Below are 130000 nucleotides of genomic sequence, written 5' to 3' on the forward strand. Positions count from 1 at the left end.
CTCACAAAATAGCTCCAATAAATTGCTGCACAGTAACAAATGCAGCAACATGTGAAATGATTCTCCAATGGCATTACATGTGTATTCAGTCACAGGGCTGAGACGTATTGCTCTATCCTTCATAGTATTCTTTTTCTATATTCCAGACTTTACAGACATGTTTAGAATCTTGCGTTGCAAACATTCAAAACTCTGCACAAACCTAAGCCCTCATTATGATGAAATCAAAGAAGGTAATATTGCATGGTGCTAACAACATACTGGTAAGTAAAGGCTGCCACGGACAGCTTAAACTGAAAACATCATCCTCTTTTGGGGCAGTAAGGAGTGAATTGTCATTGTTTATGAGCTGAGTAAATACTCTGGGGGAATGTATAAATATAGTAGATTACATAAATACTTGAGTCAGCAGTAAAAAGGGCTTCCCCTGCTGTTCTAACTGCAAAGTCATTGCCAACCACACATTATCAGATGTCTTGTGTTTGTGCTGGTCTTGCCCTACATAATAACGTCACTGAAGACAACCGGTGTCAATTTAGTTCAAAATAGGGTGGTTTGTAAAAAAGAGTTAGGTTCAATTCCTGTTTGGAGGGAAGGAAAGCTGTACACCTCATTAAAAGGGAATATTCTGCTGCAGCAAATGACACAATATTTGAAGGGTTATCAGTTTGCAGTTAAAAGTACATTGCTTTGTACAATTAAATAAACCTGGAGACATTGGGGCGGCAGTGGCTCAGGGGTAGAGTGGCCGGTAGAGTGGCCGGATGGGAACCGCAAGGTTTCCAGTTCGACCCCGGGCTCCCCCAGAGTTGGTGTCAAAGCGTCCTTTAGCAAGACACTGAACCCCTAATTGCTCCCAATGAGCAGGTTGGTGCCTTGCATGGTTTCCGCCGCCATCGGTGTGTGAATGGGTGAATGTAAATACACCATTTATCAACATTCTATTTGCCGCAGGCGCATTGTAATTTACTGAAAAACAATAATTTTGTCAATGAATATTACCCTTGCATAGATACAGAACGCTGCAGTAATAATAAGCTATACATTATTCACTATGGAAATACGCAGCAGTGTATTTGAAAAAGTCGAGTACTGGGAAGCTCATGGTTGAGTTGTAGGTAAAATGAACCACTGCAGTCACTGCCGATTGCTGCAGTTTAAGCAGGCTGTTCATTCTGCCGTGTCCAGTCCACACTGATTCAACTGTGTGCTCGCTGCTGCTGCTGCAGCACACTTGGCTATTGTTCACGAGGCCAAATGGGACCCGTCGTCGTAACCAGGCTCATTGCACCCACTGACACCCCTCACTATATTTGACAATGTTAAAATGTAAGCAAAAAGTGTATATTCCGGCCTGGGCCGTAGCGTGACGGTCCAGGCACCCTAGGCTGCAATGCCTTCAGTAGTATCTGTCCGTGTCCATCTTACACCAGTCAAATCAGCGTGGCCTATTTGTGAAGTGTGCATACTATTGTCTGGGTGAACTTCACACATGGACTAATAAAACCCCCTTTCTCTTCTTGCTACCGCCCCCCACCTCTAGGGCTTCTTCAGCAGAGCGGGTGAAAGGCTACAGCTTCTACAGCTGTCACAGATGCTTTCCCCCTGCCATTGCCTGGCAACCAAGAACAAATAAAGCCAGCAAACAGGCCTGTCGCCCCCCCATTGCGACATCATCATCACCTCCCACTCCTCAAAAACACTCACAACATCTAAACTCTCTGTCCCCTGCCCACCGACTCAATGTGTGTTTTGTTTTCACTTAAAAGCAAATTGGGGTTATGCCTTGAAAGAGAGAAGGCTGCTGCTGTTAAACAAAAAGGCCAACGCAACCTCCAGTGGTGGAAAAAGTACTTTTACTTAAGTATAAGTATCAATACTGCAATGTAGAAATACTCTGTTACAAGTAAAAGTCCGGAATTCTAAATGTACTTGAGTAAAAGTACAAAAGTATTGGTATAGAAATTTACTTACAGTACCAAAAGTAAAAGTACCAAAACGTTTGAAAATTGCAGATCTACAAGCTCAGGACGCGTTGAGCTTGTAGATCGGCTATTTTCAAATAAATATAGGGCTAAAGTGGTTAACTGATTCACTGCCAATCACCTAGATCTACGCGAACCGCTTTTTTTTTTTTTTTTCAATTTCACCCAAAGACCAAGGAGATATGATTAGTTGAAGATCTAGACTCCTATCCACTTCCTTGTTAACTTAAAACTTTAAAATGCTGTATTTCGGCTCCTGAGTACTTTTTTTTTTCCAATGAAAAACTCTGGCACTGGCTAAAAAAATATGAAAATACCTCTGGCAGTTGTATGTTTTATAAAATAATAATTAATATCTGCAAAGTAACTAGTAACTAAAGTTTTCAAATAACTCCAGTAAAGTAAAAATACCTCAAAATTATACTTAAGTACAGTACTTGAGTAAATGTTAGTTACTTTACACCACTGGCAACCTCACACTGCCTCTTTAAATGTTTTTCTTTCTTTCTTAGTTTGACATAATAAGAGAGGGCTAGTAAAAGGGTGGGTGGGGGGAGGGGCAAAAGTGTGTTAATTTTTTTTGCCCAGGCCTCGTCTGCTGGTCTCTGTTGGGTTAAGGCTGGGGCCAATTTCTAGCAGCAAGTGCCCTGCATCTACACAGTGCTGCTGACAGGGCCAGATGTTAAAACAAGCTGACACACCACAACCTCAGGCTGATCTAGTGGTCTTTAGGCTACCTGTGAAGAAGGTATAACAGATGCTATAGCATTGAGGTCACAGACGGTGCTTATTTGTCAACCAACCAGGTGAACTTTGGTTGATTATCCATAATATGGAACAAAGTGGCAAACTAAGCAGTGATGATTTCGTCGACTAAACCTATGACGAAAAATGTTCGTCGACTTCCTTTTTTGACGAAAACGAAATAAAAACTAAGCTACGACGACTAAAACTAAGACTAAATATATTGACAATTTCGTCAACAAATAAAAACTAGACTAAAATGTTAGTGAGGGACTAGTGGAGAAGAGATCCAGTAGAACTATACTAGGTCGACTATAATCTTTATAAATATGATATTTAGTCGACTAAAACTAGACAAAATTACTGAAACTAAATCAAAATTTGCTGTCAAAATCAACACTGAAACTAAGAGCTTTCCTTTCTTGTATAAAAATGTAAATGCAAGACATTCTGCATGATCTTGAAGAGCAATTTAATCATAATACTGCCACACAGATGTTGCTGTTTGCATCAGGACTCAGGAAGTCAATGCTGACCTCTACTGGCAGAATCTAATCAAATGTCTTTTTTTTGCTACACTTTTGATTGCTCTACTGTGTATTACAATGTTTGAGGGTAGTATACAAAATGCCATGCAGCTTATCAGGCTGATTAAACAAATTACAGGGACAAAGTTTTCATTGCAGTCTAGATGGCCGCGTTGTAGGACCCATTCAATCCGGGAACGCATACCGTGTCTTTTTAGATTTTTGGGCTATTCAAAAATAGCAGATCTACAAGCTCGTACGAGCTTGTAGATCTATTTTTGGAAAAAAAATTGTCAAAGTTTGTGCAAATCTTTTGAATATATATAACAATTTTTAAAGCGAACATTTTTTAAAACAAATCTTTGTTTCTGGGAATTCTACAAATCTTTTTTTTTTTTAAACGTATGTTTCTATATCAGTGGTTCTCAAACTTTTTCCTGTCAAGGACTCCCACAATTAAATGTATTTGGCCGCGGACCCCCATCTCAAAATATTTTGCAATAGGGACCCCCATGAAGCAAAGATTTGAGTAAAAAATTGTCCCTTTAAAAATATATATACTCAAATACTTGCACAAATTTTCACGATTAAAAACAAATGGCAGATCTACAAACTAATAGTGCGGCACTCACGCGCCATTAGCTTGTACATCTGCTCATTTTGAATAGCCAAAGACATCTAAAATGACACTGATGCGTCCCTGGATTGAACGGGATAAAAGGTCAAAGGCCCAGTGCAACTACCGTAGTTTTGTGCAACAGCACCCTTTACTGGAGGCTTGAGAATCTAGGCCAAAGATCACCATTCCTCACAGCTTATGGAAGTAGAACACACAAAAAAAAGTGGCTGGTGAAAACAAGGGCCACACTGAGACTGTAAAGCAATTACTTAAAAATAAATTGTGCACAACCGAAAAGAATGCCAATACAACTAAATGATTATCAAAGATCTCCTTCATTGTTTAATAGTAGACATTGTGCCACAAAAATGTCATGTCCGCAGCCACAAATCACGTGCCAAGGTTTACGAGTTCCAGCTATTGTATCATGTCATTCATGTCACTTCTCTACAGAATTTGCAAATCAGTTCTTACATTTATGTATAAATATATACAGTTTATAGATGATTCTGATAGCATGGATGGCGATTTAATTTTTTTCCCGTCGTTGTGCTGCTGTTGTTGGTTGAGAAACATTTGCAGAGGAATACACATGACCGACGTCACGCCTCCTAATGTAGCACATGCTTACGTCGTATCATTTATGCCAGCAGAGCACACACGTAGCCTAATATATACAGGAATGTTGACTAATAATACTATCATACAAAGTCAATCCTATGAGACATAAGAGCTATTCAATATCGTGGGCATAGGGGATATGCCAACAACACAGTGCACCAAAGGCATAATATTTAAAAGTCCTGCCAACAAGGCACTGGCACTTAATCAGTTTTTAAGGGGGAATGGGGGGGGGTACCATTGTGAAGTTGGACCACGTGACATAAAAGGGCATTTGTGAAGTGTTTCGCGGTCTTACAGTGCGCGAAATTCACTCGCTTAACGACTGCATTCCAGATGCATTAAGAGAGCAATGTAATCGGTTCTGCTAACATGCATGATGCTGGTTAAGCATGTGCTTCATTTGAAGTCCTTAACTAATTCGTCTGAGGAGATTCAGGCTGAAGTCATGCTGTTTACACACAGCAAAAAAGAAAAGAAAAAGACAACCATGTTTTAGAAAAGTGACTCATCTACTAAACCCGAAGGAAAGAAAAAAAAGAATGAAGAAAAGCTGTATACTTGAGATTTCTCTTGATTGGTTAACATCACACTAGGCTGTTAAAAATTGCTGTATACATTTTGAGCCTTCGTTTCCAGTATATGTGTGTGTTTCAGTAAAGTATGCACAAAAAAATAGCCCAGTGGGTTCGGTGGACGATGGGCTCACTGTCCTATTGCTGACCTTGTCTGGAACGGTCTTTTTTTTCTTTTCTTTTTTTGTGTTGGGGGGGGGGGGGGGGGGGTTATTATAGCTGCACACACAATTTACAACTGGGCCCACTCAAAAGTCTTCCCTCAGTTCTTCGTGTTTCCTTCCCTCACTTTCTCTTTTCCTTTCTTACTTTTTTTCTCTTGGTTTCTCTATCCCTGTGGATCATGGATAGCGTTTGAGATCGGTTGTGGTGGTGGGGGGGGGGGCGGGGGCGGCTGGTTGGGTGGAGTGTGGGGGGTCCCCGCCCGCCTCAGCAGCAGCCGCCAGAAGAAGTGTTGACCGGCTTGCTCTGGATCTTGATGTTGGACTTCTCCGACGCGCCGGCCGTGGCTCCGGGCCCCATTCTCTTCTTGATCTCGGCCGCCATGGTCATGAAGGCTTGCTCCACATTGGTAGCGCTTTTGGCGCTGGTCTCCAAGAAGGGGATCCCCAAGTTGTCAGCAAATTCCTTTATTAAAAGAGAAAGGGGGAAGGGGAGTGGGGATTCAAACGTTTTTTTAAAACCCATTAAGACCGGGAACGCATCAGTGTCATTTTTAGATTTCTTTGGCTATTCAAAAATAGCAGATATACAAGCATAGCACAGAGTGCTGCGCTATGAGCCTGTAGATCTGCTATATTTGAGCGGTGTAGCCGTATAAGTGGGATTGGGAATTCGTCCTTCCCTGTACTGTGATTGGCCGACTCTATTCACACCCTTTCCGTCCTTCCCTGTACTGTGATTGGCTGACTCTATTCACACCCTTTTCGCCGTACCGTGATTGGCTGACTCTATTCAGACCCTTTGCTTTGATTGGCTAGCGAGACGCATGATGAAATTAATAACCTATAAATAGTACCACAGACTTCAAAAAAAATCATTTTTTTTTAAGTGAGCTTCCATCACTGTGATGACACCGCTCACTTCACACTGGGTGTGATTTTTTTTGAAAAATCTTGAAAATGTGTGCAAATCTTGGAATATATGAACATTTGTAACTCAAATCTCTGCTTCTGGGGGGATTCTACAAATGTCTTCAAAGTCCTAACAGTTTTTTTGGGGGAAAAAAAATCTATGTTGCTATAATATCAGTGTTTCTCAAACTTTTTCATGTCAAGGACCACCCAAAATGATATGTATTTGGCCGTGGCCCGCGGACCCCCATCTCAAAATATGTTGTTCCAGGAAAGCTTGCAGCTTGGCACATTTGTGAGCTTGTAGATCTGCTATTTTTGATGTTCAAACACTGGCATGCAATCAGAGAAAAGTGCACAGGAAACAGTAGTGAAATATTAACTAACTACACTGCTAATGTGGTGTCCACTTACCTTAGCTGTAGTATAATCCACAACTTTCTTTGTCGTAAGGTCACACTTGTTTCCTACTAACAGCTTGTTGACATTCTCACTGGCGTAACGGTCGATCTCCTGTAGCCACTGTTTCACATTGTTGAACGACTCCTGAGAAAAGAAAGTAGGAAGAAGAACAAAAACTTGTATTGAACGTGCTTCAACCACACTTTGTTTTCCCCTTCTTTTTTTTAGAAGAGGATAGGCACTTGAAGTCATGGACAGCAATTATAGGTTTGTTTTTCCTTTAAGCACTTCATCAAAATAGACGACTAACTACAGTTATATATTGGAGCACCCAGTTTTATACTTGTATTAATTAAATGTGAAGTGCTCAACAACAAAGAAAACCTTAAAAGATTATTATCTCTGAAGGTTAGTTCAAGTCATATAATGAATTATGCCAGTTGGGTAATGGCTTTCTTAAAACAACATGACCACTTTGGTAGAGGTTTGGTTTGTGTAGTCACCTTGCCATGATGTAACTCCAAAGGTGGACAAGAAATCTAAAATAATTGCTCCATTGATAATTCAAAATATTCTCCTCGTTGACTTAATTGTACAGGGAAAGAGCTCTCAAAGTCACTCTTTTAGCCCGTAAACGAACGTAAACAAAGTTGATTCAGACAATATAGAACATCACAAAACCCGGTACTGTTAATGTTATTTTAATAAAAATGTCAGCTTCCTGTTGATTTTGCTATTTTTATTAGGAAGAAACCCCGTACTGAATCCGGATTTTCAAATGGTAAAATCAACAGGAAGTTGACATTTTTATATTAAAAAAAACAGTACTGAGTTTGGAGATGTTCTAATCTATATTGTCTGAATCAGCTTTGTTTGTGTTCGTTTACGGGCTAAAAGAGTGACTTGAGTCAATGAGGAGCACATTTTGAATGATCAATTTCTAATCGATGGAGCAATTAATTTTGAGTTCTTGTCCACCTTTGGAGTCACATCATGGCAAGGTGACTACATCACCCAAACCTCTACCAAAGTGGTCTTGCCCTTTATGAATGTATAATCTAAGTACACACACTCAGTAGGCCAAACAGGATCATAATGTAAGACAAATTACATCCACATTTTTGTTCCTGAGTAACAAGGACAGAGAGAAAGAGGCACTGACCTGATCTGTGACATCATAAACTACAATAATGCCATGAGCTCCTCGGTAGTAACTAGATGTGATCGTCCTGAACCGTTCTTGACCGGCCGTATCCCACTGTGAAACAAAAGTTTGAATGCAAAAAAATGCAAGTGCAAAATTGTAAATACAATTACAACAAGACAAGAAAATAAAAGACCTGAATTAACATATTTTGTAAATTTACTGCTGAGGTTCTTTGATTTAAAAGGTAGGGTAAGTGATATTTTTTGGTTATAACAGAAAGTTTTGCATTAAAAGGTTAAAGCACTATATTCTGATAGTATTCATTGCTAGTGTTTGTTCAGTCACAGGGTCTCCCTGTCTCTCCAGCTCTTTGATGAACAGAAAATAAATTTTCTCCTGTTACTGAACAAACACTCTATAGAAATGAGTACTATCACAATACAGAGCTATTTAACACTTATCTTGACCAAAGAAAATCCCGTACCTTACTTTAACTATAGGACCATTTCCACTGGAATGTACTTACTATCTGAAGTTTGATGGTCTTTCCATCTAACTCTATGGTCCTGATCTTGAAGTCCACACCAATCGTACTAATATAGCTCTCTGTATAAGTGTCATCCTAAAGAGAGAAGAAGAAACACAGCTCAGTAGTAGTAGGCTTGGGCGGTATCAAGGTAGTACGATATACCAGAGTATTTAGAAATCCAATAGGTAGGATTTTTAATACCTTCACAAATTCAGACGCTCCTAGATATGGAATCACTAAAATATTGCCCCATATAGCTTTATCTTGAGATTACTTCTTCCAAATACAGTTTATTAGCCAAATGATTGTATTCAACTTCCAGTTTGCCAACATCATTTCTGTTCAGTATCCGCTGTGGTAACACGTGTCAAGATATGCTCTATCTATGGAAGAAGGGCGCTTATTTCCCATCTATTCATTATTCAAGTATTTACCCAGGAAGAATTGTCTAAGTAGGCTAACTGTATATTAGACACACAGCATTGTAGGCTAGCTAATGATTCCACCATTAGCTCAGCTCTCACATTCTTTTTTTTTATTAGCAAATACTGTTATAATATACTGTCAGTGCCTGAAAGTCATGTTCCAAAATGGGGGAGGAATTCCCCATGTAAATACTTCACATAGGGGAGATTTATACACAGTCTGAAATGAGCATTAGATTGGTGAGATTTGCATTACTCAGTGAATTTCTGAATTTTACTTTCTCTTGGTTATGACCATAGTGATCTTAACCACGGAACGGTAAGCCTTAAATAGTTGCCGTTTCATTGTACGATAAATAGCCGATCTACGTGAAAATATAGCTGACCAACTATGTGAGCTGCTGAGCTTGTAGATGACTATTTTTTGCAAATAAATAATAACATTTTCACCTAATGACATACCCAAAATAGGGACGCCGGGGTTAAAGTGGTTATTGAGTTTCTCCAATTGTCACCAGGTCCGTAAAATGTGAAAGGTATGAAAAAACAGATACCGCCCAAGCCATACATTCAAGATTGTATTTGTTACATCTCATATACAGCAATGGTTCTCAAACGTTTTCATGTCAAGGACCCCCCCAGGACATTAGCCTGCGGACCCCCATTTGAAAAGATATGCCAGGGACCCCCATAAGAGAAGATTTTTACGGCTCTAGCAGTGATTCTCAACCATTTTAATTTCAAGGACCCCCAGCTTGACATGCATTAGAGGCTACGGACACCCATTTAATGGCATTTCTATCTCTGGGACCCCAATTTATATTGAAAGATCAATGTTAATTTAGCTCTGAGAGTGTACAAATGGAACCCGTTAGAGACCCCACTTTGAGAACCACTGATATACACTTACATGAGACCAAATGCTATGGTTTTGGATTTAGCTGCGTTAATTTTATTCTGGGGTGCTTTGATTTATCTATAAACTGTAAGCCTGTTTTACTGGAATTGTTATGTACTTATTATGTGAAGTGGTAGATAATAATCTTGAGTACTTATCTGAAGTGGTAGATATGATACAGTATGTACGGGGGTTATCAACTATCTGTGTTGTTGATGAAACTTTATAGCCCGTTATGCAATGGTGGCATTTCTACCACGACGACGCTTACGAACTAGTACTTACTGCAAACCGGAGAAGGAGACAAGACTTTCCAACACCAGAATCGCCAATCAGGAGCAGTTTGAATAAATAGTCACTGTGAAGATGGAGTAAAAATACCTCAGGGTTGTTGTTACACAGATATGCTGCAATACTTCTGCTATGATATCATAGCACTAGTCACTCATTTGATTTGATGAGATTACAGCAAGCAGTTTCACAGAACTCGTTTTTCTGTACGTCTGTCAGTATGTGTACATACATAGGCCTGTCACAATTATTACATAATCGTCTAATCGCAATTATTTTTGCATAATCGTTTCCATGTTGAAAAATGTACACACATTTTCAAATATTAAAAAAAGCTGAAATAGCAGATCTACAAGCTTACAACGCGCGTTGTAAGCTTGTAGATCTGCTATTTTTTACATGTATAACATTATTAAATGTGTCAAAGGAAAAGGAAAACATATTTTTTTTGTATTCATATGTGCCGATGTTCAATGCCAAACACACAATTAAATCGTTAATTGCAATTATTTGAGTGACAATTAATCATCAATTCGTAATCATGACAGCCCTATCACACACACACACACACACACACACACACAGAGAGTTGACAGTTACAATGCTAAGTGCTCAGTGTAAACCAACCTACACTGTAATACTTTTGAGATTAACTTCTCAACTACCTATAACTACCTTCAAATAAGTGATTATGTACTTGTCAAACAGATGTCAAAATAAAAACACTATGTACGACTTTTAACTTTGACGTTTGTTGAAAAGTTGTACCAGTGAGTAGCTCTTCTGTGGGTTGACATGGTGAATAAAGAAACCCTGACACGTCCCAGAAAGTTGGATACCAACAGTGGTTTAAGTACATTTACTCAAGTATTCAGCACTTTAACTTGTACTCCACTACATCTCAGAGGCAAATATTATACTTTTACTACACTACAATTGTCGGACAACTTTAGTTACTAAAGATTTTGTATACATTTTATACATTTGAAAACTTGTGAAATGGGACATTCTGCATTATTTCTGCATTGCAGTATTGATACTTTTACATAAGTAAAAAAAAATTGAGTACTTTTTTTCCACCACTGTAATTCGGTGTCACTTTGACATAACACATTGTAACAACAACACAATGCTGGCCAAATAACATAAATGACAGCGTACGCGCCCTACCCAGCCATAGAGTTATAATGACCCAGCCCCAATACCTTTAGTATAGCTACCCAGCCATAAGAGTTGTAATGACCCAGCCCAATACATACCTATCCAGCCATAAGTGTTGTATAATGACCCAGCCCAATACATACCTATAGCTATACCCAGCCATAAGAGTTATAATGACCCAGCCCCAATACCTATAGCTATACCCAGCCATAAGAGTTATAATGACCCAGCCCCAATAAATACCTATAGCTAGCACAGCAGACAAAGCAGCTGACGTTCATTTTACAGTAAACTGACGCTAGCTAAGCTAAGCTAAGCTAAAGCAAAGGCTAGCTGCGCTATAGTAAGCTGACAGCTCAGCCAAAGTGTCATCGTCACATACACACAACAATGTGTCTACTTACTATTCGGGATTCATCGTTGACTACACACGATAAACGGTTATTATTTATTTTTTTCGTCGTAGATTAGCCTTTAAAGCTCGCTGTGTAATCAAGAAAAAAGCTAGCGTTTCTTTTTTTTCTTTTTTTTTTGTTGGTCAGGAACTACTAGCTAAACTAGCTGTCGCAGCCAGAACAGCATAATCGAATCAAATATGGCTGCTCCGTCCTACCAGGAAATACCTAAAACGACCTAGTGGCTGATGGGTATTGTAGTCCAAGTGGTTCTCAAACGTTTTAGAACAGGGGGTCCGGGACATAGATATATATATATGGTCCGGGACCCCTAGGGGGTCCTCAGAGTTACTACAGGGGGGCCGCCAAATCTTTGTGGGATTAGATTTTTATTTTATTTACATTAACCACTTGAACCCTATTATCCCTATTCTCAAGAGAATTTAAGCCAAAAATTGCAGATCTACAAGCTGCGAGGCGTTGTGAGCTGCTATTTTTGGCAAAGAGGTTTGGTGTTGGTCTAATCTAATGAAATCTATAAAAATACAATTTTATACAGTAGGCCTATGTAGTGGGGGTCCCTGCTTCATCTCTCGTTCAGCTAGGGGGTCCTTGGGCTGAAAACATTGAAGACCCCTGTTTTAGAATAATATCAATATTTGGCCGTGGACAGTGGTGTGTAAAGTACTAAGTAAATGTATTCAAGTACTGTACTTACAGTAGCCTACTGTAATTCTGAGGTACTTTTACTTTACTGGAGTATTTCCAAATGTCAATATTTACTTCTACTCCACTGCATCTCAGAGATAAATATATTGTAGGCTACTTTTTACTCCACTACAATTGTTTGAAAACTTTAGTTAGTTAGTTTGTAGATTTGGATTATTATTAGAAAAATATATTTACCACATTTACCACCTGTTTAAATTTAATCAATTTGAAAATAGACGATCTACAAGCTCACAACACAATGATGCATCCCAATGATGCATCATGACTTGTGATCTTGTAGATCGGCTATAAAGAAATATAGGGCTTACATTTTTAAAGTCATCCTTATTTTGTTAGGGACCAACTCAGGGGCCACTGCGGGGTCCCCAGACCGGACCCCATTTTGTGTTGTAGACCAACCAGTGTTGTAGTCAACTTGCAGCAGGGTTGCGGTTCTAGTCAACCACTTATAAACTGCCATAACAATGCAAAAGTCAGTGGGAAAATACCACACGGTAAATTCAAGTTCAAGTGTGACAGAGAAAAATGATATGCTAGCTTAAATTGAAAAGTTGTATTATACATCGATTTAGGGTAGAGTGGGGGTAAAACGCCCCCTTGAGGTGTATTGGCTGTATTTCTCCAAAAAAGCACTGCTATTAAACACATTTCCTGACTCCCACTACTCTTGCTCCATGCAACATTTTATGATCTCATTTCATCAAAATCTAGTTATTCCAACATAATGAGACTGAGATGAATTGATGATTTTAATACAATGTAATGAAATTACACTTCACTTATTTTTGTATGTCACTAGGAAGGGCTTAATCCAATTGTTTAGACAAAAGAAAAACAAAACCTCTATTGGTGCATATGGCCATTGGGGAATTTTGCCCTAGTATGTGGTTATTGTTAGTAATAATTTACAGTTGTTGCAAGTCATAACTGAGTACATGAATAAAGAAATTTTGGTATGACACTTGCTTGGTTAACTAGTTTAACTAACAGCATCTTAGGCCTACTGTTATAATAACAATTCATAGTAAATATTAAAAACTTCACTTTTTGTCTCTTGATTTTAGAGACTTTAAGTATTCAGAAATTGCATAATATAATAAAAGATAAGTTTGCATATACCTGGCAGAATCTTAAAATACACATTCCATTAAGAAAAAACAGGGGCCATTATTTTGTTTTATTTTTTTATTTCTTTCTCTGTCCTGAAATAGTCAAGATGTCTGCTTGAACCTTATTTATGCTAATTTTAATGAATTCCTCAGTCACAATTGTAGCGAAAATGTGTTCATTTGTCTCTGTATGTTGTTTACTTCAAAAGTTATGCTCTTTTCTGTTATCCATTTTCAGGTTGGGTAAGATGTTCAGGCTTGGGTAAGATGTGCAATAAAAAGGTAGAAAATTAACCTCATGGGACATGATTTCAGCCTGATACCTGGCAAGATCTTAAATCACACACTTCAAGGATTAAGAAAAAACGGTCCGCAAGAAGATCCACTCTTTATCCACTATTTAAAAAGAGAAATATAGCCTAGATGAGATCTGAACATTTTCTGCTAGGGTTTTGCAGTTGTCATCCTGGAATAGACTCAAGATTTGCTTGAATCATAATAATGACCACTTTAACGAATTCCTTGGGCCAAAGTTGTATGTAAAATGTGCTCATTTGTCTCAGTTTGGGAGTATGAAAGGGTCAATAAACCCCATGGGACATTATTTCATCCTGTTACCTGGCAAAATCTTAAAATACACACTTAAAGTATTAATTAACCATGTGAAGCTAATTAGTATTTTGAATGCTGTGTAGTTGAAATTATTCTGGTAGGACATCTATTGATTATTTTTGTCACCATTCTAATCGGACAGTGGCTCTGCTCTCTCTTCTGACGCTTGCTCCATGTTTTTTTTAATTCTGATTGAGCTATTCCCAAGGAGAGATCATAAAGGAACAATTATAAATGTGATATATTTGGCTATTATTACACTCACTGTAATTGTGTGTTCTCTGAGTCCAATAACCTATTTACTCTTTTGTAAATACATCGTTGTCTACATGAAGGTAGATGCTACTTGAAGTTGCACCACTTTTTTTTATTCTCTTCCTCAAAGCTGTGATCTGAACTAACGATGTTCAGAGCAAGCTATTCGTTAGCATTAGTACATAATATTTAATGAAATCTGGCAGGATATTATATCTAAACTAGAAAGTAATGTTCCTGAAGAAACAGTGTGGGATCGCTAAGAATGTTGCTGGTATTGAGTATTGATAGTGTTAGTAGTGTTATAGTAGGGTCATAATACAATGACATCAGTATTATGACGTCACTAGAATGGCATTACCATTCACTAGAATGGCATTATGCATTATGACGTCACTAAATGGCATTTCTCCATTGAAATGACCCCAAAAACGGGGGGAATAATTACAACTAGAATGGCATTAGCATTCACCAGAATGGCATTATGCATTATGACGTCACTAAATGGCATTTCTCCATTGAAATGACCCAAAAAACGGGGGGAATAATAATAATTATAATAATAAATAGTGAAGATAACATGTGATCACTAAAGCGATCCCACAAAAATAGTGAAGATAACATTAGTGTGATCGCTAAAGCGATCCCACAATTAGTTCACCAGTCACTAAGCCTTTCATGAAGGAGATAACCTATGGATATTAGTGAAGGGGAGAAAGCAATTAAGACAGAGTAATATGGATGGTGGCAAACACTCCATACTCACTGGTTAGATCAATCATTTGGATGTCCGGTTAACCACTTGACCCCGGGCATCCATATTCTGGGGGGAACATTTGCCAAAAATAGCATATCTACAAGCTCACAATGTCGGCTATTTCTGGGGAAGAGATTTGGTGTAGAAAGAAAACAAGGGAACCAGGAGACCTGGTACTGCCAGACCCCTAGTGGTTGAAAGATCAGAGCACTACGTCACGCTAAGCTTGGCCAATGAAAAAGAGGACAGAAGACAGACCTCTTTTATGCCCATGTATGGACGAAAACGTTTGGAGAGGGGGACCGACAAAGCCTCATGTAGGCCCCCCTCTTTTATGCCCATGTATGGACGAAAACGTTTGGACATGCAGATCTTAATGTAGGCCCGACCCCCTGGGTCTGGCAAAAAGAAGTCTAAGTAGAGAGCCAACTCAGGTAGGCTACGGTTTACTAGGGTGAGCGGAGTCCCTCAGGGCTCTATACTAGTGACTTTTCAGTTTTCGCTGTACATTAAATATCTTTGCAGAAAATAGCCGATCGACAAGCTCACAAGTGAGCCTGTCGATCTGCCAACTTCTGCGAAGGTTTCCCCAGAATACTGATGCTGGGGTTTAAGTGGTTATGGGTTGGGCGGGTTGGTCGGGTTGGTCTACGTTAATGTCAGGTTAACAAAAAACACAACCTTGAGCAGAGACGGATGAGAGATTCTGGGGATCTTATATGGACTTCAGTATGGATTTCAGTCGAAAGGGAACTCCTGTCCTGTATGGCTTGATATAGCCTAATTACCACCTAATTGTAAATTACCGCTAGTAATCTGGTCACTAGAAATCTGGTCACTAGAAATCTGGTCACTAGAAATCTAGAGACAGATTAAAAACTAAAAAGAAAATTCATGTTGGGGTATTTCCTGGTTTTAATGCAGTGCGAGAAAAAGATGGTATATAGGGGACATCACAGAACCCCAAAAAATAAGAAAAGGTTACATTTCATGTAGAACCTTTAAGCACCACACTATCCATATCAATAGAAAGAAAACTGTGACTTACATTTAAGGTTATTCAAAAGACACATAGCAAAGATTTACAAACACTCAACCCAGGTGAATTTGTTTGGAGACAAAAAGGAGAAAGTCCTTATCCGGTCTGTTTATAAGGTGGGAGGTACTACCACAGGTACACTGAAACACCACTTTGTGTCCCCTTGTTGAGATGAGGGGAAACTTGCAGTTTCTAACATAGAGCTCTAGCAAAGAGAGAGCTACACGCTATTAACTATCTTATTATATAGTACATTGTAGAGACAGGAAACCGAGGTCGAAGAAGGGAGACATGCAGATCTTAATGGAGTCAGATTCTGACCTGAATCCTCATGACTTACAAGGAGGACAAACCCTACTTCATCAACGACTTACAAAAAACAATTTGGGGGCTATTGATTCAAGGTGGACCGCTGTGGGCACATCGACAATGGTTGAGAACCCTCCTGTCATGTCTTGGTGTATTTGCTTCTCTCTAATGCCAGTTTCCTGTCCCTATATACTCTTCTGTCAAATGAGGAAAAAAATTGCCAAAATAAAATATAATTCTCATGTCTCACATAACCAGACACATTTCACAATCCAGTTTCTTCACAGTAGTTGGGTCAGGTCCTCGACCTGCAATACTGCAATACGAAGGTCCTCAGCATGATTGCTCATAATTCTGCTAAAGTCAATGAACAGAAGCTCTTTTTTTGTCAGTTCTTCCTGGATCACATTCAGTTGATTCTGGAGTAGCCAATTTTTCTCAGACAGAACCTCCTTTTCTCCAGCTAGTTCCTGTCGCTCTTTCCCCCATCTCTTTTGTTCCATGCACAAAATAGAATCTTTGTTACCCAGCTCTTCGTTGGTGAGGTCAAGTTGATTCAGGAGTTTCCCATTTTTATCAGCCAGACCCTGCTTTTCTCCAACTAGTCCCTGTCTCTCCTTCCCCCATTTCTCCTGCTCCATGCACCAAAGCACATGGTTGTTTCTCAGTTCTTCCTGGATGAGGTCTGATTGGTTCTGGAGTTGCCCGTTCTTCTTAGCCAAAGCCTCTTTTTCTGCAACTAGTCCCTGTCTCTCCTTCCTCCATTTCTCCTGCTCTATTGACCAAAAACTATCTTTGTTTCTGAGTTCTTGCTGGATGAGGTCCAGTTGATTTAGGAGTAGCCCATTCCTCTCAGACAGAGCTGCCATTTCTCCAGCTAGTCCCTGAAGATGCTTCACACATTTCTCTTGCTCTGTGCATGAAAGAGGACCTTTGGTGCCTAGTTCTTCCTGGAAGAGGTCCAGTTGGTTCTTGTCGAGTTTCCCATTCTTGTCAGTCAGAGTCTCCTTTTCACCAGCTAGTCCCGGTCTCTCCTCCCCCCATTTCTCAATCTGCGATACTGCAATACGCAGGTCCTCCGCATGGCTGCTCATCACTTTGCTAAAGTCAACGAATAGAAGCTCTTTTTTAGTCAATTCTTCCTGGATAAATTTCAGTTGATACTGGAGTTGCCCGTTTTTCATGGCCAAAGCCTCCTTTTCTCCAACTAGTTCCAGTCTCTCCTTCCTCCATGTCTCCTGCTCTGTATACCAAAAGGTATCTTTGGTTATCAATTTGTGCTGGATGAGGTCCAGTTGATTTTGGAGTTTCCCTTTCTTTTCCGCCAAATCCTCATTTTCTCCAACTAGTCCCTGTCTTTCCATCCCCCATTTCTCCTGCTCCTTGCGCCAAATAGAATCTTTGATTCTCATATCTTCCTGGATAAGGTCGAACTGGAGCTTCAAAACCTCCTTCTCTCCAGCTAGCTCTTCTATCTCATTACTCCATTTATCCTGCTCCTTGCACCAAAGTCTATCTTTGGTTGTCAGTTCTCCCTGAGCGAGCTCAAGTTTGTTCTGGACTTGTCCATTCCTCTCAGCCAAAACCTCATTTTCTCCAGCTAGTCCCTGCCGCTCCTTCCCCCATTTCTCCTGTTCGTTTCTCAGTTCTTCCTGGATGAGATCAAGCTGGTTATGAAGTTGCTCGTTTTTCTTAGCTAAAGTATCCATTTCTCCAGATATTCCCTGTCTCTCTTTCCCCAATTTCTCCTGTTCTTCTTGGATGAGGTATAGTTGATTCTGGAGTTTCCCATTTTCCTTGCCAAAAGCCTCCTTTTCTCCAACTAGCCCCTGTCTCTCCTTTGCCCATTTCTCCTGCTCTGTAGACCAAAAACTATCTTTGGTTCTGAGTTCTTGCTGGATAAGGTCCAGTTGATTTAGCAGTAGCCCATTCTTCTCAGAAAGAGCTGCCATTTCTCCAGCTAGACCTTGCAGATGCTTCACATATTTCTCTTGCTCTGTGCATGAAATTGGATCTTTGGTGCCTAGTTCCTCCTGGAAGAGGTCCACTTGGTTCTTGAGTTGCCCATTCTTGCCAGCCAGAGTCTCCTTTTCACCAGGTAGTCCCTGTCTCTCCTCCCCCCATTTCTCAATCTGTAATACTGCAATACGCAGGTCCTCTGCATGGCTGCTCATCACTTTGCTAAAGTCAATGAACAGAAGCTCTTTTTTTGTCAGTTCGTCCTGGATGAATTTCAGTTGATACTGGAGCTGCACATTCTTCTTAGCCAAATCCTCATTTTCTTCAGCTAGTCCCTGTTGATCCTTACCCCATTTCTCCTGCTCATTTCTAAATTCTTCCTGAATGAGGTATAGTTGCTTCTGGAGTTGCCCATTTGTCTCTGCCAAAGCTGTCTCCTGCTCTGTAGACCATAAGGTATCTTTGGTTTTTAATCTTTGCTGGATGAGATCCAATTGATTTTGGAGTTTCCCGTTCTTCTCAGCCAGAGTCTCTATTTTCCGAGTTAATCTCTGTAGATCCTTTACACATGTCTCTTGCTCTATGCATGAAAGAGCAAATTTGGTATTGATGTGGTCCAGTTGAATCTGGAGATGGATATTCTTCTCAGTCATCTCCTCCTTTTCTCCTGCTAGTTCCTTTCTCTCCTTCACCAATTTCTCCTGCTCCATGCACCAAATAGTATATTTGGCTCTATGTTCTTCCTGAGTGAAATCCAGTTGGTTCTGGAGTTGCCTATTCTTTTCTGTCAAAGCCTCCTGTTCTCCAACTAGTCTCTGTCTCTCCTTCCCCCATTTCTCCTGCTCCATGTCCCTTAGAGAGTCTTTTTCTCTAAGTTCCTCTTGGCTGAGGTTGAGTTGATTTTGGAGCTGACAATCTTTCTCAGCCAGAGCCAACTTTTCTTCAGATAGTTGTTGTAGAACCTTTGCCCATTTACCTTGCTCCGTGGACAAAGGACGATCTTTGTTGTCTACTACTTCCTGGAGGAGGTCCAGCTGGTTCTGGAGATGCTTGTTCTTCATAGTTAAAGCCTCCTTTTCTCCAGCTAGTTGATTTATCTCCTTCCTCCATTTCTCCTGCTCCATGCAAAGATCATCTTTGGTTCTCAGTTCTTCCTGGACAAGGTGCAGTAGGTTCTGGAGTTGGTCATTTTTCTCAGCCAAAGACTTATTTTCTCCAGTTAGTTCCTGTCTCTCCTTCCCCCATTTCTCTACCTCCGTGGTCCAACGTGAATATTTGGTCTGTAGTTCTCCCTGGAAGAGGTCGACTTGGTTCTGGAGTTGCCGGTTCGTCTTAGTCAAAGTCTCCTTTTCTCTGACTAGTTCCTGTCTCTCATTCAACCATTTCTCCTGCTCCATGCACCAAAAAGTATTTTTGGTTTTCAGTTCTTCCTCAGAGGAATCCAGTTCCTTCTGGAGTTGCCCATTCTTTTCAGTCAAAGCCTCCTTTTCTCCAACTAGTCCCTGGCTATCCTTCTCCCATTTCGCCTGCTCTGTGCGGCTAAGAGAGTCTTTGGTTCTAAGTTCCTCACAGATGAGGTCCAGTTGCTTTTGGAGTTGCCCATTTTTCTCAGCCAGAGCCATTTTTTCTCCAGATAGTTGCTGTACAGCCTTTGCCAATTTATCTTGCTCCATGGATAAAGGAGGATCTTTGGTGTCTACTACATCCTGGATGAGGTCCAGCTGGTTCTGGAGATGCTCGTTCTCCATAGACAAAGCCTCCTTTTCTCTGGCTTGTTGATTTATCTCCTTCCCCCATTTCTCCTGCTGCGCGTGCCACAGAGAATCTTTGGTTCTCAGTTCTTCCTGGACGATGTCCAATAGGTTCTGTAGTTGCTCATTTTTCTCAGCCAAAGACTTCTTTTCTCCAGCTAGTTCTTGTCTCTCCTTCCTCCATTTCTCGACCTCCATGGACCAAAGTGAATGTTCTTCCTGGATGAGATCAACCTCCTTCTGGAGTTGCTCCTTTTCTCCAACTAGTCTCTGTCTCTCATTCAACCATTTCTCCAGCTTGATGCACTGAAGAGTATCTTTGGTTTTCAGTTCATCCAGTTGGTTCTGGAGTTGCCCATTCTTCTCAGTCAAAGCCTCCTTTTCCCCAGCAAGTCCCTGTTTCTCCTTGCCCAATTTCTCCAGCTCCATGCAGAGAGTATCTTTAGCCACCTTTTCTCCAGCTAGTGCATGTAGATCCTTCGCCCATTTCCCTTGCTGTGTGCACGACGGAGGATCTTTGGGGCTTAGTACTTCCTCAATAACGTCTAGTTGATTCTGTAGATTCCGATTTTTCTCTGTCAAAGCTTCCTTTTCTCTAGCTAGTTCCTGTCTCTCCTTCTGCCATTTCCCCTGCTCTGTGCGCCAAAGAGAATCTTTGGTTTTCAATTCTTCCTGTGTCAGATTAATTTTTTTCTGGATGAGGTCCAGTTGAATTTGGAGTTCCTCATTCTTTTCAGCTAGAGACACCTTTTCTCCAGCTAGTGCTTGTAGATCCTTCAACCATGTCTCTTGCTGCGCGAACGACGGAGGATCTTTGGGATATAGTACTTCCTCAATAAGGTCTAATTGGGTCTGTAGATGCCCATTCTCTTCTGTCAAAGCCTGCTTTTCTCTAGCTAGCCCCTGTCTCTCCTTCTGCCATTTCTCCTGCTCTGTGCGCCAAAGAGCATCTTTGGTTTTCAATTCTTCCTGAGTCAGATTCAGTTTTTCCTGGACGAGGTCCAGTTGAATTTGGAGTTTTGCATTCTTCTCAATCAATTCCTCCTTTTCTCTAGCTACTATCTGTCTCAGTTCTTCCTCGATAAGATCCACTTGGTTTGTCTTTCCCCCATTTGCTTCGGTAAAAGCCTCCCTTTTCCCAGTTAGTTCTAGTTTTTCCTGGATGAGATCTAGTTGTTTCTGTAGTTGCCCATTCTTCTTAGCCAGAACCTCATTTTCTCCAGCTAGTGCCTGTCTCTCGATCCCCCTTTCCTCCTGCTCTTTGCACAAAAGAGTAGCCTTGGTTTTCATTTCTTCCTGGATAAGGTCCAGTTGATTTTGGAGTTTAATATTCTTGTTAGCCAAAGCCTCCTTCTTCTTAGCCAGAACATCTGTTACTCCAGCTAGTTCCTGTCGTTCCTTCCCCCATTTCTCCTGTTCCTTGCACCAAAAAGACTCTTTGGATCTCATGTCTTCCTGGGTGAGGTCCTGCTGTTTCTGGAGTTCCCTGTTTTCTTTTTCTAGTCCCTGTCTCTCCATCCCCAATTTCAACTTGTCCGTCGACCAAAGAGTATCTTTGGTTTTCAGTTCTTCCTGGATGAGGTCCAGTTGATTTTGGAGTTTCCCATTCATCTCAGCCAGAACCACCCGTTCTCCAGCTAGTTTGTGTAGATCCTTCTCCAATTTCTCTCGCTCTGTGCTGGAAGGAGTGTCTGTGGTGCCTAGTGCCTCCTGTGTGAGGTTTAGTTCATTTTGGAGATAGTTATTCTTCCGAGTCAATGACTCATTTTCTCTAGCTAGTGCTTGTCTCTCCTTCCCCCATTTCTCCAGCTCTGTATACCAAAGAGTATCTTTGGATATCAGATCCTCCTGAACGAGGTTTAGTTGGTTCTGAAGATTCCCATTCTTCTCAGTCAAAGCCTCATTTTCTCTACTTAGTCCATTTACCTCCTTCCCATATTTCTCCCGTTCTATACACCAAAGAGTATCTTTGGTTGTCAGTTCTTCCTGGATGAGGTCCACTTGATTTTGAAGTTGCTCGTTTTTCTCACCCATAGACTGATTTGCTCGAGCTAATTCAAGTTTCTCATTCCCCCATTTCTCTACCTCTGTGCACCAAAGATCAGTTTTGGTTTTCAGTTCTTTTTGGATGAGATCTAGTTGGTTTTGGAGAGCCAAAATCTTCTTAGCCAAAGCCTCCTTTTCTCCAACTAGTACCTGTCTCTCCTCCCCCCATTTCTCCTGCTCCGTGCACCAAAGAGAACATTTGGTTCTCATATCTTCCTGGATGAGGTCCAGCTGCTGAGCCAAAGCCTGCTTTTCTCCAGCTAGCTCCTGTATCTCATTACTCAATTTTTCCCGCTCCATGCACCAAAGAGTATCTTGGGTTCTCAGTTCTCCCTGAGTGAGCTCCAGTTTGTTCTGGAGATGTCTATTCTTCTCAGCCAACTGCACCTTTTCTCTAGCTAGTCGTTGTAGATCTTTTGCCCATTTCTCTTGCTCTGTGCCCAAAGCAGCATCGTTGGTGTCTAATACTTTCTGGATAAGTTCCAATTCATTCTTGAGATTCAGATTCATCTCAGCAAAAGCCTCATTTTCTCCAGCTAGTTGATGTATTTCCTTCTCCCATTTCTCCTGCTCCATCCACAAAAGAGCATCTTTGTTTTTCACTTCTTTTTGGGTGTGGTCCAGTTGGATCTGCAGATGCCCAATCTTCTCTGTCAAAGCCTTGTTTTGTCCAACTAGTCCCTGTCTATCCTTCCCCCATTTCTCCTGCTCCAAGCTCCAAAGAGAATCTTTGTTTTTCAGTTCTTCCTCTGTGATGTCTAGTTGGTTCTGGAGTTTCCCATTCTTCTCTGCCAAATCCTCATTATCTCCAGCTAGTCGCTGTAGATCCTTTTCCAATTTCTCTTGCTCCACGCCCAAAGCAGCATTGTTGGTGCCTAGTGCTTTCTGGATATGTTCCAATTGATACTTAAGATTCACATTCTTCTCAGCAAAAGCCTCCTTTTCTCCAGCTAGTTGATGTTTTTCCTTCTCCCATTTCTCCTGCTCCAGACACCAAAGAGTATCTTTGTTTTTCAGTTCTTCTTGGGTGAGGTCAAGTTGGCTCTGCAGATGCCCCTTCTTCTCAGTCAAAGCCTCCTTTTCTCCGAATAGTTTCAGTCTCTCCTTCCCCCATTTATCCTGCTCTATACGCCAAAGAGTATCTTTGTTTTTCAGTTCTTCTTCTGTGATGACTAGTTGGTTCTGAAGTTTCCCATAGTTATCAGATAAAGCCTCCTTCTCTCCAACTAGTCCCTGTCTCTCCCTTCCCCATATCTCCTGCTCCAAGACTAAAAGACTGTATTTTGTTTTCAGTTCTTCTTCTGTGATTTCTAGTTGGTACTGAAGTTTCTCATTCTTCTCAGCTAAAGCCTCATTTTCTCCAATTAGACCCTGTCTCTCTGTCCCCCATTTCTCCTGGTCTATTAACCAAATAGAGTATTTTGTTCTCAATTCTTCTGCGATTAGCTCTAGTTTCCCATTCTTCTCAGCCAAAGCCTCATTTTCTTCAACGAGTCCCTGTCTTTCCTTCCCCCATTTCTCCTGTTTCATACACCAAAGACAATCTTTGGTTCTAATATCTTCCTGGATTAGGTCCAATTCTTTTTGGAGTTGCACATTCTTCTCAGCCAGACCCAACTTCTCTCCAGCTAGTCCCTGCAGATACTTCTTCCACTTCTCTTGCTCCATTTCTCCTGCATCTTCTGAAGGAGGATTTTCAGTGCCTAGTTCTTCCTGGATGAGGTCCAATTGGCTCTGGATATGTCTATTCTTCTCATGCAATGCCTCATTGTTTTCAGCTAATTCCTGTCTCTCCTTACCCAATTGCTCCTGCTCCATACGCCAAGCACTTTCTTTGTTTCTCAGCTCTTTCTGAGTGAGGTCCAATTGGGTCTGGAGTTTCCCATTCTTGTCAGCCAAACACTCCCCTTTTAAAACAAGTCCCTGTTTCTCTTCCCCCCATTTTGCTACTTCTGTGCACCAAAGAGTATCTTTGGTTCTCATTTCTTCCTGGGTGTGGGCCAGTTGTTTCTTCAGTTTATCATTCTTCTCAGCCAAAGCCTTTCCTACAGACTCCTTTTCTCGAAGAAGTCCCTGTCTCTCCGTTCCCCATTTTTCCTGTTTCGTGCTCCAAAGAGTGTCGTTGGTTCTCAGTTCTTCCTTGGTGAGGTCCAGATGGTTCTGGAGTTTCTCATTCATCTCAGTTAAAGCCTCATTTTCTCCAACAAGTTCCTGTGTCTCATTCTCCCATTTGTCCTGTTCTGTGCTCCAAAGAAATTCTTTGGCTCTCAAGTTGTCCTGGGTGACATCCAGTTGGTTCTGGAGTTGCCTGGTTTTCTCAGCCAAGGCCTCTTTTTCTCCAGCTAGTCCCTGTCTCTCCTCCCCCCATTTTTCCCGTTCTGTGCACCAATTGGTTTCTTTGGTTTTCAGGTCCTCTTGGATGAGGTACAGTTGATTTTGGAGTTTCCCATTCTTCTCAGCCAGAGTCTCCTTTTCTCTAGCTAGTTGCTGTAGATTCTTTGCCCATTTCTTTTGTGCCGTGCCCAAAGCAGTATCCTTAGTCTCTAACATTTCCTGAATTAGGCCCAATTGATCTTTGAGATCCACATTCTTCTCAGCTAAAGCCTCATTTTCTACAGCTAGTTCATGTTTCTGCTTCCCCCTAGTTCCGAGTTCTTCCTTGAGGAGATCCAGCTGTTTCAGGAGTTGGCTATTATTCTTAGACAAAGCCTTCTTTTCTCTTGCTATTTCCTGTCTCTCCTTTTCCAATTTCTCAACATCCCTGCAGAAATTAGCATATTTGGTCTTCAGTTCTTCCTGAGTGAGTTCCAGTTGCTTCTGGAGTTGCAGATTGTTCTCAGCCAAAGACTCTTTTTCTCCAATTACTTCTTGTCTCTCCTTCCACCATTTCTCCTTCTCTGTGTGCCAAATAGATTCTTTTGTTCTCATGTCTTCCTGGGTGAGGTCCAATTGGTTCTGGAGTTGCCCATTCTTCTTTGTCAAAGCCTCCTTTTCTCCGACTAGTCCCTGTCTCTCCTTCCACCATTTCTCCTGCTCTGTCCACAAAACAGTATCTTTGGTCTTCAGTTCTTCCTGGACGAGTTCCAGGTGACATTGGAGTTGCCCATATTTCTGAGTCAAGGTCTCCTTTTCTAAAGCTAGTTCCTGATTCTCTTTCCTCCATTTCTCTTGCTCACTGCACCAAAGAGAATTTTTGGTTCTCATGTCTTCCTTTGTGAGGTCCAGTTGGTTCTGGAGTTGCCCGATGTCTTCCTTTGTGAGGTCCAGTTGGTTTTCAATTTTCCTGTTCTTTTTATTCAAAGCCTCACTTTCTATTGCTAGTGCCTGTGTCTTTCTGCCCCATTTCTCCTTCTCCGTTTTCAGTTCTTCCTGGATGAGGTCCAGTTGATTTTGGAGTTTCCCATTTATCTCAACCAGAACCACCCGTTCTCCAGCTAGTTTGTGTAGATCCTTTGCCCATTTCTCTCGCTCCGTGCTGGAAGGAGTGTCATTGATGCTTAGTACTTCCTGGGTGACGTTTAGTTCATTTTGAAGATACTCTTTCGTCTGAGTCAATGCCTCATTTTCTCTAGCTAGTACCTGTCTCTCCTTCCTCCACTTCTCCTGCTCCATACACAAAAGAGTATCTTTGGATATCAGTTCTGACTGGAAGAGGTCTAGTTGATTTTGAAGTTGTCCATTATTATTTGCCAAAACCTCCCTTTCTGCAGCTAGTCCCTGAAGATCCTTCAACAATTTCTCCTGATCTGTCCACCAAAGAGTACATTTGGTTGTCAGTTCTTCCTGGGTGAGGTCCAGTTCATTCTGCAGATGCCTAATCTTCTCAGTCAAAGACTCCTTTCCTCCAACTAGTGCTAGTCTCTCCTTCCTCCATTTATCCTGCTCTGTGCACCAACAAGTTTCTTTTGTTATCATTTCTTTAACGGTGCAGTCTAGTTGGTTCTGGAGGTTCCCATTCTTTTCTGCCAAAACCTCCTTTTCTTCAATGAGTCTCTGTCTCTCCTTCCCCCATTTCTCCTGCTCGGTGCACCAAAGACAATCTTTAATTCTCATATCGTCCCGGATTAGATCCAGTTCTTTTTGGAGTTGGACATTTTTCTCAGCCAGAACCAACTTCTCTCCAGCTAGTCCCTGTAGAGCCTTCTCCCATTTCTCTTGCTCCATTTCTCTTGCTTCCTCCGAAAGATGTTTGGTGTCTAGTACTTCCTGGATACAGTCTAATTGGTTCTGGAGATGCCTATTGATCTCATTCAAAGCCTCCTTGTCTTCAGCTAGTTCTTGTATCTTCTTACCCCACTTCTCCTGCTCCATACACAAAAGACCTTCTTTGTTTTTCAATTCTTTCTCAGTGAAATCCATTTGTTTCTGGAGTTTTGAGTTATTCTCAGCCAAAGCCTCCTTTTCCCCAGCAACTTTCTGTCTCTCATGCCCCCATCTCTCTACATCTCTGGACCAAAGAGTATGTTTGGTTCTAATTTCTTCCCTGGTGAGGTCCAGTTGGTTCTGGAGTTTCCCATTATTCTCAGCCAAAGCCTCCTTTTCTTTAACTAGTCCCTGTCTCTCAATCCCCCATTTCTCCTGCTCCTCGCACCAAAGAGAATCTTTGGTTCTCATATCTTCCTGGATAATGTCCAACTGCTGCTTCAAAACCCCCTTCTCCCCAGCTAGCGCTTCTATCTCATTACTCCATTTATCCTGCTCCTTGCGCCAAAGTCTTTCTTTGGTTGTCAGTTTTCCCTGAGCAAGCTCAAGGTTGTTCTGGACTTGTCCGTTCCTCTCAGCCAAAGCCTCATTTTCTCCAGCTAGTCGGTGTAGATCCTTTGCCCATTTCTCTTGCTCTGTGTCCAAAGCAGCATCTTTGGTGCTTAGTACCTTCTGGATAAGTTCCAACTGATTCTTGAGATTCACAATTCTGTCAGAAAACATCTCCTTTTCTCCAGCTAGTTGATCTTTTTCCTTCTCCCATTTCTCCTGCTCCATGCACCAAAAGGTATCTATGGTTCTCATTTCTTCCTTGGTGAGGTCCAGTTGTTTCTGGAGTTGGCTATTAGTCTTAGTCGAAGCCTCCTTTTCTCTAGCTATTTCCTGTCTCTCCTTTTCCAATTTCTTCACCTCCAAGGTCCAATGAGTGTCTTTAGTCCTCAGTTCTTCCTGGGTGAAGTCCAGTTTCTCAGCCAAAGATTCCTTTTCTACAATTAGTCCCTGTATCTCCTTCCCCAAATTCCCCTGCTCTGTTGACCAACTATTCTCTTTGGCTCTCAGTTTTTCATGGATGAGTTCCAATTCACTTTGGAGTTGCCCATATTTCTGAGACAGAGTCTCCTTTTCTCCAAATAGTTTCTTTAGATTCTTTGCCCATTTCTCTTGCTCAGTGCACAAAGAAGGATCTTTGGTGTCTAGTACATCCTGGATGAAGTTAAGATGGTTCTGGAATCGCCCAATTTTCTCTAACAAATCCTTCTTTTCTCCAAATAGTTTATGTAGCTCGCTTGCCCATTTATGCTCCGTGCATGAAGGAGGATCTTTGGTGTCCAGTACATCCTGTATGAGGTCCACTTGATTCTGTACATTCCAATTCTTCTCAGTCAAAGCCTCCATTTCTACAGTTAGCTCCTCTCTCTCCTTCCCCCATTTCTCCTGCTCCATGCGCCAAATAGTATTTTTGGTTGTCAGTTCTTCCGTGGTGAGGTCCAGTTCTTTCTGGAGTGTCCCATTCTTCTCTGCCAAAGCCTCATTTCCTCCTGCCAGCTCCTGTCTCTCCTTCCCCCATTTCTCCTGCTCCATGCGCCAAATAGTATTTTTGGTTGTCAGTTCTTTCGTGGTGAGGTCCAGCTGTTCCTGGAGTTTCCCATTCATCTCTGCCAAAGCCTCTTTTTCTCCTACTAGTCCCTGTCTCTCCTTCTCCCATTTTTCCTGTTCTGTGCTCAAAAGAGAATCTTTGGTCCTCAGATCTTCATGGATACGTTCGAGTTTTCTTTGGAGTTGCCAATATTTCTGAGCCAGATCTTCCTTTTCTCCAAATAGTTTCTGTAGATCACTCGCCCATTTCTCTTGCTCTGTGCGCGAAGGAGGATCTTTCTTGCCCAGTACACCCTGTATGAGGTGCACTTGTTCCTGTAGATTAAAAATCTTCTCAGTCAAAGCCTCCTTTTCTCCAACTAGTCTGTGTCTCTCCTTCCCCCATTTCTCCTGCTCCATGTACCAAAGATTACTCTTGGTTATCAGCTCTTCCTTCGTTAGGTCCAGTTGTTTCTGGAGGTTCCCCCTCTTCTCAGCCAAAGTCTCCTTTTCCCCTGCTACTTCCTTCCTCTCCTTCTCCCATTTCTCTACCTCCAAGCGCCAATGAGTATTTTTAGTTACCAGCTCTTCCTTGGTGAGATCCATTTGTTTTTGGATGAAGTCCAGTTGGTTCTCGATTAGCCCGCTCTTCTCAGCCAATGACTCCTTTTCATCAACTAATTCCTTCCTCTCCTTCTCCCATTTCTCTACCTCCATGCGCCAAAGATTATTCTTGGTTTCCAGCTCTTCCTTGGTGAGATCCATTTGTTTATGGAGTGTCCCATTCTTATTAGCCAAAGTGTCCTTTTCCCCAGCTAACTCCTTTATCTCCTTCTCCAATTTCTCTCCCTCCATGCTCCAATGAGTATATTTCATATTATGCTCTGTTTGGATGAGGTTAAGTTGGTTCTTTAGTTGCCCATTCGTCTCAGCCAAATATTCCTTTTCATTTACTAATTCCTGTCTCTCCTTCCCCCATTTCTCCTGCTCCATTATCCAAAGACTGTCTTTGGTTTTCAGGTCTTCCTGATTGAGGTACAGCTGGTTCTGGAGTTGCCAATTTGTCTCAATCAAAGCCTCCTTTTCCCTAGTTAATCCCTGACTTTCCTTCCCCAATCTATCATGCTCCATGCGCCAAACATTATCTTTGGTTCTCAATTCTTCCTTGATGAGTTCCAGTTGATTTTGGAGTTGCCCGTTCTTCTCAGCCATAGCCCCCTTTTCTCTAGCCAGTTCATATCTCTCATTCCCCCATTTTGCCTGCTCCATTAACCAAAGAGTATCTTTAGTTCTCAGTTCTTCCTGAGTTAGGTTCAATTGGTTCTGGAGTTGCCCATTCTGCTTATAGAAAATTGCCTTTTCTCTAGTTAGTTCCTGCAGTTCAGTATCTTTGGTTTTCAGATCTTTCAGGATGATGTCTAGCTGATCTTGGAGTTGACCTGTTTTCTTAGTCAGATCCAACTTTTCTTCACCTAGTCCCAGTAGATCCTTTGCGCATTTCTTTTGATCCATGCTTGAAAGAGGATCTTTGGTGCTAACTACTTCCTGGATGAGGTCCAGTTGGTTCTGGAGTTGCCCATTCTTCTTTGCCAACGCCTCCTTTTCTTCCGATAGTTCCTTTCTCTCCTTGCCCCATTTCTCCTCATTAACGCACCAACGTGTATGTATGGTTCTCATTTCGTTCTGGGTGTGGTCCAGTTGATTCCTTAATTCCCTATTCATTTCAACCAACGACTCTCTTTGTCCAGCTAATTCCTGCCTGTCTTTCCCCCATATCTCCTGCTCCATTATCCAAAGACTGTCTTTGTTTTTCAGGTCTTCCTGAATGATGTCCAGATGGTTCTGGATTTGCCCATTCTTCTTAGCCAAAGCCTCCTTTTCTCCCGATAGTTCCTTTCTCTCCTTGCCCCAATTCTCCTCCTTAATGCACCAACGTGTATGTATGGTTCTCATTTCATCCTGGATGTGGTCCAGTTGATTACTTAATTCCCTATTCATTTCAACCAACGACTCTCTTTCTCCAGCTAATTCCTGCCTGTCTTTCCCCCATTTCTCCTGTTCCGTGCGCCAATGAGTATCTTTTGTTCTCAGTTCTTCCTGGATGATGTCCAGTTGGTTCTGGATTTGTCCATTCTTCTTAGCCAAAGCCTCCTTTTCTCCCGATAGTTCCTTTCTATCCTTGCCCCATTTCTCCTCCTTAATGCACCAACGTGTATGTATGGTTGTCATTTCATCCTGGGTGTGGTCCAGTTGATTACTTAATTCCCTATTCATTTCAACCAACGACTCTCTTTCTCCAGCAAATTCCTGCCTGTCTTCCTCCCATTTCTCCTGCTCTGTGCGCCAACGAGTATCTTTTGTTCTCAGTTCGTCCTGGATGATGTCCAGTTGGTTCTGGATTTGTCCATTCTTCTCAGCCAAAGCCTCCTTTTCTCCCGATAGGTCCTTTCTATCCTTGCCCCATTGCTCCTCCTTAATGCACCAACGTGTATGTATGGTTATCATTTCATCCTGGGTGTGGTCCAGTTGATTACTTAATTCCCTATTCATTTCGACCAACGACTCTCTTTCTCCAGCGAATTCCTGCCTGTCTTCCTCCCATTTCTCCTGCTCTGTGCGCCAACGAGTATCTTTTGTTCTCAGTTCGTCCTGGATGATGTCCAGTTGGTTCTGGATTTGTCCATTCTTCTCAGCCAAAGCCTCCTTTTCTCCCGATAGTTCCTTTCTATCCTTGCCCCATTGCTCCTCCTTAATGCACCAATGTGTATGTATGGTTCTCATTTCATCCTGGATGTGGTCCAGTTGATTACTTAATTCCCTATTCATTTCAACCAACGACTCTCTTTCTCCAGCTAATTCCTGCCTGTCTTCCTCCCATTTCTCCTGCTCCGTGCGCCAACGAGTATCTTTTGTTCTCAGTTCGTCCTGGATGATGTCCAGTTGGTCCTGGATTTGTCCAGTCTTCTTAGCCAAAGCCTCCTTTTCTCCCAATAGTTCCTTTCTATCCTTGCCCCATTTCTCCTCCTTAATGCACCAACGTGTATGTATGGTCCTCATTTTGTCCTGGGTGTGGTTCAGTTGATTCCTTAATTCCCTATTCATTTCAACCAACGACGCCCTTTCTCCAGCGAATTCCTGCCTGTCTTTCCCCCATTTCTCCTGCTTCGTACACAAAAGAGTATCTTTTGTTCTCAGCTCTTTCTGGATGAGGATTAGTTGATTTTGGAGTTGCCCATTCTTCTCAGCCAGGGCCACGTTTTCTCCAGCGAGTCCCTGTAGATCCATTGCCCATTTCTCTTGCACCGTGCTTGTAGGAGGATCTTTTGTGCTTAGTACTTTCTGGATGAGGTCCAGTTGGGTCTGGAGATGTGCATTCTTCTCAGTCAAAGCCTCCTTTTCTCCAGCTAGTTCCTGTATTTCCATACCCCATTTCTCCTTCTCCTCAGACCAAAGAGTATCTTTGGTTCTCAGTGCTTCCTGGCTGAGGTTGAGTTGATTCTGGAATTGCCCATTCTTCTTAGTCAAAGCCTCAATTTCTCCAGCAAATTCCTGTCTCTCCTTCCCCCATTTAACCTGCTCCGTGGACCAAAGACTATCTTTGCTTTTCAGTTCTTCCCGGATGAGGTGTAGTTGATTTTTTAGTTGCAATTTTTTCTCAGCCAGAGCCACATTTTCTCCAGCTAGCCTCTGTAGTTCCTTCGCCCATTTCTCTTGCTCTGTGCACGAAGGAGGATCTTTGGTAACTAGTACTTTGTGGAAGTGGTCCAATTGGTTCTGGAGTTTCCCATTGGTCATTGCCAAAGCCTCCCTTTCTCCATACAGGTCCTTTCTCTCCTTGCCCCATTTTTCCTCCTCAACACGCCAAAGAATATCTTTGGATCTTAGTTCTTCCTGTGTGAACTCAAGTTGTTTCTTTAATTCTGCATTCTTCACAGCCAAAGACTCCTTTTCTCGAGCTAATTCAGATCTCTCTTTCCCCCATTTCTCTTGCTCCATTATCAGTTCTTCCTGAATGATTTCCAGTTGGTTCTGGAGTTGCTCATTCTTCTTAGTCAAAACCTCTTCTCCAGATAATTTCTGTCTTTCTTTCTGCCATTTATCCTTCTCCGTGGTCCAAAGAGTATCTTTAGCTTTCAGTTCTTCCTGGGTGAGGGTCAGTTTCTTCTGGAGTTGCCCATTCTTCTTATCCAAAGCCTCATTTTCTGTAGTTAGTCCCTGCAGCTTCCTTTCCAATTTCTCCTTCTCAGTGCACCAAAGAGTATGTTTGGTTCTCAGTTTTTCCTGGATGAGGTCCAATTGGTTCTGGAGTTTCTCATTCTTCTTAGCCAAAGCCTCCTTTTGTTGAGCTTGATCCTGGCTCTCATTTCGCCATTTATCATCCATGCGCAAAAGGGTATCATTGGTTCTTAATTCTTCCTCAGTGATGTTCAGTTGGTTCTGGAGTTGCTCATTCCTCTCAGACAAAGCATCCAATTTCTCAGCTAGTTTCCTTTGCTCTTCCCTCCATTTCTTCTGTTCCATTTTCAGTTCTTCCTGGATGAGGTCCAGTTTGTTCTGGAGTTGCTTATTTTTCTCCGCCAAATACGTATTTTTCCCAGCTAGGTCCTGCCTCTCCTTCTCCCATTTCTCTACCTCCATGGACCAAAGCGAATCCTTGGTTTTCAGTGTTTCCTGGATCAGGTCCAGCTGCTTAACCATAGCCTCCTTTTCTCCACTTAGTTCTTGTCTCTCCTTAAACCATTTCTCTTCCTCAATTAACCAAAGCGTATGTTTGGATCGCAGTTCTTCCTGGGTTGTGACAAGTTTGTTCTGGAGATGCCCATTGTTCTTGGTCAACGCTTCATTTCCTCTAGATAGTTCCTTTCTCTCCTTCCCCCATATCTCCTGCTCTTTGAACCAATGAGTTTCTTTGGTTCTCAGTTCTTCCCGGATAAGATCCAGTTGGTTCTGGAGTTGCCCATTCTTCTCAGCCAAAGCCTGCATTTCTCTAGCTAGTTTCCGTAGCTCCTTTCCCAATCTCTCCTCTTCTAAAGACCAAAGAGTATCTTTGGCTCTCAGTTCTTCCTGGATACGGTCCAGTTGGTTCTGGAGTTGTCCTTTCTTCTCAACCAAAGCCTCCATTTCTCCAGCTAGTTGCTGTAGCTCCCTCTCCCATTTCTCCTCTTCCATTAACCTAAGAGTATCTTTTTTTCTTACGTTTTCCTGGGTGAGGTCCAGTTGGTTCTGGAGTTTAACATTCTTCTTAGCCAAAGTCTCCTTTTCTCCAGCTAGTTTCTGTCTCTCGTTGCCCCATTTCTCCTGCTCCATGGACCAAAAAGTAACGTTGTCACTTATTTCTTTCTGGAGGAGGTCCAGTTGGTTCTGGAGTTTAACATTCTTTTTAGCCAAAGTCTCCTTTTCTCCAGCTAGTTTCTGTCTCTCGTTGCCCCATTTCTCCTGCTCTCTGTACCTTAGCGTTTCTTTGGTTCTCAGTTCTTCTTGGATAAGGTCGAGTTGGTTCTGGAGTTGCCTATTCTTCTCAGCCAAAGCCTCCCCTTCTCCAGATATTCGCTGTAGTGCCTTTCCCAATTTCTCCTCTTCCATTAACCAAAGACTATCTTTGGTTCTAAGTTCTTCCTGGAGTTTATCATTCTTCTCAACCAAAGCCTCCTTTTCTCTATCTAGTTCTTGTCTCTCCTTCCTCCATTTCTCCTCCTCTGTGCACCAAAGAGCATCTTTGCTTTTCAGTTCTTCCTGGACGAGGCCCAGTTGGGTCTGGAATTGATTATTCTTCTTAACCAATGCCTCCTTTTCTCCAACTAGTCCTTCTCTCTGCTGCTCCCATTTGTCCTTCTCTGAGCACCAAAAACTCTCTTTGGTTGTCATTTCGTCTTGGATATGGCCCAGCTGGTACTGGAGCAGCCCGTTCTCTCTGATGAGTGTGTCTTTCTGCGATTTGTCACTGATCATCTCCACTTGTAACTCCTGATACATTTGTTCCCTAATTCTCCCCTGGTCTTCCAACTGCTCACATTTCTCCTTCCAGGCCATGTCTTTCTCAAACAGGTCCTTCTTGCAGGCATCCATCTTAATCCTTAAATTCTTTAATTCATAATCTATTTGTCTGCAATTTGACATAGACTTCTTTACAAGTTCTGGTAAAGGTATGCCTCTCATATTGCCTGAAATTTGTATCTGGCTCTTTTTGCTTTGCCTTTTGTCATTTATCTCTGTCATCGCTTTGATCTTCTTATCCAAAGCCTCCCTTTGTTCAGCTAATTGTTCCTTTCTCTTCTTCCCCAATTTCTCATCTATCATCCTCATGTGTTTCACTGGATACACATCTTCCATACTTTTCCACAATATTTCCAACTTTGTCCGTTCTTCTTTCCAGGCTTTGTCTTTCTCAGAGAGGCTCCTTTTGCAGTCCTCTATTTGAATGCAGAGACCCTCTTTAAGTGTGGTGATCTCTTTTGCCAACTCGTCCAACAGCTTTTGGACGGGTACTGTTTTTTCATTAATCTCTTTCATTGTGCTCTCTTCCGCTATGTTTTCAATTTTATTCACAGCTGCAGTGAATACATTGTTCAATGCCAGCATCTCTTCAACCAGTTTATTTTTCTCCTTATGCCAGTTCTGCTGCTGTCGAAATATCTTTTTCCTGAGGCGGTCTAATTCCTGTTTCATCAAGAAGCAATTTGATTTCGACGTCCTTTCAAGGTCCAAGTGGCTGTTCCCTAGCCCATCATCTTCTGTCTCTTTCATCTTGACACTCTCTTATTGTCTACACTACAGGGTGAAATCTTCAAACAGAATATATTGTTGGGGTCATCATTTACAGATAACTCTGCCAAGCTTTATGCATATATGCTATATGTATGTATGACATAACAGGTGTAGCGCAAACTGTTGCCCAAATATGGACTACTGAGCAGCCTATAATGGTGTGGTAGGTGAGTTTCTGAACTTTTTCTTCGGCACATTTACGCTTTTCTGTTTACACAAATACATGTAATTACTGGGCTTGATATCTGAGAGTCCAATCATGTTATTGTCACTATTCTTTCTTTTTGGAATATTTTGCTATTAACAATTTGTATTTAGATTTTTTTGTATTTAGATTTTTTTATTGGGTCTAGTCTACATTTTAGTGTATATAGTTCATGTTTGATGCAATCTCGTCCACCGCATCATCACACGAACTTGGGAGAGTTTGGGAATGGATGACATTATCCGTTTTTATATGGCACATTCTGTGTCAGGTCAAGAGATCGAGCCCACACTCATTGTTTCTTCAGGATCGGTACCCATATAGTTTATTTATTTGTTCATTAATTAATTTATTCTCCTCAACATTTGGCAGGCTCCAGCTCCAACACACAATTTAGAAGCGCTGCTCAAACTTCAACATGTTTGTCTCCTTCAGGGATAGCCACGACTTTAAGGAGAAGGTTGTACTTTATTGTTACATCTTGTGTACAGGTAGCCTGGTAAACCCTCCCTCCGGAAATCTCATTTCCATTTCACTTCTGAAATCAAATGGAAATGAGATTTCCGGAGGGAGGGTTTACCAGGCTAGTGTACAGGTACATAAGAGTAAAACTTATTTTGGTTTGGCTTCCTTCAGACAATGCAGCAGCATAGGAACAATAGAATAATGAAGAAACAAAAAGATTGAAAGAAAAGAGAGTGCAAAAAGAGCAAAAAGAGAATGAAAAGAGCATCATCAAATCAAATGTGCATGTGCATAAAAAGAAAAAACTTGGTTGTATACACCAACAGCATTTTTCCTTCCGTAGCTGCCACCTAACTTTGTGTAAACAACTTCACAATACAGCAGATTAGGTACAGTAGGTTCCGTACTGCCGTTCAGGCAATAATGCAAGTAAAGGACGGACGGTTGGGGGGTGGGGGGTAGGGAGAGGAAAGAGCTTAGCATTTCTCTTTTCCCTGGTTTGATTTGGCCCTTGACATATCGTTCATGTACCTATTTGTACGTGGAAAGAAGCTTTTTTGCAGTCTATTACTGGTAGTTTTGAGACTGCGTAGCCGTTTTCCATGCGGCAATGTCTCAAACAGTCTGTGGTTGGGATGGTTTCGATCTTTGATGATTCCTCGTGCTTTGCTGACACAGTGTTCGTCGTAGAGGCCTTGGATGGGGGGAGATCGCATTCGCTGATGCGTTGGCTGTCCGCACAACCCTCTGCATTGCCTTGCGGTTGAGCTCGGTGCAGCTGCCATACCAGGCAGTGAAGCAGCTAGTCAGGATGTCCTCTGTGGTGCCTCTGTAGAAAGCTCTTAGGACTTTTTGACCCATGCCAGCTTTCTTCAGTTTTCTGAGAAAGTAGAGGCGTTGTTGTGCTTTCTTCACCACTCGCTCCGTCTGTACTGCCCAGGTGAGATCTTCAGTGATGTGCACCCCCAGGAATTTGAACTCTCTGACCCTCTCCACTGCAACGCCCACAATCTGGATGGGAGAGTGATCTCTGTGAGGTCTTCTGTAGTCGAAAGATTATCTCTTTTTTTGGGCAACATTGAGAGCCAGGTTCTCCACTTCAGGCTGTTTCATCGTCGTTCGTGATCAAGCCTATCACTGTGGTGTCATCTGCAAACTTGACCACTTGGTTGGAGCTGAACAAAGCCACGCAGTCGTAGGTGTACATGGAATAGAAAAGGGGGCTCCCTGCATCCCTGATGGGCTCCTATGCTGAGGGTCAGGGGGGCAGAAGTCATAGTTTCCAACGTCGCTCTGTCAGGAAGTCAAGAATCCAGCTGCAAAGGCTTGGGTTTAGAACTAGTCTCCGTAGCTTGGTGTCTAGTTTGAGGGGGATTATGGTATTGAACGATGAGCTGTAGTCTATGAACAGCATTCTCACATATGACTTGACGCTCTCAAGGTGTCTGTTCTTACGGTAGGCAAATTGCAGGGGGTCGAGTGTGAGTGGCAGCTTGTTATTTATCATCATGCTGACATGTTTCTCAAAGCATTTGCTCACTATGGGTGTGAGTGCAACAGTCATTTAACCCGGGTATCTTTCCTTTTTTTGGGAACCCGGGACAATGATTGCTGTTTTGAAGCATGATGAAGCATGATATCAGCGTGTAACCTGAGCGTGACAAGGAATTTACTCTTACAGTAATGATGCCCGACAACGCCACCTTGAAGATGTTATATTGAGGAAAGTAGATTAATTTGTAATGTTCTGATAAATTGGGTTCCCCAAATACACAGACAAGAGTATTTAGTATGTATTTAGAAAAGGGTAAACACATACAATGTGGAGTTATAAGGGCACGGTCACACCAAAATATGGTTGGCCGCTGTTAAACTCAGGTTGTGAGCGGTTGTGAGCGGCGGACTACAGTACATGCAAGTCCCAAGATGGCGGTGGAGTGAACGGACGTGCCTGCTGGTCCTCCGATAAAGCTTTTTTGATCTCTACTAAGAGTGTTCCCTACTATAAAGACTTTTTTCTACGAAGTTAAAAACTTTCTGAAAAAGCTTGAATGTCAACACGCAGCAAACAACGCAAGAAACAGGACAAGATAACGTGAGTGTTTCACCAGAGCCAGCAATGGCGGACAGCGACATGCTACAAACATCTGAACCACCCTTGTGGTTCTCCACTGAGATGAAGAGGTTCCCAGAAACAATTCAAGCCTCCATCAAGACCCAGATACACAAAGTTGATGTCTCTGTAGGAAAGCTGATTGAGGCTGTGGCCTTGACTAAAACGAGAGTAACTGCTGTGGAAGCTAAATGCTCAGAATACGAGGAGACTGTGGTTGACCTGCGCCAGGTTCTAGCTGAGCAGGAACAGAAACACCAGAAGGAGCTGACAGAACTTCGAGAGAAATTGGATCAATATGAGAATAAACAACGCAGAAGAAACCTGAGAGTCGTGGGGTTCCCGGTTGGAGCGGAGGAGAACGACGCCGTGGGCTTCTTGGAGAAATGGCTCCCAGACATCCTGGGGCTTGACGCCGGCTCCATCGAGATAGAGACGGCGTTTCGTCTGCAACAGAGGCACCCTAAGAAGCAGGCTGCCCCGGGGGTCTTTATCATCTCATTTCAGCGCCTCAGAGACGTGACCCGGATCCTGGATGCATCCCGCAAGAAGAAGGAGCTTCTCTACGGCACCGGTAAAATAATGGTGTTCCCCAACGTGTCGGCTGCCGTACACCAGAGGAGAATGGCCTTTTCTCCCCTGAAACGGCAGCTAAAATACGCCGGGATCAAATATGGGCTCCTTTTCCCGGCAACTCTCCGGGTCGACGAGCGTTCTGGAGAAGGATCCAGATCGTTTACCTCGGTGGAGACAGCCTCTGCATTTTTACGCAGAGAATACCCGGAGACATTCGCTCCATCTTGACCGATTGAGCGATTCGCAAGCACAGGATCACTCCACATGCCTCCAAGACCCGTCACAGATTGTTGATCAGAGCTATGGCTATGTTTTAGGCATCTTACCCCACCTCGATCAGTGATCGGACTCTCGGTCTGATTGATTCTCTGATTCGCCTATCAGACCCTCAGCCTGATCTGGCAGGTTGCCATAGCAACCAGATACAGGAAGTCTGACCTCTTTATCACATCACCGAGGTTGGGAGGTTTGGAGGATGTGACTAGAGGTTAGGGCCGCAAAGCAAAGCGGGGAGGGTGGAGAGGGGAGGAGAGGAGCCGAAAGGAGAGGAGAGGCCAGAGAGGCCGGACTTCGCATGACGTGTGTGCAGAGCTATAATTAGGCCAGGTCGCCGTCATGGTTCAGAAATATCTCTTACAGAGCCATGCCACGGAAAAGAAGACTATCTCTGGGTCGTCGGACCCGAAACGCCAAGCGCAAGTGTTTCCGTCGTGCAGGAGAACATCTAAACGCAACACGCTGTAAAAGCAAGAGCGTAAAGCGTAAAAGGACCTCATAAAAGGACAGAAACTTCAGAAGAGCATGGACACCTCCACACCAACCTGCAGAAATAGTTGACTTTCACACACCAACTATGGATAGCGTCTGCAATTCATGCCATGCTGTCATGTTCCCCTGGGAAACATCAAAAGGTCCTGTCGGTAAGAAGTCCTTCCGTGACTGTTGCCAATATGGAAAGATCCAACTCCTGGTCCAGACTCCTATCCAGACTCCTGTCTGGACCAACCTCAGATCGGGCCGAGGTGTGAGGGCCGCGAAGCGGCCCTCAGATCTAGGGCCTAGATGTGAGGTCCGCGAAGCGGCCCTGACATGTAGTTAATATTATTATACCTAATGTTGATATTTGATTAATATTTCCTTTATGCACTTAATTTAGTTGATATTCATTTGATATTTGATTAATATTTATTTTATGCACTTAATTCTAAATGTTTGTATGTTAGGTTTAAACATAATAAATATGATTTACACAAATAAGTAGCTGAACTGATCAATGGGTATAATAGAATTTAGCTCATTGCTTTTCTGCATTGGTTTATTGACTGTAATTATCTGGGGCTGGCTGCGCCGCCTCGCGCCGGGTTCGGGCTTCGCCCAGCTATAGCCTGACTGACTCTCAAAGGGCCGTGGGCTGTGGCTGGGCTGGGCCGGGGCTTTGTGTGGGGCGGTGCAGCTGGCTTCATGAACCCCTTTGCATCGCCGGGCGGGGTCCCTAGGGGCCCTGGCCGATATCTGCACTTTCCATTTACATCTTATTATGCATTGGGGGCCACATGGGGTTGGCTGGTCTGCAGGCGCGTGCCGCATCTCGACGCGTCTTGGTGCGGCGCGGGCCTGTGGATCGGCTGCTCCCTGGGGCCTTCCAATTGATGTTGATGCAGGGGCTTGAAGGACTAACTAATTCGGACTAGCTTTGATCACTATAATGTTGTAGGGTCCACTCAACTTTTTTTTGGGCTCGCTTTTAGCTTCGGACAGACCAGGGGCAAAACATTCATGTTCACAATTACCCCGATTCATAAAGCGATTTACGACCATATTTTGTACGTACCGGCATTTAGGACAAATCCTACACCTGCAGTCGGATTCATGAAAGTTTTTTGGTCTGTGTTTTGTGCGTCAGGTGCGCACGTGCTCAGGTCAGCCCTGAGGCTGTCTTACCAGGGCTGAAATGTCTTTAGAATGCTTTATTCTTCATGCCAAAATCAATTACAACAGTGGCAAACCTCAAATACAATATGTAGGCCTATGTGCCCAACATTTGTCAACACAATGAACACATATATATAAAAAAATTAAAATAAATGTCAAACGATGTATTGCTTGTAGCCTATACATAATATAGACATGATGTAGATTCCACCGCTTTTTATTTATTTTCTAGGCTATCAGTGAATTATTAGGTCCCTCAGTGTGTTTGCCAGCGGGCCATCTGAGCCAAAGTGTCACGTAATAATGAAAATAGGCTATCATGCCTTAATGAAACTGCGGAGGGACTGATCGATGCACCTCCAGTGTCCTTATAAAATATCCTTTCCAGGTTATTAGTCTATTATTTGTTGGCGGGGTTAAACCTTGTAAACATTACACATTACGTTCAGCTGATCCATCGTGCAATAGTGGGACTCGCTTCCAGACAGATCAGAATGATGTTCAAGTTCTCTGTCAGTGTCAAGGCAATGCGGCCGACATCTGTAAGTTTGGACGAGAAGTTAAACTCCTGCAGCTCCGGTGTTGCCAGATTTTGTGAGAGAAATAAGCAACCAGGTCTATGAAAATAAGCCCAAAAGAAGCTAGCCATATGAGAACTGTAAACCTATATATATATACTGTATACATTGAAATGATATACTGTAGTGTATACATTGGAGATAGCCGATCTACAAGCTCAAAGCGCTTCGTGATGCGTTGTGAGCTTGTAGATCTGCTATTTTAAAAAAAAAATCTTGCAATAAAATGTGGAAGATTTGGAAGATTTTTTAAACATTCTAACAACAGAAATCTGGTAAGGGGCTCCAGCTGGCACAACACATTTTCAGATGGGGCTTATAGGGATAAATTAGCCTACATATTAACTTGGGGGTCCATGACATAAACATATTTGAGAACCACCGGTTAAAATAATTGAACAATTGTGAAGCAAGCCCAAATAATCAACTACACTTTAGAAACAAGCCCAAAAAAATGCACCCCACAGCTACCAATATTTACAAGCAACTTTACAGAAAGATAAGCCCAAATTCGCTTATAATAAGCGGACATGGCAACACTGTTCAGTAAAGTGACAGATTTGATCAGAGAGAAACTGCTGAGTCACGGTTCACGCCTTTTATGGTGCAAAATGGGGCGTGGGGCAATGTAAATGAACCTCTCGGGATCTTCACGCCCAGCTGGCTGTCATTATAATATAGAGCTGGTCATACGCACGTCTCTGTGATATACGAAGCCCTTTGAGAATTGCACGTCAGTTTGTGACTGTGAGTACCAAAATTAAGACCTCCTTTGCGAAACAATCATAGAGTAGGTAAGGAGACCTCATTAGGGAAGAGGTCATGGTTAAAGGGGTTTAACTATTACTGGTTTAATTGTATTTTTAATGTTTATTTTTAAGGGTTCGAGGCCTATATGCTCGAAGCCTTATTGCATTCTGTTAAGATTTGATGGGATATATGTCCTCATTTGTATGTAACACTGTTCCATGTATGATGTGCAATGTTATGCTTGTGCCACAGTGAGGCGTCAGGGTACAAGGTATAGGATGCATGCCTGCCTCCTATAGCCTAATCACATTCTATATGATTACCACCTGTGTGTGGAACCAGTTCATCTTCAGTATCAGTAGTGGAGTCTGCACCGTGAGACTGATGCATGCAGCCCTCCTAATAAAATATGCCAGGCTTGGCTAAATGGAATTACATCTCTTTGTTTTCTCCGAATGCAACGTTAAGCTGCAGAACTAAGCATAACTTAACAGGTTATGGGCCCAGGAGTCGTTCGGAAGAAAAGTTTGTCGGTTTCCACCGTGTAGTCGCGCAACGAACAGCGTGCTAACGGGTTGCTAAGCTAGCAAGGAGAGCAAGCTAGCATCATGGATCAACGAGGAACAAGCAGGTTGCCTCGACTGGCGTTTGACGGAGATGAGACCAAATATGAGATTTGGGAGACAAAAATGTTGGGACATTTTCATTTGATTGGACTAAAACACACGGTCCTGGGAGAACCGAGGAATGAAGCTGAAATAGCGGCAGACGAGAAGAAAAATGCCGACGCGTATGCCGAGATGATTCTACTGTTGGACGACAAGAGCCTCTCATTAATTATGAGGGATGCAGCCGACGATGGAAGAAAGGCTCTGAAAATATTAAGAGAGTATTGGGAAGGGGAAACCCCGGATAATTAACCTGTACACCATGCTTACATCGCTCCAGAAGGCGGACAACGAAAGTATTATGGACTACATCATCAGAGCAGAAACAGCCATCACTGCACTGCGAAATGCAGGTGAGACGTTGGGAGATGGTCTACTAGTAGCAATGATCTTAAAAAGACTGCCTGTGAGTTTTAAGCCATTCGCAATTCATGTGGCACATACAAATGATAACATCACATTTGCGGAATTCAAGACTAAGCTACGAAGTTTTGAAGAAACAGAGAAGACAAACGCAGCTGAGTCGGGCGACAGTGTGATGAAGACCCAGGGGAGAACCGGGCGGCGACCCGCGAAGACAAACGCACGTGACTGGTGCAAAGAAGACACAGAGATGGTGTGCTTCAAGTGTGGCACAAAAGGTCACCGAGCGAGAGAATGTCGACAGAAGACATGGTGTAGTCGATGCAGAAGCGACACACACAAAGACGCCACATGTAGGCGTAAGGATAAGGACATTAAGGACAAAAGGGATGGCGCGTGCAAAGTCACTGAAGCAGATGACGGCGCCGACTTCGCGTTCAAGATGAGGGACGGGGACCAGCAGCCGGCGAGCGGCATCCAGGAGAGGGGCCTGATGGTGGACACGGGGGCCACATCACATATAATCACCGACGTGACTCAGTTCAAGGATTTCGACAGCGCGTTCAGACCAGAAAAGCACAGCGTCGAATTGGCAGACGGCACCCGGTGCAACGGGGTCGCTCAGAGAAGGGGAAATGCTGAGGTTTCCCTAATCGACAGCGGAGGACAGCGACACAAGGCGACGCTGAGAGACGCTTTATTCATACCGTCGTACCCCCAGAGCATCTTCTCGGTAAAGGCGGCGACCACCAGTGGGGCCACGGTTGTCTTTAAAGAAGAGGATGATGCACTGATAACCAGAGACGGTACCAGATTTGACATACATGTATATGGCAAGTTGTATTATTTGCATACTGAGGGTGAGTCTAATGACAAATGTAATGCATGTCATGACATTCAGACATGGCATGAGATATTAGGCCACTGTAATTATGACGATGTTCTTAAATTGCAGAATGTGGTTGAGGGTATGCAGATCAAGGGCAAAGCAGTTAGGCCCGAACATGAGTGTGAGGTGTGTATTCAGGGAAAGTTTGCCCAAACGAGGAATAGAGACCCTGATACCAGAGCAGAGGCTCCCTTACAGATGGTGCATACAGACCTAGCAGGTCCTGTAGCCACAGAGTCGACAGATGGTTACAAATATGCGCTGTCGTTCACTGACGATTACTCGAGCGCGGTGTTCGTATATTTTCTGAAAAAGAAAAGCGACACAGTACAAGCTACGGAAAAGTTCCTAGCAGATACATCCCCTTATGGGAAAGTGATGTGCATGAGATCGGATAACGGAACAGAGTATACATGCAAAGATTTTCAAACACTGATGAGGAAAAACAAAATCAGACATGAAACTTCAGCTCCGTATTCCCCGCACCAGAACGGGACCGCTGAGAGGGGTTGGCGTACTCTTTTTGAGATGGGTAGGTGCATGCTAGTTGAAAGCAAGCTACCAAAACAATTATGGCACTATGCAATACAAACAGCAGCAGTGGTACGTAACAGATGCTTTAACAGGCGTACAGGGCAGACCCCTTACCAGCTGCTGACAGGCAAGAAGGCTAATGTATCAAAAATTCAGAAATTTGGGTCTATATGCTACACGTACAAACAGGATAAGGGAAAACTGGATTCCAGGTGTGACCAGGGGTGTTTTGTGGGATATGACAAGAACAGCCCGGCGTACTTGGTTTATCATCCAGATACAAATAAAGTGCAAAAACACAGGCTAGTTAAGTTTGTAAGCAGGGTAGCTGTAGAGAAACAGACACAGACAGGTGAGACAGACCTAAATGATGGTTATGACCATATGAGACAGCCTAGGACTAGTGAGACCACGCAGGAGGTCAATAGGAGAGCGGAGAATGCTCAAGAGCCAAGTGTAAGGAGTAGAAGTACACACAGTGCTAGTCCAGGTGCAGTTATGAGGCCTAATAATCATAACCAAACACAACAGAGTGTGACAGGTGATGAACCTGAGAGTAGGAGGTATCCAACTAGAGAAAGGAAGAAACCTAGTCACTTAGATGACTTTGTAGATGAAGAAAGTGATAGTGATGGGGTTCATACCACAGTAGACTACTGCTACAGAGCAGTATATGGTGTTCCACAGACTTTTGGGGAGGCTATGAGGTCGGCTAACTCAAAAGAGTGGGTAAAAGCCATGGATGAGGAGGTCCACTCATTAAATGAGAACAAGACATTTACCACAACAACCCTGCCAATAGGCAAGAAAACAGTGGGGGGTAAATGGGTTTACTCCATCAAGAGTGATGTAGAGGGAAGAGACAAGTACAAAGCACGGTTTGTGGCCAAGGGTTACAGCCAGGTAATGGGAATAGACTATGGGGAGACGTTTTCACCCACAGCAAACCTGACGAGTGTAAGGGTGGTGTTACAGAAAGCAGCGCAGGAGGACCTGCTCCTTCACCAGATGGACGTGAAAACAGCGTATTTGCACGCTCCCATAGACTATGATATATACATAAATCCACCAGAGGGTTATGAAGAGAAAGATGATGGTCTAGTGTATAAGCTTGAAAAATCACTTTATGGTCTCAAACAATCAGGGCGCAATTGGAATAGAGTCTTGCACGATTGTTTAACTGAAAATGAGTTCACACAAAATCCAGCCGACCACTGTGTTTATGCCAAAGAGTCAAAAGACAAAAAGGTAATCATAATCATATGGGTCGATGACTTGATCATTGCAGCCAGCAATGAGAAGATTTTGAAAGAGGTGAAAGGGATGCTCGCAGGAAAGTTTAAAATGAAAGATCTAGGCAGACTGAAACATTTTCTGGGTATCAATTTCAGCCAATCTGATGGATGTGTAACCATGTCACAGGAGAAGTACACTAATAAGATACTACAGCGTTTTAATATGGAAAACTGTAGAACCAGAGAAACGCCCTGTGATCAGAAACTAGAATATTCTGAGGATGCGGTCAAAATGAATGATGTCAGGATGTACAGGGAGGCTGTAGGAAGCCTTATATATCTAACCACTTGTACCAGACCGGATTTAAGCTTTGTGGTAAGCAGGTTATCACAGTATTTTGCTGAGCCTACAGAAGAGCAGTGGGTTACTGTGAAACATGTTCTAAGATACCTCAAAGGTACTTCTGAGAAAGGGTTAAGTTTCAAAAGAAACGGAGAGAAGCTAGGTATACAGGCCTACAGTGATGCTGACTGGGCGTCTGATGTCAGCGACAGGCGCAGTACCACAGGATACTGTGTGAGTCTTAGCAATAACAGTTCTCTAGTGTCTTGGAAAACTAGAAAACAGCCCACAGTAGCGCTCTCCACATGCGAGGCGGAGTACATGGCACTGGCTTCAACCATACAGGAGTGTCTATATCTAGAACAGTTACTAGAAGGTATCGATAGCTACAAGTACACACAAACTGTAGTACATGAGGACAATCAGGGAACGATTGCTCTCGCCAAAAACCCTGTAAACAGACAGAGGAGTAAGCATGTGGACATAAAGTACCACTTTATCAGATCCACTGTGAGTGAGGGGAGAGTCATTCTGATGTATTGTCCTACAGATGATATGGTTGCTGATATCATGACGAAACCTGTAACTAAATTGAAACTGAAGAAGTTTGGTGCTGTTATTTTTGGAGTTTGAAATGTGTAAGAGAGGTTGACATTCATTCTGTATGTTTTTTTGATTTGTTTTTGTTTAAGATTACAACAACCTGAGAACAAGTGGGGGTGTTAAGATTTGATGGGATATATGTCCTCATTTGTATGTAACACTGTTCCATGTATGATGTGCAATGTTATGCTTGTGCCACAGTGAGGCGTCAGGGTACAAGGTATAGGATGCATGCCTGCCTCCTATAGCCTAATCACATTCTATATGATTACCACCTGTGTGTGGAACCAGTTCATCTTCAGTATCAGTAGTGGAGTCTGCACCGTGAGACTGATGCGTGCAGCCCTCCTAATAAAATATGCCAGGCTTGGCTAAATGGAATTACATCTCTTTGTTTTCTCCGAATGCAACGTTAAGCTGCAGAACTAAGCATAACTTAACACATTCCTTGGCTTTCTTGTTCTTCCGCCGTTTTTGCAGTTCTGGCCTAACCGTGCATACGCTTTTTACGAAACTCTGCAATATGGTAGAGGGCTATGCCAAACGGCCAAGGCCCGAAACTCAAAACCATTGGCCAAAGGGTGGCGCTATAGCAATCAATTGAAAATGCCAACTTTGAACAGGTACAACTCATGCCCTGAAACTCACACACTCATACACACATGCGTCTCCTCATGCCTAACAACTTTCACAGTCTGACTTATGACCTCTGACCTTTAGATCTCCCACCATCTTGAATTATATGAAAAACAGTAAAAATGTGATCCTGTGATCTTTGAGCAATCTGCACGAAACATTTTACGCATGAGCTTTGGACCTATGCCGACAAACTGGGGAAGCAGATTTTCCATAAGTGACAAAATTAAGCTTTTATGAGCCAATGAATATTGCAGTTTTATCAAAATTATTCGTTTGCCCCTAACACATACATGCAGACTCACATTTGTTTGAAACTTTGCAGTAATGTAGAGGGTCATTCCAAGTATCACTGAAACCAATCTTACTCCAATTGGTCAAAGGGGGGCGCTATAGCATTTTTAACAGGCAAAAGTCATGCCTCGTTTGGCCGACAGCCGTGAAACTTGCTTACACATGTGCCTTGACTCATGAGGAACACATCTATCATTTTGACCAGTAAGCTCCGCCCTTAGATTTTACGCCATATTGAGCAGTTTGAAAAACATTTAAGCCCAGGCCATTTCTGAGCAATTTGCGTGAAACTGTGTCATCTGTGTGAACTCCTTTTTCACAAGTTCAGGTCTGTTGGTCCCATGGCTGATTGGTAAACCATATGCCTTGCAACCACAGTGTCGCCGGTTCAAGTCCCACCTCATGCAGACTTCATCTCAATTGCATTGCACACAACATGACTGTATCAATGAATAAATGTAACATGAAATGATTATTTGAGAGTAGTTATTTTCAATGTATGACGTACTTCATTCCCCCTTTTGTTTTGTTTTGTTGGATTCTCCTTTTTCACTGACAAAGGTTGTGGATTGAATAGCTCGATCAGTAAAGTGTTAGCCTCATGTTCTGAAGGTCCCCGGTTCAAACCACACTCATTGCAGTTTACATTTAAATTGCATTGTACAAAACATGACCCTGTTAATTCAGACATGTGCAATTTTTAAAAAATAACATGAAATGCTTTTTTGAGAGTAGTTGTTTTTTATGTATGACATACTTTCTTGTGAAAATAGCCGATCTATAATCTCACAACTTTTCAGATAGCAACGCGTTGTGAGCTTGTAGATCGACTATTTTCACTAGTTTCCATTCCGAGGAGACAAAAAAAAAACTATTGGTAAATGTTTTGTGAACCAGTGATCTAGAGTAGTTAGCGAAACAGAGGCTTGGTTCATAACGGACGGAAAAATCTATAGATATCAACAGACACCATCAGGGAAGCCAAATCTCTAGCTCAATGAGAAGAGAGCCAGCCTATGAATCCATAGGTCGCTGGTTCGATCCCTGTCCCCTACAATGTGTTGCGGTGATCATCATTTGGAATTCTTAGTTTTACAAATAGTGTTTCTTGAGGTTAGGTCGTTGTTTTACTGAGGTTAAGGTTAGTGAGGGTGGTTGTAGAAAAGAGTAATCTAGTCAGCAACCTTCCCCCTATTCCCATGGATTGGATCCACCCCTCTTACCTGCTCTCACTCATCACCAATCACACCTGTCACAACTCATTAGTGGCCTGGTGGCTTTTTCTTTGAAATAATGTGTAGTTTTTCAAATATTTAACTTTAAGCGCCCAATGCCACGTTATTGGCCATGGCCATTTAAAGGGTAGCAACATTAACAAACAAATGAGTCTATACCTGTAACAATGCTCTATACACCAGGGAACCAGATTACTCATATGCTGTGTTGTTTTTGCCAGGATTCAATCCCATGACCTTGCGGTTCAGAGTCAATAGCTCTTCCAACTGAGCTACCCAGACACAAAAAACAATATACATTGACATTTGATGAACTTGCAACTTTTACACTACAGATTTATTTTACATCACACTCCTATTTAATCAAAAAAATCTAAGCTGTGTGATATATACATTTTGAGTTAAGATCATTAATATCAACCCATGTCCCTCTGCACTCTAGCAATCAGTGCACCTGGTGATACCTAGCCTGTCAGTGATTGGCTCCTCAATGGTGCTGAAAAGTAACTATGTACATTTACTCAAGTACCAATACAAGTGCTTACAATGCACAATACAATTTTGAGGTACTTTTACTTTACTTTCCATTTTTGTTACTTCTACTCTACTACAATCACAGCATATGACAGCTTTAGTTACTTGTTACTTTGCAGATTTAATTATTAATACAACACCTACAGTAACCACATACAGCCGATCTACAATGTGACGCGTTATGAGCTTGTAGATATATAAAAAGCAATCCATGCTGTATGATAACTTACCACACATGAAATCCAATTCTGTCTATCCAATGGCTCAGTCAGTACACTGTCTACCTGCAAGTCTGTAGGTCCCTGGTTAAAACCCCAATTTAACCAGTCCAAATATAATTTACTGAACAAAAATCATGACTTTGTTAATTAATGCATGTTCACTTCTTCTCTCTCTCTCTCTCTCTCTCTCTCTCTCTCTCTCTCTCTCTCTCTCTCTCTCTCTCTCTCTCCCCCTCTCTCTCTTTCTCTCCCTCTCTCTAACTGCCTCTCTTTCTCTCTCTCTCTCTCACTCTGCCTGCCTCTTCCTGCCTCTGCCTTATCCCTCAAACCCGCTTATTGCTGCTTGCAGCTATATTTTATTTTTGTTCTTTGCAAGGGGTTTTCTTAATTTGTGTCCTCTCCCTCTCTCTCAAGCAGGTTTTATTTTAAAAAAAATGGCTTTCACTTGCAGCAGGTTGGCTCTAAGGACTCGGACAAATTTTGGTCTAATTAATTGGACTCTCATAGTATTATATCTTAAATAATGGTAAACACAACCACGCATTATAAGTGTCTGACTCTGAACGTTAATGGCATTAACCACCATATTAAAAGGAAATGTATTATTAAAGAGGTGGTGCCATGGTTTTGCACTTTTTCTGTTTTTCATGTGTCTATGAGGTTGATAGAACTTCATTAAGCCCCCTGGTGGTGTTTTTATGGTGTTTTATGTCTTCTCTGACTATTTGGAGTTTCTTCCTGGAGGCTGAAACCTTGAGGGTCAAACGTGCCAATAGAGAAACAGCGCTTTAGTGACATCACAAAGCCATACCCTCCCCCTCATTATCATAACACAACAGGTGTGGGCATGAGGAGGAGGAGGGACTAGGACAGGTGGGTGGTGCTAAGGTGGTGGAGGAGGTGCTAAGGTGAGAACCAGGTATACTTAATGAACTGGAGGCGTGTCCACATAAAAACAACATTTTAACACTTACTGTACACTTTTTTTTTGTTTAAAAAAAAAATCCTTACATAATAACAATACCTTATGATCAGGTTTTAGGGTTGAAAAATATCATGGCACCCCATCTTTAAGTATCTGAACCAGCACCAAATTGACATAGCCTTACTACAAGAGACCCATCTAACAGATGAAGAACATGCTAAATTGAAACAAGGGGGATATAATCAAGTGTTCTACTCTTCCTTCTCCTCCTGTGCGAGAGGTGTGGTTATACTAATTAGTAAAAAAAAATCCATTTAAGTTATCTTCAACCTTTAAAGACACAGGAGGTCGATATGTGGTCATTCAGGGCCTAATAGGCTCCCAACCTATTACCTTGGTAAATATATACGCACCTAACATAGATGACCCTCAATTCTTTTTTAATCTCTTTTATAATTTATCAAGTCCTCCAGAGTAGACCTATATAGGAGGTGACATGAACCTAGCCTTAGCCCCCTCTTGGGATAGGTCCTCAAATAAGCAGGTTAACCCAACCCAGGCGGCGAAGGTATTAAAAAGAGAAATGCAAAATTTTGGTCTTTGTGACATCTGGCGCTTCCAGAACCCTTTGAAGCGAGAGTACTCCTTTTTCAGCCCTGTTCATAACAGTTTTTTTGCGGATAGATCTATTCTTAGTTCCTCTTTCCAAAGCACATACAATCCCTCCATGCGAATATTTGGCCAAAACAATATCTGACCACTCAGGGTTATTGATGAAGATCCCAGCCATAGAGTCTACTGGCTTGCCTAAAAGGTGGCGATTTAGTTCCTACTTGCTTCATGATGGTGAATTTATTAAATTTATTAATACCCACTTAGATATTTTTGTGGAAATAAATACCAATTCGGCCAATCCGGAGGCTATCTGGCAATCACTAAAAGCCTACATCAGAGGCCAAATAATATCCTATACCTCAAGCAAACGCAAAAAACATAGGTCTAAAACAGAAAATCTAGAAAAAGAAATTAAACAATTGGAAACTGAATATTTAATATCTCAAAATAGAGAAACTCAGCAAATATTTTAGAAGAAAACAATTAGAATATAATACAATAACCACTCAGAGAACATAAAATGCAATAAGTAGGATAAAGCATAGATTCTAAGGGTGATAAGGCTGGCAAACTCCTAGCATGGCAGATCCGCAGAGAGGAAGCCAGTAGAGAGATACACGTATTGAAATCTGTTCCCAATATTATTACAAACCCAAAAGAAATAAATAATACTTTCAAAAACTACTATGAAGAACTTCACATATCTCAGGGTAAATTCCCAGAAAAACTAAAACTTTTTTTTTATAAATATGACCTAAATAAGCTAAACGAAACTTCTAAGGAGAGTTTAGAAGGAGTTATAACAGAAAACGAAATATTAATGGCTATCTCCAAAATGACTCCGGGGAAGTCCCCTGGATTAGATGGCTTTTTATTGTACTTTTCTTTTATAGTTTTAATCCTTTTTAACTAGTCGATTCTAATAAAGTTGTTATTTTTTGTATTTAGAAAAGCGCTATATAAATTGTATGTATTATTATTATTATTATTATTATATCAGTTCCTGCATTATTAGAAACACTGTCCGAATATGGTGCTGTTTCAGGATATAAGATCAATCTCACATCTAGGCCTTGAAGTTAGGATTTAAGAAGAGAGAGAGGGGGGGGACCTTTTCTTTCATTTTTTTTCCTTCATTATTATTATTCAATATTATTCATTTATTTACTTTTCAACAATGATTTATGTTGTGATGTATGCTTAATTTAAAATTGTGTATTTCTCAAGATTTTTTGTATATTTTTTCCTGTACTTTGCTTTGTGCTGTATGGACTCTTAACCAGTAATGGGGGGAGGGGGGGGAAGATATGATGAAAGGATGTCCTTTCTCGTAAAAAAAAAGAGAAAGAATGATGTGAAGAAATTATATGATATGATGTCTATCCCCTGTCTAACATGCTGAAAATGCCAAATAAACACAAAGGTTAAAAAAAGGTTGTGAGCGGCCGACAGTTTTTTGCAGCCAGCGCACTCTAAAAAGACGGAGTAGCTTGCAGAGCATTCTGTCCCAATAACCAGCTCGTAGCTTGTAGATCTGGTATTTTTTTTAAATCTTGTATGAGGGGTCCCTGGCACAAAATATTTTCAGATGGTGGTCCGTGAAGAACATCTGCCAACCTCGTTGGCAGAGGAATTAATTTTATAAAAACGGCATACGATGGCTTTCTTATTTGGGACACACACATTGAACTTACAAAGAAATTGCAGTATGGTGACTTTTCAAAAAAATAAAAAAGTGTTTATTAAGCTATATATGAACTAGTGGAACAATGTTGAATCCCTGTCCATTCTTTTCAAGGCTGCTCAACAGCGCCACGTGAAGGTAGGTCACCCAGCGGTATTCAGGCGGTACTACTCTAGTTGATGTGTGGGTGCTGGTATTCAGGCAGTACTACTCTGTTTGATGTGTGGGTGTGGGTGCTGGTATTTGGGTGGTACTACTCTATTTGATGTGTGGGCGCTGGTATTCAGAGGGTAGCCTACTACTGTATTTAATATGTGGGCGCTGGTATTCAGACGGTACTACTGTATTTGATGTGTGGGTGCTGGTATTCAGGCAGTACTACTCTATATGTGCTGATTAGAGCAATGGTCAATGGTCTGCGGTAACACTGCTGTAGTGCCCCATACAGTATGTGTGAATTTTTTATTTATTTAGTTACTTAGTATTTTTAATGATTTATGAACTTTTAAGTAGTTATGCTTAAATGAATTACTTTTTACTTACTATTAATTACTACTAGTATTTTTACTCCAAATTGTTAATTTAAATTTTTTTTACTCAAGTTTGTTACTTTTAAGTATTTGTACTCAGTTTAGTGACTTTAAAGTACTTTTACTTAAAGTAGTAACTTTTCCTGACTTGAATTACTTTTAAGTATTTTTACTCACTTTATTTACTTTAACGTATTTTTACTCATTTTACGTACTTTTAAGTACGTAAAATGAGTAAATGAGTAAGTATTTTTTACTCAATTTATTTATTCTTCTGTATTTTTACTCATTAAAGGTTATATGACATTCATTTTCACTTTTTTATTTTTTATGTTTTTTGGGGGGTTTTATGACCTCAATTACACCCAAAGAAACCTGAACTTTGAACATTCAGTGGGTTTTCTGTGGTCTGGGGTTTTCTGAATAATTGGCTGAAAAGTAATCTGTGATTTGCCCTTGGACAGTGAAGTCACAGCCAGGCCATTAATCCCGCCCACTCTCCTCCTCGCCCCTCCCCTCCCCTATCCTTTCCTTTGGTGGGGGGGCGGAGCAGAGGTGATGATTGACAGGCAAAATCCCTCAACAGTGACTCCTGCAGGCAAAGATTTATTTTTTCATTGCAGTTGAAAAGGCTTTAGAAATGTGAGAGAAAAACACCTGCAATGGCTCACTAGAGGGGAATTTTCAGTTAAAACTTTTTATACACGTTTGAAGGACCATGACAAAGACTTTTAATGTGTTGTAACACTGAATGTCATGAAAGCTTTAACAATCTTTAACTATTTTTACTCATTTTACAAAGTACTTTTAACTATTTTTGCTCATTTGAAGTACTTTTAACTATTTTTACTCAATTGATTTACTTTTAAAGTAATACTAGGTAACGTTTTCAACAAAACTAAAGTTAAATTGTATATCTTTTGTGAGTGGCAAAAGTTTCACAACACCCACTCCATGAATTTCACCCCTGGAAGCCTTTTATTTATATATTTTCTATTGAACGATGTCGGGGGGGACTTTCCCGGGAAAATGACGTCATCTGGCCGGAAAACGGAGGCGGAAATGCACTGGTTTCCTGTTTGGCCAGGAACTACCGCAATGGTTTCCTGTTTGGCCAGGAACTACCGCGCTAATAACAAAAAGGAACCTCACGCTGATTTTAAGAGAATGTAGGATTGGAAGATCGAAAAAGAACAGAAAAAGAAAGCACAGCTCATGGTAACTAATGCTCCACTGGCTAAGAGAAACGATCCGCAGATAGTATAAAACAATTAAAAGAACGCTTTTTGAAACGCTTCCGGCTTCCGGTGAAAACAAATGGAATTCTGGGTAATCGAGGACTACGGAAATTGTATGCAGTGACGGTAGTGACCAGCAGAGGTTGCTAAAAATCGTTATTTGTGAATCTGCATTGTACAACTTTAAGTATTTTTACCCACTGGTCTTACTTTTGAATCACTTTTGTTACTTTTATGCACTTACAGTACTTTTATTTAAATTGCAGATCAGTCATTGTAGTAGTAGCCTCGGAAACCCATGCTTTTTTTTTTGTTACAAAAGAAAAAAAGCCTGGGGGAGCCATGCAGGAACGATGGTCTTGAGCCTTGTTATCTCCTAACCAATCAGAGTGCAGAGGGGCGTCGCTCTAAATTTGGTGACGTCAGCGTGCTCCGTGCACAGGCCGGGGGGGGGAGGGGAGGGGAGGCGGGGACATATATTGGTGAAGCAATAGGAAGCCACGCACAAATCCGGGCGGCTGTGTTTGGATCCGCCTTTCAAGACCATCGATTGAGCTCGTAGCCTCAGGCTATAGAGCACCGAAGTCCTGATGTCACTCGTTCATCCCCAGGTTTGCGGAAGTAATTTCTCTATGGAGAATAACATTGGGTCATCTTAGAATCGTCTCATATAAGAATTGTGGTCCAAAAATAAACACCGCGTGTCGGCGTTATTGTCAGGGAGGAGGTTCTGTATCGTTTATGATAGTCAGTCACTTATATTTGATACAGTCTGTTTCTGGCGAAAATGTAACTAATTCGGCGGAAGTAACATTAGCGTTTTCTCACCGTCAGTTGATGCTTCATATCCATAAGAGTCAACCCGCCGGGGTCATTTGTTTATTTTTGGAACACAGTTCTTATTTGACGCGATATTAAATACGTCTATGGGATTCAGAACGGGGGTGGAAAACTGCGAACCAGGTAGACAAACAAAGGATGTGTAAATGACGTCAGACTTCGGCGGTCTATTGTAGTAGTAGTGTGTGTGTGTGTGTGTGTGTGTGTGTGTGTGTGTGTGTGTGTGCGTGCGTGCGTGCGTGCGTGCCTGCGTGCGTGCGTGTGTGTGTGTGAGAGTTCGTGAGTGCGTGTGCACACATTGCTGAGCCAGCTATGGCTGCTATGGGGGCTATAGCTATCTCATTGAGATAGACAGAACACTTTCGCATTCCATTCTTACTGACAATGGGAGTCAACGCTAGTGTCATAATAACTCTCTTTATACGGCTCTGGTTTCCGAGTTTGCTCGTTTTCAACCCTCTCGCGAGATCAGTGACAGTGTTTGCCGGGATGGCGTTACTTCCGCCTTCAAGAGGATAGTAGTGCAGCTAGAGGCAGGGAAGCTGCTGCTGGGTTCAGGTCCAGAGGATACAAACAAACATGGACAGTCAGGGACGGAAAGTAGTGGTTTGTGACAATGGAACAGGGGTAAGTTTAACGACCGACTGCATTGCTATGCTATATTTCACAGAGCCCGCGTCTTTTTTTTGCGGCACAATCGGGGATAATCATCAGTATCACACACAAACAGGAAGTATCGCCGTTAGCCAAGCCGGCTAAACCCGTTAGCATTGAATGGGTGGGTGGGTGTTTTAGTCAATGGAATGTGTGTGTGTCAGCTTGTCAGCTGGACGGGCACACACACACACACACAACACACAGACACACACACACACACACACACACACACACACACACACACACACACACACACACACACACACACACACACACACACACACACACACACACACACACACACACACACTGAATAATCACAACATCCCTAATGGATTAGGGCTGCTGGGATCCTTTAGGATTTGAACGATTCCCGGTTCTTTAACGATTCCCTATTAACGTCGGTCCGATTCCTTAACGGTCCCCTTTAACGATTCCTACAACAGGTCTGTGCGCGGTTTTCAATCTTTTTCATGCCAAGGACCCCTAAATTGATATACATTTGCCCGCGGACCCCCATCTGAAAATGCTTTGTGCCAGGGACCCCCAGAAAGATTTGAGTTAAAAATGTTCGCTTTAAAAATGTATATATAAATATTCAAAGATATGCACACAAATTCAAGATATTTTAAGTGCCGCGCTATGAGCTTGTATATCTGCTAGAATAGCCAAAGCCAAGTGGTTAAAATCATATATCTATGGTTAAAATAATTGTGACGCTATGTTGACTAATTGGACCCCCCCCCCCGGTACCCCCGTACCCCCACCCTTAGAAGTCTCTACTCTTGAGAGTGTACAAATGGACCCTTACGGTCCAATTTGGTTCCATTTGTACACTCTCAGAGTTATGGTGGTCCTTGAAATTAACACGTTTGAGAACCACCGGTATTGTAATTGTACCGCAGACGTGAAGCCCACAGTCACACCAGCTCTCTGACAGTGTGATTTAAAAACCGGTTCTGAAAACGGTTCCAAATGTGATGATGGAACCGATTCCGGTTCCTCAATGCTGGATTCACTCCCTCCGGTTCCGGATCCCGACCCTACTTTAATGACAGGCCCCAATGCATGTGTGTTTAACACAGGGGTCTTCAACAGGGGGTCCGGGGCGCCTAGGGGGTCCTCAGTCAGAGCTACTACAAATCTCCGCCAAATCTGTGTGTGATAGGATCATGTTTTTTTTACATTAACCACTTGAACCCTAGCCATCCCTATGTCTGAGTGGAACATTAGCCAAAATTAGCAGATCCACAGGCGTTGTGAGCTTGTAGATCGGCTATTTTTGGCAAAGAGGTTTGGTGTGTAGGGGTAAAAAGAAGAGCAGACCAAGTATTGCTGGTTCAAGTGGTTAAATATCTGAACATATACATTAATCCAACATACACAGATGATAGTGTTGTCAAAGTCTATGAAGCTGTCTAAGAAATCTATGAAAATGTTTAATCTGCAACACAATTGTATACAATATGTAGTGGGGGGGTCCCTGCTTCATCTTTCTCAGCTATGGGGTCCTTAGCCTGAAAACGTTGAAGACCCCTGGTTTAACATGAAGGAGATACTGCTGACTGTCTCATAAATAATGTCATATTCTTCTCCATCACTTCGCTATAGTTAGCGAGTTGGCTATAACGTCTGTGATCAGCAGCAGGAATTTATTATTAACGACTAATTATCCTCAGACTGGCCTTGTAGTTTGACTAAAACCTTTGCTATTAAGGGACTTCATTCAATAATTGTCTGGACTGTTGCCTGAGGCGGAAGTTCAGTTCATAATACCTTTTTTTTTTTTTTTTTTTTTTTATTATTTTATTTTACCTTTTGTGTCAAGACAAGAGACAATACAGTGTATAACAGATGATACCAAAAACACTACGCCATCAAAACAGACAAAACTAGTTGATAATACCTTAACATTAAATGGAATTAATAAAAGTTGAATTGGGTCACATGTCTTGTGTTTTTGTATGTATGTATATAAATATTTTTGTTATGCATCTACCTAAAGGTGAATTAATGTGTAATTAGTTGCGGTGAAGTAAGCAACAGCGCATGTCTGTTGTCAGTGAGGAAGTCAGAAACTATTCTTCCATGTAAGGCAACTTGTCACCTCTCTCTGCTCTCTGCAAGAGCTTACAAAGTATTTGGCATTCGTGGCTGTTTGAATGTTGAAGACCTGCTTTTTCCCATTCTTTTGCGGTAGTGTTTTCTCTATTCATTCACCGAGTTGTTTTGGTGCATCTCCAAACAATTGTTTGCTCCTTTAAGGAGCTCTTTGATTGATTGAATACTTTTATTAACAGTTTGCAACAAATGGTGCTAAAAGGATAACACAAAAAGCCCCCTGAGGGCTTGTTTCCATTGTGGTCCTGTGCAGTGGTGGAAGAAGTACTCGGATATTTTACTTCAGTAAAAGTAGCAATACCACAATATAAAAATACTCCCTTATAAGTAAAAGGCCTGTGTTCAAAATGTTACTTGAGTAAAAGTACAAAAGTATTGGCATAATTTTTATGCCAATACTTAAAGGTAGGGTAAGTGATTTGCAATTATTCAAATAATTGCAAAACGGGTCTATGTTTTGATAGTGCTCGTTACTGTAGAGTGTCCTGTCCATATAAGGAGTCTCCATGTCTCTACAGCTCTTTATAAAACAGAAAATGCATTTTCGTTTCAGTTTCAGTTTCATTTCCAATTTTATCCAATCAGGATAGAGAACTCAATCAGGATATAGATTAAACAAGTGAAATTGGAAGTGATGACACTAAGAAATGAGCAGGCAAAATTGGAACTGGAACACTATAAAAATGAAGCTTAAAGATGGGTACTTTCTCCTGATTGGCTGAGATTTTGACACCTACCAGAAAATGTATTTTCTGTTTATTAAAGAGCTGGAGAGACAGGGAGACTCCTGTTACTGAACAAACACTCTATAGCAATGATTACTATCAGAATATAGTGCTTTAACCTTTTAACAAAATACTTTTTGTTTTAACCCAAAAATATCACTTACCCTACCTTTAATACAATACTTAAAGTACTAAAATGTTTGAAAATAGCAGATCTACAAGCTCATGAGCTTGTAGATCGGCTATTTTCAAATAGCCTATGTATAAATTAGGCCTAAAGTGGTTAATGTATTAATATAATAATTCATATCTGCAAAGTAACTAGTAACTAAAGATCTCAAATATTGTAGTGGAGTAAAAGTACAATATTTGCCTCTGAGATGTAGTGGAGTAGAAGCAAAATTATTGAAAATTGGACATACTCCTGTAAAGTAAAAATACCAAAAGAAATGTACTTAAGTACAGGACTTGAGTAAATCTACTTTGTTACTTTACACCACTGGTCCTGTGTATCTTCAATTCTTCGAGAATGCTACAGAAAATGTCAAATTAAAATAAGTTTCCCTGAAAGAACATTTAGAATGTTTCTTATTATTGGTGTAGTCTTTGCTTTTCAGTTAGATAAGAGTGTATTGTACAGAGACAGGAGGAAGCTGTGGGCAGAGAGGGGAAACCTTATGCAACACTGGTCTCCGGCCAGTAAACCAGGGACATTTCAAACATTCGGTTGGTGCAGCATCCACTCAGCTGCCAGTATGCCCCTAGAATAAATATTTTTGTCATGAATAAGAATGCAAGTAGAGATTTCCCAGCACTGCCGCGCTCTGAATTTAAGTGTTTTTGTTCTAAGTGAAGGCGCAGAACAATTTAAGTTGTCAGATGGGTCATTATGGTCTATCTTTAGTACTTGACTGTTATCTCACTATTCATTTTGTCAGTATGAAAGACATGCTTAAATAGGTCTCTCTCTGCCTGCTGAAATGGACATCAGTGGGTGCTAATGAGTGATTTTTGTAGCTATTTGTTTGTATACTTACCTTGCACACAGTCAGCAACACTACTTAACCTCAATAAAGAAGGTTATTTTTTAAGTGTGGGCATATCTTGTTTTATTTATTGTTAATTTGATTATTAGAAGAGATGTATGTACAAATATAACGAGTCCAAAGTTGCCTTGGTCGTAGACCACTACTAGGGATGAGAGCTTAATGTTTTTGTCCTTTTTATCTGTAATGTCCCTGGCATAGTACTGGACTGTATATCCAGTATAGTTTAGTGTGTTAGAATTATCATGTTTATTGTCAGTATATTGATGTGTGATAGGATGTTTTTAGTTTAGTGTTTGATACGTATTATGTCTGGCGAAAAGTAGTGATGTGACCCAATGTTTGCTGTTATGATACCTACTGTACTACTGTGTCTTTCCTTGTGTTTTTTAACATATTTGATATTTTTCATATTCTTGCATGCGGCTGAATTAGCCATCAGCAGGCAACCCTGAATTATTATGATTATTTTTTAAATCAGTAGAATATGTTTGTGGTATTCTAGATCAGTGGTTCCCAATCTGGCGGTCGCCAAATTATTATTGGGGGTCCCCAGGTGATTAGCTTAATGTGCAACATTATTTTCTCATTCAACAGTAAACAAACCAACATGCACTATAATACCAATTTGGTAAAATTGTCAAATATTACGAAAGAAAGAGGCAAACATTGTAAAAAAAAATCGATCTACAACTCACTGTGAGCTCACTGCTCACTCCCAGTTCAAATATGATTATTTTGGGGGGTCGCAGCCTAAAACGTTTGGGAACCCTTGTTCTAGACTAAAATACTAATATGTCATACATTATAACTCCACAAAAGTCGATAAATGTTACTTATGTCATATTTTGTCAATTCCCAGTTTGTCAAGTGTGGCTATGCAGGCTCCAACTTCCCAGAGCACATCTTCCCTGCATTGGTTGGCAGGCCAATCATTCGCTCCACAGCCAAAGTCGGCAACATCGAAATCAAGGTATAGCCTACAGTACCTATCTCAGCCTGGTGTCATGTCATGCAGACATTTTACCCTCTTCCTGCACTCATCTCTCACCCTCCAAAGCGCCAAAACAATAGAATAACAGGAAATTGTTTCTTGAATTGCTGCTGTGTGCATACATAAGAGGAATGATTTTGCTTGTCAAAGAGAACATGCTTGTTGTGTAACCGCCATTTATTCGTATAGCCTTTAATCACGGTTTCCATGTTGAAAAATGTTCATACATTTTCAAGCAGATCTACAAGCTTACAACACGTCACTTTGTGACGCGTTGAAAGCTTGTAGATCTGCTATTTCAGTTACTTGTCATCTCCCCTGTGCAATTTTCGATTACGAAGCCTAAAAGGCTTCATTATGTTCCCATGTTCAATGCCAAACACACAATTAAATCGTTAATCGCAATTATTTGAGCGACAATTAATCGTCAACTTAAATTTGTAATCATGACACAGTTCTAGCAGGTATGAGAGTCAAGTGCAAAATAAAGAAACCGTAGCATCAGGACAGGTTTCAAGAGTCAGAGGTGGCTCCAGGGCTGACGATCTCTTGACCTTTTTCCAGGACCTGATGGTCGGGGACGAGGCCAGCGAGCTGCGCTCTATGCTGGAGGTGAACTACCCCATGGAGAATGGCATCGTCAGGAACTGGGACGACATGAAGCACCTGTGGGACTACACCTTCGGCCCGGAGAAACTCGACATCGACTCGCCCAACTGTAAGATCCTGCTCACTGAGCCTCCCATGAACCCCACCAAAAACAGGGAAAAGATCATTGAGGTTTGTGCTGGAGGTCTTTTTCTTTCTTTCTTTCTTTTTTATCTAATAATTTCTGTGTATTTGACATCATAGTCTAATGCAGTGGTTTTCAACCTTTTTCATGCCAAGGACCCCTAAATTGATATACATTTGGCCGCGGACCCCCATCTGAAAATGTTTTGTGCCTGGGGCAGAGAAGATTTGTGTTTAAAAAGTTCTAAATTCTTCAAACACCTTCAAGATTTTTCGAAAATGTTCAAAAATAGCAGATATACAAGCTCGCAGCACGGCACGAAGTGACACTGTGAGCTTGACTGTGTGACGTGTTCTGGAATAGTGGAGCTGAATGGATGTCATCACTCACTTATCTATTAGGCCTACTAAGCATTTTCAACAGAAAAGCAGCCCCAGACCACTGACTTGAGAATAACCCAAGGGCACACTGTGTCTCTAATGTTCTTTTAAGGCACTTAACAACTCTTATGCCATGCAGGGTGTCTGACTGTAAGACAAAGGACATGACAAGAGGATTGATGACTCAATGTGATATGTGTTGTCAGCCACACATCCGGTTCCACTTTCTATGCATTGTAGTAGTTGACAGCATACTGAACTCTGCATGGAACCGTTTAGCCAGAAAAACTATTCCACTCACGGCACGCGTTTGTTTGTGGCTGCCATTGAGAAAGTAGCAGGAAATCATATTTATTATGTGAACCATCAAACATGACTTGCTTTCCAGCCTAGCATTGCTTATTGTATGAAAGATGGTCTGATTGTGGGTAAAATAATATTTAAAAATAAAATGTATTGTTGCTTTGATTAAGATAATTTCCAAATAAGTTCTGAATGCTTCCTCTGCCTTTCGTAATACTTTTCTAAAGTCTTATTAAAGTACGTTTTTAAATCATTTATAAATCCACACGGCAATGCCATGTCTCACAGAAGAAAGCCTCACTGCTGCTATCATGGGTGACTCCTTTCAAACCTGCCTCAGTCCCCAGCACTTCTGCTGCTGACAGGACACACTAGAGCTGCTTAGTTCAGTGCTAAGGAACCGCAATTCACTTGGCTAATGCAGGCTGGGAGCAGCCACCAGAGGTCATTCATTTATGAATGATTCATACTGTACAAGTCCTATCAACATGTGCACTAAGAGCCTGCTGTAACTCTGGCATATAAATATTAACTTGAGTCTAATGACAGAGACATCTTGGTTGTATAAAAGTTTCATGCTGCTGCTATTATTTCATCTAGATGAGTTGCTGCAGTATATCTGTTTTTAACGATTGATATTTTCATATTTTAGATGCCAAATTAGTTTTGTCATAGCATTTCCTTCCCTTGAAACACAAATGTCATGTTCATTGAACTACAGATCCTGACAAAATAAAGGTAAGAAATAATGAACCATGATTGTGACCCATATTTCTTCTTTCTTCTCCAATCCGTCAGGTGATGTTTGAAACCTACCAGTTCTCAGGGGTGTACATTGCCATCCAGGCTGTCCTTACTCTCTACGCTCAAGGTATGTTCACTAACTCGTTCTGGGCCTTGTAGACATGCATATTGGGGATATGCATACTTGTATATTGGGGATATTACTTTTTAATTATTATTCATGTTTTCCTAATCACATTTTTGCGAAAAGAAAAGTAGGGAAGGTTATTGCAGATAAGAGAGATGCATCTTTTACATTAAAAAAAAAAGATACATAAAAATGTGTGGTATTCCATTGTGGATAGCCTCTTCAACACTTCACAATCACCTCATTTTAATGATACCCTTGTCCTTTTGGGCAGTTGACAGCATAACAAAGTATTGTTGCTGTCATTAAATTTGTTATTTATTTTAAATAAATGAATGCCCTATTTTATACTTTTTCATATGACAGTGTGGCACAAAGAGAGCGCAAATAGCCCATCTACAAGCTAAAATCGTCGCCTATAATACCCAAAATAGAGAAGCCAGGTTGAAAGTGCACGGTCGGTGAGTTTTATGAATATTTAATCAATGAAAAGCATTGACAAGGGGGGCATGGTGGCGCAGTCGGTAGCGCTGTCGCCTCACAGCTAGAAGGTCCTGGGTGGAGGGGAAGGGAACTGGTTGGAATAACGTGTTCCTTCCACGCACTACGTCTAACCAGGGAAACTCTCCTGTCAGGTGATAAGAAGGTCAGTTGGCTCTCATGCATTGAAGGAGGCATGAGCTCGACCCTGGCCTTCCTAGGTTGGCAGAGGGAGTGTAGTGCCCATGATTACATAGAGATTGGCACTGGTAGTAAAAAAAAAAAAAAAGCATTAACAAGAGCTTTGTCTAAATAATAACTACATTGATTGTACCCATTGGAACACAGGTTATTTTCCCCCCATTTCCTGAAAAGTAACGGTATTGGAGACATGCAGAGTCTCCGCCCTACCGTGAGCCTCGGGGCGACTGGTTTCCCCGTCGCTCAGTGGTCCTTCTGGCCGATCTACACGGTCACAGCTTTTTTCTGTTCTGGCCCCACAGTGGTGGAATGAACTCCGCACTGATGTCAGGATAGCAGAGTCACTGCCCATCTTTCGCCGCAGGCTGAAAAGTGAAAACCCACCTCTTCAGGAAACACTACCCTGACCCTTCCTCTTAGCCTTGCCTACCTGTTGTCAATTATTTGTACGAGCTCTTGTTTTATTGGATCTTGTTTATTTGATACTTATTTGTTTTAGCTCTTGCTCATTTGATTTTCCTATTTGTCTCATCTGTTTAAGAAAGTAGGTAGCTGATATATTGCACTTTTGCCTTAACGCTAGGTATATTCTTAGTTTCTTGTTTTAGAAGAGAATGCACTTAAGATTCCTAGTTTAACCCATTAAGACCTGAGGCTGATTTTTTTTTGTTCAACTTCTAAATCCTAACTGTTTTCTGAAAAAGAAACATATGTTGGTACAGTGGTGTGTTCAAAACCTTGTCATGTCAAGGACCCCCAAAATTATATGTATTTAGCCCCGGACACCCATCTTAAAAAAAATTTGTTCCAGGGACCTCCAGAAGCAAAGATTTGAGTTAAAAATGTTTCGCTTTCAAAAATAGCAGATCTACAAGCTCATAGCACTGCACTATGTGCCGTGCTATGAGCTTGTATAGCTGCTATTTTTTAATGGATAAAGAAATCTAAAATGACACAGATGCGTTCCCGGTCTTCATCTATCTGAGATTTCTGCTCAATAATACAATTGTTTGTTCTATAGAGGTCTTTCTAAGGGCTCAGTGTTTTGGCATTAAACTAAACACAGCTGTGTAAAGATTTACTAAGGGAACACAGATATGATTCTCTCGAATACATACGCCTTTCATCAGGCGGATGAATTGGTGGTTTCATTTATATATGGGCAAATTGTCCTTGAGCAACACGGCAAACCGCTACAAATATGTGCTCTACTCCACTATCTGTTGGGTTGGGACAATCTTTATGGGTAAATAACGAGCCACGAGTAAATAATCCCTTTTTTCAATTCCTACATAAAAAATAAAATCACTCCTGCTCTCTCTCACTCTCATATATAAAAATAAATTTAAAATAATTTAATAAAATTTTAAAGTGTTTCATAAATAAAATACAATTTATATTAACCCATTAAGACCTGAGGCCGATTCTACAAAATGTATTCTAAATTCGAATTTTTGAAAAAACGTGTTACTATGTCAGTGGTTCTTTTTCAGGTCAAGGACCCCAAAATGTATTTGTCCGCAGACCCCCATCTCAAAATATTTAGTTCCAGGGACCCCCAGAAGCAAAGATTTGAGTTAAAAATGTTTGCTTTAAAAATATATATATTCAAAGATTTGCACATATTTTCACGATTTCTCAAAAATACAAGATAATACGATAATACAAAATACAAGCTCATAGCGCGGCACTCGGTGCCGCTCTATGAGCTTGTATATCTGCTATTTTTGAATAGCTAAAGTGTAAAATAATGACACAGAAGTCTAAAAATGACACAGATGCTTCTCCCGGTCTTAAAGGAGGAGTTCACCCAAAAAAATACTTATTTTCTATCAATTACACACCCCATGAAGCCTTGATTTCGTGGATTTATTTTTGTTTTTGTGGCATTCCTAAGACAATAATTTGATGACTGTGTGTATTTCCGGTAGGAGACACAAATAATCTACTTTGTGTCTCCTACCGGATACATTAGCCGGTAGGAGACGGGAATCAAATTATTAGCTTAGGAATGCGACAAAAACAAAAAATAATCCATGGATTCAAGGCTTCATAGGGTGTGCAATTGATAGAAAATAAGTAATTTTTTGGGTGAACTCCTCCTTTAAAGGATTAAGAAGAGTAAACAATAGCAGATCCACAAGCTTGTACGGTAGATCTATTTTTACTTTGTGTCCCAGGCAAATGTCTAATTTCTCTTTTGGATCTTGAGCAAAAAGGTTTGGTAACCACTGCTCTACTCTGACCCTTATTTACTTTGTAATTGTCCTATATGTAATCACTAAAAACATCAAAAGCCTGATTTACATTTTGTTGCACGGTGGTGACGCTCACCGACAATAGCCAATCTACAAGTTCACAACTTGTCGCAAAGTGTAAATTAAGCATACTTTGAAATTGAGCACATGTGTGTTTGCATACGTGAAGAAAATAAGTGATTATTCATTCATATTAATTGATTAAGCTGTATGGAAAGTGGTAAACCACTCACGGGGGCGGCAGTGGCTCAGGTGGAAGAGTGGCCGCTTGGGAATCGGAAGGCTCCCGATTCCCATGCCCTTGGGTTAGTGTCGAAGTGTCCTTGAGCAAGACACTGAACCCCTGATTGCTCCTGATGAGCGGATTGTTTCCTCCGCCGGCATGTGTCTGTGTGAATGTAATGCACATTGTAAAGCACCTTGGATAAACACGCTGGATAAATTTACCATTCACGTTTCTGTTCTGACGTTTATTGTAATAATTTATTTTTTTATTACTATTGTTTTAGGACTACTAACTGGTGTTGTGGTGGACTCCGGAGATGGCGTCACCCACATCTGCCCCGTGTACGAGGGCTTCTCTCTGCCTCACTTGACGCGACGCCTGGACATCGCAGGAAGGGACATCACTCGCTACCTCATCAAGGTGCCGATACCCCCTCACAGTGACTTAAACATATGGCCAACATCCCTTGTTTCAGCCGCATGAATGCAGGAAGTACATTTACACACATTGTACCCTACATACTGGTACTCATCGTACAATAATTGCACTTGCACTACCTTTTGATCTTTTAATTTAAATGTTAAAAGGTTAGGAACAATAAGCCATGGCTTCAGCCCACACATTTTCGGTCTATGTTCAACTGATTCTATCAAGTAAATGCTTTTTACTTCTTGATTTGCTTTCAATGACAACTACTACTACAGTATAACATTAGTTGTCAAAGTACAAAGAGTAAATACAAGGTAACAAATGGGTGGTCCCAGTGACCGCACTTGTGATACTTCACAAGTGCGGTCACTGTCACATTCTTAAACTGCATTCCTGCTGTACATTGTGTGTTAGCTGCTGTTGCTGCGAGGCTACGCATTCAACCACTCCGCGGACTTCGAGACGGTGCGTATGATGAAGGAGAAGCTGTGCTACGTGGGCTACAACATTGAACAGGAGCAGAAGTTGGCCCTGGAGACCACAGTGCTTGTGGAGGCCTACACGGTCAGTATTCTCATAGTCTCGCGTAGCCAGACAACTATTCCACAATCTCTGAATGCTATATAGAGTCTGGAACTACGCCTCCCGAAATCCGAGTCCGGAAGCTGCCATTTCCGGTCACAAAAATATATTTTAAAATATCTTTACTTTTTTTACTTTTTTATGCAGCAAGCAGCAAGCTATATATGCTTAGATGATTTTTTTTTATTTTAGGATAAATCTGCGCGACTGTAAAGACTAAACGGAAGTGGGGGAGGAGATTTGAAAATTGTGGGAGGCAACAGTTTGGCCACACGAGGTATTCTCATCCGGCAGCAGCGAGCCCAGTCTATGCAGGCCAGCTGCATGACGCATGAGTTGAGGGCAGAGAGGGAGAGAGCTCTCGTTGGAAGCTCTTAAGACCACAACTGCATCGTTGCTTTGTGTTGCTACGGACGTTCCTTTTCCAGTCTGCATGCCTAGTATTTTTTGCTTGGCAAGGCAGTTGCCACCGTGTGCTTGGCGCCAAGCATGCATTGGATTTATCCAGCGTATGCATTAAATTAGACCCAAGCAGAAGTGGGGTTAAAGTTATATCCAATGTTGCTGGCTAGAAAGCCATCACAAAAGTTAAGACCTGAGGCTGACTCTACAAATGTCTTCTAAATCCTAACAGTTTCAAACCTTTTCATATCTAGGACCAAAATTATATGTTTTTGACCGCGGACCCCCATCTCATTATATTTTGTTCCAGGAACCTCCAGAAACAAAGATTTGAGTTAACGATGTTTGCTTTAAAAAATATATATTCAAAGATTTGCACACATTTTCAAGATTTTTCAAAAATAGCAGATCTACAAGCTCATAGCGCGGCACTCGGTGCCGTGCTATGAGCTTGTATATCTGCAATTTTTGAATAGCCAAAGTATAAAATAACGGTTTATGTGGTTACACAGATGGGTTAACTTGAACGCGATGTGAGCAGTAGCTTGGTATTCTATACATAAAGCCCAATTAACTTCCAATTCACTTTCACTTCATCCGAAGAACAAATGCAACCATACAGATTTCAGGAGGAACCTCAATACGTCCCAAGCCCCTCTCAGCTCTGCTTTAACCATAACATAATTTCCTGTGTGGGCCAGAGTCCTGGCCTCACATGCTGACGTGGCGTTTTTTGGATTTCCTCTTACTGAGTCCAAACTGGAGCCATCAGTGGAGCCTTTATGCTGTCTGCCACGTACTGTCCCATCAGTCTGTATGAAAGACCCACTGTCTGTCAGGCCCCTGCCTCCAACACAGAAACTCTCTCTTAATGCAGCTGACCGTATCAAAATACTGGCCATTGTCTGCTTCTAGATGGCCACAGAACAGCCCTTGTGGTTGTAGTGGAAGAAAACATGACATCCTTAGGTCCTAGTTTAAATATACAGAACAATGAAAACAGTGGCCCTGCACAGAAAAACTGGCTGAAGTAAAGAGAACAATTATTAATGGAAACGATGTGTTTTTCCAGGGGGTCCCCAACCAAAGTAGTTAGGTTTATCACTTTAACCCTATTTTATACTTAGGCTTTTCGCAAATAGCCAATCTACAAGCTCACTCTCACCGTGTTGCACCGTGACGTGTTGCGCAATGAAACATTTTGAAAAATGTGGTATAATTTTGAAACCGTTTAACACTTCCCTCATGGCGGCTATCTATCCAGATTGGGCGGGGGGGTGGGGGGGGTCTGCAGACAAATACGTATACATTTGTGCGTCCTTCTTTGACATAAATGTTTGAGAATCACTGATTTAGGTTATCAAATAGATGCATCCTACCACAAATGTCATTTGATTGGACCTCTATAAGTTTCACCTGTAAATACTGGGATCTCAGGTCAGCATTGATCAAAATAGTTCATTTGTGTTATAACTTGAGAATCTTTGGATTAAAGTGACATTTTCTTTGTGTGTGTGTGTATAATCAGCTTCCTGACGGCAGAGTGATTAAAGTAGGAGGGGAGAGGTTTGAGGCTCCTGAGGCTCTCTTCCAGCCCCATCTCATCAACGTGGAGGGGGTGGGTGTGGCTGAGCTGCTCTTCAACACCATCCATGCTGCAGACATTGACACCAGGTATGCTATGAGGAATAGTCACATTCCTGAGCCAATTATTTGATCATAATAATAAAGATGCTAATGTATCCGGTAGGAGACACAAAGGAGACTCTTTGTGTCTCCTACCGGAGAGACTGCTGGATATCAAATTATTGGTTTAGGAATGCGATCAAAACAAAAAATTCTCCATGAATTCAATGCATCATGGGGTGTGTAATTGATAGATAATAAAGGCCTCTACACACTGCCCGACATTTGAAATGGTCGGCGAGTGAACAGATCGTTAAGCATTTCACATTGCACGAGTTTCTCTCTTGAAATCGTGCGAAATATATCGTTGTGATTCTCGCACGATAGATTGGTCGCCGACAGGGGTTCACTGATTACAAGATATTTCACCACGATGTGATCCCGACCCAATACATACATTTGTTTTTATTCCAAACGTCTCACGAAAACGTGAAAGGCTCCCGTGATATATGCGCGAGACCGAGACAGGACGCTAATGATTGACATTAAATAATTCTCAATTTCTCTGTATTTCTCTCTCTCTCTCACTCTCCCTCTCTGAAACAAACGTTTCAAAACAAAAGTCAACCAGAGTCCAATTCAGATCAGAAGCAGTGTTGCCGTGTCCGCTTATTATAAGCGAGTTTCTTGTAAAAGTTGTGTAGTTGCTTATTTGGCTTTATTTCTTAATGTTGCTTTTTTTCTTTGAAAATAGTTGCGACGCGTTGTGAGCTTGTAGATCGGCTATTTTATTTGTATATAGGTTTAAAGTGCTCATGCAGCCTATAGTTTGTTGGGCTTGTTTTCATAGACCTGGTTGCTTATTTCTCGCGCAAAACCTGGCAATACTGTTCAGAGATACGTGCGTCACACACACACACACACACTCACACACACACACTCACACTCACACTCACACACACACACACAGCGCTCTCTCTCTCTCTCTCTCTGTGTCTGCAAGCCCTATTCCTCAAACAGCCCCATCGTCGTGCAGGCTCGCTCACTCTATCAATCTGTTTATCATGTTTAAACTAATACAGCAGGACTGGACTGTCTGTACGGTAATATTGCGGTTCTATGCGGGAGGACTAGCCACGGTGCGTCTCTGTTGTATTAGCCTGAGGCTACGAGCTCAATCGATGGTCTTGAAAGGCGGAGCCTAACACAGCCGCCCGAATTTGTGCGTGGCTTCCTATTGCTTCACCAATCTATGTCCCCGCCTCCCCTCCCCTCCCCCCCCCGGCCTGTGCCCGGAGCACGCTGACGTCACCAAATTTAGAGCGACGCCCCTCTGCACTCTGATTGGTTAGGAGATAACAAGGTCTAAGACCATCGTTCCTGCATGGCTCCCCCAGGCTTTTTTTCTTTTGTAACAAAAAAAAAAGCATGGGTTTCCGAGGCTACTGTTGTATTAGACTCAACAGTGAATCATGCTGATAATAAAATAGTTTTCCCACCAGCTACCTCGCTGGCTGGTACTGTGCTTTGATTGGCTGTAGCACGGCTCTCATCGGGTCCGACAAGCCCAAATATCCAACATGGTAGAAAAGTAAAATGTATCTGGAACCGCTCGCCGAGCGCAATTTATCGGGGTGTTTCTTCTCGGAGTACCTTACACACTGCGCGATCAACACCTCGCCGAGGAACGACCGATCTGGACTGAGATCGGTGGTTTTCTCGGCGATCACCAAAAAATATCCCCGAGAGCCATATCGGGTCAAATGTCGGCCAGTGTGTAGAGGCTATTAGTCATTTTTTGGGTGAACTACTCCTTTTAACTGTTTTTTTTGTTTTAATGGATATACTGTAGTCTATTTGGACTGAATCCTTCCATCAGGAGACACTTCCCTCTTCCTTGTCGTCTGTAAAGTTACACACCACCCTTTGTCTGCCGGCAGGTCTGAGTTCTACAAACACATAGTTCTGTCCGGAGGCTCCACCATGTACCCTGGCCTGCCATCTCGACTGGAGAGGGAGCTCAAACAGCTCTACCTGGAGCGTGTCCTGAAGGGAGATGTCGACAAACTTTCAGTAAGCTCAGGGATCCTCATACATTACACATTTAAATTTCATCCCTTCACTATTTTATTTTTTATTTATCGAATCCTGGATTTTAGTTTTTTTTTCCTGCAAATTTCCATCACATTTTCCTGTTTTGTGTGCAAAATTGTCAGCTCTAGCTGAGTGGGTAGAGAGTGGCCTTCTGGGAATCAACATTTTGAACCCTGGCGCACCCACAATACGTGTCTTTTAAGTTTCCCTGAGCAATACATTAACTCCTACCGGCTCCCCTCATGCACTCGTCATGGCCATCTGAGCAGCCATCAGCTGGGTGAATCTATAAAAGCCATTTCCCCCTCCCCTGGGGACCAGAAACAACTCCCTCCCTTGTAGCAAGAGCATTAGTAGAGCGTTCATCAAGACCTAGTTCTATGGTGTAGTTGCTGTATTAGCCACTAGATGGCATTGTTGCTTAAAATTGAATCCGTGATTTAGCTACGTGGTCTAAATATGGAAAATAATATATTTTCTTTTTTTTTCTTTTAATTGTCAACTGGACTACATGATTTAAAAAAAGATGGAACTGTTTTGAAAGGCCAATCCCTATGAGGTTGTGGACTTCATTTGAAGCCATGTTAGGATACTTTTGAAGTCCCTGCAAAGCAAGTGAGGCAATTCTGACCTGTAATTATAAAGCAATCATGTATTTGCTTCTTGGATACGGGGGGAGAGAGAGTCTTCACGCTTCTGATTTCCTTCTTCTCTAATGCGGTGCTTTCTCTCTCTCTCCTTATCGCTCTATCCTGATTTCCCTTCCTGTATCTGTGCAGAAATTCAAGATTCGGATCGAAGACCCCCCACGGCGTAAACACATGGTTTTCCTGGGTGGGGCTGTGCTGGCTGACATCATGAAAGACAAGGACAACTTCTGGCTGACGCGAGAGGAGTACCAGGAGAAGGGGATGCGTGTGCTGGAAAAGCTGGGGGTGACTGTTAGATAAAGACCCCCCCCCCCCTCCGCCCCCTTCCCCAATGCAGAGACACACCCCCCCCCCCCCCCTCGCCCTTTCTTCATCCTGCCCTCCCTCCCACCTATCTCTCCATTCACAAGTCCAAACTCTCTTGTCTTGATAATCATTTATACATCGCTCACTGCTATGGTTGCCGGGCGGGCAACTGTACCTCACTCTATTCTTAGATTTCACTCGGCTGTGCGTAGAGGAATGATGGATGCGTTACGCCTGATTTATAGTCTTGTTGCGCGCTGGTGTCTCGCACTGGAAATAGCCGCTCTACAAGCTCACAACACGTTGCGGTGCGATGTGTTGTGGGCTTGTAGATCTTCTATTTTCAGTGCGAGACGTGATGCACAAACCAAGTATGAATCAGGCTTGGCGGGTGGAATAGTTTGGATAGATGGTGGTGGGCATGGGAGGGCTGATTTAAATGCTACGACCACCAGGCTTTTATGTCCCCAGGAGTGTCATATTGCCGATGCGCTGCCGATTCAATTATTACAATTCTTGAACACAAAAGGATAGTATTGCAATTCAGTACTACAAAAAAATATGGCAACTGTTGTGTTATGGAAGAAAAAGGGAGGAGGGAGTGGGAGTCCCGCACACTTATCTTCACTTTTTTTCTTTCCGAAAAACTTCAAATATTATATATATATATATATGAAGAATTACAAAAAATGGATGTTGCTATATACTGTACATAGCAACAACAACCCCAAAAGGGGTTCCCGTCTTGAAAGGTATAGTTACAAATAGAGATTCCCGCCCTAAATGGGTTAAGATGCAACGTTTCGGTCGCTCGGACCTTCCATCAGGCATAGATAACACAGAGATGGAATTTGTTGGAGGCAGTGTGAGGTGTTGTGTATTTGAAATGCTGCAGGAGGTTCAAACCCTGACAGCGCCATGATAATAAACTTTATTTGTATAGATGCCTGATGACGGTCCGAGCGACTTGCATCTTAAATAAATACATTTCCTTTATAAGTGAAGATAGTGTGCGGGACTCTCCTCTCCCTCCTCCCTTTTTCTGCCATAGTCAGTAGTCCTACTCCGACGCACCTGTCCGTTCGTAGGTGTGCAAAAGGACATATCCTCAAACTGTTATGACTCATGAAGTAAAAAATTATGATATAAAGATCATGTTGTAGGGCAATAAAACTTCAACCTGTTTCAAAATAGTTTTTTACAAGCAAAGAAAAATATTGGTATATCGTGAAGAAAAGTATTTCAGTATTGTATAACAGTGTTTTACAGTACTGTGCTACAGTATGTGTTTTCCACCTCCTTGCCCCTTTTTAACGCACCTTGCATGGGAAACGTTGATTCTGTCTGCCCTTCTAATTTGGCTAAAACGTAATCCTAGGATTTTCACGGTGAAGTCAATAATTATGATTACCAGTGATGTGTTTATACATACTGTAGCCTATTATTGGATGCCCTGTAATCTGGTTTTGTCTGGGCCTCCGTTTTGACTGGCAGATATTTGAATTCCCCCTTCTGCCTACGTTGGTCTGTTTTCTCTGTTGGGCTACTTGCTTGCACCTTTTTTGAGTATTTCTGTTATGGATGGGTAACATGCCTGTCTCACCCCAGAGTTTGGAAATGTTTCAACTCAAAGAGCAAGTCAAACTTCGAGGGCAGAAACTCTAGCTTTTTCTTGAGTGTGATAATTCAATCAGTAGTTTTTTTAGTTTTTCTTTCAATCTATCATGCCTTTCTTCCCAAATGTTGAAAACCTGAATTGGGGAAACTTTATTTTTTTTATGTTTAATGAAGGCTATGTATTTGTTAACTCGTCCAAGAAAACCCCTTGCGGGTTAAAGTTGAAGATGTTTAATGTTTTGGGTCAGGGCGCCTTTTTTGAATAATAGCAGAGTTCTCCATTGCATTGAGTTTCAAATATATGAACCTGATCATGGTGGACTTTATTAACAAGAGAACAGTTGCCATTCCCTCACAATTACAAGGCATTTCATTCCACTAATGGCAACCTCTGCTATGAGTTCATTCCAATCAGATTCTAATGGCAACCGCTGGCTGTTGTTTTTTTTCCCCCTTTGTCCCTAATAATTTGCTGATGTGTTGTTGATTTTCTGTTGTTTTAAAGGAGACCAGGTTATGCCTTTCTGTGAGGGACTGTTATTCATGTCTTACTGTCTTGTATGTCTGTTTTTGCGGTGCATTGTTCTATGCACTCTGAGAAAAAAAGTAATGTGTCACAAATCAAGCATCGCCACGGCCATTGGGCGCACATTCTGTTTCTGCCCTTAACAACTGATTTGGGGACAGCTGTTCCTCTCAAAACCCAATCTTAGGGCAAATGGTTGATTTTGATGGCCCTCGGTCAGATGTTAAGGAAACAAACCATATGTTTCAAATGGAAGTCACCTTTAGACCAAAAGGATCTACCACTTTTGTGCTTGGTCTAGGAAAGGGAAGGAGTTGAAGATGGTAACGTTACATGGTGCTAGGATTAGTGGTATCACAGATGCTCTTACAGAATGTAATTGACCATATTGACGATGGCCATTTTGTTCTTAAATCACACCCGGTGGGTGGGAGTGCTCTGATGTCATAAATGGCTGCCATGTGAATATGGTCAATGATACAGTCAATCTTATTAATTTAAATTTGGTAAAAACACGCCTCTGTGTTTGGAACTTACCACTTTTTCTTTATAGTTCTCATGAATTTTCACTGTTGGCTCTAGTGAAGGTGAATTTGTGGTTTTGGGATTACAAATGGTTGGGGTTACTGAAATAATTGTAATATTGATCATTTGGTGTCAGTAAACATGGAGACCATGTAAAAGCTGGTATTTGCGGTTTCCGTTTTTTGGCTCATGTATTTTGGAGGCTCTCAACGCGCAATATATAGATATATATATATATCAGTATAATTTCCTCTTGACAAGATGGTCATCCAGTGCCAAGTACAGTTATTATAGCTGGATCTTATTTTTGGTTGTCCTTTTTATGTTTTTGTTTTTCATAGCATAACTGCCGACTGCTGATTTAAATAAAGCAAAGTGATTTATAAATATCTCGTGTTCCGTCTTTGATACTCAATAATATGTAAGTTATACACCTCTACATACAAAAAATATTCATTAGTACACCGACCTCAGGGGTGTGTCCCTCTTTGTGATTTAACAGTGTTGCTATAAAAACTGACTGCTTGGAACTGTACCTAAAAGACAGAGTTAGAAAGATGACTCATTCACGTGTGGTTATTCACTGACTGGGATATAATGATTCATCCACCGCAGTGCAGAATTTATAGTAATAGAAGTCACAGAATAGGAAATAATGAGTAGAGCAGTGATTCTCAACCTTTGTAATTTAAATTTCAACCCCCAATTTGATACTTTCTTAGGCCATGTATCACCCATTTTTGCCTTGTTTATGCTTTATTTCAGAGCGGTCCATGTTGAGAGGAAGTTAACCAAGGACTGAGAGAGGGACCTTTTTAATTAAATTTGTTCTTTAAAAAAAATAAAAACATGGAAAGGGATCCATTACTTATAGTAGGGCACTTTAGAGGCTCTGTGAGCCCCCGAAAAACACATCTCTGTAACCTGTTTTTAGGACCCTAAAGGTGTCTAGTTATGGTTTCTTCTTGTTGCCGTTGTCAACTAATGTCCGATGGGGTTTATTTTTAACCCTTTCTGACACCTACCCCCAACCCAAACCATATCATGGAGATAACAGAGAATACCATAACTCTTGACATACTCTTGAAATTATGTTTTGATTATTTAAGAAAGTTATATTATGACTAAATGTAAGCCAGAATTTGATATGTGTGTGTTTTTCACCAATAAAGAATGGTTGTACCATGTCAGTGACCTTTCCATTAGATTCCTGGTGTAAACATTCTATGAAAAAGTGGGTTTATTTGTCTTTGTACGTTGCTGGTTCAGATATGAAAACGCCACTCCTGTGGACATCGATTTAAAATGGTCACCAAATGAACCCCGTGGGACATTAGTTGACCTGGGCAACAAGAAGAACTCTTAACTAGACACCATAAGGGTCCTAAAAAACATGGGGTAAAGTAGAATACACCTTAAGTATTTAATACAAGGATTAATATAGATGTGATTTGAACATTTTCTGTTAGTTTTTGCAGTTTCTGTCCTGAAATAGAGTCAAGACCTGCTTGAATCTTAATAATAACCACTTTAATGAATTCCTTAGGTCAAAATGATATAGAAAAATGTGTTCATTTGTCGCTGTATGTTGTTTACTTCAAGAGTTATGGTATTCTCTGTTATCTCCATGTTATGGTTTGGGTTGGGGGTAGGTGTCAGAAAGGGTTAAAAATAAACCCCATGGGACATTAGTTGACAACCTAAAAAAACAGGTTACAGAGATGTGTTTTTCGGGTGCTCACGGAGCCTCTAAAATGCCCTACTATTACACACAGTAGGTGCTACTCAGTGGAACAGCCTGGAAACTAAAGTCAAATTGGCAACCATTTTGAAGACATTTAAACAACATGCAAAATCTTTTTTGTAAATGAGGTCAAATTTTCTGTTTCTTTAGGGGTTGTTATGATGTATTTTGTATGGTTATTTGCTTGTCAATACGGTCTGTCATTTGGATTGCAATTCCTTCACTGTCTGTCTTCAGTCTTGAAACAAAACAAAAAAACATTGTATTTTCTCTAGCTTTTGTAGGCTACATGTAATAATGGTGGAGATTAACTGTCATTGACAGTCAATCATTTAGCTGGGGAACCCCTGGAACCCCCCTCAAGGACCAGTGCATGGGGGTACAAAACAAAAAAACATTGTATTTTCTCTAGCTTTTGTAGGCTACATGTAATAATGGTGGAGATTAACTGTCATTGACAGTCAATAATTTAGCTGGGGAACCCCTGGAACCCCCCTCAAGGACCAGTGCATGGGGGTACCTGGGCTGTCCAGGGAAGCTTTTTGAAACGAATAGCAGCAATCTTTTGCAGTCACTTTGGGACAATCAGCAGCATTCTTTCTCAAAACTATTTAAATCGTTTACTCAGATTTAATATACGTTTAAAGGTAGCAACTCTGTTTAAATGTGCAGCAGCCTAGGTCTATAGGTCTACTCAGTCCCTGTCAGTAATAAAATAATGCTTGTGAGTCAGTTCTTAATGAGGGGTGGGGTCTGTCCAGGCTGGACAGACCCCCACCCCACATTAAGTAAGAGCCTATATAACGAATGTATAACGACACAATGTGACATAGCTCTGTTTAACACCATGCTGTACCCCCTCCAACTGTACAGGCTTACTTTCCCAATTTTTTTCTATTTTTTACACTTTCTTTGGCAATGTAAACGTATGTTTTCTCATGCCAATAAAGCTCAGTTGAAAAGGGACTGAATGGAACACATAGTTTCAACTCAAACAATTTGTCCTTTTGCTTCTCAGATATATTTAAGTGGTCAAATTGTTGGTTTTATCTTCAATGGCTCAAGTACCCTCCCTGTTATTTAGCAGCCTACTGGCTTAGGGGATCAGTTATTCAGTTTATCTAAAACGGAAGTTCCATTTTGAGAAGATGGTAGTTGTAGTCTTCTTCTGCACCTTAAGCAGTACTTTTGCTCGTCTTTTTGTCCTAACCAGAACTACAAATGAAAGCTATTGGCTGCCGGCGGACGACGTCACCATAGAAGAAGAGCCCTATTCAGCGTTGCCATGTCTGCTTATTATAAGCGACTTTGGCCTTCTTTTTCTGTAAAGTGGCTTGTAAATATTTAGGCGGTGCATATATGAAAAAAAAGCACCTTACCCAAAAAAAAATGGAACAAAAGGTTTCTCAACAGTTTTTTGTAGTATGTGGTGTCCTGAATAACATACTAAAAGTCTACCAACGTTTGACCACTTTTAATGTGTTATTTTCAAGATGGCGTCCAAGATGGCCAAAAAAAACGTTTAAAATAGCTTAATTCCTTCATTATTTATCCTAGACAAGTACTTTTTGTGTCTAACCCCATGTTTTGGGGGCCTGGGAATCCATTGGACTTGTCCAAATTGCAGAGATACAATTAGATAATTGTGAAATCCTATATTTTGTTTGAGACTCTATTAACACCCTCTGAAATGGTCACCCGTTTCAAGTTAACTTAACTAATTATATAATAAATGTCCAACAACTTATATTTATTTTTTACTGGAACAAGGCTTTAAGATATCCTCAAAACACAACACAACTAATAGTCACAATTTGTTGAAGGTGGTGGCAGAGAATATTGTCAGTTGCAATATAGTATTGTTTTCAATATTGCCCAAACTAAATTCATCTTTGACTATACACCCCACCCAAAAACAATTTCTTGCATTTTGAACCAATCTCTCTGCACCCCTATCCTTACCCACCCCACAGGAACTTCATAACTCCTCCCCTACATACACGAGAATATTATTTTTTCTCGTGGACAAGCGCAGTGTCATCTTGTAGACATGCGATTTTGAAAAACATTGAATAGATGTTTATAGAACTTTTTAACACATTAGGAAGGCAATCAGTGTGAGTGTGCAAAGAGGGATGGGGTGGTTATGGAGGTTAGTGTAGAGCTGTCAGAACTGGGTGCCTAGACAGGGGAGTATGTAGGGTGGGTCTGGTCTAGAGTTTAGTGGGCCTAGGGTTCCCCTCAGGTGGGTGGAGGGGAGTATGGGGGTTACTGGATTGCTCCCTGGGCACTTGGAGCACAGAAGAGCAAAGTTAGGAGCCAAGGAGACCCTGAGCTTCTGATCTCACCCATGTCCGATGTGCAAAACCTCCAGGAGAAATGATACGCCATTTCAACTAAGACAGTTCTGCAAACGATACATGAAAGATAAACTTCTTTGCCAGATCTCACTCTAAGTGGCTTAGGGAGCCTGCGCTCTCCTCGTTCTCAGCTCCTCCAAAAGCAAATTAGCATTTGGGATGCATACGATTTCTAAGCCACGGCACGCTGGAGGACGGAGTGAGGAGGAGGCAGAAATTAAGGTATTGGAATATAGCTAATGCGTGAGGCTGAGAGGAGTGTCCCTATGTCGCCTGGCTCACTGGATAGTCCCACTGGTCCCAAGTGGACCTCCACGCTGGCTCCCGAGATAGGCACTCCCAAGATAGGCACTCTTGAGTTAGCATAGCCAGTGGTGGTGGTTGTAAGAACTCCACATGTTGCAAGACTGTGTCAGGCAGACAGTCGTGTCCCTATGTATGCTGGTCCCAAATGGACCTCCTGGCGGGTCTGGCTCCCCCCCCCCCCCCAATAGTGGTGGTTGTAAGACTTCCACGTGGTGGTGCATGACTGTTTGTCAGGAAGACAAGGGTGTCTATGTCGGACTGGCTCACAGGAGAGTTGGTGGTGGCTGACCATTAATATTCCCAGGGCCCCCCAGTGACTTATCATTATGGCTCAGAGCGTCCTCTCCCCTCTCCAGAACAGCTCCAGAACAAAAGATTGGTGTATGCCGAAAGCAATGCTTGTTTGTTGGATAGCAGCAGGGACACAGCCCCTTATGAGCGTGGAGGTCGGTTAGATTGGGATTCTATGGGGAGACTGGAGCCCAGGGCGTCATGGGCTGTCCCCTATACGTACCTTCTTGCTGTTACAATTATCCAGAAAAAAAGATCAAGGTTCAAGCTTATTGCCAGCAGTACCTATCACAAAACAAATACAGGTGAAATTAATTTTGCACTAAAACCTCACACAACTACTCACAGGAATAAGGAGATGTCTGTGACAAGCAAATCTGAGCCTTATCCACGCCACACTCCTCCACCACCCCTGCCTAGACACCCAGTAGAAGACACTAGATACATGTTGTGATAGCTTTGTACTGACTTGCACTCCCTCTCTAGGCCCACAAGTGGCAATTTTTTTCCTACTGAGTGTAGCGTTGTGAGCTTGTACATCGGCTATTTTCACAATGTTTGCCTCTTTCTTACCTAATATTTGAGATAATATAGTATATATAATATATATAGAGATAATATAGTCTTAAGAGTAATTAAATTGTAACTTTAGAAATGTGCAGATACCCTGTATACACTTATACTGTATGTTGGTTTGTTTACTGTTGAGTGAGAAAACAATGTTAGACATTAAGCTAACCATGTGGGGACCCCCCAAAATCATTTGGGGGACCCCCAGTTTGGGAACCAAATTTCTCGGTAAGGAATTTCTTCCAAGATTTGTGTAATATTCCCAGTCACAATCACTTGGCAGCCATGTTTTAACAAATGTCACAGTACCACCCAGTAATAATGAATGTATTCCTTATTGGTATCCAAAGAAAATTTTAAAGCTTCAACAGAATGTGAATTACATGTATAGGTGATGAATTCAACAATCCTGGGCATGGCGTGTAGAAAAGGGAGAAATGTCCGATTACATAAAAAAATAAAGTTAAATATGCTTATAACCAATTGCTTCAATATTTAATTGTACTTATAATCACTTGACTATAATGTATATCAGAATCAGAATCAGTTTTATTGTCACATCACAGGTTTACAAGGTAAAAAAGTGGGTGAAATTCTTTTTTGTACATCGTTCCCATCGCAACGTTAGTTTCCATAGAAAGAAGAGGGGGGGGGGGAGAAGAAGAGGGTGGGGGGCAGGTGGGAAGGAGATCAAAACAAGAGAGCAACAGAAGGCCAGACAAGTTATCTACATATTTACAAATTACCTGAGATAATAAAAAAAAACTAAAAAAAAACTAAACTAAGGTGCCTGAGCATAGCAGCAATGTATTGTGTACTGTGCATGTTATACTATACTGTGCATGATAGACAATGAACGTTAAGGTGCTTAGAGGAAAAAGGAGCACAATAAAAAAGACCCAAAAAAGTCAGTGCGTTATACAAGGGATTAAGGTGCAAAAGGTCAGTGCGTGTCCACCTAGAGTGGACTGACCCTAGTATAATCCGCATGTAGCTCCATGAGGGAGTGCAACAAAAAGTCATTTGTACCTGGTGTAGTCCACAGGTGTGTCCGAGGGGGGGCTAAAGTCCAAGTCATTGTCCCTGGTATAATCCACAGGTGTGTTCAGGAAGAGCCAGAGAAGTCTGCGCCGCCTGCTGTCAGGCTGCTGAACTCATCCAGGCTTATGCCCCATTCAGCATTCTGACAGCAGCTGGATTGAAACTACACCAAAACCTGGTGGTGGAACTCTTGATACTGCGGTAGAGCCCCTTGCCCGGTCGCGGTCGACTATAATGTATATATGCTATTTGGATTCCTAGATCACCAAAACATGGGGTTAGGCACCATAATTACTTGTGTAGGGCAAATAATGAAGGAGTAATGGTCTTTTAAGGAACTGGTGGCGGCCATCTTGGAAATTTGACATTTCTAATGATCAGATTTCGGTAGACTTTTGATATGTTATTAAGTGTACACCTGATACTACAATAAACCATTGAGAAACCTTTTGTTCCAATTTTCTTTGGGTCAAACCATATTTGCACCCGCCTAATTGGTTAGTTGCGATTTGTGTTTTTGGGGGGGGCTTGTTCTAAAGTGTAGTTGCTTATTTGGGCTTGCTTCCATTTTTTTAAATTAATATTTAAACCAGTGTTCCCAAATATTTTCAAGAAAATGTTTTGTACCACAGGGGAGCATTTGTGTTCAAATGTAAAAAGAAAACAATAAAATCAAAACATTCCACATTTTATTGCAAGAAATTTTGAAAATAGCAGATCTACAAGCTTATTTTCAAATAGCCGATGCATATAGGTTTAACTTTAAAGTGCTCATGTGGCTTAAGTTGCTTCTTTTGGGCTTGTTTCCCTGGAAAGACTGGTGACCGAGGTTAGTTTCCCTAGGCCTGGTTGCTTAATTCTCTCGCAAAATATGGCAACACTGGCTCTACTTATTCACAGCGCCTCATGTGCGGATTCTCTTTCTCCATTTTCTTCCGCGAAGACTGGACGTTATTTTGGAGAAGGATTTTTTTTTTAGATAATAGTTTGCTGTAGTGTTTTGATACAAAGGATGGTAATAATGCTACACAGAGTAGTACAGAATACAGTAAAACTGCCCAAACACCAAGTAGCGACAGAGGTGAGTTTTGTGTAGATGTTGGAATGGGCATTACTTCGAAGGACCTTTTAACTTTTTGAAGTCTGCAAATTAAAGTTTTAAAGGCCTACATGGCCAATAACTACCTCATGCAGTGTAGCATGTAAAAGCTACAGCTTGTCCTTGACATATAGGCCTATACTCATAGGCTATATGCTATAACTATTATATCAAATATGCTACGATCAATGTTCTCTCAACATCCCGCTGAACCTTTAGAAACTAAAGTGTAAAATAAACAACTTCGTTTATTCTTGGTCCACCGACCACGTGTTGCTTTAACCAGGGTGTTAACCAGGGTGTAATCAGTAGTGCCAGAGTTTGAGAGAAACAAGCAACCAGGGCTATGAAAACCAGCTCAAAAGAAGCGACTACTAGGCCCAAGGCCACATGACGGATATTTGAAAATGGCAGATCTACAACACTACCCAGCGTTGCCATGTCCGCTTACTCTCAAACATTTTGTCAAGGACCCCCAAATTAATGCATTTGTTCCCCCTGGCTGGCCTTGTAGTCGCTTCTTTTGGGCTTGTTTTCATAGACCTGCACCTGCATGGTTGCTTGTTTCTCTCGCAAAACCTGGCAACACTATTTCCGCCTTGGTGAACTCTGCAGCAACACGTGGTCTGTGGACCAAGAATAAACTAGTGTTAAAACTTGAAACACTTTAGTTTCTAAATGTTTAGCAGGTTGTGAGCAGTAGTGTAAAGTAACTAACTACGTGATTATTTTTTATGTTTTTAGAAGTAATTTTGAGTAACGTTACTTCTACTCCACTACAATTATTTGCAAACTTTTGATTATTACAAAACATACATTAACCACTTCAGCCCTACATACATTTTGGCCATTTGAAAATAGCAGATCTACAAGCTCTTGTAGTCAGTTCTTTCTACTTTTGAGCATATTTTGATACCAATACTTTTGTACTTTTACTCAAGTACATTTTGAATTCCGGACTTTTACTGTGGGTTTATAGGTTATTATCGAGTTTCCTCATGACCTTGAAAAGCCAGTGATGACAAATAAAAAATGTTTGAGATTTTATGAGAGCTGCACTGCAGTTCCTGATTCAAAGGTTGAGATCTGAGGCTTATGTCATGTAATGTTTGGGTTATAAATGTTGAGTGACTAATTTGCACATCATTTGAAAGCCAAAAATCAAGGGCTTGATGACCAATGTGATCTCATGTTTGCATGTGTGATCTCTCTAGAGACTAGAGCAGTGGTTCTCAAAGTGGGGTCTGGGGGTCTTAAGGTGTCCTTAATTAAATTGGCTCCCAGCCTAAATGATCAATAGTTGCTAGCCATTCATTGAATTCTTAACAGTTTGCAATTTGTACTGTATGGTTTACAATGATTGTTAAAAGGATGACACAAAGCCCCTAGGGCCTTGTTTCCATTGTAGTCCTGACTCCTGTGTATTCAATTCATTAAGAAAAGTGTTTCTCAAAGTGGGGTCCGGGAACCCCCTGGGGTCCTTAAAATGGATCCCAGCTTAATGATTTATTGTTGCTAGCCAAATGGACCCTTTAGTCTGTAACTCGGAGAGCTATGTGGGTCCGACTGTGTCCTAATGCGTACTAAACTGGGGTCCTTGAAATTAAAAACGTTTGAGAACCACTGGTTTAGAGGATTATTCAAAGGTTCTATAATTTACTCTGCTTGTGAAAGTCCTACTGATGTTAACTTCCATTTTGCCCTCATTTGGTAGGTCAATCTGTACCAGGAAGAAAATGAAGGACCAGTACTTTGACATGAAGGCAAGCTGTGGCTGACGACCTCTAGCTTGGAAGATGACGCTCAAAAGCCAGCTGTGAGTCAATGTGTCATAGACACTCGATGATGTAAAATGCTGTCAGTAGTTAGTTGTGCGTTTTGCTAAATGGTGCCATAGCATGCCTTCATCCTCATGTCCTTTGAAAGCCAGTGATGACAAAAAAAACATTTTTCTGACACCTCGTATGAGAGCTGCACTGCAGCTCCTGATTCTAACGCTTTATCTGAGGCTTCTGTATCATGTAATGTTTGAGGAATAGGATGTCCGGAAGTAGCCTAAACCTCATTTGATATTTTTAACAGTCCCCCCCCCCCTCCCCCCTTACAATTGTCTCTACCACTCTGCTTGTGAGAGTCCTACTGATGTTTACTTCCATTTTGCCTTCATATGGTAGGTCAATCTGTACCAGGAAGAAAATGGACCAATACTTTGACATGAAGGCAAGCTTTGGTTGCCCTCAGTTGAAAGCCAACTCAGTCATGAGTGAAAACTAAGGCCTGACGACAACTAGCTTGGAAGATGGAGCCTGTCGAGTCGACGCTCAAAAGCCAGCTGTGAGTCAATGTGCCAGATGAACCCACAATGTGAAATGCTAAACGGTGCCATAGCATGCCTTCATCCTCATGTCCTTTAAAAGCCAGTGATGACAATAAAAAACATTTTTCTGACACCTCGTATGAGAGCTGCACTGTAGCTCCTGATTCTAATGCTTTATCTGAGGCTTCTGTATCATGTAATGTTTGAGGAATAGGGTATCCTGAAGTAGCCTATACCTACATTTTTTTTTTACCGTTTTCCCCCTTGCAATTGACCGGTCTCTACCACTCTGCTTGTGAAAGACTTAATGATGTTTTCTACCATTTTGCCCTCATTTGGTAGGTCAATCTGTACCAGGAAGAAAATGGACCAGTACTTTGACACGAAGGCAAGCGGTGGTTGCCCTCAGTCATGAGCGGAAACTTATGGCCTGACGTCAACTAGCTTGGAAGATGGCGCCTACCGACGCTCTAAAGCCAGCTGTGAGTCAATGTGTCAAAGACTGTCGGATGAACCCACAATGTGAAATTCTGTCAGTTAAGGGTTTTGCTAAATGGTGCCATAGCATGTCTTCTTCCTCATGTCCTTTTTAAAAGCCAGTGATGACAATAAAAACATTTTTCTGACACCTCGTATGAGAGCTGCACTGTAGCTCCTGATTCTAGTGCTTTATCTGAGGCTTCTGTATCATGTAATGTTTGAAGAATGAGGCATCCTGAAGTATATACCTCATTTGATACTAGTTTTTCCCCCTTACAATTGACATGTCTCTCTCTACCAATCTGCTTGTGAAAGTCTTACTGATGTTTTCTACCATTTTGCCCTCATTTGGTAGGTCAATCTCTATCGGGAAGGAAATGAAGGACCAGTACTTTGACACGAAGGCAAGTTGTGGTTGCCCTCAGTCATGAGTGAAAACTAAAGCTTGACGACATCTAGCTTGGAAGATGGAGCCTGTCAACGCTCAAAAGCCAGCTGTGAGTCAATGTGTCATAGACTGTCAGATTAACCCACAATGTGATATTCTGTCAGTTAAGGGTGTTGCTAAATGGTGGCATAGCATGCCTTCCTCATGTCCTTTTAAAAGCCAGTGATGACAATAAAAACATTTTTCTGACACCTCGTATGAGAGCTGCACTGTAGCTCCTGATTCTAATGCTTTATCTGAGGCTTCTGTATCATGTAATGTTTGAGGAATTTGGACTCCTGAAGTATACCTCAATTTGATTATTTTTTTCTTCCCCTTGCAATTGACAGGTCTCTACCTTCCTGTACATTTCTAGGGACCTTAATATAGGCCTGGTAGCCAGCTCAGAAGGGACAGTCCTCCTGACTCCTGCCACAACATTCCATAAGTCTATGCAAAAGCTGCTGATGACGGGAAGTGAGATGTCCACAGGAAGCACTGGTGAGTTTTATCTTTACAAGCCATCACCAGACAGGAACAACAGGAAGTCAAATAATTGATATCATGAGCTGGGGAAATCTGTGACACACTGTGGTGAACTGCGGTTTTGTGGGTTTAATAGGCTGTTAACGAGTTTCCTCATGACCTTGAAAAGCCAGTGATGACAAATAATAATGTTTGAGATTTTATGAGAGCTGCATTGCAGCTCCTGATTCAAAGGTTGAGATCTGAGGCTTAATGTCATGTAATGTTTGAGGAAAGTGGTCTTGAATGTCACAAATGTCATTTGTCTGACCTCTTTCATTTATTTTGTCCCGCAGTTGAGATGTCGGCCTGTCTTCTCTGAGAATTGGACTCGGGAGAAATGAGGTTCCGTGGCTTGGCAGACCGCACGCCTGAATGCCTGCTGGGCAACTCTTCAGTCAGAACCTTCAATCTTGTTTTAAATTGTAAAGCTGAGCTGCTACTGAAACTCCAGTTCAAGAGTCGCAAGGTGTCGGTAAGTCCACATGCTTGCTTGTGGAAAATGTATTTTTAATCTGTAGCTCAGCTCTCATGAGGGCATATTCTGATTGAAGTATGATCTGAGACTTCGTGGCAACTGTCGTACCAGCATTTTGAATGTGTTCTAATCAGTCTATTCTTTTTCAGGTATCCGACATTGAAGACCCAAATGGAAACCATACCGCAAGGACTTTTTTGGTGTCATCCGTTTAGATCAAGTGTTTGACTGTACTTGTGCTGTTTTGCATTTTTGTCTAATAAAATATTCAATCAATTCAAGAACTTTGACACCTGAAATCTAGTTGGCTTAATACACACGTGCATAATGCAGAATTACATAAGTCATTTAGCAGACGCTTTTATCCAAAGCGACTTACATTAAGTGCAATCAACATAGGTAGGCAAGAAAACTACTAATCACCAGAAGTCTTAAGTGCATTCTCTTCTGAAACAAGCAACTAAGAGCATACCTATGAGAGCGCTAAGGTAAAAGTGCAATATATCAGCTACCTACTTTCTTAAACAGATGAGACAAAAGGGAAAATCAAATGAGCAAGAGCTAAAACAAATAAGTATCAAATAAACAAGATCCAATAAAACAAGAGCTCATACAAATAATTGACAACAAGTAGACAAGGCTAAGAGGAAGGGTCAGAGTAGTGTTTCCTGAAGAGGTGGGTTTTCAGCCTGCGGTGAAAGATGGGCAGTGACTGAGACTGTTCCCAAACAAGGAATTTGACTTGCTGCGTTGCTCTGTCATTCACAAATGTACTGTATACCGTGAGATATTGTAAGAAGTATAAAAGGTAATTTAAGAGAATAAGAATTCTCAATCTATTATTGGTTGCTTTTGTCAAATGTGGTTGATATTTTATTTCGTTGCTCTTTGTTTGTGGCACATGTTCTGTTTTGTTCATTGATTTGATTTTCCTAATTTAAAACACTTGCATGGGTGGTGTTGCATATCAATATACATTACTGTATATGTAGTCAGAAATGGTGGCCCTTAACAAAACTGAAAAGTAAAGCAATAATTGTGTAATTTGTATTCTGATGTGTGATTTGAAGTGCTGTGTTTAAGGACTACACAGAATGCATAGCCCAAGAATTCCCCAGGACTTTTTTGTGTGTCATCTTTTAGCCCAAATGTCTGACTGTACCTCGTGCTTTACATTTCTATGTAAAGCAGTGGTTCTCAACCTTTTAAGCCTGCGACCCCCTAAAACCATCATATTTGATCTGGGGACCCCCCCCCACCCTGTCAAGCACTTGTAGGAGTTTGAGGCATTCAATTTCATTTGAGATAAAATAAATATTGTGAAAATAGCAGATCTGCAAGCTCACAACGCCTCGCCTTTCTTATATTATTTGACAATTTGCCAGTTTTGAGGTATTAAAAAGGTATAAACAGTCCTTAAATTGTCACTTCACTGTCATCTGGGGACCCCCGAGATCATGTGGGGACCCCCTGGGGGTCCCGACCCACAGGTTGAGAACCACTAATCTAAAGTATTTAATCAATACAATGGTATTTGGTCCAGAGAAAAATGGGTTCTTATATAATCTGACTCTAGATTGAGCCTTGTATCAAAATGCTGCCATGAGGGCCACTTGAGACTTGACCTTGATTTTAGACTACTGTGGCCATTGATGTGCAGAAACTACATCAATGACCCAAGCTATGATTTTAGGACTAAACGCAGACCATTTCTTTGAGTCCTAAATCGTGTTGTGATCAGGTCAGTCCTTGCCTAAAACGTTAGCTACTCTGGCCAAATTATGTAATGAGCATATTTCATACTTGGAAGTGTTTTTCCACACATCACATCACTCAAAATGTGGATGTCTGTTTGCCAAAAAGGGAAATAAAAATGAGGCTAGGGGATTCGGTTGCTATTTAAATACAATACAGGCGAGGCGAATGCCTACGTTATAGATTTGCTTGTGGGACATGGCCTCATTTGCAAAGCTTCCTGCCGGCCTGGAGGCACTAGGGGAGGATTTCCATACATCTCGTTTGCCTAACAAACCAGAGGGAGCCCTGGATGCGCATCTCCTTACCAGTGGTGGAAACTGGAAAGCACATTACTCAAGTACTGTAATACAATTTTTAGGTACTTTTACTTTAATTGAGTATTTCCATTTTTTTTTTTTAAATAGCCGATCTACAAGTGTCATGGTGCTGGTGGGACGCGTTGTGAGCTCTGCTATTTTCAAAGGATTTTTATACATTTGAAAACTTGGGACCTTCTGCATAATGAGTTTTGCCTTTGTTACTTTAAGTATATTTTGATACCAATACTTTTGCACTTTTACTCAAGTAAATCTTTAATTTTGTACTACTATAAACTTGTACTATATATTTCAGCCCTTCACAATGCATCGCGATGCGACGCATTGTGAGCTTGTAGATCTGCTATTTTCTTGTTTTCATGATATTCTTTTTTTTAGATTTTAGACAGACTATTTCTACAACATACTTTTACTTGAGTAGAAAAAATGTGAGGAGTACTTCTTCCATCACTGGTTGGTGCTCCTCCTCACACAGTCGTCGCTACCCAAGTGGAGCGCAACAAGGGAAGAAGGGAGGTGCCCTGGAGGAGGTGCCCTGCTCTCCCTGCGCCACATCCATCCCATCCGAGCCGCACTAAGGACCTCCTGCAGCCGCCTGAGCTTCTCTCTCTCTGCCGGGGAAAACCTCCTCTCAACCACCGCATCGTGACAGACACACAGACAGGCTGTTTCCACGAACATCTCCGTCCGAAACGACAGACAGACAGACAGAAGAGCAACGGACTGTAAGGCCCCGACTGACGGTGAGACATCATTCTATTCTAACGGCTAGAATTTATCCGACCGTTAGCTGATCAATGTTTATTATAAGGCAGGCTGTTGCGGATCGGCTAATAATAATTATCATCTTTTGATTCAATATATGCGGCTCTCTTGGTTCGACGTAAAATAATTGAGATGCCGTCGCCGACCGATATGCTACATTTATTTTTCAATTTTTTATATTGCCGTTTATTTAATTTGTCGCGAATACGGCGGCTTTGTTTATTGAAGCGAATCTTCAAGCAACATCTGGATGTAGGAGCTAGAAAGTAGGCCTGCCGTTATGTGTGTCTGTTTAGTGCAGACAGACAAGACAACGACATGCCTCTGTATACACAGCCCTATATATATGATGATGGCTCTTATATGGGGCTGGAGGAGGCTGCAGGCTTCTATCGCCGTATATAGTGTCAGTAAATAAATACCTATGCAATACAATTACAAGTGAACTTGATGTGTCTGTGAAGACAGTCCTCTGCTTTAGCCTGGAATATTAACCGGATGCGGTGGAGCAGATGTTGACTGATGTGATGCGGTCACCTGAAACGGGCTCTCTAGATCCCCGACCTACTTACATCTAGATCCATTAGATAGATGGACGAGGAGAGGAAATTATGTTCTAAAAGGTTTCTCTATTGATCTATTCTACAGTATAAATGTTAATAACGTCGTTGGGTGATATAATAAAAGGCCAGATGGCACCAATGCCAACTCCTTGCAACATGCAACCACTTGCAACCATGATTATCCCCAATGGCAGTTGGTTGCAAGGAGTTGCATTGGTGTCAGACTGGCCTTAAAACTGTGTTGTTGCAAGGAGATGAGACTAGTTGCATTGGTGCGATCTGGCCTTTAGCTTTAGGCATTGGCAGTTTCTAGTTCCCAGCACTTATGAGGAAGGAACACTCTCACTATGGTGTACATTTCACATTATTCAAATTTTAGTGTACATTTCCCATTATTCATATTTTCTGTGGCAGTTCACCCTGCCACTGATGATACATATAACAGACTTTAGTAAATTCCTGTGTTATTGAATTATTCTGTATTGTTTAAGTTGCAGGGAATGATATTTGTTTGATTGTATTGATGTATTGTTTGATGGTTGATTGTTTGATTGCATTGACTCCAGTGTAGGGAGCATGCAATCAAGCATGCTCATTCCACCCATGCTGAACCATACCAACTGTGGGTTGGTTTAAAATTGGTAAAGTGGGAAGATGGGTACTCTAATATTAATTATGATGATGTGGTTAATTCTTTGAGTAATATGTGACACTTTAAAGTGTGGATATGAATTGTAATGTCTCTGGACATTACAATTAACTGGTTAAATTGAGGATTCAATTCAGGTTTGGTACGGTCCAATGGGCGGGGCCTAGCCTATATAAGTAGGGGGACCTGCCACTGCTTGGCAGTCAGTGAAGGACTGTTGAGGAGTAGACCCAGGGCCAATCTGTCCAGTGTGTATATAGAGTTTGTGATGTATTGTTTTTTCCCTGGGACTTTCTAAAAAGGGCAAATAAAATGCTTGTTTTGCACCTACGGACTGTGTTCGTTTCCATTAATTGTGCCATATCCTACCCACACTGGGACAAAGTGTGACATTTTCATTTTTTTAAAGGGACAATGACATTTAGCCAGTCCCTCAGGGCTCAATACTATTGTCTTTTCTGTTATTTCTGTTATTGTTGAAAATTGTGATTGCTGAAAATAGCAGATCGACAAGCTCGCAACGCGTCGCGTTGCGAGCTTGTCGATCTGCTATTTTTCAGAGAAAGCTTTCCCCACAACACCGATGCTGGGGTTTAAGTGGCTAACCCATTACTGTCCAACTGTGAGAACACGGAAATGTGTAGGCTATTAAACACAGAGTTTATAGCTACTGCTATAAACCTATAGTAGCTACTGCTATAAACCTATAGTAGCTACTGCTATAAACAGCTGCTTATGAGGTGCTCACTTGATGCACTCTTTTTCGGTTTATAAAACACGGAAAACTGCAATTCCTGATCAAACGTTTACACAAAAGTGCAATTCTGTGAGCTGAATGTGGCGTGGTGTAGAGTAGACGTACACAAAACCATGCCGCTTACTCTGTGGTCGTTTTGTTTACAGCAGCATCATGGATGAGCTAGATGTACCTCAGATGAAGAGAGAGGTGGAGAGTCTTCAATACCAGCTGGCCATCAACAGAGAGAAGTCCTCCATCACAGTGACAGAGTGAGTATATACTGTCGTGGAATTCTGGATCAATCAGCAATCGATAAGGCACATAGGAGTCGAGACAATATTCTAGGTGGTGGTGGTTATGCTTTATGTTACATGATATCATGGTCAGAAGTACATTAACACTCATGTCAGTGGTACGGTAGTTCTGCCTCGAGCACAGGGCAGAGATCATAGTTATACTGTAGCTGCTTCAAGGACATAACATAACAACCATAACGAGATAGACTGTATCAAAACAATAGCTATTAGGCCTAGTGGAGACATTTAGGCTCTTACAAGCTAATATCATAATGTATTGTAGAAGTATTATTAAGTGATGGTGTAATATAAAGGTTAGATATAAGCAGCCATATAACTTCTTCCTCAATACACACACACACGATCTGACTTCTTGTGTACTGGAGTTAACGGTGTGTGTGTGTGTGTGTGTGTGTGTGTGTGTGTGTGTGTGTGTGTGTGTGTGTGTGTGTGTGTGTGTGTGTGTGTGTGTGTGTGTGTGTGGCAGGCTGGTCAAGTGGATCGAGGGGTGCGTGTGTGAAGATCCGTTCCTGAACCCCGAGCTGATGAGAGCCAACCCCTGGGTGGAGAAGGGCAAGTGTGTGATCCTCTAACGGTCACACACACACACACGCACACACAATAATGGACGCACACAAACTAAAGACACATGCACCCACACACACAATCATTATGCACTCTGTCACAATCGAATCTCTCATGCAATGCATTTATTATTATTGTTAATTATCTATTTATTTGGGCACCCATGAATGCTTTTAATTTATGTTATGACGAGTGGCAGACCTCTTGGCGGTGTGTGTGAGTGCACGGCACTGAGAGTAGCTTTCTTGCAGTTTCGTTACTGAAGGACCACTGAGCATTGTTATCAAGCAAGCTGTTTTTATTGGCTGTTTACACCGTCAATCAAAAATAAAGACTTTTGAATTTAACAAAACCACTGGAAAATGTTTTATTGTGATTATTAATACACAAAAAGTAACAACAACACATTCTCACCATCAAGGAGGAACTCATGTGTAACTTGATAACCAGGTTGGAGAGTGTGTGCATATGTGTTTGTGAGATAGAGTGTGTTGTTGTGTTAGAGAGGGTGGGGTCAGAGCAGCTCTCTAATGTAGACGTTTCGTCTGACAGCGTTGGATACACCCTCGTTGAAGCGGAACCACACATCACTGTTCCCTACTGCTGTTCCCATGGCCATCTCAATGTTCTTCTCACCTGCAGACAGAGACACTGTAAGTTAAGGTGAATACAAGAACGCTCGACCCGGGTCAAATCCTCGGAAACGGAAACGGTCGCCACCAGTTATTTCTGAACATAACCTCAGTAAAACTATGCCTAAACCTAACCTTAAACGTATTCCTAACCGTAACCTCAGTAAAACTATGCCTAACCCTAAACGTATTCCTAACCGTAACCTCAGTAAAACTATGCCTAACCCTAAACTTATTCCTAACCGTAACCTCAGTAAAACTATGCCTAACCCTAAACTTATTCCTAACCGTAACCTCAGTAAAACGAATACAAGAATACAAGAACCACTGGGGGCGAGTGTGTTTTGGGGCGAGCGTTCTGGTTCCAGTTATCCTTTACTGATTCCTTTCCTCTGCATTTGACCCATCCTAACTATTGGTAGCAGAGTGCAGTCACTGAGAACAGTGAGAAGTGCCCGGCACCGCTCCGGCTCAAATGGCCAGTGCTTTGCTCAAGGGCACTGACAGGAGTATGTCTCTAGTAACCTGCATGTATTAAATTTTGTTGTTAAGTAAACCCATGTGGAGAGAACATGCAAACTCCACACAGGAAGGCCCCAGTCGGGCTTGACCACTGCCACCATGCTAGTAGTAGACAGACAGGGCTTTCAGTAAACACTTAAGGGGGATGTCTGGATGAGAGGCTCAAGTGGCCCTTAGATATGGTTGGACTAAATCCAAGTGAGTAAAGATTACGGCTGTGTATCGGCAACTGGCAAGAATCTGGCAATATGATACTGTACGTACGACGTATCTAGATCTAGATTTAGGAAAACTGTCGTAGTGTAACAAACATCACTATATGCATAAAAGCTGAGTTAGTAAAGTTTACTTTTTAATGCAAACAATGGGATCTGAATTTGTATTTATCACAGTCACTGTAGTCTTGCGTAGCCAGACGATCATAGATCTCTGCCTAAATTCAATGAATGGGCTTGGATGCCAGAGGAACCAGCTGTAACAAACCTATGCCCACTGCTTTGAAAACAAGGAGCCTGAAAATACAGGATCACTATTTGTCTTTGCATTGGCTCTGTGCTGCTGTTATCGTTTTAATATCCAAATAGCACCCAGTATTAGCTCCTGAGCACTTATTCATATCAGTACATTTAGAATAGAAAGTATCACACAGTCTCGGAAAACGTTTTAAAGAATGAAATGTGCTGTATCAATACATATTAATTGATTCAATGCAACCTGAGAATCTACGTCCCTGGCATCATCGCCAGGCCGCGATACACAAGAGCAAATTAAGATTCGAGCTGGCAGATTTGGCAGGTTGCCAAGCTAAGATTCTACGGCTAAGTTTTGTCCCAGTTTTGTCCATGATGGCCGATATTTAAGTCTGCGCCGGTCTGTGCAATTTATGGCAGGTCACCATGCACAAACTACATCTTGTAGTTTGCAGGGGTTTAGAATTCAAAACTGTTGCCTCCGAGCCTCCATGATTATAATCAGTGGTGGAAAGTACATTTACTAAAGTACTGTACTTGAGTACAATTTTGAGGTACTTTTACTTTACAGGAGGGTTTCCAATTTTCAGTACTTTTACTTCTACTCCACTACATGTCAGAGGCAAATATTGTACTTTTACTCTACTACAATTATTTGAAAACTTGAGTTACTAGTTACTTTGAAGATATAAATTATTATATTATAAAACATACATTAACCACTTTAGCCCTATTTTATTCATATGCTATTTGAAAATAGCCGATCTACAAGTAGTAAAATATCTGAGTACTTCACCACTGATTATAATCATACGTGTTTGATATGTTTTACAACTGGAACAAATCAGACAAATCTGAATCTGAACTAGACCAATATGAATGTGATCTTAGTAGTTTGTTGGCCAGTGCTTGCTCGTTGGCAAGTGGTGTGCTTCTCAACGCCTGTTGATGGGAGCGCTGATGTTGACACCACTTAGCAGAGGGGCCCTCAGGGGCCTCCATTGTTACCTGTCTCTGAGGTCGCCTGGGTCTTCTGGGGTTTGGGAGCAAGAGCTCTACCAAAGAAATCCACCTCCGGCTAGAACACAAGAACACACACAAAAAATGACAGGTTGAGAACAACATTCACGTCGATCCTTAATGAGGTCAAATACAACAAACTAATGCACACATGCACACGCACACACACAGCGTTATACTTATGTCTCATTAGCCTCATTTCCCAGATTCATCACAAGGGAACCCAACGTAATCTGCTGCTTTCTCATTGGCCTCATTTGTCCCCTCTAGAGTCTCCTTCCATCTCATTCATCCACACATCCATCCAGTACCGGAATAGGCAGAAGATAATACAGTATCTAGGTTGTTACACTCTGAACAGCTCTCATTGTGAACATCCACACCACACACACACATACACAACATCTACCACTGATGTCACTTTAAAATCTTTAATCTGGCTCTGGGGCTCCATCTAGTGGTAACATCCAGCACACAATACAGCGGTGGAAAAGGCAGTGTTTAAACAGCTGCATGTTTCTTTTCTTTTATTGATTACAGAGTCAATACATTGTTAATTATTACAACAACACAATTTAAAACACTCAAATAAACAGAGTGAAATGGCTTTATACAAGTAGTGTGTGTGTGGTGTGGTGTGGTGTGGTGTGGTGTGGTGTGGTGTGGTGTGTGTGTGTGTGTGTGTGTGTGTGTGTGTGTGTGTGTGTGTGTGTGTGTCTCTCACTCTGGGCTCCACTTTGGTCTGTTTGACAATGTTCTCCAGCCTCTGCTGATGGTTCCTGGTTGTTATGGGAGCAGCGCTTTTCTTCTCTTCCTTGTGCTGTACAGATACACACAGTAAGTTATTAAACACCATGCTACCTCTGAGCACAGACCACATTATAACACACGGCTGTATAGAGCACATAAGTCCTGACGTCACTCGTTCATCCCCTGGGTCTAAGTAATTTCTCTATGGAGAATAACATTGGGTCATCTTAGAATAGTCTCATAAGAATTGTGGTCCAAAAATAAACAAACCGTCTCTGCGATATTGTCAGGGAGGTGGCTCTGTATCGTTTATGATCATCAGTCACTCATATTTGATACAGTCTGTTTCTGGCGAAAATTTAACTAATTCAGCGGAAGTAACATTAGCTTTTCCTCACCGTCAGTTGATGCTTCATATCCATACTAGTCAAATCACCGGAATCACTTGTTTATTTTTGGAACACAGTTCTTATTTAACGCGATATTAAACACGTCTATTGGAATTCAGAATGGGGGGGAAAACCGCAACCCAGGTAGGATGCGTAAATTACGTCAGACTTCGGTGCTCTATTAGGGCAAGAGGCATGAAACTTTACTTAAAAGGATGACGTCACCCATTCTCAACCCATCTTCATATAATTGGTCCCCACGATGAGAATATGGTACCATTCTTTTCTACTGTGTCTCAGAGGAGGGCTGTGGACAGTTCAGAAACCCGCCTACCAGTGACATCATCGTTAGGCAGGTTTTTGTTTTCAAACAAGATTTCAAATTTCTTATTTTATTTCTCTAATTAACATGAGAATAGCTTCCATTATAGCATGGTAACTTTCCAGGAATAGAAAGCGTGTGTGTAGAGAGTCCTACCACTACAGGGTTTCGTTGTATCGAGAGCTGCTCGGCTCTCCTCATCCTCTCCTGCTCCATCTCTCTGCTGATCGTTTGTTTGGCCTGGTAGGTCAGCTGGCGGCGTGGCGGAAGACCTTGAAAGCGAACCACCTCCTCCACGCGCCTGCATCATAAAGCGTTAAGTAGTAAATAAAGCAATCGTGCACACAAACAAACAACAGTGACCTATAAGCACCTATAAGATGATGACAGAATATTTAGCCAGCAGTTTCTTCTCCCTCATCTACATAGAATCCAGACTGTCGATCTTTAATACCATAATCCTCTTACAGCTGAGCTCCATCTCTCTAATACACACCCACACACACATTAAGTGAGAAAAGTTAAAACCATCATTCCCACTCAACACCAAAAACCATGTGCTTTGTGAGTCGTTTATTATGTGCCATCATTAGACATTACCAGTGTTCTTGCTGTCAGAATGCACCCATAGAGAAATCTTCCTTTAACTCAGATTGTGGATAGTATTGTATTTTAGCCACATTCACTACATCCTGTCTGAGACATCAGGGTAAATGGTTATACATACTAGAAGATAGTGTACTTCTTTATGCTTTTATAGTTACATGGATTAAAGCAACATCAAATCTCACGACTGAACATTTTTGTATGAGCAAGTCCTAATGTGCAATTTTTTAACACAATAAGTAGTAATATTAATATAGTAATATCGTTCCTGCTGTTCTAGCTACTGCCAACTAGGTGAATCACAGATTGAGGCTTTAACCTTTGCTTTTATATGAAATATCCGAGACCATTAACATTTCATGGAAGATGATTCTGAACATATTGCTAGTTTGACCACTTCAAATAAAATAGCCTATCTACAAGCTCTCAATGCGTCACAGACTCATTGAGAGCTGCACAACATGCTTCCATAGAAGACATGCTGGCTTCTATGGAATCTAAATGACTGAAATCAGTCATGGCGACCTTTAATCCAATGTAGTTACATTACAGAATGAGGGACAAATTCTACAAGAAATCATGAGCAACTGTTCTACCAGACCAAAAAGAAAAAGAAGGGAAAAAAACAGGACTCATATCCAATGGATCTAATCAAGTCCATCGTTCTGTTTCACTCCGTCTCTCTGTGATGCATCTTGTTCTCTCTGACTGCAGGATAGTGTCTGACCAATCAAAACGAGCGTCCCAACTAAAAGGCTAGTCCAATCAAGGTAATCCGGCAGCAAGCGAGCGGGCGTGTCCGCGAGTTGTCGCAACAACAATTGTACTCCTGTACACGACTCCGGTAATGGTGAACAACAACAGTGTCAAACGTTTACATCCGTTAACTTGGGTTGGGATCCTTTAGGATTTTAACGATTCCCTCTTAGCGGTCCGATTCCTTAACGGCTCCCTTTAATGATGTGGTTCCAAATGGACTCTTACAGGTCTGTAACTCAAATTACCATTCCTTACGGGTCCATTTGGTTCCATTTGTACACTCTCGAGAGTTATGGTGGTCCTTGAAATTAAAAAGTTTGAGAACCACCGGTATTCTTGTAATTGTCTAGCAGACCTGAGGTCCTCATACCAGCTCTGACAGTGTGATAAAAACCCGGTTCTGGGTCTGGGCCATAGCGTGACGATCCGGGCACCCTAGTCTGCAATGCCAGCCTGACAGTGTATCACGGCTCCCGTTCCCGACAACCTTTGCTGTGTGTCACCCCCCCATCTCTCTCCCCATTTCCTGTCAGCCTACTTTCCCTATCCCTCTCTAAAATAAAGGCATAAAAAGCCCCCCAAAAAAATCTTTAAAAACCCGGTTCCAGAAACGGTTCCAAATATGATGGAACCATGGAACCGATTCCTTGGTTCCTCAATGCTGGATCTGGATTCCTCCGATTCCCGGATGCCAACCCTAGTCAATACCCCACTGGTCAATACCCATCCGTGCCTGGTACGGCGGGCGTCACGGCCGCCGTGGCGTTACGGTGCGCTGCCAGAGAGGGCAGGTAGAGGAAGGTGTAGATCAGGAACAGCAGCAGCAGAGCTCCCAGCAGAGGCAGGCACCAGTCGTTGGTGACCATCACCTGGTCGCAGCGAGCCACCAGGAAGGAGCCTCCTCCACCTCCTCCGCCTCCTCCTCCTCCACCCTGGCCCCCCCGGTTCTCGTCCCCCCCGTGGCCCGGCATGGCACGGCTCCACTAGACTAGCTCTTCCATTCACACACACAGTGCTCTCTTCTGTTTGCCCTCGTTGATCGAGGGGGGAAATTAAAGATCCCGGGGTTCGGGAATACAAAGGCCAGACTCCCGCCTCCTCGGGTCCCCTGGGTTTAAACTGCGGTCCGAGTTTAAGCGCAAGAAACTTAACTTGATCCTGCTGGTTCCTATTGGTTTCCTCTTCTTTTTTAAATTATCACTTAGGTTCTGATTCACTTGCACCGTCTCCTCATTCTTTACTTTTTCACCTCTATTCATGTCACACAATTATCTATCCTTGCATCTGCCCACCCGTCTCCACCATCACTACAGGGACTTTGCTTTTGTCTCTGTTACTAAAGCATTATTCCCCCCTAACACCGATATCTATACACCAATGAGCCTCTCACACACACATGCGCACACACACACACACACACACACACACACACACACACACACACACACACATACACACACACACACACACACACACACACACACACACACACACACACACACACACACACACACACACACACACACACACACACACACACACACACACACACACACACACACACACACACACACACACACACACACACACACAGGGGTTAAGGAGATTAAACTCTAAGCTTGCATAGAATGCCACAATGTAGACAGTGGCAATGACCTTCAGCCCCTAGAAACAAAACATCTGTTCTCATTATGTGTGTGTGCGTGTGTGTGTGTGTGTGTGTGTGTACTCACGGCTCCAGTATGTATGTGTATTGTCCCTCAGGCGTGCGCTCCTGTCTGTATGAGAGGTTGTAGGCCAGCATGGTGTCGATCAACTCACACATCTGCTGTTTCTCTCTGGTGCTGAAGAGCTGAGGATTCACCTGCAGGCCAGGGAGACACACAAAACATCTATCGTGCTCACTTCTATGGTTATTGTGTGTGTGTGTGTGTGTGTGTGTGTGTGTGTGTGTGTGTGCGTGCGTGTGTTAGTGTGTGGGGAAACCCCTAAATGAAATCAAAGACAATGAGAAAGCAAGACTCCCAAACTTTTATTGATTTCCTGTATCCGTCACGTGGGCTTAATTAGGAGACATGGGACTGTGTTTGGAAATACACTCTGACATTCTTAATCGTCAAGTAAAGTTTCATGATCGTGACAGCCCTAGCAGGCCAAGGCTAATTTAAAAGGGGATCTACTCAGGGGATGCCCTCTTTCAGCAGCCCGGTGACCTCGAATGATCACAGCTTAACATGGCTTTTGCTTCTAAGCCTACAAATGAGAGTGGCACGCTACAGGCAGCCTGCCCACCCCACTGCACTCTCCCACTGAGGCCACTGTGGATTTTGGTGCCTTGCCAACAGTTAGCCCTTCCCTTCTGTTTTTAGAGATAAAAATGTGCAATGACCTTTGTGGGAAGTCTGGGAACTACTCATGATGAGACCAACCAGGAAGATTAAAAAAGGCAAATAAAATCTTGGATCTCACTGATCAGTTTTTGGGCCAAACTCATCCAGACAAAGTTATTAGAGGTTACCTACCTCTAATAACTTTGTCTGGATGAATTTGAGGATACTGTGCTTGATAAAGGCCAAAACAATTACAAAAAAAGGCTAGATCCGTAATTCATGCAAGATTTTGTTTAGCCTTTAGCCTCTCTGTCCTATTCTGTGTCTAAGGATGCTATAAACACACTTATACCTGAAAGCTTATTTTCAGAATTACGCATGCATGCACACACACACACACACACACACACACACACACGCACACGCACACGCACACGCACACACACACACACACACACACACACATCCATTTTTGTACATACAGGTCGTAGTTTGGGGCAGATGATTTCGAGGAGCAGCGTGAGGATATCACTGGTCAAGCAGAGCTGGCTGATCCTGCTCCTGATGGATGGTGGGATGTCAGCCAACATGGTGTTAAGTGCGTTCTTGTTGTTTTGAAGACGCGTTAATGCCTGCAAGATGACAGAGAGCAGATGAAAAGGTTAGACTCAGAAATGTTGCGGACGGTGATGTCAACATCTGTTGCCCAATAATGACCTACAAAGTAAAACCCTTATTGTTAATTTAACTCTCTGAACAAATGTAACCAAATGGACAATCTTGTAACATTTGTAACCCATTCAATCTGGGAACGCATCTGTGTGTCATTTTAGCTATAACCATTATTTTATACTTTGGCTATTCAAAAATAGCAGCTCAGAGCTTGTAGATCTGCTATTTTTGAAAAATCTTTGAATATATATATTTTTTGAAACAAATTTTTTAACTAAAATCTTTGCTTCTGGGGGGTCCCTAGAACAACATATTTTGACGCGGGTCGGCGGCCAAAAACATAAAATTCTTTAATTCTTTCAACTTTTTCATGTCAAGGACCACCCAAAATGATATGCATTTGGCCGAGACGAGACTCGAGTAACAAATGTTCGCTTAAAAAAAATATTTATTCAAAGATTTGCACACATTTTCACGATTTAAAAAAAATAGCAGTTCTACAAGCTCATGAGCTTGCAATACTAGCAATAAGCTTGCAATACTAGCAATAAGCTAGTAGATCTGTTATTTTTGAATAGCCAAAGAGATCTAAAAATGAAACAGATACTTTCACGGTCTTAATGGGTTAACACCAAGGATTTTACTGTGTAGCTAGTACTACATTTTCTCTCGAGATTGTGAGATCGTCGCCTCAGTGTGCGACGGTCGTGTCAGAGGGTCTGTGTATGGTACGGTACCTCGTGTTGGCTGTGGGGGTACATGATACGGGGGACGTGCATGTGGGCGAACAGGAAGTGGAACGTGATGGACAGGAAGGGGAGGTATCGCATCAGGGAGAAGTTCTGGCCGTGCAGTATCACGTAGTTGACCTGGTCCGAGAAGGACAGCCAGTCCAGAGCGTCACACACGTTGTGCATGTTGGGGTCCCTCAGACGCATGGACAGATAGTTATCAAACAGACCCTGATGGGACAAGGTCACAGGTCATGGTTAAAATAACAGACAACAATGGACGCAGGGTGAGAGTTTTAAAGTTCTTAAAGGTAATTACAGTGTTTTTGAGAATAAATAAAAGGTTTGAAATGATATAAAAAATATATGATAAAATATACTTATTCAAGATATGTTTCAGGGGTAAAAAAAACATTAAAATATAGTTCTTACAACATTACATGCTTCCCAGGTTCTACTGATGTACCGGATAGAATGCGATTTGTTTGTACGTTTACAATCCCAACTTCAAGATTCCATTAAAGACAGGCAAACAGACCATTTTAAATGCTACAAATTCAAATAATTTGGAAAAAAATAGCATGTGTTATAATTTGCCATTCTCATGAACAATAAATCTGTTATTAGTCTAGGACCTGGCTAAGATATGTATGCACTTAATTTAGGAGAGATTATCTCAACTGTTCTTGGCTAATATGACCCCAAGGAACAACTTAGGAACTATGAGAAATTCTCTATCCGGGGCGAAATACTCGGAAATGACCACGCCCCTTTTAAAATGACCGCTACTTCAAACATGGCTCTATCTTCTAAACCGTTGGAGCTACAGATTTTCTGAGGTGCTCAAAATGTTCAGAATACTCATGTTTAGTGAAAAATAGAAAAATGTAAAATGACAAATTTTATATTTGATTACAGAACAGCTAAAAAAAACGGCTAAAAACGGTCAACTTATTACAGTCCAGGGCCATAAGAATATTGTTGCGTGAATCAATCTAAAAGCACCAAATGTGTCCCAGATATAACCCAGGGCATGCTCTGATGATGTAGCAAGGGTGCCCGAGCCAGCAACCTTCGGGATCATCATAGTGGCCAAATCCAATATGGCCGCCACCTGGAAAAGGTTTTGGCTATGTTTGAACCAGATGAGCTACAAATGCAAACTTGGTGTCTAAATCATGTTTTTTGACCATTAGAAACATGTTGGAATGCTTATCTTAATGATTTAATCTATCTAGAGGACTCTAATGTGCATATCACATATATGGCCACTATGTTATGAAACAACCATGTATCTTACAGATGTAATTTGATTGAAACAATAGAATGATTTAGAGTAGAACTCATTCCTAATTATACAGCTACAGCTAGTACAGTATGTGCAACAATGCACAGCATAAATGTAATCCTATCATAGGATGTATAGAATTTGAACAATATGTATTATTGTACATTGTACATAATTGTCTTGGTGTTACAACAGCAACAGAACTGATACATACATTCAGCATGTCAAAAGGCCATTACATCCCAGATTTCAGTACGTAGGGCTGGTATTGGGACTAAGACTTGGGAACCTTACTGGATCCGTCTTGCAGATGCCAGTAAAGCTTGCGCCATCCTCCTCCACAGTGGCTTCAAAAGTCATGTAGTGGACATAAAGCTAATTATGCGAAGCTGGAGTCCGTTGGATATCCTCGATATAGAAGTTGTATGATTAGAACAAAAAAAATCTGTGATTCTAATTTAAACATAATATTGTTAAAATTCTATACACCTTTACTAGTATGATATTATTCAAATTATACTGAGCATTGCTCTGCATATACTGTACTGGCTGTTGCTGTATAATTTGGGTTCAACTCATATTCTATTGTTTCAACATCTGTACAAAGGTTGTTTCTTTTCTTCAGTTTGATCTTAACTCATTCCAACAACTCTACACTCAAATCTGGATGAAACTTTATGTTACATAACATTTTTGATATAGGCCATATTTGTAATAATCAAATCAGAGTGCTCTAGATGGCTTCAATCAATAATATGAGCATTCTAATGTGTTTTTAATGTTCAAAAAGTAAATAGACAGATTAAGGGAAGTAGCCTAAAACTAATTGTCAGATAGTCGCCATCTTTGAAATATGCAAAATAGAGGTCCAGCCACACCCAGTCATAAAGATAAGCATTCCAACATGTTTCTAATTGTCAAAAAACATGATTTAGACACCAAGTTTGCATTCATAGCTCATCTGGTTCAAAAGTTATAGACAAAACCTTTTTTCAGGTGGCGGCCATATTGGATTTGGCCACTATGATGACCTGTAGGGTTGCTGGCTCGGGCACGGGTTTCAAACATGAGTATTCTGAACATTTTGAGCACCTCAGAAAATCTGTAGCTCCAACGGTTTAGAAGATAGCGCCATGTTGGAAGTGTGGTCATTTTTAAAAGGGCGTGGTCATTTTCGGGTATTTCGCCCCGGATAGAGAATTTCTCATAGTTCCTAAGTTGTTCCCTGGGGTCATATTAGCCTAAAACAGTTGAGATATTCTCTCCTAAATTAAGTGCATACATATCTTAGCCAGGTCCTCTACTATATATACATTTTGTAAATCAGTGGCTGAATAGCTAAACCTGCCCTGCCCCTACATTTACCATATTCAAGGCTGTAATGTCAGGAGTGGGAGACGTCCACCTAGGAAAACTCACCTAAGCTCTATATCCTATACATTAAATCTGGCTAGTGGGGGAGAGGGGTCTGGATATGTTGTATATAAATATCTGAAGTTGTCCCTTTTCTGTTGCCCTTCCTTTAAAAAGTCTAATACAGACATGGCCGTGCATATGTGTGTGTGAGTGTGAGTGTGAGTGTGAGTGTGAGTGTGAGTGCGAGTGTGTGTGTGTGTGTGTGTGTGTTACCTGTGTAACCTTGTCGTACTCTCCACTGGAGGAGGCCAGGAACAGAATGTGCTGAAACCTCTGAGCTCCGCTCCCTTCCCCCTGTCCATCTTCAAACCCGTCCCCTATGCGCTTCCTGAAACACCATGTTTGGACAATTTAAACAAGTATTTGGGACTTTTTGGGGAATATCCTATGTGTCCCCGTGCCTCAGTCTGTCTGTGGCGGGTCTGTGTGTCCCGTGTCCAGTGTCACAGGCATGGGCTTCCCTGGTTGGCAAAACCAACCCATTTGCTTCACAGATCAGCAAAACTTTGAGCTTACATAATAAGCTTTGAGCTTATATTGGTACACTGTACCAATATAAGTGGAAGATGCTTGTACAATAGAACTCCATTAGTTTACAGGGCAAGAGTTAATTCCAGTGTTGTTGCTGGTGAAATGTTACGCTGGACAATGCATAAATGCACGAAACCGTCAGACCGATTGACTAGATAAGGGAGACACGAGTGATGCGAGCGAGTCAGCGAGGCATTGTGCAGCCAGGTCTGTGTCCCATTTATACCCATATCGTATGGAGCTCCCTGATGTTGTCGTCACTATGTCATCATAGTACTGACGTCATAGTCTAGCCTCTACGTACTATGGAAATGGGTATTGTTTTGGTAAATAGTTTTTGGTAATTGGTAAATTGTTTTAATGTGAAATGACAATAAATCATCTAACATACAAAAATAATTACATCCTGCACATTATACCAAGGGTTAGAAATTAGGTATTTTAAAACATACAATTTGTTGAAACAATATTTTTTAACAGCAAGACTCCCAGACAGGAACATACCGTTTTATACGCGGGAGCTGGAAGATTTCCTGCCACAGGTGGAATAAGCCTTTGTTCTGGTCCTTCTGCCCTACAGACATATTCTGGACCATCTTGGCATCAACCTGCCTCTTACCTCGACCATGGAGGAACTACTCACACACGCACACGCACACGCACACGCACACGCACAGTAACTATACAAAACACGATGTGATTTGAAAATAAATACAAAACACATACAGCTCTCAGCTGCAACAAGCCCATCCCCTACGACAGAAGTCTTCTTCTGGAGTCAACTAGGGCTGTCACGATTACAAATTTACTGGAACATATGAATACAAATGTAATTTCTGTTTGCCTTTTAGGCTTCGTAATCAAAAGTTGCACAGGGCAGATATGACAAATAATAATATATATACAAGAATATACAAAGAAATTACTGACATTTAATAATTTGATACTTTTAAAATAATTTTGCAGAAATAGTTGATCTATAAGCTTACAACAGCTTGTAGATCTGCTATTTCTGCCATTTTCTTATATTTGAGAATGTATGAACATTTTTCAACATGGAAACGATTATGACGATTATGACAAAATAATTACGATTATCTCAAATAATTGCGATTAGACGATTATGTAATAATTGTGATAGGCCTAGAGTCAACTGACAGACGAGTCACATCACCATCTGTATGTGCTCACCTGTAGAGTGTTGATACAGGACCTGATGTCATTGTCTGTCTTCTCACACAGGGCCAGCAGAGTGCCTGTGTCTGTTTTCATCCCCTGCCAACGTGAGATCTGCAAAGATAAACCAATACACAAACAATGAATGAATAATACACGATAAGCAACAAATACAAACAGGATTGCTGGTGTGTGTGTGTTTACATATTGACCTCTGACAGTCTCTGTGCCAGGCGGGAGGGCTGGGTCTGGGGGAACGTCAGTAGGAAAGCTTGCTGCCTCAGAGGCCTGAGGGCTGGAACATAACTGATAGGACAGACAGCCAATCAGAGAAGAGTTGGAACAATCAAAACGATTCAAATTCCCTGTACGTAGAATAGACATAGCATTTCAGTTGCCAAGTTTCTGTACACAGGCCCACGGTTCGTATGTGGCAATAATGGTTGTGAATTAAGTTATGTGGTGGTGCTGGAGCAATTTTTTTGTTGATTTAAAAAGATGACATAGATCTAAAAGTGAAATTTGAAAGGTTTATTAAATCTAATATGTAGAATAGATAACAGCTTTCACTTGCTGCCCCTGGTGGAAGGGAAAGGGAGGTTTATTTCACTGGCTTACTGAGGAAGCATTTCTTAGTATTACAGTATAGATGGTCAATGGTATAGTTTGACCTCATATTTATTTTAGCTATAGTATGTTTGCTCCAGAGGCATTTTACATAGGAAGCAACTCAACATGTGAATCTGGAGGAACTTATTATCCTTCATATCTAGACGGTAAAGCCACTACATAAAAATCAATGACCCACTTTTGAAACCCTGTTTGTTTGAGACATTCTCTTACAGGTCATTACAGATGCAGATGATTGGACGAAGGAGGATAGACTCCTTCTTCTTCTTCTTCTTTCCAGTCTCTGTGCCTGCCTCGCTGGCGCCGCTCTGTCCGTCCTTCCTGCTCAGAGTGGCCAACAGGATATTGATGGCAGCCTGCCCGACATCAGAGACAGAACATGACCCTGGATTAGTGATGCATTAAAGTAATACAATGCAGGTCCACAAATAACAATTTTTAGCAGCCTCTGCTGGTCATTACCGTCACTGCAGGCCGTTCGTTTATTCCTCCGTTACCCAGAATTCCATTTGTTTTCACCGGAAGACGGAAGCGTTTCAAAAAGCGTTCTTTTAATTGTTTTATACTATCTGTGGATCGTTTCTCTTAGCCAGTGGAGCTTTAGTTACCGTGAGCTGTGTTTTCTTTTTCTGTTGTTTTTCGATCTTCAAATCCTACAATCTCTTAAAAACAGCGTGAGATTCCTTTTTGTTATTAGCGCGGTAGTTCCTGGCCAAACAAGAAACCGGTGCGGTAGTTCCTGGCCAAACAGGAAACCGGTGCATTTCCGTTTCCGCTTTCCGTCCGGATGACGTCATTTTCGCGGGAAAGGCTTACCGAGCCACCTTTTCAATAGAAATTATAATAGAAAAGGCTTTCGGGGGTGAAATTCATGGAGTGGGTGTTGTGAAACATTTGCCACTCACAAAAGATATACAATTTAACTTTAGTTTTGTTGCAAAAGTTACCTAGTATTACTTTAAGAACCGTATTCCACATTCCAGTTGTAGTTATGTTGCTGTAGAGAGAAGTGTGGTTTAATAAGTTGGTGGGACGTACCGATGGCGCACCGTCAATCTCGTCGATGATGAGGCAGTTCGGCCTCTTATCGGTTCCCAAGACCGACTTCATCTGGGTCGCCGTGTCGATGCGCTTCTGGAAAACCTCAGCACTGCGGTCGTCGCTGTGGCAACAGCAATGACAATGACAGGAGGGGTCAGTGTGGAATTACATTAAATTCAAATTAAATTTCAAGGGCCCCACGGGTCCATTTGGTTCCATTTGTACACTCAAGAGTTACAGACCAGTAAAGGGTCCATTTGGAACTCTCGAAAGGGCACGCAAGTCCACTTGAAGGCCAGGTGCAGGACAAACGGTTCAATATTTAAAAAAATAAGGTCCGCACAGTGGTAGAATAAGCTCCACTGTTTTATTGCGTTCGATATTTGGATCAAACGATCATCATTTAAATTTTAGGGAACCCTCTCAGGGAACCCTGAACCACTTTAAGAACCGTACTGTACAACTGTAACAATGTGGTCGTATTTGAATATTACTTGACTGACCTGGCATTGAGCTCCACTACATTGTACCCAGCATGCTTTGCTATGATGTGGGCTAGAGTGGTCTTCCCCAAGCCTGGAGGACCTGACAACAGGGCCACCTATGGAGAGACAAACGGTAGAGACCTCTTTTATTTAAAAAAAACTGACATCTGATCTCGCACTTTGTAAGTCAATCTTGATAAAATGCCCTAAATTGTAATGATAACTATAAAACCAGTGGTTCTCAAACATTTTAATTTCAAGAGCCCCGGGTTTTGTATGTATTAGGCCACAGACCCCCATAACTCAGAGAGATTACAAATGTATTTACACACTGTCTGAGGTACAGACCTGTAAGTGTTCAGTTGGTTCCTAACTATCAATAATTTAGCTGGGGACCCCCTGGAACACCCCCAAGGTCCCTGAGGGTCCATGGACGCCACTTTGAGAACCACTGTATAAAACCCCACTGGCTCAAAAACATGTACGGTACATGTGTGTGTCTTTGCACGTGTGTACCTTAAATTTGGGGCGCTTATACTGGTCCAGCTCAGCCTCCAGTAGCTCCTCAGTCAGCTGACTCTTGGTCTTGAAGGCAGGGCTGCACGATTATGGCCAAAATGATTATCACAATATTTCTTTACCAATATTGAGATCACGATTATTCACCAAGTTCAACTATTCTTTTACACAAGCTTATCACTGCTTTCACATTCATGTTGTGCTACTGTACATTCCTGCTAATGACTCAAGATAAAACGGGTCCAACATAATAAATACCAAAAGTTAACACTAAATAAAATTAACAGAGCAATGCTTTCACTTTGACATAGTCCTGCTAATTAAACACATCTTTGCAGACTTAAAATAGTTTGTATTCCCTCCAGTGCATCTCCTATGAGCAAAATATTAAGTCTTTCACTCCATTCATTGTACATGCATGATGGCTGTGAATAAAACTGCTGAACCTCACTAGATGACATACATTTTAACTGATACTTTGTCGTAAGTCAATTTCGCATACTGAAAATAGCCGATCTACAAGCTTACAATGCATCACACATTTTAAATATCAATAATCGGACGATCATGTTAATTGTCTGAAGCCAAAATCATGATTAAAATGGCATTAATTGTGCAGCCCTACGTGAAGGTCTTGGTCTGATTGTCTTGATTGTTGAATTTGTTCTGGAATTTGTTCTGGAATTTGTTCTGGACCACAGGCTGTCTCTCAACGGGAGGAGGGCGGGCCTTCCTCTCTCTTCCAAACACCACAGTGTCCCACAGCTTCAACCACTTCAGCAGACAGCGGTTGGTAAACTAAACACACACATACACACACACACACAATTGATCTCAGGAAAGACTTTGCATTTTATTTGCATACAGACAGGAAGACACATACAGCATACACACTCACATCGTCACTGAGCAGCTCTGTGTAATGTCGGGGAGAATATTTGTCCACCCAGAGGAGTCGAGAGACACCTCCCTCCTCTTCGCCGTGCTCCTCCTCAACTTCTCTGCTCTCCTGCTCTCCAAGCTCCTGATCCACACCACTGATTAGCGCGCGCACACACACACACACACACACACACACACACACACACACACACACACACACACACACACACACACACACACACACACACACACACACACACACACACACACACACACACACACACACACACACACGGTTATATAGACAGCAAGATTAAACCTTCAATTCAATCAAGTGTGAGAACACAATTAAGAAGCAGTCTGTGTATTCACATTCATTAGTGTGTGTGTGTGTGTGTGTGTGTGTGTGTGTGTGTGTGTGTGTGTGTGTGTGTGTGTGTGGAGTTAGGGTACCTTGCGAGTAATTCTGTAAGACGCTCGGATTCCTCAACCAACTGTGCATGTCGCTGTATATAACAAAACAAACTGAATACAAGCAATTGATAATATCATATAACAGGCATGCAAACAGCCCCGAGGTGAAAAAGGTGACAACATGTTTTTTTTTCGGGTCAGGTGTCACACAATTGCCCTATTTGGATTGAAAACGGCTATTGTAGCTGAAAAGCTACAAGTTTGCATGTCTGTATAAACGAGGCATAGAACTGTGAACACTTAAAATATCAAATATTATATATCTCTATATCTCAAAGGGATTTGAATGAGGATGGATGAACACTGATCCTGGTGTCTCAAAGGAAAAATGTCAATCACTCACAACAAGTCAAAACTCTATAAGATTCACTTGTACAGCGGCATTATGTGATTCGTTAAGCAATGGAATTGGACAGGAGAAATTTCACTGAATCGGCAACAGCCTCAAATATATCGGTGCAATTCTACTGACAACAACCAATTATACTCTGTCACACATTAGCAACGACATCATGAACGGAGTGATGATGGTACAATAAGCTAAACACACTAGAAGAAGACTGGTCACTCACCCTCTCTGCCACTTGTTCTCTCAGAACATCAATGGGCACTGCCAGCAGTCCCAGTGCACCCTCGGAATTCGGCACTAGTCTGGATTCCACTACCTGCCAAATCGTGTGGGTTAAAGTTAGAGAGTAGGCATGCTTAAGAACACAACTGTATATGGGTGTGTATAGAGACAACAAATCATAGCTTAAGTCGAACTGTGTAGTAGTCTTTTTGGCAACACCTCTTGTAGCTCCATTCGTCATCATTACAGCATTTGTCTAGTTACTGGACAAATGCTGTAATGATGACGAATAGAGCTACAATACTAGACTCTATATTACTAGACTGACTCTAGTATTATGTAGCCCCGTTTGGAGCCTCACCCTCACCCCCCATTGCAGGCTCATTCGATCGCCAGCAATACTGCCCCCCGCGGTCGGGTGTTGAATGGGAAAACTTGACACAGCACACAGGCTGACTAAATAAGCGATTTAAACGAATGTTTTAACCTGTCGCTTAAATGTTGCTTTCCGACTATTTTGCGAACATTCGTTTACGTCTCGGACTACCTTTACGGTTTGGATAAGATGTGCAGAAAAAGACAATGATCGAGGACTTTCACCGGACCCGACCTACGCTGGGGTCCAGTGCAGCGGAACCTCATCTCGGAGCTGATAGGGGAGAGTGAGCACCCAAGTACTAACTTGTTAGAAACAGTATTTACTAAGGTTGGAACACGTAAATAAATACATTTCCAGTACATTTCCGGTGCCTATGTCATTTTGGTGCGAGTGTCGGAGGCAGACAAATAGAAATAATGTTTAACAGTGTATAGAGAAGCTGTCAAAAAATATAAATATAATTGAAAAGGTTACATTATAGTATGAATTTACAGTAGATTCTGTGGGATCCTGCAACGGTATATGGAAGCCCAGGACTAGAGTATGTATTGTAATTCTAATAACGTCCTAACCTGTCCCTCCGTGTCTTCCTTTTGTCGAAGGTAGATGCGGTTCCCTGAAGAGTCTGTCACGGTGACGTAGTCTCCCTCCAGAGGGGGGCGCTTTAACACATTTTGAGATGCTGGTCGTGCCACAGCAGGTCGCCGGGGAGACTCTGGAATTGTGGCAAAGCCACTTATGTCCAGTACCGGTGGAGCAGACCTGTAAATTAATGATTTAAAAAATCAGAATTCTGTTATTTTACAGTGTGTGCACAGTTACATGTTCACACTATAAAAAGGGAACGAAATCCACAAGTGAATATTAAACATAATGAGGTCACACCTCTGATTTGATTTGATTTATTTATTCGCACAATAAAAAAACAGTACAAAGGAAACATTATTAAAACAACGCAGAAATAAGTGCAGGTAAGAAAAGAAACCCATGAATGGCTTATAAAGGATTCTCACCTAAAAATAATAAACACGTAGTTAAACATAATCAAGTTAAACCTCCCCTTAGTGTTACCTAACCCCCTTTCTTTTCATCCCTAGTACCATCACTTTTGTTGACCACTTTAACAGTAGTGTCCCTATTCTGAGGCCTACATTAAGCGAAAATAGATTGATTTGAAAGGTCTAGCTGAAAATAATCCCAGGAGAAAATATTTCATTTACCAAAACAAAACAAAATTCAATTGTCCATGATGAAGTACACAATGATGTTTAAGCGATACCGACCCAATTATTCAAAGTAAGTTTGGTAATGACAATGGAGAAAACCCTTAACAGAACAATTGTCTGTTTATCGAAGTTTAGTATAGCCGAAGCTGTCAATAGACAATCACATATATTGATGGCAGTTAGTTATAGGCCAGCTTCACTCTGCCCACCCCCCTTACCTGAAGGCACGAGAGGCTGGACGAGGGGTGTCATACTGCTCCGGGGACGATGGGGGGCTGATGTCATCAGTCTGCGACGGGACTGGGATCCCATCGGTCTGTGACGCCACAAAAAGCCGCTTGGCCACGCCTGCTTCCTGCTTCTGGCGCTTCGCCTTCGGGGCTGCAGGAACCAGAAAACATAATATATTAGACCAGGGGTGTCGAGCTCATTTCGGGGTCCCGGCCACATTGGTCAAATGGTGACTTGATGTGGGCCGAAACCAGTTGCGGACGCGCATGCGCGCTCACACGCATTCAGTTCAGTTATACATATATATTATTATTATATTTTCAAATTTTACCTGTGTAAAGGTCAAATTTGAAAATTCCTCTATTCAACCTGTATGAAACACATAAGCATATCGTCCACACTGTCGGATGGAAACTTTCCATGTCCAAAAAACTTTATTTTCAGGAAATGGAAAAAATAACCTGTGTTCCAATGGATCCATTCCACTGGTTAAATGATTATAAAACCCACAGTCAGACTTTAAACCTGAGGTCCCTATTTTGGGCTTATACTTTTTTTCTTCACATTTTGAGCTTGTAGAACTACTATTTTTGCTACTTTTGCACAGCACTGTCATACGACAAAGTATGAAATGGGGCATTAATTTATGAAAACTAATCTGCCCGACAGCAATGATATGATGATATACTCTAAGTACCAAGTAAGTACTCCCAGGGTGAACTTACTGTCACCCAGCAAGTGTTCTGTGTCCTGAGTATCGTCCTCCTGTTGGCCCCCGGTTGTTGTTGTTGTTGTTGTTGTTGTGGAATCCTGCTTCCGAAAGCCTGACTTCTTGGCTGGGCTGACGACAGGGTCTACAGGAGATACAAAATGCTTGATGTGTTTAGGTGTTTTTCACCCAGATAATATCCTATAAAATAAATAATAGTCTGTGACAAGCCTCACTGAACAATAACCAAAATGCCAGGTCAACTGTCAATCTGTAAATACTCGCTCACAACAAGAGCATGCCATACACAGTATTTTTCATTTTTTGGGGGAAATCTTTTGCGCATTTCCTTGCACAATCACATACTGTACCTGTTTCTCTATGTTTGGCCACCCTGCTACTACAAAAAGATTCTGTATATCCTGGTTGCTTTTATATTCTGTAATCTGTATATTTTCTTCTGGCTGCAATAGCAATAATATAATTGTGTAATAATAATATACTAACTCAATAATTCTGATTCTGTCGGAAGTTCCCAATGGGCGGTAGTGACGGGGCGCATCCGGTGAAAACCAGAATTACACTCAATGTAAACAGGAAGTAAACGAGGGGGGAATGGCGTTCGGCCACAGACGGGATTAAAACACTTCTTTATTGAAAAATATGGACTAATACATTGCACAAACACGCCGGACACAGAGTTAACATTTGTGGCACGCGGATAAGCACCTTATATTTTGCATTTGTACATGTTCGGAGAAATACGGGCTTTACTGGTGACATTTCATGGCAAACTGGGGGGGTGGTAGCTAAGACTCTCGTAGATCAAATACATCTACGAGAGTCTTGATCTAAGGCTAATTATGGAGTATCTGGAATATCAGAAGGATAAATTCAGTTGATGTGTGTACATTATAGAGTGTGTAACTCACTGTCCATCTCTGCCATCATTTCCAGCTCTTCTGCGTACATCTGATCGAAGTTGTCCTCGATCTCGAACATCTCGTCATATTCATCCATGGTGCCGGGTTAATGGAGGAGCTACAGTAATTAATAATACATGTAAGTTCTAACAACGTCTTAAGGCTCTTTTTATCGCGACTTTTATTTATGTTGCGGCGCTGTTCGAACAACAGCAAGACATTACATTCGCGGCACTTTTTGTTGTGAGATGTTTCTTTTCCGGGTCATGCGAAGGATTCGTCTCCTGATTGGTTGTTGAAGTGTTAGAAGCCGCCCCAACCCCGCCTCTTCACGTTTTGGAATAATTATTATGTAGCTCATGCATTTTGATCAAATATATACACTAGGAAGAGTGGGCACCTGGACTGGTGGGCACCGGGATAACTGGGTACTCGGACGAGTGGGCACTTGGGACATGTGGGCACCTGGACGAGTGGGCACTTAGGGGTGGAGATAACTGGACACTAGGACGAGTGGGCACAAGGGACATGTAGGCACCTGAATGTCCCTAGTGCCCACTAGGACGAGTGCCCAGTTATCCCGGTGCCCACCTTTCCAGTTGCCCACATGTCCCTAGTGCCCAGATGGTTTTGGTTCCCACCTGAACTGTTTGGTTGCTACTTTATATGTCTATGAAATTAATTCAAGGACCCCAACGGAAACAAGTCCGCAAGGACTTTTTTGGTCGGACCTTTTAGACAAAAGTATTATAAATGTAACTTGTAAATTGTTTTACATTCTTTTGCCTAATACACATTTCAATTTCAGTTTCAATTTCAATTTCAATCAAAACCTTTCCTGTTACCATTGAGATATATAAAACATCTTAAAGGAAATATATTCCTCTTCAAATGAGAGTTAAATAGCTCTATATTCCAATAGGAATCATTGCTATTTTGTGTTTGTTCAATAATAGCCTTGGAAACCCATGCCTTTTTTTTTGTTACAAAAGAGTTCAATAACAGCTAGGGGTCTCCTCATCTCTCCAGCTTTCAGTATACATTTTAGGTCGGACTACCAATTTCATCCAATCAGGACTGGAGATAGAACTTATATAAAGGATAAGCGAGGGAGAATGGATGTGATGAAACAAATAAATGAGCAGCCAAAATTGAAGCTGGAGCATAAGCAGCTAAATTATATATTTCCGGCTTACTAAAGAGCTGCAGAGAAACTGAGAGATCCATGTTAATGAACAACTACTCAAGCAATGATTAGGCCTACAATTGGAATACAGCCTAGAGTTTTAACTTTGTAACAATAACTGTTTTGTTTTACCAAAAAAATATATAACTTACACTTACAGCACCTTTAAACACCTTAAAGTCACACGAAACGTCATCAACATGCTATTCATCTAACATGCTATTCATCTAACATGCTGTTCTCACTTTGATTTTGTCATTTAGGTCCCTTATTGTGCTGTAATCCTTGTTGTCTGCATTGATCTGAAAAGGTGAGTTCATTGTCAATAATTGTTTCCAGATATTTAAAGTTGGTGACCTGCTAGTAGCAACTCTAGCAACTGCTATGACAATCTGGGCAAGGTTTTCAGTCTGGTCAGAGACCATTAACTTCCATTATAAAAGAAAGTTAATATTTCAAAACGTATACAATATATGTGAGAAATATGGTATAGTGGAGGTACTTCCATGGCCTAAGAAATGTGGTGCTGATTGGCCCAGCGGTTTGCAAGATTAGCTAAAAAGCACATTGATGGTAGATATGATTGATGTACTTAATTTAGTAAGACATGGGTTAGGTTAAGACTTTGACAGGGGCCAGTTTGGAATTGCAGCCTCCTGAAGGTGTTTCTTTAGTGCAGTTTTGAAAGTGAGTAGTAGGTACCAGATACCAGGTGGATAGACAAAAAGTGACGTTCATCTCCACATGTTCTTCATAAAAAGTTAAAACTACGCATGGCTGTTAGGCTAGATCAGAATCAGAGTCAACTTTATCGTCACATCACAGGTTCACAGGTGTCAAGAAGTGGGTGAAATTCTTTTTTGTGCAAGATCTATCGTTTTTGTTGTTTTCATCCATCATTCAATGAATTGAAATGATTGATTGATTGATTGATTGATTGATTGAATACTTTATTTAGAAGTTTGCAGAAAAAAGCACATGAAAGTACAGTTCAAATACAAGGTCAACTAAATAGGATTAAAAAAAGAAAAGAAAGCCACTGGCTTGTTTCAATTGGGGTCCTTTTGTACTCAATTCATAGTGACATTAAATGACAGACAGATATACACTACTATGCAGAACATCATATAAACAGTTTAGAAATGAAAAATAAGAAAAACAAAAATCTGCAAACATAATGTACAGTAAAAAGTTCAGGGGGAGGGGCTGGGTTATGATCATGTGTGTAAGCGCAGGTAATCGTTTGTGCATGTGTGCTGGCGCATGTGAGTGTTTGCGCATGTGTGTTTGCGCATGTATGTTGGTGCATCATGTGTGGGTGTTTGTGCATGTGTGTGTGATTAATGGTGATGTGTGTGACGTCATAGTGTCTCCAACCATCTGCTCCCTATAGCAGACAAACACTGGCCGCGCCAGGTTGTGTGTGGCACGGTGTTATTTTCACATCAGGTGGCACTAATGCCTTTCCACACACACACACACACACACACACACACACACACACACACACACACACACACACATGCACACACATGCACACACACACACACACACACACACACACACACACACACTTAATTTCAAATTGTCTCTCAATGAAATGCTATGTATTTAAGCCGTTCTCAGGGTGACCGCTGATCATAAAGTGACCACTGATCAAAAAGGTGTTAATGTCGTCACACACACTCACATGTCAGCTGTCTTAGATCTCACTGACTGACTCCTGAACACTCTGTTTAAAACGGAATGGATGTCTGTGTGTACAGGTGCTAATGATTAGAAAGTTGTCAGCACCAATGATTGACCATTTGTGTGGCCGTGTGTGTGTGGCCGTGTGCGTGCATGCGCATACGCATGCATGGATGTGGACTCCGGTCCATATTAGCATCTGTTGTACTCACAGTCTCACACACACTCCATTATCACCTAGCAGAGTGTGTGTGTCAGCGTTGCAGGTCCCACATTAAGCTGATGTGTTTAATCATTTCACTTCAAGGAAAGGACTGTCCTCCACACACACACACACACACACACACACACACACACACACACACACACACACACACACACACACACACACACACACACACACACACACACACACACACACACACACACACACACACACACACACACACACACACACACACACACCTCCACGCCTCACACTTTCGCTCCAGCAGTGGGGTCAGCTGGCGTGAACCGTTAGTGAACCGGTCATTCACTAAGGGCTGATGTGTCTCAGTGTGCGTCTGAATGTTTAAGTGTGTCCGCTGTCAGTTGTTTTTGGGGGGTTTCAGGGATAACGCTCGCATGTGATCCTTCTCAGGGCTTCTGGGACGCTCCAGCCGTGTTGTTGCAGCAGTCCGTTGTGGAGTAGTGTGCAGAGCTCGGCAGAGAGACATTTTTTTGGAGTCTGGAGTCTCTTCTAGACATTTACATTATTCTTGGTTGTTAATAAGTGCATCTCTGGGTTTGCTAGATAACACCAAGTGTGTCTAATTTGTCGTTCTGTATACAGGTTGTTTAACGGGTAGAACCAACAGAAGTGTGTGCATGTGTGATCAGGAGGATAGGGTGATTTAACAAACAAACTGTGAGCTTTTGGGGTCTTAATTCAAAGTGCCCAGGTAAAGCGTATAACTGGTGGGCCACTGCACCTGTGTATCAGCTGAGGATGTCTAATTCCACAGCCACCTTCTACGCCCTGTCCCAGTCCTTCAGCGTCTCTGACATTATCGTCATAGCAACTTACTTTCTGCTCAACCTCGCTGTCGGCATCTGGGTAAGACTCATTGGTGCTAATTTAACTTCCAAGAGTGAGACTCTTGGAAGTTAAATGAACACTAAGGATTTACTGTAAGCATTTGTTTGCATGTGTTCTCATTGTGTGTGTGTGTGTGTGTGTGTGTGTGTGTGTGTGTGTGTGTGCGCGTGTGTGTGTGTTCTCATTGTGTGTGTGTGTGTGTGTGTGTGTGTGTGTGTGTGTGTGTGTGTGTGTGTGTGTGTGTGTGTGTGTGTGTGTGTGTGTGTGTGTGTGTGTGTGTGTGTGTGTGTGTGTGTGTGTGTGTGTGTGTGTGTGTGTGTGTGTGTGTGTAACTCTCATCTCTTTCAGTCATCATGCAGGGTGAGCAGGAACACATTGAGTGGATACTTCCTGGCTGGACGGGACATGGCCTGGTGGCCGGTGAGAGACATACTGTGTCTGTGTGTGTGTGTGTGTGTGTGTGTGTGTGTGTGTGTGTGTGTGTGTGTGTGTGTGTGTGTGTGTGTGTGTGTGTGTGTGTGTGTGTGTGTGTGTGTGTGTGTGTGTGTGTGTGTGTGTGTGTGTGTGTGTGTGTGTGTGTGTGTGTGTGTGTGTGTGTGTGTGTGTGTGTGTGTGTGAGACGTGTGTGTGTGTGTGTGTGTGTGTGTGTGTGTGTGTAAGTGTGTGTGAAAGAGAGAGAGAGAGAGAGAGATGGACGTGGCCTGGTGGCCGGTGAGAGAGAGAGAGAGCGAGAGAGAGAGAAAGAATAATGTATCATGTAGTAAGGGTCAAGGTGCATTGTTGTCTTTCAATGTGTAATATTTGTAATGTGTGTGTGTGTGTGTGTGTGTGTGTGTGTGTGTGTGTGTGTGTGTGTGTGTGTGTGTGTGTGTGTGTGTGTGTGTGTGTGTGTGTGTGTGTGTGTGTGTGTGTGTGTGTGTGTGTGTGTGTGTGTGTGTGTACATGCTTAGATTGGGGCATCTTTGTTTGCCAGCTCAGAGGGCTCAGGTCTGTTCATTGGGCTGGCTGGGACTGGAGCTGCTGGAGGCATTGCTGTGGCAGGGTTCGAATGGAATGTGAGCACGCCCCCCCTACACACACACACACCACACCACAGCACACCACACCACACCACACACACACACACACACACACACACACACACACACACACACACACACACACACACACACACACACACACACACACACACACACACACACACACACACACACACACACACACACACACACACACACACACCCTCGTGTGTAATGATTATGTGTAATTAGTTTACAATATGTCATCAACTCCTCCTCTGTGACACAGCATTGTATTGACAGTAACGTGTGGAATGCAGCCAGGCTAGCCTGCATGCTCATTATAACCTGGTTTAATTGTTAGTTTAAGATGTAAACGTGAAGATGTCATACAAAATGAACACATATGAACTATGAATAATAACATTATTTTATCCTTTAGACCAGCAAAAGCATATCATTTAACACCTGACAGTTCTGAGATGATTGGTTCAAGTTACATCCTTGGTGTGTGAACAGTTGTAATATAAGTAGCAAGCAGCAGAGGGCAGTCACATTGCTTTATAGAAGCTTTAATACAGGACATGTAGGCTACTAATAAATAATTCAAGTTCAGTTACATGCTTCTGTTGTAAAGTGAGCGTTCAAGCACTCAAAGAATAATTCCTTTCAACTAACTTTTGATGGGAAAACAGTCAAAACACAACTGAAGATAATAACATTAATTGTGTGGCTGTGTTTCATTTAAGCGTGTTTCATTGGCATCTCCACAATTAATATTAGCAGTACGCAGCAGGGGGCTGCAGCAAATCTTCATAATTGACAAGTACAGTGTGTCGGTTTGACAGCAGATGGGTAAACAGAGCTGGTGTTCATTTTGGGTGTGTTTAAAGCTGTTGGGAGAGACTTGTGCGTTGAACCAACATTCTCCCAACAGCTGGCAAAGCACTTTAAAAAGCATTTTATGGTTTGAGCAGCATCTCCCTCATTTTCCCCTGCAGAATGCTGAAGGGCTTTATTATTTTGCCATTCAGGGTTTTAAAAGCATTTAGCTATTTACAGCCATGAGGTAATTTATTTACTATAAATTAGTCTTTGTAATTACTTGTATTTGATAGGCAATTAAACAAATTTTGTACAGTTGAAGAGTTCATAAGCATAGTGCAAGTCAGGCCAATCAGAATGCTCGGCCTGAACCCAGCAGTGACTGATTGGTGAAATTTCTCTCCTTGTTTTCTCAGGCTACCTACGTCTTACTGGCACTGGCCTGGGTGTTTGTTCCTGTCTATGTGTCCTCAGGGGTTGGTCTCTCTCTCTCTCTCTCTCTCTCACACACACACACACACACACACACACACACACACACACACACACACACACACACACACACACACACACACACACACACACACACACACACACACACACACACACACTGGGGTGTGTGTCTACTTGTTAAGGCTAGTTCATCAGGTACTAAATCTATGTGCCAAGCAACACTCTCACTCAATCATTCCCCGCCTATAGGAAATTCCACAATAGGGTGTCACACCACGAATGGACACGCACGCGCACACACACGCACACACACACACACACACACACACACACACACACACACACACACACACACACACACACACACACACACACACACACACACACACTCACAAATCTTGCAATAACAATAGCAGCCCCACTGTATTATAAAACACATAGAACACTATAACAGGATCTCTTTGAGGTTTTTTCCCCGAACCACAATTGGCTGATTAGTGCACCAGGAAACAAGCTGGAGATCAGGCACTCTCATGTTACCATGTAACGCTTATGTTGCAAGCTTGGGTTTCATGGCCGACTGTGGTTCACAAATAGGTCATCACACACTCCGTACCTTGTGAGGTGCGGAGTGTGCAATGAAAATAATAAAAAATTAAGTGTGCAAATAAGTCGACACAGAAAAAGGTAGAGTATGAAGCACATTTGCTACTTTTAATCTGCAGACAGGCGTAGAAGTAGACAGGTGTTTCAGCACAAAGCTCTGTGTTCAGTGTGACAGACCAGTCTGGTCTAAGGTACGGTGTGGTTTCTGACTAATTGTCTTGTCTGTGGTGAAATGTTCTCTCAGATCGTAACCATGCCAGAGTACCTTGGACGTCGGTTTGGGGGAGAGAGGATACGTACCTATCTGTCTGTCCTCTCATTGATGCTGTCTGTCTTCACCAAGATATCAGTAAAACCCCCACACACACACACACACACACACACACACACACACACACACACACACACACACACACACGCACACACACACACACACACACACACACACACACACACACACACACACACACACACACACACACACACACACACACACACACACACACACACACACACACACACACACACACACACACACACACACACACACACATATACACCACATAACCCTCACCATTTTAAAACTGCAATCCAGAACATATTTGAATGAATAATATTTGAATGTTAATACAATATAACTAGCACATATGCAGTGGTTGGAGGTGGTCTCCCTCCCCTATGACCCTGGTGTTGTCAGATAGGACATCTACTGCTTGACAAGTAGCCTATTGTCTGAAGCACAATTTCTTCTTTCTCTCTCTTGGAAATCAGTGGTCAAGGTCACAAAACATGCATTCAATTCCTATTCATTCACTACGTGTACTGAAGCGGAATACACAGAAACAAGCCCTTAGGGCCTTTTGTGTTATCCTTACAGAATCGATTTAAAATCGTACCACTGTACTATTTGCAAACTATTTGTTAATAAAGTATTCAGTCAATCAAAATGTTTTAATGGCAACTGGTTGGCGGAGGCATCAGTTCTTTTTAACTTCTCAATAAAATCCAGTCTCAGTTAAATTAACTCTCAGGAATTTACAGTGTAGAGTTTTCAAGATCAAGGAAGAAGAACATGAAATTCCCTGTAGTCATTTACTGTAGGTAGCATTAACACAGAGCATCATGTTTTCCTGTCAACACCATCATCACAGTGATAACGGAAGTGTTGTGTGTTTTGTTCCAGACTGACTTGTATTCTGGAGCCCTGTTTGTCCAGGTCTGTCTGGGCTGGAACCTCTACCTGTCCACTGTTCTCATGCTGGCGGTCACTGCTCTCTACACTATAGCAGGTACTGTATAAATCATACATGGGCAACTGGCGGCCCAGGGGCCACATGCGGCAACCACCTTCACTTAATGCGGCCCGCAGGTTAATATCGGAATACTGATTTCAGCTGTTACAATTCCAAACATGCAAACATGACCCGCTTTAATTACTTGAGTCTATATTAGTAGCTTAATGACTAGTATTAAAATCTCTTTTTTATGTCCAATGTATTTGTATTTAAGTTCATAAAGTTAACATAAGTATAACTAAATGCAAAATGAAATACAAAAATAGGAAAAACAAATTCTGGATTCCAATAAAAAAATAGCAGATCTATAAAAACGCATCACAGTGAGACGCGTTTTGAGCTTGTAGATCTGCTATTTTTGCAATTTTTGTGTGACATAGAATGGCGAAGTACGGCATTAATTTACGAAAAAAGGTAAATACGGAGATAAGAGGTGTCTGCCCAACAGTATATGCAATGTGGCCCTCTGGAGTGAGTGTGGAAATATATCGGCCCTCTCCATCATCAAAGTTGCCCACCCCTGGTTTAAATGCACGCACATGAAGAGAACAACAAGAACTACGGGTCATGATATTATTATATAACTGGTCGATAAAGATAGCAATATGAACTATATAAAGTTGTGCGTGTCTATGGCAGGCGGACAGATTATGTCCAAATATGGACATTGTGGTACAGGCGCAGATGTAGACAGGCGTTTCAGCACAAAGCCTTTTTTCAGTGTGTCTTATGTACGGTGTGGTTTCTGACTAATTGTTCATCTGTGGTAAAATGTTCTCACATCGTAACCACGCCAGAGTACCTGCAGACGTCGGTTTGGGGGAGAGAGGATCCCCCAAACCAAGATTTATATAGACTGTCAAATGTGTATTTATTCTACTTATATTCAACCTTGTAGAACATAGTCTAAATGAATTCTCTCACACACTAAAGTGCTAATTTAGATTTGACTGCAGCTGTCAATCTAACAGCTGACTGGATGACTCAATATGGATATGGCCGATGCCAGCTTAAATCGACCAGTGGATTATGAACAAATACGGACATGCCTGATGTCTGCATAAGTAGGCGTTTTCAGTTCAGTTGTTCAGTTGTGTCTGATGTCACATGCCCATATATGTATCATGTACCGGTACATCCACAACGTCAGCGCAAATCTGCAACGTGGAGCTCGCTCAGTGAGAGAGAGAGACACAGAGAGTGAGGGGGAGGTATGGAGCCTAATTCACCTACGCAATATAACCCAGCCAATGCTGGGTAGAAAGAAAAAAAAAAACTGAACACACTGATCACCGTGTCATTTCACAATGCACTGATCAACGCAATAACCCTGGCAATGCAGGGCAAGCTGATAATGTGCCACTTCTCTGCTTGTATTATACTGTGTATGACGTGTGGTAATTTGTTTTAAACGTCCTTGCTCTCACATCTCCAGCCAGTCTCTCACCCACTCCTCACTCTTTTTTCAGGTGGCCTTGCTGCTGTCATCTACACTGATACTCTGCAGACCTTTGTCATGATTATTGGAGCAATTATTCTTACCATTACTGGTACGGCACATATATTTGCATTATTTATTACACACATAGTATGCATGCATGCTGTATATGCATACACATGAATACACCATTAAAGGGATAGTTCACCGCCAAAATGACTTTTTTTCAAGATTCATGAATTCATGGATATTCTTTTGTTTTGGTCGCATTCCTAAGCCAATAATTTGATGACCGGCAGCGGTTCAGGTAGGAGACACAAATAGTCTCCTTTGTGTCTCCTACCGGAACCGCTGCCTACCGGCCTGCTGGTCAACAAATTATTGTCTTAGGAATGCGACAAAAACTAAAAAATATCCATGAATTCAAGTCTCCATGGGGTGACTAATCAACAGAAAAAAATTTTTTGGGTGAACTATCCCTTTAATGATTTGAGGATATAATTGTTATTATAGACGATTCATTATTCATTGTCTATAATTGTGTGTGTGTGTGTGTGTGTGTGTGTGTGTGTGTGTGTGTGTGTGTGTGTGTGTGTGTGTGTGTGTGTGTGGTTTGCAGCCTTTAACGAGATCGGCGGCTATAGTAACCTGGAGAGTATGTATGCCAAGGCAGTGCCCAATAAGACCATTCCCAACAGCACCTGCCACCTGCCTCGTGCGGATGCCATGCACCTGTTCAGAGATGCCACCACCGGAGACCTGCCCTGGCCTGGTATGACGCTCGGACTCACTATACTGGCTACCTGGTACTGGTGCACTGACCAGGTACACACAATACATACACACACACACACACACACAGAAATGCTGTACGTGTACACATTGAGTTAACCCATTTAGACCGGGAACTCTTCTGTGTCATGTTAAGATCTACAAGCTCATAGCGCGGCACTCAGTGCCGCACTATGACCTTGTACATCTGCTATTTTTGAATATAGCCATATTAAAAGGACACAGATGCGTTCCTGGTCTTAATGGGTTAACCACTGGCTGACTGGAGGCCAGATAGTCCCTTGGTATGCAGATCCTGTCAACATGAGTTATGGAATAATGTTGTGCAAACACTTTTGAACTGAGAACAGGAATTTGTACAAACTGAAAAGCTGAACAGGGAAGAAGGTCAGAGGGCTGAGTTACAACATTCAATTTTCTTTTTTATTTACAACATTCACGTTTGGTCCCACAACAATGTTTAAACATTGTTAAGGTTTGTCCAGTAATTTTTTTCCCCCCTTTTCTAAAAGAAAAAAAAGGAGAAGCATGTGGATCTGGAATGACCTATGAAATGTCTGTACTATGATGCTTCATAATAATACACATATTTTAAACAAGGAAACAGCACATCTGCCATGGTGGTCGACTTGTCACGGACTGCCGTTTGTTACAATCTGATAAAAAGCAATCACCCTGTTAGTCCCGCCCCCGACAATGCCAGTAGCCAATCACACTCACAGTGGTCCCTGCAATCCTGAAACTAACCAGAGCCAGATAAAAAAAACGAACCACCGGTTCAGGGCTGACGTCGTCATTATTACCTACACAGAATGAAATAAAAGATATCAAAGTGGTCTGCAGCCACAGAAATTCCTGTTTTGTGATCATGTCTTCGTACACACGTTGTCCCCCTTTCATTGTTCGCAATTGTGACATGTTTATTCAACATACCATGAACATTAACTAGGCAGTCGACCGATCCTTTGCATTCAAACAGTAATATTAACCCATTAAAACCGGGAACGCATCTTGTAGATCTGCTATTTATTTTTTTATCGTGAAAATGTGTGCAAATCCATGTGTTTTGAATATATGTGTTCAGTATATCAGTGGTTCCCAAGCTTTTTCATGTCAAGGACCCCCAAAATGATATGTATTTCACCGCGGATCCCCACCTAAAAATTTTTTTTTGTTCTAGGACCCCCCAGAAGCAAAGATTTGAGTAAAGAATTTCGCTTAAAAAAATATGTATATTCAAAGATTTGCACACATTTTTAAAAATAGCAGATCTATAAGTTCATAGCGTGGCGAGTGCCGCGCTATGGACTTGTATCTGCTATTTTTGAATAGCCAAAGTATAAAATATGGATAAAGTGGTTACACAGATGCGTTCCCGGTCTAAATGGGTTAAATGAGACGTTCGAACATGTCGGGAGACAGAGCCGACTCCACACTAAAGAACTATTCAACACGTCCTGAATTTTCAGTAACTTTTTACACCAACACAGTGTTCCCCCGCTGACGCCGGTCTCAACGTCGGGCCTGTGAACCACCAGCGGTCCTAATAGGCCCTTTACAGGACTGTCACTCTTAAGAGTGTACAATGTACAATGGACCATTTGGTTCCATTTGTACACTCTCAGAGTTACAGACCTGTAAGGGTCCATTTGGACCCCCTGGTGGTCCCCGGCACCTGACATTGTGAAACAGTGACCCTAATCTAACTGGCATCCTTTTTAGACTGAGGTGCTTTCTTCTGTGACCCGCCTCCCGACGCGCGCGCCTTAAGGTGTTTGAGATTGGCTAGTTTGGAAAAAGACACCCCCAGGACCCCCGTTTGATTGGCCGGTGGCTGTGGAGAGGCGTGGCCAGTCCTCCTGTCGCCCGGGCTGTGTGACTGTCTCCGTGGAGACCGCCCGCTACGCGTGTCCCTGCTGGGCGACTGGCCGGCGTCCGGCTGCAGGCTTTGACCCTGCTGCCAGTAACGGTGACCTCCGATCACGGGTCCAGATGCGCGCGTGGGGCGGTGATAACTTCCTGGTTTGGCGATCACTACTGTAGCTCCTCTCGGCTTCCCGTCGCGACCTGGAGACCTCCCTGAGGACTGGAACAACTGCAGGAGGAGAAAGTAAAAAAATAAATGAACAAAAGAAAAGGGTTATTATGGCGTGGCACTGTAGGGACGCGGCGTCTAGAACAGTGGTTCTCAACCTGGGGGTCGGGATCCCCACATGATTTTGGGGGGTCCTCGGATGACAGTAAGTTACAAGGACTTTTAAGACAAAAAAAAGAAAAGAGAAAAAACATTACTGCATCAAAAGTAATCAGTAAACTATACTATAAAAACTGGTCAAACATTGGCTAAATTGTCAAATAATATAAGACAGAGGAAAATATTGTGAAACTAGCTGATCTACAAGCACACAACGCGTCGCAACATCGTTTGATTGGGCTGAAACTTAACCCAAATATGGAGATGACTGATGTCATAGTACTGACGTCATACTGTAGATGACAGACATCATTGACAGGCCACATAATGAAGAGGCTCTGTTATTACATCCCGTCTTGGTTTTCCTCTTCTAAGTGGGAGTCAATTCAGTTTCTCTTATCAACTCCACAAAAGCCATTTACGTTTGGAGAGAGAGAGGTTGATGTTATGTATAATACGATACGTCCCAGGTGCATCCACATTTTATTTATTTATTTATAGATGTTATGTGTAATCATGAATAAATGAAATGTTTTATTTGCTTTTAGGTGATCGTCCAACGCTCCCTGTCTGCCAAGAACATGAGTCACGTGAAAGGAGCATCCATCCTGGCGTCCTATCTGAAGATGCTACCTTTCATTTTCATCATTCTCCCTGGCATGATCAGCCGAGCCCTCTATCCAGGTAGGGCATGTTCACTGTAGGCAGGCCACAGCCTGCCTTGGTTCAAATGGGTTTGTGGTGTGTGTGTGTATGTGCCCGCTTGCACACAAAAACAACTAAAAAAACAACAACTCAGCAGTCAATAAAAAAAATCATCCTCAAGACCAGTTATTATATAACTGGAGTGCCAACTTGCTCACCAAAGATCGTTCTTGGGAACCTCTGCACTCACACACACATTAATACCAGTGCAAATGTACACACTGCTATCTTATCAAATGGGATAACGGGACTTAAAAGGACCACACCAGTTTTATTGCATGTTAAGCCCATTGACTAAAGTCATGTAAGGTATATGTTACTGATTTTCCAAAGCATATCAGTTGGTTTTAACCACATGAACCCTAGCATCCCTCCATATTCTAACATTTTGCTATAATATCAGGTCTACAAGCTCACAACCCGTTGCGTTTGAAAAAGTTGTGAGCTTGTAGATCAGCTATTTACGGCAAAGGGATTGTGTATTGAAGGAAAAGGAGTGGACCTAAAATAGAGCCCTGAGGCTCCCCAGTCAACTAAGTAGGATTTAATTGGATTCTCACAACTTGTCTTGCAGAGACTTGAAACTTACAAGAAATGTAAAACCAACACAGTGAACTTCATATCGCCTTTATTTTCCGTCAGCTATGTTGTCAGCATTGCTATTGCATTGCAGTTGAAAGTGCATATTGTTGATTCAAAAACTCTATTCTAAAATTCTATTTCTGGAGAAAACTTTGTTTTATGAACAAATTTAAACCATGAGTTATTCATGCCAACGTGAATATTAGCCGGAGAAGCAGATCATTTTAGCGTGGGTTTCTCACCTTAAAACAGGGGAATCTGGTAATTATTCCAAAATCTAATAAACTGTGATGTGGTTTGGAAAATTGTCAGCAGTAATGTAAAGTATACATGACTATACATGACTGGTTTTTCTACGACGACGGAAATATTTTGAAATCCGTGAAGCTGCCTTTTGTAATTTATAGCATAGTGTGATTTACAGTGTTCTCTTATGTTTTCTTTATTTCATTTTTATGGGATCGCTACACATGAAGACATTTTTATGGAGACGAGTCTGATATGGATCGTATTATTTAAGACAGAAAGAAAAATCACTGGCGTAGAGCTCCCATCTGTTGACTCCTTGTACTGTGAGAGAGTTATCTAGGGAATCTTATAGGAATATTCAGGATGAACACCACCATCCAGGTATTGAGTAGGTTACATTAATGTTTTACCAGTCGGTTCAGTGATGAGAGCGTTGCATGCAAGTCAACGCTACTCTGAAAGTGTCTTGAATAGACAGGGTGCGTTCATTATATTTCTATTCTTTTTACATGTATAAGAGACATGCAAATGTATATGTACATGCCTATATGTATGGTTCTTTAACTCAGTGATTCTCAGTGATTCAAGGACCCCCAAATAGTTTTTGGCCGTGGACCCCCATCTGAAAACATTTTGTGCCGAGGACCCTACAATATTTGTGCTGTTAAAATGTTTAAAAAAAGATTCCAAATGTTTCAAATATTTTCAAGATTTTTCGAAAATAGCTGATGCATATAGGGTTAAAGTGGGTTAAATTGTCTTTGATGCTATATTAACTAATTTTGCTGGGGACCACCTGGAACCCCCCTTACGGACCCCACTGCTTTAACCCATTAAAACCGGGAAAGCATCTGTGTCATTTTAGATTTTAGCTTTTATATATATATATATATATATATATATATATATATATATATATATATATATACATATATATATATATATATATATATATATATATATATATATATATATTATATATATATATATATATATATATATATATATATATATATATATATATATATATATTATATATATATATATATATATATATATATATATATATATACACAAAACATTTTCAGATGAGGGTTCGCGTCAAAACGAAATCCTTTTGGGGGTCATGGGCACAAAAACGTTTGACAACTACTTAAGGCATTTGTAGAATCGGCCGTCCCACCTTCTACTTCCCACTCACTGCTTTATAACTGACGAGCATGAAGGACACTTCAGTTAGAGCCTCACCTGTCCTATGTGCCTGTGTGGTGACGGGTACGACTTCTGACGGAGCTGCCGCGACTCGAGGAGGAGAGCGTTGCTGTCTTCCTCCGACTGCTGGGGGTCCCGGAGGTCCACCATGCTCTGGGACAGACGGGCCATCAGGTTGACCCCGTCGCCTAGTGCCCGATGTGCCCGGCCCGATCCCGTAGTCCCATTGGCCAGAGGGTCGCTACTAACTAGAGGATCACTAGAGTCTGATTGGCTGCAGTCGTAGAACTCCTCCTCCGACGAGGGGTTGTCGTTGGCTGTGCGGTCACATATTACTTTGGTACTGTCTAGACTGCCCTCGTCAAAACTGCCATCGTCCTTGGTGTCCTCCATTGATAGACGGACACGCCCATGCGTCGCATTTTCATCTTCCTGGGTTTGTACCGGTGTTGTGTCTGATTGGTCCTTTTTAATCAGGGTGACCTGTGGTGGTTGGCCGGACTGCTCTGAGGGGGCGGAGTCTATGACCAACTTCAGGGTGCGGGGTTTGGGGATCGGGGGCGCAGGGGGATGGTCAGCGGCAAGTGTCTCTGGAGTTTGTTTAGCAGTGTCTCTGGGCTGTGAAGTACTAGTGTCTTTATCTTGGGCTTTGTTGGCGTGTGGATCGTGTTTGTGTGTGTCCTCCTCGGCTTGAGATGTACTGGGCTGTTGAGATGGTCTACTGGAATCTCTCTCATCGGTGTGTTCTATGTCAGAAGAATCCGTATGCTGCTGCTGCTGCTGAGTGGGCTGCTGTGTGTTAGACTGGGTGATGGGAACCGAGGCATCCGTACCTGTGTTTTCAGAGGTGTCTGTACCTGCGGGATGTGCGGCGCCCCCCTCCGGTGTGTTTTTGTCACTCGGTGTGGGTGTGGCTGTGAAAGGTGAACTGAAGCGTATGGCCTGGCTGACGTCGAACCTCTCCGACCTCTGGAGGTGAACCTGAAACGCCCGCTTTTCGTCTCTGATGTTAATAAAGCCAATCACGTCTTTGGGCGGGTCCGGATCCGGCCAGATAGGCAGGTAGGGGATCAAGTACGCTTTCTCTAGATGGGCTAATCCAGGATGCAGGGGTGGAGCTTCCACCCGCTCTTTGACCCGCTCTTTGGGGAATTTGAGCCCGGCGGGGTTCTTGTTGCTGGAGTTCCGGTCAGACGAGGTGGTGCTCGCGTGGTTTCCTGAGGTGACCAGGGCGTACTTGGGATTGATGAATTTCCTGGCAATGCTGGCTGGTACCGGAGTGGGAGCCACGTGGGGCACAGGGTCAAGGACGGGCTCGTCGACCACAGAGACCTTGGAGAGAGACACGCCCCTGGAGGTCAAGTAGAGGTCGCGGAACTGCATGTCAAATGTCTCCGTCGCCTGCCCCGTTACCACGGTGA

General features: G+C 41.9%; 6 protein-coding genes and 1 long non-coding RNA gene across 11 annotated transcripts in view; 4 read left to right on the forward strand and 3 right to left on the reverse strand.

Moving 5' to 3' along the window:
- Window positions 1-4191: 4191 nt before the first annotated feature.
- Window positions 4192-11575, reverse strand: LOC308100575 (ras-related protein ORAB-1). The gene is made up of 6 exons (XM_080449642.1): window positions 11402-11575; window positions 9831-9903; window positions 8220-8315; window positions 7709-7804; window positions 6559-6690; window positions 4192-5698 (listed from the first exon to the last, which is right to left on the reverse strand). Exons 1-6 carry the CDS (start codon window positions 11413-11415, stop codon window positions 5501-5503), a joined length of 609 nt encoding a protein of 202 aa, XP_080305768.1. The 5' UTR covers window positions 11416-11575; the 3' UTR covers window positions 4192-5500.
- Window positions 11576-55021: 43446 nt separating this feature from the next.
- LOC308100529 (actin-related protein 2-A-like) lies at window positions 55022-74649 on the forward strand. The gene is made up of 9 exons (XM_080449595.1): window positions 55022-55137; window positions 59922-60032; window positions 60618-60833; window positions 62268-62340; window positions 65789-65925; window positions 66349-66498; window positions 68447-68592; window positions 70485-70617; window positions 71418-74649. Exons 1-9 carry the CDS (start codon window positions 55090-55092, stop codon window positions 71586-71588), a joined length of 1185 nt encoding a protein of 394 aa, XP_080305721.1. The 5' UTR covers window positions 55022-55089; the 3' UTR covers window positions 71589-74649.
- A 6869-nt stretch (window positions 74650-81518) lies between these two features.
- On the forward strand, window positions 81519-86366 carry LOC308100604. 2 transcript variants are annotated; one of them, XR_013934451.1, is made up of 8 exons: window positions 81519-81655; window positions 83388-83489; window positions 83848-84007; window positions 84333-84472; window positions 84826-84967; window positions 85248-85398; window positions 85719-85897; window positions 86050-86366. It is a non-coding gene; the product is annotated as an uncharacterized lncRNA (long non-coding RNA). The 2 variants fall into 2 exon arrangements; XR_013934452.1 differs by lacking the exon at window positions 84333-84472.
- A 2111-nt stretch (window positions 86367-88477) lies between these two features.
- LOC308100587 (guanine nucleotide-binding protein G(I)/G(S)/G(O) subunit gamma-13-like) lies at window positions 88478-91906 on the forward strand. Of its 2 annotated transcripts, none has more exons than XM_080449655.1 (3): window positions 88478-88718; window positions 90859-90960; window positions 91475-91906. In XM_080449655.1, the coding sequence occupies exons 2-3, from the start codon at window positions 90863-90865 to the stop codon at window positions 91578-91580; spliced, it is 204 nt and encodes a 67-aa protein (XP_080305781.1). In that variant the 5' UTR covers window positions 88478-88718; window positions 90859-90862; the 3' UTR covers window positions 91581-91906. The 2 variants fall into 2 exon arrangements, with proteins under 2 accessions (XP_080305781.1, XP_080305780.1); XM_080449654.1 differs by having other exon boundaries at window positions 88481-88718; window positions 90856-90960; window positions 91475-91902.
- Window positions 91850-113455, reverse strand: chtf18 (CTF18, chromosome transmission fidelity factor 18 homolog). The gene is made up of 23 exons (XM_080449436.1): window positions 113266-113455; window positions 112350-112478; window positions 111612-111774; window positions 110740-110929; window positions 109790-109882; window positions 109197-109249; window positions 108760-108898; window positions 108487-108659; window positions 107859-107940; window positions 107361-107458; window positions 106855-106978; window positions 106030-106172; window positions 105399-105492; window positions 105202-105300; window positions 104515-104645; window positions 103693-103807; window positions 100782-101006; window positions 99855-100004; window positions 98776-98906; window positions 95834-95978; window positions 94941-95036; window positions 94205-94274; window positions 91850-92208 (listed from the first exon to the last, which is right to left on the reverse strand). Exons 1-23 carry the CDS (start codon window positions 113351-113353, stop codon window positions 92087-92089), a joined length of 2853 nt encoding a protein of 950 aa, XP_080305562.1. The 5' UTR covers window positions 113354-113455; the 3' UTR covers window positions 91850-92086.
- Window positions 113456-117119: 3664 nt separating this feature from the next.
- slc5a10 (solute carrier family 5 member 10) overlaps window positions 117120-130000 on the forward strand; it is a gene marked incomplete at both ends in the record, with an annotated part of 31802 nt that continues 18921 nt past the window's right edge. For both annotated transcript variants that reach the window (XM_080449535.1, XM_080449534.1), the window contains 9 exons: window positions 117120-117227; window positions 117558-117629; window positions 118160-118264; window positions 119470-119529; window positions 120357-120461; window positions 121296-121401; window positions 122877-122957; window positions 123465-123670; window positions 126380-126515. In XM_080449535.1, coding sequence (XP_080305661.1) covers window positions 117120-117227; window positions 117558-117629; window positions 118160-118264; window positions 119470-119529; window positions 120357-120461; window positions 121296-121401; window positions 122877-122957; window positions 123465-123670; window positions 126380-126515 — 979 coding nt within the window. The remainder of the gene's footprint in view (window positions 117228-117557; window positions 117630-118159; window positions 118265-119469; window positions 119530-120356; window positions 120462-121295; window positions 121402-122876; window positions 122958-123464; window positions 123671-126379; window positions 126516-130000) is intronic.
- fam83gb (family with sequence similarity 83 member Gb) overlaps window positions 124021-130000 on the reverse strand; it is a 14180-nt gene continuing 8200 nt past the window's right edge. For both annotated transcript variants that reach the window (XM_080449463.1, XM_080449462.1), the window contains exons 5-6: window positions 128616-130000; window positions 124021-125732 (exon numbers count right to left, since the gene is read on the reverse strand). The exon at window positions 128616-130000 is cut by the window's right edge and continues 38 nt beyond it. In XM_080449463.1, coding sequence (XP_080305589.1) covers window positions 125340-125732; window positions 128616-130000 — 1778 coding nt within the window. In that variant the 3' untranslated portion in view covers window positions 124021-125339. The remainder of the gene's footprint in view (window positions 125733-128615) is intronic.

Source organism: Gymnoscopelus braueri, assembly GCF_963280865.1.
Source record: "Gymnoscopelus braueri genome assembly, chromosome: 2".
Lineage (NCBI taxonomy): Eukaryota > Metazoa > Chordata > Actinopteri > Myctophiformes > Myctophidae > Gymnoscopelus > Gymnoscopelus braueri.

What these genes read in the sequence shown, in the direction of transcription:
- chtf18 (XM_080449436.1), bottom strand. Translation starts at nt 113,353, where the DNA reads ATGGATGAATATGACGAGATGTTCGAGATCGAGGACAACTTCGATCAG. An exon ending in CTTACAGAATTACTCGCAAG is followed by an intron (nt 108,899 to 109,196) that starts GTACCCTAACTC and finishes CGCGCTAATCAG; the next exon opens with TGGTGTGGATCAGGAGCTTG. An exon ending in ATAAGCGCCCCAAATTTAAG is followed by an intron (nt 107,459 to 107,858) that starts GTACACACGTGC and finishes GTCTCTCCATAG; the next exon opens with GTGGCCCTGTTGTCAGGTCC.
- LOC308100529 (XM_080449595.1), top strand. Translation starts at nt 55,090, where the DNA reads ATGGACAGTCAGGGACGGAAAGTAGTGGTTTGTGACAATGGAACAGGG. An exon ending in TTTGTGACAATGGAACAGGG is followed by an intron (nt 55,138 to 59,921) that starts GTAAGTTTAACG and finishes GTCAATTCCCAG; the next exon opens with TTTGTCAAGTGTGGCTATGC. An exon ending in GAGATGTCGACAAACTTTCA is followed by an intron (nt 70,618 to 71,417) that starts GTAAGCTCAGGG and finishes GTATCTGTGCAG; the next exon opens with AAATTCAAGATTCGGATCGA.
- LOC308100575 (XM_080449642.1), bottom strand. An exon ending in TTTATGATGTCACAGATCAG is followed by an intron (nt 6,691 to 7,708) that starts GTCAGTGCCTCT and finishes TTCTTTTCTCAG; the next exon opens with GAGTCGTTCAACAATGTGAA. An exon ending in TGGATTATACTACAGCTAAG is followed by an intron (nt 5,699 to 6,558) that starts GTAAGTGGACAC and finishes CTTTTAATAAAG; the next exon opens with GAATTTGCTGACAACTTGGG.
- LOC308100587 (XM_080449655.1), top strand. Translation starts at nt 90,863, where the DNA reads ATGGATGAGCTAGATGTACCTCAGATGAAGAGAGAGGTGGAGAGTCTT. An exon ending in TCCTCCATCACAGTGACAGA is followed by an intron (nt 90,961 to 91,474) that starts GTGAGTATATAC and finishes TGTGTGTGGCAG; the next exon opens with GCTGGTCAAGTGGATCGAGG.